Source organism: Dreissena polymorpha, chromosome 14 (genome assembly GCF_020536995.1).
Source record: "Dreissena polymorpha isolate Duluth1 chromosome 14, UMN_Dpol_1.0, whole genome shotgun sequence".
NCBI classification, from domain to species: domain Eukaryota; kingdom Metazoa; phylum Mollusca; class Bivalvia; order Myida; family Dreissenidae; genus Dreissena; species Dreissena polymorpha.
The window spans coordinates 44,007,940-44,121,788 of NC_068368.1; the positions used below are offsets into that span (position 1 = coordinate 44,007,940).

The following is a 113,849-nucleotide window of genomic DNA, read 5'->3' on the forward strand; positions in this document are numbered from 1 at the left end:
TGCTAGCAGCCTGGCAACATTTTCTAGTCGACCATCCAGTACGACATTTTCAACGATCAGTGAGGGTCACAGACATAAAGGTAACATCCAGATAAATCGTGATGACACTATAGACGAGGAAGAAAGTATTGATGTAGATGGCGACGATGACGCTTCGGGTGATGATGAAAATGAAGAGGCCAATGATGAGTTAGGAGCTTTCCCTAACAGTTCAAGCAGAAGTATCGGCAAGGGTTTGGAGACGTATTTCAATGCGCGGGAAAAGACACAAGAATGGGTCAATAAGACGATAGAATACAATTCTCCGGTTCATGTTACGCAAGAAATTATTGAACTCGAAAAAGAAAACGAAGTACCTGTGAACGGAAACGAGCCTGTTGTACTAGAGCAAACTGGCGAACATATCGATCCAACTATCGTGAGTGTTTCCGTAGACGGTCAAAAAGGCGATAAGCTGACGAACACGTCCGGTATAAACGAACTGTCAAACATGGAAAATCAAAATCAACATGAGAATTTTCCGACGAATACACACATTATAGATAGTGCACATGATATATCAAAACTCACGCACAGAGAACACACTAACCGTACCCGAATCTCTTTAAGCTCCAAACGCTCGAATCTGGTTACCCCGGTAACGGACGTTACGGTGGTGTCCAGCGTCTCTACACGTGCAAGCACGGTGCGTCGACTGCGACGGATGTTACGACAAGGCGTGTTTAAGGGCGGAAAAAATAACACGGACGCTGACAATGTGAAGGATTTACGAATGAAAATGCTCGACATTAATACGATCAAATACACGCTGATCATGTTGACAGTGACCTTACTGTTCGTGGTCAGTTTTTTACCGTACCTAGCGCTGGTCATCTGGAGGTATTTCCATGGCGACGAGGCCAAAATGATGACCGATACTGAGCTTGTGCTGTTCCAGATAGGGATAAGGTCTATTTTCCTCAACAGCTCTTTGAACCCAGTTATCTACGGCGGATTTAATTCCCAATTCAGAGCGTTCTTTTACCGCGTGTTCTGTTGCTGTTGTGTGAAAAAGACAAAGGCTTTGAAAAGGACACGTGATCAATCAGACAGCACATCACAGTCATAATGTGAAATAATATTCAATCGTTTTTAGCTTATCTGAGTACATAGTGCTCATTGAGGGCTTTTACGATTTCGTGATTTTCCGTTGTCACACAGGTTCAATACTTGGCGTGCGACATCGTGAGGTGGTCCTCTACTAAGTTTATTCATATCATGACCATTGGGTCAAAATTTTCCCAATTCTAAGGGTTACGCATTTTATGTTTATAGTAAAAACTTATGTCTGCTCTTACACTGTCTCAGACCACATGAAGTTTGTATGATACAAAAACAAACAACCTATTTTATAACTAGAGTTAACCCAAGTATGCCTAGCGTCCAGAAAAAAAGGCCTTGGCAAAAGCGTAGACCCAGATGAGACGCCGCATGATGCGGCCTTTCATCAGGGTCTGCGCTGTTTGCTTAAAGGAATTTCTGAAAGAAATATTCTAGATATAGAAATAAGTATACTAGACATCCCTAATTTAGGAAATAAATTGATCCAATAGAATTTAGAAGGATGGGAGAGTCCACTAGGCATAAACGGGTTAAAACACACATACGCACGCCCACAACGCACGCACACACGCAAACACACCACAGAACCTACACATAATAGGTTAGTATTTACATATCTCCGGTGAGCGACTTAGGGCCTTAAAGCCCTTCTGCTTTTTGTTTTGCGTGTCTTTGTTTAAAAAAAAGTTCATTTTATCGTGTGACAAATCAACATAATTTACATGTCATTTACATATTTACCTAGGTTTGATGTATTTATTTATATATTGATTTTCATTTTATTGCACTATTATCATCGTGCGCTTTGTACTTAGGATAATTATAAATGAGTCGCGTTCTGAGAAAACTGGGCATAATGCATGTGCGTAAAGTGTCATCCCAGATAAGCTTGTGCAGTCCTCACAGGCTAATCAGGGGACGACACTTTCCGCCTAAATTGGATTTTTGCTAAGAAGAGACTTCATTTTAACGAAAAATGTCAAACAAGCGGAAAGTGTCGTCCCTGATTAGCCTGTGCGGACTGCACAGGCTAATCAGGGACAATACTTTACGCACAAGCATTAGTCCCAGTTTTCTCAGAACGCGACTCAAATAAAGGGATGGATATTGGCATATCAGGAATACTCATGTCTGTGACTGAATGTTTGCTTTGAAACCTTAAATTAATACTATCATAATGAAGAGTTATAATATATCGTGAATTAAACGCTGTTGTTACAATGACACGATCAGAATAGGATTATGACGATTAAATGGTGGTTATTGTAGTATGGTGTTGTTGTTGCTGATTATGATAATGACTCTGATAGGTGGGTGATGTTTTCGTCTTCTTTTCCGTTGTTAGTTTAACCTATTTATTTTTGCTCGATTGCATCGAAAGCCTAAGGCTTATTTGAAACACTATCGAGTCCGTTTCCTGGAGCTAGAACCAGTACACGATGTCTATGGGGGGATCTAAAGAACGCTCCCACAGTGGGGAACAAACCCGTGACCTCCAGGCCGCTAGGCGGACACCATATTCACTTCGCCACGGCGACCCTTTTCGGTCGCCGTGGCCTAGTGGATAGGGCGTCCGCCTCGGGATCGGAAGGTCGACGGTTCGAGCCCCATGGGGAGCGTTTGTCGAAGGATGAATGTTTGGCATCAGACTTGTTCCGATATGGCCGGCTCGCGAGCCGCGAGCGTTAAAAATGAATGGTTACCGACTTCTATCCGCCTGGCGCCTGGCCTAGTGATAAGAGTTGGGAGGTACATGGTATACACGCAAAAAGTGTCTCATACGCCAAATTGGCTGGCCCTTTCAATAGCGGTGACACTAAAATAAAAATAAAGACCTTTTACAATGCTGTTCTGCTGCTGATGATGTGGATAGTAATGAGGAGTAGGATATTGATAAACATAGGATATTGATAAGCATAGGATATTGATAAACATAGGATATTGATAAACATAAGATATTGATAAACATAGGATATTGATAAACAAGGAAGATGTTGATGCGAAGGATGATTATTGGCGTCGCCCTGGAGGGCGGCGACTAATATGTAATGCATTTTTTTCGCTTATGGGAGGAGTAGTTATTTTACGGATCAATGTAAATATTTTTGTTTTAAAAATATATTGCATAGTGGTGATTTTTTGTGTAAATTAGTGTAAATAAGTACTGCATTTGTGCCTATTACATTTATTAAAATATTTATTGCCAATAATGCAAAGCTAATTGTTTTTGTTAATAACTGATGCACAACTGATCACAGGGGAAAAGATCACAGGGATAGGGCAAATACGCGAAACGTTCTGGTTTTGTATAAAAACAAATGATGTTTTGTATAAAAACAAAACATAATCAAAATATATTTATTTTGTGGTTTTTCTAATTTGCTTATTTAGTGGAGAATCAATGTCGTGCGATATTTGACGACCTATCGCGCAAGCAAGTTTATTGGAAGGCGTAGTGGTACGAAAACGTACAATGTACTAGTTTATTAATAGAAATATAATAACGATCGCTATACACAACCTCACCAAATAGCAGTACATGCTATGATGTGAATGTCAGCCGGAATAGCTCAGTTGGGAGAGGGTTAGACTGAAGTTGTTTACGCAACAGTCATCTAAAGGCTCCCGGTTCAATCCCGGGTTCCGACACGAACGGAATAGTTCGGCGGCTGACAATTTTTCAGTTAGGTTAATAAATATAATAAAGCTTTATTTTATGTAGACATTTTTAAATCCATTTAACTACAATTTGACATTTTATTTAAATTAATGGATGCCGCGTGGTAACAACGTTAATTAAAATTTCTTAAATCACTTAAATATCTTTTAAAAATACACGTGTTTTTATATTAACAAATAAATGCAAACAACACATCTATTATCCATGTATTTTATGGTTGTCTATCATAGGCCTATCCCTACCACATACAGAGCGCGAAAGCGACACGTTTTATTGATTGTAACAATGAGTTGCGATAAAGGAAGCAGCCGCTTATCAAAAAGGAGCTGTGTCCCAGCAACCCGTTTCCCTAGAGTCAAGCACTCCTCGGAGTTTTTTAAGAACCACATATAGAGCGCGAAGCGCGACACGTATTACTATCCAGGTGGTATGGGCCCTTTAGCATTATCCGACCATTACATCCATAGTTATCTCCCTTAGAATTTAAGAAATTTTGAAATCCTTGTTCGAAGTCCGAAATTTTCATCCGATTGTTCCCAAACTTTCACAGGTTTTTTTATCAATGAGGACCCAACCCAAACTCTATATGAGCAATATCGGACCATAAGTCTAGAAAAATGTCTCTTTGAATTTAAAAATAAAAGTGAAAAACTGCTTGGTTATGTGATTATGTCAACATTTTTCATCAGATTCTTTCCAAACTTACAGTGTCTTCATATCAATGAGCATTTTTACCTCATTTAAAATAAAAAACATCGGGACAATAAGTCCAGATTTTTTTTCTATTAAATTTGACAAAATAAACTTTCCAAACTTGTTTAGTGTTTTTATATCAGTATTACTCGAACCCTATTGAAAATGATGAATATCGGAGCAATAAATCGAGTATGATCTTTTACTGAATTTCAAAGTATTGTGAAATGCAGCTTCTTTATACAATTTACAGTTTTATTTCAATTTTTTTTTTCAAACTTATACAGTGTTTTTATATCAACCAGTACTCAACCCATATCGTAAATGAGCAACGTAAGAATAAGTTCAGAATCATCTCCCTTTGAAGTTGAGAAAAATATGAAATTACGCTTACAAGATGAAGCAGATTTTTTAAAACCTACACAGTTCTGTTCCATTAATGAAAACTGCACACGGATACCAGTAAAAAAAAAGGAAACCAATGTAAATAAAACTATGAAATATTTGGGAGTTACAACACAAAATCATAGATAATGGTTATTTGGGGGTTATAACACAACATCATAAATAATGGTTATTTGGGGGTTATAACACAAAATCATAGATAATGGTTATACCAGTATCTTTTTTCTATTTTGTTTAAAATAATCGGCCAATATATTAATATTTACAATAGAAAAAAATCGTTCCATGTAACTTCATTGGGTGCTTTTTTCACTGAAATTCCCGACGCCCTTTGATGCTTTGCATCAATACTTCTTGTTAAGAACAGCAATCCGTTATAATTTTATGGTCGCTAACAACAAACATCGAACATAATGTACGGTGTTTTATACCAAACCATGGTTGGCAGCTAAGTGCTTTCCTAATGTTACGTACTTTGGACTTGAAAATCAATTTTGGGTTCACACCAACGTATATTTTAACAGGACACAATTCAGTTGATGTGTTTTGTTTTAGAATGATTAGAACAATAATAACAACACGCATAAAAATAAAACGCTTAAATTTTGAGAGATTTGTTCACATAACTAATGTTAATGAAATGCGTGTAGTATTAATTCAATCAATTAAGTTAATACATTTATGCTTGTTAAACCATTCAAAATTGCAGTTTATTACTTTAAATTTCAGTTCCATTTGTACATGTTTTGAATGTAAAGTATTGTTCATATATCGAATGCGTACAATTGATACTACCTATGCTTTTACTATTTCAAAGATTCACTTATGCCGGAATTATTTCAGTTAAAAACACAAAGTTTATTTCAGGCTATATTTTTATATCAATTTTATTATTATTCATTATTCATTACTTTCCACAAATAAAGAATCCCGTTTTTAACAATAGTGTACACTTTGAAGGATCGTACTTAGCCTTTAATCTTACGTATAATCGCTTAATTTTGCTGCAGATTTAATAAATTTATTTTTCGTAAGTTATGTATTATTTTTAAAGCAACTTGTACTTATTAAAGATGTTACGGATATCGAAATTAAGTTTCATGTTTTCAATTGTACTGTGCGAAATCATACAATGTTTATTTTAATCGGGGACTTTTTGTAAAGGTCCCTTGCCTATAGAATGTGCATAAAGCGGCGCTATGATTGTTCAGGACCTTATACAAAGTCCTTGGAATGACCCATTACAAATTTCAAACTTTGGCCGACTCCGATGTTAAAATCTTAATTCCATATACAATATGGATAAAATAGAATGGCTGACGGCTGTATTTCTGAAACGAAATACACGTGTACACACTATTTTGATTCTTTACGCATACGATTTCAATGTGTTTAAGTGTTCCCTACGGTTTACTCATAATTTCCAGCATTTCCATACGTATTTCGTATTTCTAAACAAAAAACACAATATTTTGGATATATATTTTGTTTCTTTGCTAATGCGATATGCAATGTGTTACACGACGATACGCGTGATGGAAGTTGGAACATTTGGTTAGCTTGACCATTAACAGGTTTACTGAATGCCAAACTTGAATTTGTATGTCGATAAACCAATGTAAATTAATTTGCGAATTAAATCAGAAATTAATACCTACAAGTCAAGATTTGTGTCGTGTTTTGAGAAAACTGGGCTTAATGCATGTTCGTAAAGTGTCCTAGCTAAGACTGTGCAGTCCGCACAGGCTAATCAGGGACGACATTTTCCGCTTAAACTAGATTTTCGGTAAAAAGGGACTTCCTTAAAACTAAATATACCATAAAAGCGGAAAGTGTCGTCCCTGATAAGCCTGGCGAACAGCTAATCTGGGACGACACTTTACGCACATGATTTAAGCCCAGTTTTCTCAGAACACGACTCATTTGTTTAAAGGACACGCACCACCCACTTACGTATAGTCCACATCCGTATTGTCGCGGTATTCCTATTCCCGCGGTATTTCGATTGCGCCCCCTACGCGTTGTTTACCTGTCAGAGTTGGTGACCCAATTTCTTTGTATTTTCAACGACCATGAGCAATATTTTGGTAAGATGTGATTGTTATCCAACAGAAATAACAAATTTCCACCAAATTAAACAATATTTCCATTTATTTACTCAGTATTTTAACTTTTTTCAACTTATTCACGCATCGTCTGCTCGCTCTTTTCTGATGTCATGAATATGCAAATATTCCAAGCTCCGCCCATATGATTTAGGTCACACATCACTATTAAAATTAGGCCTTAAACCACGTAATTGAATATTGTTGGTTGAACCTGAATGATCATAAGGGTTGGGTCTTTTTTAAGTGAGACGATCAATTATTTCATTTGCAGGAAATAAGAAGTGGTAAGAAGCCATACGACAAGGAAAACTTAAAGAGAGCTTTCCAAGCATCTCTGTCAGGCATGTCGGTTTATAGAGCAAGCAGGTTGTATGGGGTTCCAGAATCCACACTAAGGGATAGAACCAGGCATAATGTAACCCTAGACTGTAGGTCAGGTCCTGTCCGTCTCTTCAATGATGAAGAAGAAAAACTGCTTGTAGATCACATCATTCACATGGCCAACATTGGATACGGCTACACAATTAGCAACATACAATATATGGCTGCTGATTATGCTCGGTCACTTGGGAAATCAGTGAAAGCGAGGGAAGGTCTTAGTCAGAATTGGTTTTATGCATTTTTGGGAAGATGGGAACAACTGAAAGTTGTGGCTCCACAAAAGCTTGGCATGGCTCGTGCGAAAGCGGCATCCAAAGAAAATATTGGCAATTACTTTCAAGAACTTGAAAAAGTTCTGATTGAAAACAATTTGCTTAATGCACCGGAACGAATTTTTAACGTTGACGAGTCAGGCTTATCAACAGAACACAGTCCTCCCAAGATTGTTTGTGATAAAGACACAGTTGCACAAGCCATTACATCCCCAAGGACGAAGAATATCACTATCATCGGGGCAGCAAACGCCGTAGGGAACCATGTACCACCTTTCTACATCTTCCCAGGAAAAAGGTGGTCAGATGATCTTTTAGACGATGCGTTGCCAGGCTCTTCCGGTGGCATGTCAGATAGTGGTTGGATTAACAGAGGCCTTTTTGAGCGTTATCTGTCTGAGCATTTTTCAAAACATGTGAAGCTCGACAAAACTGCCCCTCCTACTCTGATCTTATATGACGGGCACAAATCGCATTTATCTTTAACTCTGACAGAATGGGCAAAAGAAAATAATGTTGTTTTGTTTGTTCTACCGCCCCATTCAAGCCATCTGACACAGCCCCTTGACGTTGGTGTTTTTGGACCACTAAAAAAGAACTACTCTCATGAATGCCATTCATATATGCATAGTAACCCTGGAGTCAGTGTTACAAGATATGAAGTTGCCAGACTGACCTCCCGACCTTACGCAAAATCATTTTCCCCGGATAACATTATTTCAGCTTTCCGAAAATCGGGCATCTACCCATTTGACAAGAACATGATAACTGAACATCAGACTGCTCCCTCGACTATTTACTTCGATGAAGAAAGAGGAGACGCAGATGTCGCACCGTTAGCCGAGCAAGTTGAAACTGAAACTTCGAATAAAGAACGGACAACCACTGCAAAAAGCTTCCTTGAAAACAGAACCATAACGCACATTGTTCAAAGACCCAAAAAGAAATTTACGCCACCTATAAAAGTTATTGGAAACCTTATGTCAGAGAAAAATACTGAAATACTGAAAAGTTTGCAGGTAAAAAAACCCTCAAACAACTCAAAGGCTGTGGACAGTACAAATATAGTGGCTTCACTGATAACCGTTTCCAATCAAACGTCACAAATAACATCACCAAAGCCGTCAACAGCAACCTGTCATGACGCCAGCCAAGCACACAATATTTCATCGTCTGATGAATCCATCTACGATTTGTGTTGCGCGTGTAGACAAAGTCTTCCACCACAGCTCGTTAACTTTCCTGATGTGAAGTTAATCAAATGGGGACAGTGTGATGTTTGTAAACATTGGGTACATCTGGCACACAGTACACCTGTGAAAGTGCTCAGAAGAGGAAGCACCTTTAGGTGCATCCATTGTCCGGAGGAGTAGACTATTAATGTGGTGCAGTTCAAAGTATTGTTAAACTGTTAATGTTCATGTTAAAATCAAGTTTAATGTTTCATAATTAATGTTACTACTCCTCAAAGTTAAGTTTCTATGCAGAAAGTTTATATTGATTGTGATTTAGTGACCTAACGCCTGTTGACCTAATTACCGCGAGAATATGAATATGGCGTCATGTACACATCAGTGTACAGTGTGATGTATTAACTGATTGACACGAACAAGAAACATGAAGTATAAATAAATTTTGGATAGACATCACTGGAAAAGGTGTTTATCTTCGGACAGGAATCCATAATTTATCACGTAAGTATTTGTTTCCACTTGAATTTTTATTAGTACGTTAAGTACCGCGAGAATATGGATGACCATTATACATAGAGAATACAAGGTCGTTGCCGAATAAAGCAAAGTTTATTTTGAGAGGCTTAGAAAATCTGAACCACGAGCCTTGACGAGTGGTTCAGATTTTCGTGCCGAGCAAAATAAACTTTGCTTTATTCGGCACCGACATAGTATTCGATTTATCCCATCACTTTTCTTAGTCGTAAATTATTTCTTTAAAAAAAGAATAGGAAAATCGAACTACACGGAAAATTCCAGTTTTTTATGCAAACATTGTTTCATTATTTTAATCGTGCCGAGCCTAATACATTACAAAAAGATCAGTAACTAACCTGTTTTTCTGTTTATCATACCTCTACGTTCCCGATTTTTAAGAAATAATGGAAAAAAAACAACACTAAACAACTGCAGCTTTAGCGTGAAAGAACATGCATTGTGCCGTATGACGTGTTAATAATGACGTCACGAGTACGCGCACTTAATATTTGTAAATAATGTTTTTTTGCTTTTTGAGTTGCATTATTTGTTAAAAATATATTACATCTTGGTATCAAATTGTTTGTTTTGTTGAATCTGATTCGATTTTACTAAAAATGATTACTTTATAGTTGATTCCGAGTAATATGACCATTCTCCGCCGCGCGTGACAGCTATATTTCAGCACTGCCGAAATAGAGGAAAATTTATTCCACAGTGGTTTATGACTATTCATATGAAATTGATAAAATATGAAAGCTTTGCAAACGCAGAACAGTTAAATAATTTAGAATGTTAAAGAGGTTTTCGTTTCAATTTGTTATAATATGTTACGAAACGTTGATCACTATTATAAAGCATGAAATGCACGATTCCCCATACGGTCCGGTAGGTTAAGAGCAAATCAGTGGTCTAGTGGTAAAACACAGGTGCATCACTCATTAATCGATAACCCCTCAGCCATACCCTAGCTACTCGCTTTTCTCCTTTCGCAAGAGACGCCAAACCAAGGTTCACAATGGGCACCAAAGACCAAGGGTCGTCTCTAAGAAACTTTCGGTGCAGTTGATAGAATTCTAACAAATAATTTTCATCAAATTGACTCTGGGAAGTTTTTTACTTCTGAATCTTATTCTTATTATTATGATGGAGCTTTATTGTGTCTGTACTTTAAATCTAGCAAGTTAACATAAATGCATTTACAGACACACGTACACAAGCCTCAATCTGAGAACACGTTTCTTTAACGATAATATTCATATTGTTCGCCAATGTTCTAGCATAAGATTTGTCGTATATGTTTGAAATATAAATTTTAGTATTGCCAATGATCGTTTAGTTCTTATATGTAATCCCTTGCTTTTCTTATTAAAATACGATCTCAACTGCTTACTTAAATACGTATTTCTTAAATACGTATTAATCGTATCATTCGTGCGCAGTATACAATGGTTAAAAGTTTTATATTTTGCGTTTGCTTTTTTAATCATACATAAGTGTATTTGTATCGAATTGTTGTAAATAGTTTATGTAAATGCACATTAATTAAACGCAAATATGGGTGTTTTTTACAAGCATACTGAATGCGTATATGCGTTTGACATGTTTAAAATGTAAATTTAAATATACAATTAATACAATTAATTAGTTATTTCTTCCTCGTTCACTTCCTCGGGTCAAGAACTACTTTATATAGTTTCACAACTGAATTTAATAATATATAAGTTTTCACAACCCTACTAAACCATAATATACGGACATTGAACAACACTGCACAATAAATATCAATACTTAAAGGGACCTTTTCACAGATTTAGGCATGTTTTTAATAATGTTTAACTAAAAAGCTCCAGTATTAAACAATAATAAAATTAAATTAAGAAAAAACGTGATCTTAAGCTGAGCTCGAACCACTGACCCGTGGAGTAAAGGACCAGCGCTGAAACCATTGGATCAATCGTGCTCATAGATTAAGAAAGGGGTATTTTATACTTCATATAAGCAAAACCTCGTAATGTAACACAACATAACGATAAAAACAAAACTCTCCAAATTATTCAACCGTTTCCCTTTTGTAACGCTTTATTATTTTCAGGTATTAAATCGTCAAATGATGCGTACAATCGATATTTTAGAGCGTGGTAAATGTTCAGTTTTACTTTTGTTCAATTTTGTCAATGTACCAAAACGTGAAAACGTCCCTTTAAGTTATGATAAAAATTGCGGGAGGCGGAAAACTACAACGGGCGAGGCATGGTCAGGGGTGATAACCCCAAAAAAGGGTAAGGGTAAGGGTTAGGGTTAGGGGTCGGGTTAGGGTTAGGGTTGGGTTTAGGCTAACCCAAACACTACCCCGACCCCTAACACTAACCCTTACCCTAACCCTAACCCTCTAACCCCCCCCCCCCCCCTTGCGCAATACCATACCATGCCTCGCCCGTTGTAGTTTTCCGCCTCCCTAAAAATTACATTGTTTATCAATTTATTGAGGTACTTAAACTTCTTTAACGCTAATAGCATGTCAACTCGACACCCAGGACCGGATTAAGCTGTTTTGGGGCCCAAGGCTGCACTTGTGCAACCCTCTGCTCCCCTTCTGTATATTACACATTATACCTAATACTACAACTACAAAGGTCAGAAAACTTACAGAGTTGTCAGTTACTGACCGGTTTAGAGAGATAGAATTACATATTGAATGACCCAATGTTGATCCAAAGAATAACCAGTATTCGGAATTGAGGGGATTCCGGTCTTGAGGAGAAATTTTACGCATGATTTTGTGGGGCGCAAAAAAATGGGACCGGAAAATTAGTCCGGTTTAGCAAAGATCCCGGTATAGAGAGGATCCGGTTTAGAGGGTTTCCACTGTTATAACAAGAAAAACCATTCTTTTATAACCAATGTCAAAGGGCATCTTTAATATTGGTTGGCATAGTACCGGTTCTAAACAAAGTTCAGTGTGGACGTAAATGGTTTGGTGTGATAAGATAAGAAGCACTTGTGTAATCGATCATTAGGTCTTACTGTTTCGTACGGTATACTGAACTCTAAGGTTTAAGTTGATAAATAACAACGATTTCGCAATTAATAAGCATGGAACAGAGAGTTGCAGGTAAATATGCTTTCAAAGTATCAGCTTTTAGAACAAGCTTTATTTGATGCTAAACAAGCCATCATGCATTTTTACAAATCGTTTTTGTTGCAAAGGCTTGATTATTTTGAATTAGTTAACGATAAACAAGTGTGAGATCTAAATGCTACCGAATTGTCTACGTCACGAACCATTTAAGCTTTATGACAGAGATAACAAAAACAACAATAATTAAAAGAAGAACAGCAGCAACCAAAACAAATTCATCAAATGATCAGTGAAGTAAAATATAATAAATGTAGAATTAAATTGTGTATATAGAATGATAGAAATACAAATATTATTCGAATATACGAGACTTTGGCGATGGCTCGAAAGTCGTACAACAAAATGCGTCGAAATTATGTCACACTTAACCTTATCACATTTTTACGATATAGTATAAAAGATTCATGCAATAAGTAATAATAAGACTGGCTCAATACATTAATGGGAGTAACAGAGTACGTTTTGCATCATTACAATTTGTTTGTACACTGTACATATTAAAGTGATGTATAGTATAAAGTGCTTGCCATGAAAGGCGAGACATCCGAATATTTATCAAAATATTGAACGTTAATGTTACGATTGAGAATATTTGTTTTTAGAACTTGGACTGCAGCTGGTTGTCATTTGTGTGTTTATCACCTGCACCGGTAAGTATTGCATCATTTTAGTATAAAATGTAATGCATACAAATAAGTTGCGACAGTTTCTAATAATACTTCAATGCGTACAAATAAGTAGCGACAGTTTCTAAGAAAAAAAAAGAAATGCATACAAATAAGTAGCGACAGTTTCTAATAAAAATTTAATGCATACAAATAGGTAGCGACAGTCTCTAATTAAAATTTAATGCATTCAAATAAGAAGCGACGGTTTCTAATAAAAATTGTATTCTTACAAATAAGTAAGTCAGTGACGTTATATCACAGTCAGTAGGCGGGATAAGTTTTTGGAAGTGTGCCCATTTTTAAAATAACACTTCAAAGTTATTTTGTACTGGTTGCAAAAGCTTACTAAAATTTAGATTCATAATTTCAAAAAGTATATAATTATTATTAGCAAAACGCCACAACAGAACGTGTAAAACGGCAATGAATACAAGTGCCCAACAGCTAAAATAAGAATCATAACAGATACATGGGTGGTGAAAAAGTCGATAATTAAGCTTTCGAAATGAGATGGTCTATGCAATTATATCATCCATTCCAATCTAGCCGCAAGACAAATTGGTAACCGAGCATGTTAATGAATAAGATTGATAGAGAAATCCGCAAGCCTTAACATTGCGGGAAAAAGAAAAAAGCTATGCTTTTTTTGGATTGAAAAGCTCTTCGATTTAGTGTGCAATTTCAATGGCCATCATCATGTCCATAAAACGTCGATTTATGTCAGAAATTTCAAGTACACACGAAATAGAGAAATTTAACAAACATATATCATCGCAACCAACATGAATACTTTTTTCTATTAATACAATGGATGGTAAAAAGCAGTAACATTACCCTTCTAGTGGGTGGTAAACAGCAGTAAGATAACCCTCCCAGTGGATGGTAAACAGCAGTAAGATAACCCTCCCAGTGGATGGTAAACAGCAGAAAGATTACCCTCCCAGTGGATGGTAACAGCAGTAAGATTACCCTCCGAGTTTATGTTTATGTCGCCCTTAGTTGTGCCGGCCATTCCGTGCCTATAGTTCTTCTTTTACCAGAGACCTCATCACACGTTTTAAGTGCGTCTCAACTTTGTAGATAAACATGAAACCTTTTAAATCATTATGTCTCATAAATTTAGGGCATGCGAAAACAATAAGAAAACAAAGATTGCTTGTAAATAAGTAAAACAATATCTCGGAGTACTGGATTTGGGCTTTTTATTTAAATAAATAAATATCAAAATGCAATTACGCCCAGTGATGCTCAATGGGGAAACGGACAACGACAACGAGCGAGGCCTGGTATAGGGGAGATAACCCTGGGTTATGGTTAGGTTGGGTTAGGGTTAGGGGTCGGGTTAGGGTTAAGGTTAGGATTAATGAGACGTGGTTTCTTAGAATATAAGCTAAATTGTGCAGGCGTCCATTATCATATAATCAATTCCATAAACCGTTTTATGTATATATTTTATTCGTTATAAAATGTTAGTAAGTTTATATGTTGAGTGGAACACGGCATGTATGACGTACGTGCATCATTTTACATTGGGGGCTATTATTTATAACCTATAATTTGCACACATAATTTATTTATCGTAAAGGAATTTTGTTTAAAAAAACATGTTTGCCTTAATGGATGGAAAGATTCGAGTTCATAGTTTTATGTTTATGTTGTGTATGTTAGTGTAATGTCGGGTTGGCGAAGTGTTTACTGATTTCAGTGGGCAGCAGTGTCTGCCTGAGTTGCCAGGATGTCTTTTCCCCGGCGGTCTGCAATAAAGTGAAGACATGTGGACCACATGAGGTTATACATGCTTATAAAATATAATATTGATTACTTGGAAATATCGTGGTAAAAGAATGCGTATTCTTTTTGTGGCTTACCGGATGAAAATATCCGCTATTCCTTCATGAAAAACACAAAACGACGCCATCTTGGAAGTAAGTTCCAAGTTACCTCACTTAAACCCGGTAAGCTTCCCAATACGCATGCCTCCTCCCCCTCCAATTACACTTTATTTTTATAAATCCATCATATATTTTACATACATTGGTGTAGGTGAGAATCTTTTTGTAAGCTTTATTGCAGAAATAAATGTTATTGCTGTCATTTTTCCAATTTTCGTTTATCAATCGCTTGTCAATCTTATGTTAGTATTTTGTTGACAGGAGTGCTATTCGGACGCATTCACCAGCCCAAACGGCTACATCCACTTTAATCTTGGCTGCCGTGATACAAGGGTAAACATTTTCATAGTTTTCGTTCGTTGTTTTGTTGCACATTGATGAAATATGAAGACATATGTCCGGATATGTGTACTGTGGTGAATATCTATGTACTCCATTTCAGTTTTTTTATCACGCATACGTTTAAAGCCTATGAAAGCCAATCTGTTATTTGTATGATTATTGTTGCATATGTTTGCTATGAAGTTGTGCACTGGTCAGGCAAGTGTGATAGGCAAAAGGGCAATGAAAGATTCGACCGCGAACATGAGTCCACTGCTGGGAAGGCGCGATCAGAACAATTACTTGTGCTCCCAGTGTTGTCAAGGAGATCTGTGCAACCACAGACTTTGCGGACAGACTCGTGAGAAAACTTTGATTTGTTTCTTATATTGTTACTTTTTACATGTTGTTTCTCATGTATTCCGATCATTATTAATGTATATTTAAACAAAAATGATATTTATTCACAAATCTGAAATGTTTTCAACGCTCTTAAATCATTCTAACGTGTCTAATTTTAACAATGTTACACATGCGAAAAACGGAAAAGCTTATACTGACTATTGGCATGTGTAGTAATAATCATTTTAATATTATATACTTTTTTTATAATGTAACATATAAAAAAGAACCAAATCTATGGTCTAAGACAGATAAATGTTAGTTTTTTCCTCCCATTGCTTACAAACTTGTTTTATTATCAAAACAAAATGTTGCTGTATCTTTAATTTACCATATTTATGTACAGATACCTAACATGACGTAACATGCCTCACCATTAACCAATTATATATTTCTTTGTATTGTTTTATTTGGTGAATGCTGGGCATATTGCCCTTTTCCCTGAATAACGCATATCTATAAACATCTTACATGCATACCCCAGCTATGTTATTTCGCATTTTACACTATCTATTACGGATTATTTCCGAGATGCAAGACGACGATTTGGATCTGGTATTATACCATACCAGAATCTTGAAATCTTTACAACAAACAGTTATTTAGCTGATAGATGTGGAAATCTCATTTAATCGAGACTTGGAAAGTTCCAGTTATGTTGCTGCTTTGAATATACAACCATTTTATATTCATTTTGTTTTACAAGAGTATTAATATTCTCTATAATGTCTTATTTTTAAAGACACAATAAGTAACAACAAAGATATTCGGTTTATGTTTATTTGTATTTTCATGCACTATGATAATTTCTGAACTTAGTGAATATTTGGTCTTGCTTAAAATTGGTTTTATAGCTCAACTCTTTATAGCTGTTGATATTGATCGTTCGAATGCGGAAAGTCTAGATGTGATCGGATTCTGTTGCGAGATTATTATTATCGTCATTTTTATTTAATCCTTTTGTGAAGTGATTTCGTCAGTTTTTATATTTGGTTGTATTGTTTTACTCAGATAGTGTATATCGGCGTAGCATGAGATATTAATTCTACTACTAAACAGCAAAAGTGAATAAAGTACCAATGTATCTCTCCAAGCCATATATAGTTTTAATTCATACCATTTACCATCAACGACGATTATATATAAGAAAAAAATATTAAATAACTATTATGGTTATATTATTGAGCACGCCATGAAACTAAAGACGCATAATTATGCATGCATTTAAACAGGTTAAATGATTTTTATATAATAAATTTAGTTCATCGCAGACATGCCATTAAAAAACTTTACTTACGTGCTTAAGAGAAGATTTAAACACACCGGTATACTGTGAACAATGATTTCGTTCTGTAGCAAGGAATAACACCAGCGCTGATATTGAGATCATATCAATACAATGTCAATGTCAATTCTGTGCGATTAACCCATTTATGCCTAGCGTCTTGAAAAAATGCCTTGGCAAACAGCGTAGACCCAGATGAGACGCCGCATAATGCGGCGTCTCATCAGGGTCTGCGCTGTTTGCTTAAAGGAAATATTCTAAAAATATAAATACTAGACATCCCTAATTTGAAAATAAATTGATCAAGTTAAGAAGGATGGGAGTGTCCACTAGGTTTAAATGGGTTAAAATGAGTATTCTAAAATAAGTTTTGTGTTACAGCGTTCTCCAACGATATGGGTCCAGTGTGTTACGCATGCAAGTTGCAAGCTACACAGAACTCGTGCAGTAACATAACGCACTGTAACAAGGACCAGGTGGGCGATTAATTTGATGGTGCTGTTTGTATATGTTTCTTTTTAGTTTTACGAAATTGTTATTGGTTTAGAATACCTACGTGATAAGTTTATGACGTCCAAGTAGTTTGTTCGACAATACACCAACACTTGTCTGTTTTATAGCAGTAGAAAAAGATTAAAGAGCGTTAACAGTTTCACTTGGCATGTAGATTTTTGCAAATCGCATTGTCAAAAGTAAAAATAAGCCTCGCTGTCAAAACGAGATTTAATGCATGCAGTCCGCATAGGCTATTCAGGGACGACTATTTCCGCCTAAACTGGATTTTCTACAAGAACAGTGTTCCTTTCAACGAAAAACACAAAAAAGCGAAACGTGGTGTACCTGATTAACCTGTGCGGACTACACAGGCTAATATGGGACGACACTTAATGCACATCAATTAAATCCCCTTTTCAGAGAGCGCGGCCCAAATTGATAACGCTAATTGAAATGGTATTTCAGGTATGTCAACTGTCGGTCATGCACGACGAGAATCTTCAGCAAACGGTTTTTACAACCAGTTGCAATGGCATTAAGGTGTGTATTCATTTATTCAAACTATTTCATTCCATTTTGAAACGCCTCGGCTGCTATCTTTAATGGTTACTCCTCTACGTATATTCGTGCAACAGGAAAGTGTTCATCCTTGTCTTTGGTCATTCCCTTAAGCTGACTGTACTGATTGAGTAAATGCCAGCAGCGCAGTAATTCTAAATGAGCGGATGGGTTACTTCTTCGTGACATCTGTGGGCATCCATCAGTGAAGTCTGCTTTCCCCCATTCTGTTCAACTTTGCCCTGAAGAAGATTATGCAGGCTACCCTCCAAAACAACCACACCTCTATCTTCATTCGTAATAGATCGATCTCCAACTTGCGAACCGATGATGGCATGGACCCCATGGGTGGCACCACCAGTTAACTCTAAGACCTCACCGACAGACTCTATGAATGAGCTGCAGCATACAGGATGAAGGTAAGCACGGAAAGTCGAAGATCATGGTGAACAGCACAACAATACCACTGCAGATATCATCATGAAAGACAAGAAGCTGGAAAAAGTGGCCAGCTTCTAGTACGTGGAAGCAACCTTGTCCAAGTATTGTACCAGTGCCGCAGAGGTCCGAACAAGAATTGCCATGGCAACCATGGCAACTGCAGTGATGGTCGATTGATAATGTTGTGGACAATCAGCTCCATCAGCTTCCACACCAAGCAAAGGCTCTATAAGTTTTCCGTAGTCTCCATCCTATTTTTTTGCTGCGACACCTGGACACTTAACGCTTGCCCTAAACGCAGGATACAGGCCATTGAACACAAGTGTCTACGAAGACTACTACGTATCTCCTACATAGAGCATAAGACCAACGAGTATGTGCGGAACATGACAGCAGCACTTGTTGGTCTTCAAGAACCCCCTCGGGCAACCATCAAACGACTAAATATGGCTTGGTTTGAACACGTCACTAGGCTGGTTTCTCTGTGCAAGACTTTGCTCCAGGGAAAACTAGAAGGAGGTGGCCGTCGAGGACGGCAGATCAAAAACTGGATGTGGAAGAGTGGACGACCTTTCCTATGGATTAGCTACTCCCAGCAGCCCACAACAGACAGGATCTCTGAGTCGTCGTCTCTCATTTCCCCCAAACGGCCAAACCGTTTAAGGAAGTGATGTTGATAATGATGGCTGATTGATTGCCGTAGTCTGACTGCAATCATACGTGTCCTCAAACTCTTTTTACACCCCGATCCTATCTAAGTATCAATACACACGAATCAATACCCACGATTTGAGAGCGAGACAATAAAGATGTATTGAACTGGAAGGCCGTTTAACGAGAACTGCGAAACGTTTGTGTTATTTTAATATCCACTTAAAAACGCCGAGCAAAGTGTCAAAACACATCCATTTTGCATCGCTTGAAATAGTTTGTTACGAAATGTTTGCCATGTACTTGTTTTAAAATTATCAACTTTGCAAAATTTATTAGACAAACACTTACCATGTGCTTATAACAAACTATTGTCTTCTTCAAGGAATGCGAGGTAAACAAGGAGATTATCCGAAACACTGCCTCTTTATTCGGAGTTTCAACCGGAACCCATGGTAATAATAGCAGCCTTTCCAAATATGTTAAATCCGTGAACAAGGTTTCATGCTAACTTTGGTAAATATGTTTAAGACAACATGTTCAATTAGATTGAAGTCGTTAACAATATCTTAACGTGCTTACTTTGGTGCCATTTTTCGAGGAACAGATTCCCATAATACAATTACTAAGTAACAAAAACAAATGATATCGTTAAAAAAAGGGAAACTAAATACATGCTAATACACGTGCCAACGGACACACAATGCAATCTGGTAAAAATGGCCATACAATAGTCCATGACTTGAAATTAAGATGTGTAATGTAATCGTTATGTTATATAACTGTTATATCATTTTAGGTTACATATTTGCATATGCATGTTTTCTATTCGCCCTAAACTATTTTAGTAAATAGGAAACCTGAATACCGGACATCAGGTTCGGTTGGTGTCCGGTATTAAGAGAGTTCACTTTTTACAGGTACATGTATATCGATTTCAGGAAATCAACTGCACACATTCCTCAACATTCAAAGTCGAGATTACATACTCACATTTAGAGTTTTTTGTGTCCGTATCATTTTTCTTTTTTCTTTTCAATACAAACACTTGGCTATCTCCGGCACTAATCGTCATTCCGCGAAATGCGATGTTAACATACCGAATTTGGTTTTGTTTTAAGTAAAATAGTAGCATAATGTTTTGTCCTGATCCACACCGCATTCAAATGTCCGCTTATCTTGATACAATTTCATCAATGGTAACAGCGTGTGTGATATTATTGTGTGATCTTACATAAATAACATTAGCGCCATCATTGGAGTTTGTTCTCATTGCTTTTTTCCATATGCTGATTCAAAAATAACTCAATGACTCCCTCTGTACCACCACAAATAAACGACTCGAGGTAGTTGACTAACTAGTATAAACCATCGTATTTTTGCTTATAGTATCGCTGTCACTTTACCTTTAACGATTATATTCAAGATGATTTTAAGATGATATGTTGCAGACCTGGACTGTCTTGTAAACTGCTGCAACTCAAACCTTTGCAATAAATGTGTCGGCAACACGACTGTCGGGTCAGCGACAACATCAATCTCGTCAACAACACGTCCGCCAACAGCAACAGTGTCGACTTATTCCCCAACAACTAAAACATCGGTCTTGACAACAACAGTTTCTACAACGTCAACTCGGACAACAATTTCAACAGTAGCTCAAACACCAGCATCATCAACAACACAACAATCATCTACTTATCGTATGTTAATTTGTTTGTTTATTTCTTTCTGTAAATAGATGCACTAAGTAAGGAAAGAAACCTTAAACATTGTGAGCATATTATTATGCTCCCCGAAAGTTTAATCGGTTGAGCATTTAGCTGCCAGTTTGTCCTTCCTTCCTTACTTGCTTCCTTCGTTCACACTTTCCGTTACACTTTTGTTACAGTTTCTCATAACGCCTTCACAATTTCACCGACCTCTTACATATTTGGCATGTAGGTACCTAGCATGGACCTCTACCTTTTGATGAGGTTTGAGGTCACTGGAGTCAAGGTCAATGTCACCGAGGCAAATAATAAATTCTTTTAGGTGGTTACACAATTTACACATAGATTGACAAAGCGCATCATCGGGGAGCATTCATCAGTTTCACTGATATTCTTGTTTAAATATGGTGACTGATTTCTGCAATATTGTTTTTGAGTTATAAAGGGCTACACAACAAGAGCATGAAAAAACGACAAATATACATTCTGGCAATCATAATTTAAAATGTCGCTTTCAGTATTCACTAACCTTTTTTGTTTGTTGGCTGTGTGTGTGTGTGTATTGTGTCTAATGAACTATCAGTGACAATTCAGCGGCACCAGAAGAGGAGAAAACTTATATTACTGCGATCCATTTTTCACGATACGGTACCAATCGCCAAACAGTGAAACACAAAATACATTGACTGTACGAGGCACACGCACAAATATGAACAATAATGGGGTCACTCGCATGGAAAGGTTAATGCAAACGCTCTGGTGGTTAAAGCTCTGTAAAAGGATCTCCAAACCTCACACTTGGCACAGAATTATTCACGAAACATTAAGGTTCAACGATAAAATACCCATGGAATCGCGATTATAATAAAAAGGCAATATAAGAGAATAAATTTCTATTGAATAATTGTTTTACTTCTCAATGGTTTTATACATAAAAGAGCTAAAAACACAAATTTTGGGAATATATTACTTGTGGACAAACATAGAAAGTGTCATAATTCTTCGAAACTGTTTTATTTAAATGGAAAAAGATTTAGAAATTCTTAACGCTCATTTACTAATTTAGTATTTTAAGTGTTTAAGTTAACTATAATTTGAAAGTCTTGCGATGTGCAGGATTATATCTTGTTTGTAAAGACATTAATAACTCAAGAAATTTCATGACAATTAACAATTAAGTCCACATTAAATCAGTAGTTTGCACATCTATTGTTTATGGCACAATCAACGAGTATTGAGATGATCAACATAAATAAAAGAATAAGGAGTGAAAATGAAACATGATAAGTTACAATGTTTACCATTTATACGCAGTCACTTGCGTGATCATGCCGCCATGTTGGAAAGTAGTGCATTACCATTGCGTTCCCATGCTATGAGCAGCCATATTGGAAAGTAGTGCGTTCCAATGCTTAGAAAGGCTCTTGAAACCAGAAAACACGCCAACACGTAATAACGGCAAATGTCATAATTGTCATTTTGGCGATTATAAATGATGTTATGTCAAATTGCCCCCCCCCCCCTCCATTTCCATATCCCCGTCAGGTACAAATCAGCCACCGTATTGAAACACTATTTGTACGTTTTTTTGTCTTTGATTGAAAACTCTCAATTGTGTTTTCAGTTATCTTCATTTTTAGCTCCCCTGGCTTAACGCCAGCGGGGCTTGTATCATGGTCCTGTGTCCGTCGTGCGTGCGGCTTTGCGTCCGTGCGTGCGTTAACTCTTCCTTTAAACATCTTCTTCTCCTAAACTACTGATCCAATTCTGATGAAATATCTCAGGAATGTTCCTGGGGTGAACCTCTTTCAAATTTGTTCAAATGATGCCCCTGGGTCAAATTTGACCCTGCCCCGGGGGTCACAAAATTGAACATATGCTTATATAAGGCCTATTTTGTGAAAAAAACTTTTCGTCCATAACCATTGGGCCTAGGGCTATCAAATTTGGTATGTAGAGACATCTAATAGTCGTCTATCAATTTTTTCAAATTATGCCCCTGGGGTCGGTCAAATTTGACCCTGCCCCGGGGGTCACAAAATTGAACATATGCTTACATAGGGTCTATTTTGTGAAAACTTTCAAAATTTCTCGTCCATAACCATTGGGCCTAGGACTATCAAATTTGGTATGTAGAGACATCTAATAGTCTTATACCAATGTTTTTTCAAATTATGCCCCTGGGGTCAAATTTGACCCTGCCCCGGGGGTCACACAATTGAACATATGCTTATATAAGGCCTATTTTGTGAAAACTTTCAAAATTTCTCGTCCATAACCATTGGGTCTAGGGCTATCAAATTTGGTATGTAGAGACATCTAATAGTCCTCTACCAAATTTCTTCAAATTATGCCCCTGGGGTCAAATTTGACCCTGCCCAGGGTCACAAAGTTGAACATATGCTTATATAGGGCCTATTTTGTGAAAACTTTTTAAAAAATCGTCCATAACCATTGGGCCTAAGGCTATCAAATTTGGTATGTAGAGACATCTAATAGTCCTCAACCGAATTTCTTCAAATTATGCCCCTGGGTCAAATTTGACCCTGACCCGGGGGTCACAAAATTGAACATATGCTTATATTGGCTCTATTTTGTGAAAACTTTCAAAATTTCTCGTCCATAACCATTAGGCCTAGGGCTATCAAATTTGGTATGTAGAGACATCTAATAGTCATATACCAATTTTTTTTCAAATTATGCCCCTGGGGTCAAATTTGACCCTTCCCCGGGGGTCACAACATTGAACATATGCTTTTATAAGGCCTATTTTGTGAAAATTAAAAAAAAATTCTCGACCATAACCATTGGGCCTAGGGCTATCAAATTCGGTATGTAGAGACATCTTATAGTCCTCTACCAAATTTCTTCAAATTATGCCCCTGGGGTCAAATTTGAACCTGCCCCGGGGGTCACAAAATTGAACATATGCTTACATAGGGTCTATTTTGTGAAAACTTTCAAAATTTCTTGTCCATAACCATTGGGCCTAGGGCTATCGAATTTGTTATGTAGAGACATCTAATAGTCCTCTACCAAATTTCTTCAATTTATGCCCCTGGGGTCAAATTTGACCCTGCCCCGGGGTCACAAAGTTGAACATGTGCTTATATAGGGCCTATTTTGTGAAAACTTTTTAAAAAATCGTCCATAACCATTGGGCCTAGGGCTATCAAATTTGGTATGTAGAAACATCTAATAGTCCTCTACCAAAGTTCTTCAAATTATGCCCCTGGGGTCAAATTTGATCCTGCCCCGGGGGCTACAAAATTGAACATATGCTTATATAAGGCCTATTTTTTGAAAATTTAAAAAAATTCGTCCATAACCATTGGGCCTAGGGCTATCAAATTTGGTATGTAGAGACATCAAATAGTCCTCTACCAAATTTCTTCAAATTATGCCCCTGGGGTCAAATTTGACCCTGCCCCGGGGGTCACAAAATGGAACATATGCTTATATAGGGTCTATTTTGTGAAAACTTTCAAAATTTCTCGTCCATAACCATTAGGCCTAGGGCTATCAAATTCGGTATATAGAGACATCTAATAGTCCTCTACCAAATTTCTTCAAATTATGCCACTGGGGTCAAATTTGACCCTGCCCCGGGGGTCACAAAATTGAACATATGCTTATATAAGGCATATTTTGTAAGAACTTTCAAAATTTCTCATCAATAACCATTGGGCCTAGGGCTATCAAATTTAGTATGTAGAGACATCTAATAGTCCTCTACCAAATTTCTTCAAATTATGCCCCTGGGGTCAAATTTGACCCTTCCTCGGGGGTCACAAAATTGATCATATGCTTATATAAGGCCTATTATGTGAAAACTTTCAAAATTTCTCATCCATAACCATTGGGCCTAGGGCTATCAAATTCGGTATTTAGAGACATCTAATAGTCCTCTACCAAATTTCTAAAAATTATGCCCCTGGGGTCAAATTTGACCCTGCCCCGGGGGTCACAAAATTGAACATATGATTATATAGGGTCTATTTTGTGAAAACTTTCAAAATCTTTCCGTCCATAACCATTGGGCCTAGGGCTACCAAATTTGGTATGCAGTGGCATCAAGTTTGACCCTGCCCCTGGGGTCACAAAATTGAACATATGCTAACATAGGGTTTATTTTGTGAAAACTTTAAAAATCTATTGTCCATTACTGTATGGCAAAGGGCTACCAAATTTGGTATGTAGTGACATGTAATAGTTCTCTTCTTAGTTTGCTCAAATTATGCCCCTAGGGTCAAATTTGAAACTGCCCCGGGGGTCATAAAATTGAATGTATGCTTATAAAGTGCTTATTTTGTGAAAACTTTAAAAAAATTATTGTCCATATCCTTTGGGTCTAGGGCTACCAAATTTGGTATGTAGTGACATCTTATAGTCCTCTACCAAGTTTGTTCAAATAATGCCCCATGGAGTAAAGTTTGACCCTGTCCCGAGGGTCACAAAATTGAACGTATGCTTATATAAGGCCTATTTTGTGAAAACTTTAAAAATCTACTTGTCCATAACTGTATGGCATAGGGCTACCAAAATTGGTATGTAGTGACATGTAATAGTTCTCTTTTTAGTTTGTTTAAATTATGCCCCTGGGGTCAAATTTGAAACTGCCCCGGGGGTCACAAAATTGAATATATGCTTATAAAGGGCTTATTTTGTGAAAACTTAAAATCTACTAATCCATAACCAAAGTGACTAGGGCTATCAAATTTGGTATGTAGTGACATCTTATAGTCCTCTACCAAGTTTGTTCAAATCATGCCCCTGGGGTCAAGTTTGACCCTGCCCCGGGGGTCACAAAATTGAACATATGCTTATATAATGCCTATTTTGTGAAAACTTAAAAAAAAATTGTCCATAACCATTAGGCCTAGGGCTACACAATTTGGTATGTAGTGACATTGTATAGTCCGCTACTTAGTTTGTTCACATTATGACAATGGGTCAAATTTTACCCTGCTCTTTGGGCCACAAAATCGATTATATGCTTATATAGTGCATATTTTGTGAAAACTTTAAAAATAGTTTTGTCCTTAACCATAAGGCATAGGGCTACCAAATTTGGTATGTAGTGACATCTAATAGTTATGTACCAAGTTTGTTCAAATTATGCCCCTTGGGTCAAATTTGACCCTGCCCGGGGGGTCACAAAACTGAACATACGCTTATATGGGGCCTATTTGTGAAAACTTTACAAATCTACTTGTCCATAACCATTGGGCCTTGGGCTACCAAATTTGGTATGTAGTGACATCTAATAAACCTCTACCAAATTTGTTCAAATAATGCCTCTGGGGTCAACTTTGACCCTGCCCCGGGGGGGTCAAAAAATTGAATAAACGCTTATAAAGCGCCTATTTTGTGAAATCTTTAAAAATCTTCTTGTCGAAAACCATTCGGACTATGGCTACCAAATTTGGCATGCAGTAACATCTTATAGTCCTCTACCAAGTTTGTTCAAATTATGCCCTTTGGATCAAATTTGACCCTGATCCGCGGGTCACAATATTGAACATTATATACGCTTATATCTTGCTTATTTTGTGAAAACTTGAAAAATATTCTTGTCATTAACTCTAGGACCTAGGGCCACCACATTTTGTATGTAGTGAGATATAGTAGTCCTCTACAAAGTTTGCTCAAAGTATGCCCCTGGGGTTAAATTTGACCCAGCCCAGGGTGTCACAAAAGTGTACATGTGCTTAATTAGGGCCTATATTTAAGTATTTGCACATGCAGAGAATATTTGTTTCAGCCTTTTTTTCAGCAGTGGAGCGATACAGGGCCATAATGGCCCTCTTGTTTCTCGGCCTTATGAACTATGTCTGAGCAAACTGCGTGTGTTGAATTATTGTATAAAATCCCAGCAAGATGAAAGTTTACAGTTTAAAACATAACATAGAATAACATTTAAGTCAAATATGAAATGATTAAACTAGGCTTTTAATATGGCCAGCTTTTGCGATGCCAGTCGACTGTAAGGACATCAGTGACAATAAGGGGAAGTATGGTTACCATGGTACTGGGGTGTATACGATAAAGCTGGCTGTTTCCGGCAGGACACTATCTGTTTACTGTGACATGGACACGGTCGGAGGTGGTTGGACGGTTGGTACTTTACGCTAAATAAACGTGTACAAGATTATTTATAAATGTATATCACTCACCAGAATTTATAACGTTTCTGTACAAAACACATTTTCACAGATTTTAGCATGTTTTGAAGTTTGTCATTAATGCTTTATATTGATAAATGTAAACATTGGGTCTAAACATATCCAGTAAAAAAACAAGAATACAATTAAAGAATTTAAAAAAGTAACCCTCAACGGGGCTCGAACCACTGACCCCTGGAGCCATGGAGCAAAAGTCTACCGCTCTATTCACTAGACCATCCGCTCTTATACAATTTGAAGCGTATTTTTTACTTCATATATACAATCCATGTAGTAGCAAAAAATACAACGACAACAACAGAATTTTCCAAATTATTCAATCGTTTCGCGTTGCAACGCTTTATAATTTTCAGGTTTTTAAATCGTCAAAAGATGCACATAATGGATATTTTAGAGCATGGTAAATGTTCAGTATTACTGATTCCTCACAAATATCATAACTTCAAGGAAAATTTGCGAATCTGAAACAATTTTGTTCAATTTTGTCAATTTACCAAAGCGTGAAAAGGCCCCTTTAACGTGGTGATTTATTAATTGAGTAATTAAAAAAAATATATTTACTTATATGAGAACGGGCGCTTTTTGCGTTTATATTTTCAAATCGTGTATATGACATGTAAAATATGTTCGTGTTATTAATTGGCACTTATTTAGAATTATTCTATAATAGTTCATTTCATGAACATATTTTCTTAAATAGTTTATTTTAGGCACTCCCTGGGTCATATTTAAATCGCATAGCATATTAACTTTATAAACTATATAAATTTGTAAACATCCAAGCAAAAATATGTAGCTTGATTTAAAATTGCTTGTTTATTTTATAAGTCATATGCAACTTGTCAGTTTAACAACTTTCACTGGCTTTTGGTTTCCTTCAAATTCGACAAACACGTTTACTCTCTTCATGTGCATATTGTTTATAGATATTCCAGCGTCGGTTTTCCAACATCGAAAACTTCAACAGAACCTTCCATGAATATGAACAAGGCTTCGGTGATATTAATGGAGAGTTCTGGCTGGGTAAAGTATGATAAATCATCTTTTACATTTTGGCGTGAAAGGCTGTACGGCTAGCGCAGTAATTAGTACACACGGTTTACATCTCCCCCCCCCCCCCCCCCGTTTAATTCCCGTCCCGGTAGCATGTGATTTTGGTTGGTGGTAACCATACCGGACAGGCGAGTTTTCCACCGGGTACTCCTGCTTCTCCAACCCCCAAGAAAAAAAAAACGCAAACACCCACAAAACAAGACCACACTTAAATTAAAACATGTCAGTAACAACAATATAGCTGGAAATTGCACTTATAATTCAAAATCGTCCTAACTTTCGTCAGTAAGTTAATTATAGGAGTGATTGGGCACACCCCGGGTCCACACGTAATGTAGCCTCTTTTGGAGTAGCTATATTAGATGGGTTTTGACCTGAATGTTTTTTTCGATACTTATGTTTATGCAGCTTGAACATAGAATGCTGATTTCGCACATTTAAAGTTTAAAGGAATACAAACTTTGTACAACAACTGTTGAATACTAACAATAACGGTTTGAGATAAAGATTTAATTCTTTAAATAAAAAGTAAAAATAAAATTGAAGGTATGCTATACATATGTTTTCTAGAAATCGGGATATGTATGAACATTTTTTTCTATAATGATCGGAATGCTGCGACGTTGTCTTGTGTATTAAGCATACAAAAGAATGAACTTTCTACAAATCGTATTTCCTATGCACCAAGTCCCGGGCTAGGACGTGCGTTAATACGTACATGTAAGTAAAGTTAAATTGCGGTCGTGTTCTAAGTCGTATTAAATATTCTTTATAACGGCAACTTTTAAATTATTTATCCAATGGATGATATTCAGTATATTATGTTTGTTGTCACCTACCGGTGTATGTTTGTTGTCCCCTACCAGTGAAACCGGATGGGACTTATGGTTTGCGCCAGTCTGTCTGACAGTCAGTCTGTCAGTCTGTCTGTCACACTTTTCTGGATCCTGCGATACCTTTAAAAGTTCTTCATATTTTTCCATGAAACTTGAAACATGGATAGATGGCAATATGGAGATTATGCACGTCATTTCATTTTGTTCCTACGTCAAGAATTCGGTTGCTATGGCAACAAATATATAAATAATATTTTAAAAAATCTGACAATGGTGGAGTTTCACCGGTAGGGGACATTGATTGGCAATCTCTTGTTGACATATATTTCTTTAAGTAAAATGATGTTTTAAAAATAAGTCGAAAAGCATTAATGTTATTAAATTCACCAAGCAAGAATACAATTTAGTGTTTGATGAATGACGCGTATGATGCAATATTATACCTTGCTGCAGTTTCCCGTTGTAAACTCCCATATTCACATCTTTGCATATTTTTAATATCACATTAAATAACAGTACGTTTAATCACTGTTTTAAAATAAATATTATAGGCATATTTCGGTTATTGCGAATATTACCTACCCGCATCCCTCCGTTCGTAATGAGGGCATTTAAACAAAATTGTATTTAGTGCAGAGTACACGGACCTCAACTCTGTTCAGTTTTTATTGGAGTAATTGCCCTTCCTTACGTTTTATTGAGTTCGTTTCTCGTGTAAAGCATAATTCTGCAAGTTTCTATATTAATTGCCATATTTAATGATAAATGGCTTAAAAGGGACATTTTCACAGATTTTTGCATTTTAAAAAATATCCTTAAATTATTTTATCAACAAAACTGTATTTATTGGAATATATAAAAATAATTACAATAACATGGAAAACGATAATAACATAGTTGTTCTGGGTATCGAACCCGGTATCCCAGAAGCAACAGCTAACTCGTTACCATCACGCAACAACATTTGTGGTGTTGATAGAACCCCCTTTGTCGTTTATACCCGTTCTTCATAAATGAGCGGCAAAAAGCGTAAAACACGCTTTATAATCTTTACGATTTCGATTGATGCTTGTCAACGAGCGAACACATGAGTCGCGTTCAGAGAAAACTTGGGAAAATGCATGTGCGTTAATTGTCGCCCCAGATTAGCCTGTGCGGTCCGCACAGGCTAATCAGGGACGACACTTTCCGCCTAAATTTGATTTTTGCTAAGAAGAGACTTCATTTATAGGAAAAATGTAATCAAAGCGGAAAGTGTCGTCCCAGATTAACCTGTGCGGACTGCATAGGCTAATCTGGGATGACACTTTTCCCACAAACATTATGCCCAGTTTTCTCAGAACACGACTCGTATATTTTAATATATTTCTTAGTGCGCTGTGTTATTTTTCTTGTTTCAAATTATTACATATATTATAATTTGAATCTATGACAATTTGTTTGAAAAATGTAAATTTGCCAGACTTTGAAAAAGTACCTTTTATTTAAATGCAAATAACAACGGCCGTAGCTCTCTATTCGGTATCTACATAATTATTTCCATTCGTTTATTTTTGTGTGTGGAGCATACATTGTAAGTGTTGAGGATATTCAAATAGTTTGTTTGTCTACTTGCGAGCATAACTCAGTAAGTAATAAATGGAATCGTACCAGTTTAAATAATGATAAGGAACACTGAGAGTGGTTTAGAGTATAAATATAATACCTTTTTTCTTATATCACATGTTTTGTTCTTTTTTAATTGTCTGTTTTTAAATAAAAAAATGGAAGCTTGTCTGTTTCCCCCATTCTTTGAAGGTAATGATCACATTTTGGTTCAAAACAATTCTTGGGTGGCGTTCGGCACCTACGGCGACAGCACTTGTTAATTTTGCTCGATTGGTCATAGTCGGCTTGGGTACTCCTTAAATGTACACCGGGTACTCTTAAGTATACTTTAATGTACGCCAGGTACGGAAAATATACTAACACGTAGCCGGCCTATTTAGACTGTACCCGAGTTTTATTCCCACCAAATATCCGAAGTCGTAAAACGCGCTACAAAATACGAAACGAAATTCTCTTTGAAAGAAAAATTCATCAACATGCTTTTTGAGCACAATTTTAGCTAATATAGAGGCCATTTCACAGAATGTTGAGATAAATATCAACATAGCTAATTTAAAAAAGCCGTTAACGACCTATAAAGCGTTAGAATGCCCGGGTACGTTTCAGTATATTTTCCGTTCCCGGGGTACATTTAAGTATACTTAAGAGTATTCGGGGTACATGTAGTATCTGAGCCGTCCATGACCAATAACTCTCCCATGTCAATTTCAGATAATGATAACAGGTCGCATTTACTACTTGATCTAAAGCTCTTATAACAATTAATTATCAAACCGTGTCTTTCAAATCTTTTAGTATTTTCACAAATAATACTGTTTATTTATTTCACACTTTTTTATATCTAAGAATCATTTAAGTTAATAAAATTCCTCTCACCACTTGTAAAGGCGCTTATCTTTGTCGCTTATTCTAAATACATGTTTTGGCACATGGTCCGTTGATTGTCCTGGATTATGGGCCAATAACAGAGGGGGTAATCACATGATAGTCAAGATGGCGACGTCCATGCCGAGACCGGTATTTTTCGCTATTTTATACCCTTTAGTACTTTTGTTTAATTTTTAAATGACGCTCACTTTCCAACCATTTCAATAAGACAGTGATAAGCGTTTATTTCGTATTAATATTCGCCGCGAATTTTCTTAAAGGAGCTGCAATTAGGTCATCCCGCTAAGACGTTTCGCAGCGAGTAAAGTCGATATACAGAGGGGATATTATTACGGAATAAACGCTAGTAACTTATTTGTTGATATGACTGGAAAGTGAGCGACATTAAAAAAACTAATAAAAGGCATACAACGGCGAAGAATACCTGTCTCGGCATGGACGTCGCCATCTTGACTATTACGTGATAACCCCCTCTGAATAAAAATCTGTAAAAGTATGTATAAATTTCCTTGCATGTGGAATGCCAAAATTTTACATATAAAACATCAGTAACACTTCATATTCTCCGCATACTTATTATTCAAGTCATGACAGTTATAAACTAGCATTGACATAATCACTACTAAAACATCAGTCTATCATACGAAAATATGTCTAAACTGAAAATACAGGGTTACCTTTTAACAACATTTCTGATATCAAAATATATTGCAGGCTTGGCTAATGTACGAGAGATGCTTGGAGATGATGGTTCGCTACTCAAGGTTGCATACAACTTTACGGAGAGTGGATCTACATTCGAACAAACTGACACACTTTCTGGCTTCCGGCTCGGGCCGTCCCCATACTACAAGCGATACTTTAATTCACAGACCTACGACGAGCAACTGAAATGTAAGCTTCGAAAGAACATCAAAGAGTTGGAACATAGCATATGCACTACAATTTATGTAGTGTATTTGTCATGTATACATACTTTTAAAACGAGTATATTTCCTGTTTAAATGCACGGCGTTGCTGTTTAATTTCAATCTAGCCGGTTTTATAAACAATAACAGAATTTCAATCGTCTTTCATTTAGAAAAACGTTTCATGCACAGGTAGTCTCATTTTGTATTCAGGAATTTGCATATCGTGTAAATTGGAGTCAACATGTGTATTCACATACACAAATTAACGCTGAATGGGTCAAGGTCCCCCCGGGTACTACTTCCCCGTACCCCGGGTGTACCCTGGGTATTGGGAAGTATACTTCAAAGTACCCGGGGTAAGGGGAAGTAGTACTCGGAAAAAATTCGTACCCAATTTTGTTCGTACCCACTTTGTTTATGGTACCTATTTTTTTTTCGTACCCAATATTTTTCGGCATATTTTTTTCGTACCCAAAATTTCGTAACCACATTTCTTTCGTAACCAAAATTTTCGTACCCACTTTTTTCGTACCCAAAATTTTCGAACCCACATTTTTTTTCGTACCCATATTTTTCTTATCAATTTTTGTTTCGAACCGAATTGTTTTTTCGTACCCACATTTTTTTGGCATAATTCATTCGTACCCCAAATTTTCGTAACCACATTTTTTTTCGTACCGAAAGGTTTTGTACACACATTTATTTCGTACTCAAAATTTTGGGTACGAAATTTTTTTGTACGAACAAAACTATGGGTACGAAAAAAAATAGGTTAGAAAAATATACGTACGAAAAAAATGTGGGGACGAAAATTTAGGATACGAACAAAATTGGGTACGAAAAAAAAATTACGAAAAAAATATGGGTACGAAAATTTTTGGTACGAACAAATTATGCCCCAAACAATTGGGTACGAAAAAAATTTGGGTACGAAAAATAAATTGGGTACGAAACATTTTGGGAGCGACTTTTTCCGGTTACTACTTCTCCGTACCCCGGGTACTTTGAGGTATACCCGGGGGACATTGACCCATTCAGCCAAATTTACGTGAGCCAGCGTGTAAACACCAACGGAGAGTGTGCTGTCTGCAGACACCGAATACTTAACGCATGCCTGAAAAAGTTTATACATAACAGATGCAAAACCTGTTGTTGTTTGTGTGTGCAGCGTTTTCATGAAGTATAAATATTCGTTGACTGTGTGTATGCATCAATAGATACGTTACATAACATATCTTTATTTTTACCCAAAGCCGCGGGCTCTTTTACGGTGAACAAAGGAATTGAGCCCGAATATCACAACGGTAGTAGATTTGTGACGCACGACAGGGATAATCAAGCAAACTGTGGTTCACTATTCGGTACCGGAAACTGGTTTGCAGACTGCACCTGTCGCAGCGAGTTTACTTTGGAAATCATTCCTTACGATGTAACTCCACCAGCGTCGTGTTCCTCAGAGATTCCGCTGAACTGTCGCTATGAGCCCGGGTGTTCCTTAGTAGATCTAAATGCCAGCTTAAAAACGCAATCACCAGGTGTAGGAATCCATTTGAAAGAGGACCTGGTACCACTGTCATCAACAATGATGATGTTTAGGCGCTCATAAGTCCCTTCGAACAGTGTTTCTTCCATGTGCGATAACAAATAAAATGTTTATATTTCAAATTTTTCATTTTTTATTATGCCCCCAGGAGGGCATATAGTGATTGCACTGTCCGTATGTCTGTCCGTGCGTCTGTCTTTCCGTCAAACTTTTGCGTTTAGGTTTCGAAAAATGATCATAACTTCTATGTCGCTTCAGATGTAACCTTAATATTTGGTATGCATGTGTATATTGACAAGGCCTTTCAATACGCACACAAATGTTGACCCCTTTGGCATTGACCTTGAACTTAGGGTCCGCGTTTAGGTTTCGAAATCTGCGTTGGGTTTCGAAAAAAGCGTTTTTCGGGGGCATATGTCTTACGATGGAGACAGCTCTTGTTTGCAGACAAGTGATCAAACGAAACAAAGTAGTCTCACATGGTAATCAAACTAAGTTAAACTATTGTAGCACCAATATGCATATCACAACAATGTTCTGTATGTATTTTAAGTTATCGCGTGCCCGACAATATTAACCCATTTATGCCAAGTGGACTCTCCCATCCTTCTAAATTGGATCAATTTATTTCCAAAATTAGGGAAGTCTAGTATATTTATTTCTATATTTAGAATATTTCTTACAGAAATTCCTTTAAGCAAACAGCGCAGACCTTGATGAGAAGTCGCATCATGCGGCGTCTCATCTGGGACTAGGCTGTTTGTCAAGGCCTTTTTTCTAGACGCTATGCATAAATCGGTTAAATTTATCGAGTGCCCGACAATATTAAAGAGATCAAAAGCAAACAAAATCACAAATGAAATAAAACTGGGGCCATCTCTTTCTAACGGTTAAATTAGGTCCAAACAGTTGTATGGTTTAATGAGGCGAACCTCACACTACAATAAGATTTATTCACAAACAAAACATAAATAGAAAGTAACCGCATTGATCACAACTTAAATATGTTTCGATAGTATTACTATGTAACTTATCGATTGTTGGACTCGTTTACAGCAACGGTATTATAACTTCATGCGGCGCGAATAAATGAACCAAAAAACTAAAAGTATTATTGACTGGATTTCGCCATGAATATAGTGTAAATATTCATATCATAAAACATTCATACTTAAACCGTTCTTATAGCTATAACCATGCACTTTTATTTGATGATTTTGTTTTGCACAGTTCGAACAAGCAAATAATAGAATAGCAAATTATAGAATATAGCTCTCAAAAACATAGATTTTTGATTGGCTACACCATTTGTTGTATGTTCGTAAATATAACTAAACTCTAAGTTGATCGCCAAAATTAACGAGCAAATACAACAGTTTATGTAGCCAGGACAAAGAATGTCCGCCGACCAAAATCGCGCATTTCGTGGATTGTTAAGGAGACACCATTGATTTGTACATTGGTATTAGACTGTGTTTGGGTTAATGGTAAAACTAAAAATGTACCTCGTTCTGGTAAAACGGGACTTAATGCAGGTTTGTAAAGTGTATTCCATGATAAGTTTGTAAGACTATCTTCAATATATTATTATTTTTAAAAAATCATTGACCATAAGAAGTTTATTTCTTCAACATTACAAATTTATTAAATAAATCAATATTTGTTAAGTATATATCTTTAAATCATTCGATGTCTGAAAGTAAGCATGATTTTACATTTAGATATTGATCTATTTAATACAATCGCAAAAACAAAATCCACGTGACGTCCACATCGTGTACACACTCTAGTTACCGTAAGTTTGTGTATGTTGATTAGGTAAACAAATAGGTTAGCAAATGCAGTTTCTGGTTTAGATTCTAGCTAGAGGTGAGTTCACCGCCGTACTCTACTACGACAAGTGTCATGAGGTGAGGGTATCCCAGTCTGGCCAGTACAGATCCTTAATACGGTCCAGATAATCAGTCACGTTCTTCAGGCCTCCATCTGCAATATGCAAGCATCCCCAGTTAGTGTCAATATATTGATGACTATTGAGCAAGCATTAATTAAATATTTAACCGACGGCATTTTTGTTAAACACATTTATGCCTAGCGTCTAGAAAAAAAGGCCTTGGCAAACAGCGTAGACCCTGATGAGACGCCGCATCATGCGGCGTCTCATCAGGGTTTGCGCTGTTTGCTTAAATGATTTTATGAAAGAAATATTCTAAATATAGAAATAAATATACTAGACATCCCTAATTTTGGAAATAAATTGATCCAATTTAGAAGTATGGAAGAGTCAACCAGGCATAAATGGGTTAAATAAATAATAAAGTCACGATCCCATACACAGTATTTACATTGCCAGTTATTTTCTTTGATACTTGAAATCGTTTAAATATATGTGAATTTATGTCAAAACGTATAGCTTGGTATAAAAGTGAGGCTAATCACTATTTTTTCAATCTGAAATGGTTGTCATCTTATATATGTATGTGTAGCCCCAACTATTTCAAGTTTTTAAGTTAGACAAAAAATGCTTAACAAAACCGTATCTGTCAACTCCCATTCACGACGATGCAAAGTAAAAACAATAAGAATGGTGGGGACATTTTCGACTAAATCATCTGAGCATGGCGGCCCCCCGGACAGGAAATCGGTTGTTAGCATACAAAAGGAAAAAAAAAATACCGTTTATTAGAATGATTGAATCAATATTTTGAAGTTCCCTTCCTAAACAATCACGTGGTAACAAAACAGATGTTAATTAATGTCGTTGATAACTTTAAATGAATTAAACTTGAGATAAATTGATCTCAACTAGTCTGGTTTATAGTTCAATATTGTACCAAAGTTTTACTTTGGTAAAGATGCCGAAATAATCGGTTTAACCAAAAGAATTACATTTCACCTTTAATTCAACCATTTTAGTTCCGCAAAGGTTCTTAATATGCTGCGGTTAAAATGTTTAATGAAATCTGACGCCTTAGAAGAACAGCCATATCTAATCTGTAAGGATCGCACGTAAATATAATTCTACATTATTCTGACGGTACCTCTGAGCATGGAGGCCCCTGGACAAGTAGTGGGTGTGCCCCAACGCACCTGCGAGAGGACGCCGAATGCCGCACAATCCACATCGGATATCCGGTCACCCATGACGAACCGGTTGTCACCTGTGGCGGAATACACCGACATAAGTGCCTTAAGTGTTGGAAAGTTTGGTCATTTGCTTGCAATAAACGGCTGTATTCAGACATATTCCTTCGCAATTAACAACATTTTCTTATAATTCCCTAACGGTGTGTATTGTAAACGAGAAAAAGAAATCTATAAGTCTAAATTAAAGTATAAATGTTACCCATAGCTATCATACCTAAGATTTCGGCGAACATTCTTATATCGTTCACCATCATCCGGTGAATTTCTTCGTTACTATGACGACCAATACCGACTGTATACGTCATATTTTTTAATCTAGTTTTCGTTTCTTTTTTGAGTCGAGCAATATTTGGCAACGTGGATGCCATGGCAAAAAACTCGTCGGAAAAAATAACCCAGCGTGTATGCACGTTTAACCTGAAATGGAAAGTGGGGAATGTTATTTTTCATGCACGATTGCGTAATATAACTTTTGTCACATTATTTCACTACAATTTTAAAACATATTTATGATAGTGTATTTTCAAGCTATTACTTTTTTCTGTGGAGTTTGTTAAGACAAATTTCTATCACACATACATAGACCGAAGCTCAAACCAGCAAGATATAGATCTTGTTATGCGTGCGTGGACCTTAATTGAAAGTACGTGATTAATTGCCAGGAAAACACTATACAACATAATCACAAACGCATATGAATAGTCAACACAAATAAAAGAGGTTTATACCTCATTCTTGGTTTCCCGAACATCACAATGTTCATATTAAGCATATACTGAAAAATTAATTAGCGAATTAGCGAATATTTTTTTACTATCGTCAGCAACCCCTATTTTGATATTTGCTGGCAAAACAAAGTAAATGCCTATGCAAATGGCTCTTCCATTTCATGATGCATATTTGAGGTGAGAATTGATGTGTCGTAATGCCTGCAACGCAAACTGACTTACCAGTATGTGAACTCTTCCAGCCACTTTTGTATAGACCAGGCGTGGGCCCTTTCTTTAGAAGTCAGGTGGGCATTCAGGTCCACGGAAAACTCTTGTTGTAGAAACTCTATAATATGTTGCGAGTCTGAGATTGTCTTTCCGTTATATTCTATCCAAGGGGTCTTTTTCTTTGGGCCTATTCGGAAGACGGAATCCAACTGTTTTTTCAATAGAGGCATGTGTGTATAACGAGTAATAACAACGTCATAAAATCCGTTTGCAAGGTAAGTTGACACACACAGTTCATTCATATTAAAATTTCAGAATATTAATGAGTTTACTTTAATATATTATTGTATGGATAATATATTATTGTATGACTCTTTTAAAATAGCTGTAAACAAAAAATAAAACAATCCAGTAAAATATGTCTGCAGATTTGTATGCATAAATATAAATTATGCATATCATTATATTTTCAACGTCAAGAAGCAATCATGAAACATCAAACGCCCGAACTATGACAACTTGAGAATTATAAAACGTTTGTTGGTATTAAATAAAGAAAATCTTCTTGAGAAATAATCTGTTGCAGTATGTTCTGTGGTTAATTGGCAATTTCATTACACAGTGCATTTCAGTCAACAGTATAATTTCAGTCAACAGTTCAGTTTCAGTCAACAGTACAGTTTCAGTTAACAGTACATTTAAGTTCACATTAAATTTTTAGTCCACATTACAATTTTAGTCCACAGTACAATTCAGTCCAATTCAGTTCAAGCACGTCCTTACCTCGTATGGTATTTTAGTCACCCGCAGGTACGTCTCTAGTTTCATGACAAAGTGGCCTAGATTTGGTACCAATCTATCACGTCTAAATCCGTGAAGTACCACAATGTCCCTCTGGTAATCAACGCCGCATTTCCTGCCCAGTACGGGAAGTAGAATATTTTTACATTCTCAAAAGGCAAAGTTATTTATTGTTATGATGTGGTATGAGTTATATATAATGAATAGTACTGATATCTGAGGACCTTCTCGTATTTTAGTTGATCGGACCACAGCCGAAGGCTGAGGTTCGTTGCCGTTTGCGGGTTGACTGTATGGTGACTATAATGCGGGAGCCTCTGAGTTGTCTGTACTATTTTTTACATTATATAGAACATTTATTAAATTGTAAGCACGTGCATTACATAGTAAAGTAACTATTTTTACAGACTAGGAAATGAACAAGAGGACATGGCGAAAACACGAAAAAAATGACCTTTAAAATTTTCGGCAATATTACAAACCACTTAAGCTGAGAGGGCGCTAACGCAAAATAAAACACGGAGCCAGCGGTGGGTATTCTATTTGATCGGTCCGCTTAAGTACTTTTTTTCAAATAAACGAAATAATCGTACCTGGGATGTTAAGATTATATTAAACAAAGAAGAAGCATGACGATGTTAAGTTATAACGTGTTATCCGCACCTCGTACAAATAGTCGTTTTTGACTGGATAAGCCAGGGCACGTGCAACCATTCCATATTAGGTAAATAGCAGGTCTAATTCGGTGAATAACGTTAAATTACGGCAATGGATTTAACAATATGTCGTTATTAAATACATTATAGGTAAGTTAAGGCATGCGGGGAAATAATGGTACTAAGAAAGATAAATTAATTCCACTGCTTCCTACTGACTAAAATAATATAGGTTATGTGAATTTATAATGTGCAAGAGCGTGGCTACTGACCCTGTATATCCAGGTTAAATAATGATCTGTTTGCTGAATGAAACATGACGCTTAAAGTGGATTTCATAACACGATAATTAATAAAATGCAGCTTTGAACCAATCTGTCAAACACAACCGTTGGTTTTCCCATCATCTACTCCGAGAGGTTGAATAAAGTAACTCAACAGTACAGCACGATTAATGCCATGTGTACTAAACAACTTAAAAAGATAGAGAGATGTATTAGAGAAACTCACAATGTGAAATAGCAATCGCCTCCGCGATTATAATGCTTATATAAATAAGGTGTTTTATTTACGGAAAATTACCGATACAAACATGAGGTCTCAACACATCACGACGAATGTACAAACCTTGGTTTGAACTCCGCTTGCTGTTGTTGTGTCCACTTCCGGTAGAAGAACCACGCACTTCCGGTCAGCACCAACCCGGTAGCGACGTATCCGCCCGTTCTCGAAAACGCATTCTGGAGATATTCCATTCCTGTGACATCGAGTACATGTTGGAAGCAATGTTCTTAGCAAACTTTCAGTTTAGGCGTAAAGTTTCGTACTTGATTAGCCTGTGCGGACTGGACAAGCTAATCTGGGACGACACTTTACGCCCATGCATTTCAACCCCTGTTAATAGAGCGAAGCTCATATATCTTATTTATCCTTTTCTTTGCTCCCAATGCTAAAAAATGATAGAATATAGTTTCACTGTAAAACATTGTAAACACAGATATCATTTACATGCTCTTTTCTCCCTTCGATGTGTTAATAAGATGTTATGCCTCTGTAGTAATAGTTTTTTTTACAGGTTTTGCAAATGTAATTAGCATAAATTAAATTGTAAACAACACTTGTCTGGTACATGTAAGTGCAACAGATGGATTAATTCATTTTTCTTTATTATATCATATTTAACAAAATATGTTGACAAACACCTATCAAAACCTTAAGAAGTGTGTAAAGAGTAGACTCAATACAAATATGTTATATTTTCTTTGATGTAGTGTCGCAAAAAAGGTTTACTTTTCTTTTTTGTCTTTTAACACAAGGAAGGGTTACCGTGTTAGCGAAAAAACATCTAGATACTCGTCAACATATTTTTATTTCGATATTTGCATGTCAACCTTTGAAATATACATTACATCACGAAATCGACACACCTTAGTTGAACGGCGTTGAAATTATTGCACGCTTCAATGTGGCTTAATTAATACTTAATGGTTTTCACTTTTATAAAATTATTATTATAAAATGATATTCAAACGATGATTTTATGCTATTAAATAAAATTTAACTCAGTTCGAAGTGATATTGAAAGGTGACACATTAATCATCGTCGTATTTCACTGTGTTGATGAAAATTATGATCATTCATTTTGAATACAATTGCATTATTTACTTGCGAGCTCGAGTACATACGCACTCGTACATTTAATTGAACGTAGTTATAAACGTTATTAAACCTGCTTGGACGCGTGTTTTGTTAATAATACAAAATACTTAAATAGTGCAGAGTTGGCGTGAGTTGCACCTAGAATAAATTCTGACCGATACATTTATTAAGCAAATTGTATTTGATGAAATTTACTTTCCCCATAATCGGAAATAGTTAAAGAATTGTATTGCGCATTTAATTAAACAGCAAAACAAACTATTTCTTACCTTATAAACCTTCAAAACAAATATTACAAGCTGAATTTATCAATTATTTCTAGCATATCCTGAACAGTCAAGTAGATATGAATCTTGTTTACATAGAATCTTGCTTACAGAAATAATTTTCTATATTTAGACCAGTGACCTGATCGTTTATCTTTTTCACCTTGTAAAAGAAAACCTACGTGAAACAAACGAGAGCGCCGATGGCGTTAAAAGCATAGGTGCAAGATACAGGGAAGAATGGCGTCACGTGGTATAATGTAGTTCGATATCGCCATCCGCGAATTTCTCAAATCAATAATTTCAAACAATTACCGACTATTTAAATAGATAATCTTTTCATTTACATCAGTGTTTGAAACGCTTATGAAAAATAATTACCCAAGCCTTTCAAAATTTAAGCACGGACAGATCTGTATCTTTTCACAAATGAAAATAGACGCTACCCTATTCGTCTGCGTCAAGAATTTGTCGTAAAACTTGTGGTAAGCGTTAGATGCAGACGTGCACAACAGATTGAGTTCTGAATACAGATTTCTGAATGCAGATTTCTATAGAAACTCCTCAAAGCAGTTACTTCCCTTGCTTCGCCCGGTCAGTAACTTCTAGTATAAGGGAGGCCACTGCGTAGGAGATTGAGATTTATAGTGCAGATAGAATTGTTTTACGAACGAAATTTGTTTTAGGTTATAAGAAGATTTTTTGACATAAAACGGTCTTAGAAAAATTCACTAAAAACGGTGTCAGCAATATTCTTGGAAGAAAACGTTAGAAAAACGTTTCCAAATTTTTTTTTGTAAGAATGACCATATACTAAATTAAATAGATATTTCGTCTGATTTTTGATCAGGTAAGGCTTCATAATGAGTAACCGAGCGATGTGGATTTTTGAAATGTGGTATATACCATAAGCATAGGTGCGTAAACGCACCTATGCTAAAAACAGCATTCAACCGCTGACTCAATCTCCACGCAGAGTTGTCGTTCCTTGCTATCACATACATGTAACCGTCGTGCAAGAGATTGCGGCTGACTGATTAACAAAGAGGATACTTTCCACTTATGGTGCATTTCGGGTGTAAAACATAGCAACCATGAATCGGCTACTCTTTAACGTTGCTTTTCAGGCGTAAAACATGCCAACTTTAACTAGGCTGCTTATAAATATTTTTAGACGTAAAACAATTTTAAAAGCGTTACTTACCGATGCACTTCCTCTGATGTTGCTGTTAAGTTGTAAAACACGTCAACGATAACACAACTGTTTCTAATGAACTGAAAGTCAACTAATTAGAATACGTCTAGTTTATTTTTCGGCGCAGCTGTTAAACCCAGCTTTTCACCGTAAACGACTTTTACGTAACTCCAGCAGACCAAGATGAATATATTCTCAATATGTCTTCAGCTGATTTAAGCAAAATCCCCCGAAACATTGGCAACCTCACCGCGCCTTTATGTTGTTACACTTAACAGTGTAGGAAGATGCGGACTACTCTCTGCAGGTTCATACGAAACATAGACACACATTTTGGCCCAGTTACAATTACGCATTACTGGTAAATTCCATCCCCAAGTCTTTCAGTGTCAGAAATCGGACAGTAAATCGTCGGAGAAAGACGAAATGCACTATAAAAGAACGCCATATGTTCATGGGCTGTACACAAGTCATTTGCCAAGTTGGGGAGTCCCTATTATCCTGTTCGAATTCGTTCATACGATACTTAAACACAATTTTGGTTCTGCAGTAAATACGATTTAACGTGTCGGTGTCAGCGTTAACCTGCTCGTAGTAAAAATCACCGACGCAACGATAAGTTGATTGATGATAGCATATACAGATTGTTAGTTAATTTGAGTTTACATTCATTTGTCTAATTCATATGTTGGTTAAAGCTAAATAAAATGTTGACACTGAAATCGTACAAACTTGCTTTAAATTTGAAAGGGCTTTACCGAATAGGATTGGGTGTAAACAATGATCGAAAAAGAACGAGTAGTTATCATGTTCAGTCATAATTTGTCATAATTTGAACAAACACGCACATACTTCTAAATGTCGTTTTTAAAATGCATCAAATTTTTCAAGGCTGTCCAGGCAAACAAAAAAAATTACTTCACGAATTTGAATTGTAAATGTGCACATGCCTTTGCTATATAGATATTCGTCTTTGTAGATAACCGACAATGACCTAACATTTATGATGTGGTATTTCCAAAATATGTAAATTGTCTTAACCGATTCAGTTTTCTATTTAATAAGTTTCACCAGTACATGATTTCTATAGCAATTGCATTTTCACGTCTGTTGAAGTGATGCCGAGAATTTGACATACATTCACCGGAAACTGAAAAATGGCTTTTATAAACCCATTTTTAAACGTTGCGTTTAACCAAACAAATAATGTTAGTATCTCTTCTTTTCTTATAACGTTGTTTCATAACTTTCGTCAAAACAATTCGCCTATTTAATTTATCAGAGGGATATTAAATGTCAAACCGGAGAGCAACAGCAGCATATGTAGCTTTTATTTTATGCTTTCCGGTGGGTTATAGAGAAATATCAGTGAATTAAAACTGATATTTCACTGTTTTAAACAGTGAAAAATAACAGTATATAAATATTACATGGCTGACAGGGTGACAGTAAATTTGTCAATTTAAGGAAATACTGTCAACCGAGGCGAAGCCAAGGTTGACAGTATTTTTCCGAAAGTTGACAAATTTACTGTCACCCTGTCAGACATGTAATATTTATTTTATTATACCGAATAAACTATTCAAAAATGAACAATTTATATGAACCATGAACAATTTTAATATTCAATAATTGAATTTAATTTCAGCAATGAACAACCATTAATATGTGGAGTGGTTCAGTTTTACGGGCAGAGCATAATGAACTTCGCTTTATTCGGCACCGACCTAATAATCAATTTATCCCATCAATTTTCTTAGTCGTCAATTATTTCTTTAAAAATATATTACAGAACCAGCTTTCTGTATTTTATTTTCATCACTTGATTACGCAATTTATGACGTACTTGTGTGACGTCATTTCGGTGACGAAACATTTTGGGACAACAATATGGACGTGGTGGTTTTTTTTAACAGTAAAATATTTGTTAAAAGCATCAAACGAATCCAAAACGTATTTCGGATTGTGTGTTTGTCATGCATAACACCTTAAGAACAGACACTTGAAGTGTATATCGTTGTAACTTTATTGTTATTAGCATTGGATTAAAGTTGCCTTTGAGGTAAGCGTGTCGTTTATACTAATTTCTAAATTGATTTTCTTTTTGACTCCCGTCAAAGCTTAAATAATGGCATTAATCTATTGTACAGCACAGTTTCAGCTGCAATCGATATTTTAATTATCCAAATACAACGGACACGCAAAACTGCGTAGTACGCATGCGCGAATGGGACAGTATAATTTTCGAACATTCCGCACGTGATTGCTAAGGCAGCGGGATACAGTATTTTTTTGTCAGTAAATTTTTTCCCGCTGGTGGCACGTGATTGCTATGGCAGCGGGATACAGTATATTTTGGACTGTAAAGGACATGGTTCACTAACCACCCAAAAACGCCCAACCTCAGATTTTCCCAATATTTATGCTGTAATTATTGCAATGTGTCTATTTTTTAAAAATGACGTTCGTTTTGCAATATACTTAACTACGACGTCAAAATTGGCGAATAAACAACCCCTAGTAACACAACGAAATGGCGCTCATTTATGACGTCATTTAACATGCCGTTATTGCGCTGAATTACGTTTGCGCTTATGTTACATTTTCCACTGTCAAAACATTGTCTAGATCGATCCATATCGGATTTTGTTTAAAGATGTTTTGGTAAATAAGGCTTATTATAGATTTCCATTTCATTATAGGGTACACTTCTCGTATATTTTGTCAATTTCTTTCGATAAGAAGAATTAAGCGAGTAGAGTAAACAGTCAACTTGTGTATTTGAGAAAAATCGGTATTTACATGCGTCCCAGTTTCCGGTCAAATATATTTGAAGGTGTAAGTCTCTTTCATTGATTATCATGAAAATAAAGCCTTTTTCATTTAAAATATTTATGGAGAGTAACTAGATAAATATAATATTATTATAATTAGTTGTGGCGTGACACTCTAGTGCATTCAGTTACAGCGAACGTTCGCGAACGTTCTGCTATTGAACGCTCGGTTCGCCGCGAACCGAAGCGAACCCTCTTGGGAGGTAGTTCGCTAGCGAAACCAAAGTCTAGTGCGTTCAGTTACGCTCGAGTGGTCATTGTCGGATCGGGTACTACTTACATGTACCCGGGTACTCTTAAGTATACTAACATGTACCCCGGGTATGGTAAATATACTTAATCGTACCCGGTCGATATTAGACTAACCCGATTTGTATTCCAGTCCAAAATCCGATGTCGTTAAAACGCTATTGATAATCTTAAACAAACTTCTGATTATAAAAACTGCATCAACATGCTTTTTGGGTACAAGTTTCAATAACATAAAGGCCATTTTACAGAAAATTAACATAAATGTAAATATAATTAATTTAAAAAAATAGCCGACAACGACCGATTAAGCGTTAAATTTCCCGGGTACGTTTAAGTACATATATTAACCGTACCCGGGGTACATGTAAGTATAACTAAGAGTACCCGGGGTACATGTAAGTAGTACCCGAGCCGACAATGACCAATCCAGCTTCAGTTACAGCGAATGTTCGCTATATTTCGCGAACCGAAGCGAACCCTTTCGGGAGGTAGATCGATAACGAAACCAATCGTTCAATAAGACCGAATCGAAAACGAACGATGATTGGCAAACGTTTGTTGTAACTGAACGCACTAGAGTTGTGACGGTAAACCTCGTAGATTTGTCAATTCTCCCAACCCCTGACCGATAACATTCATTTCATAATTCAGTAGCATACTATTATCTATATTTTATGTTACAACGGACTTCGTCTCCATTTACACGCTAGAGTGAAAAAGAAGACAGTTCATAGCTATTAGCGTAAACGAGAATGATCAGAAATATAAACAATTAATAAGGAAAAGGAAACAAAAGCAACCCTTCATCTGTTTGATGAATTATATAGATCTTAACATATGTTAAGTAACTCATTATCTAAATGTTATACCAGTAACATATTGTTTGCTCATAACATTTTTGTTAACATGACTATGCATACATTTTGATTAAAAGCATGTATCCATGCACATCATTTCCAATTATAGCAGGTCCCAATTGAAAATGACGTTATTGTCAAAATGAGCAATTTCCACTTATGTCTCAAGGTATCCCAGTGCTAACACAAAGCCAAGGCTTAAAAACTTGTATATGAAACGCGCATGGAGACCCTGGTAGAATGAAATATAATCAGTCTAAAAAACTTCGCTATCACTCTCGCTAGAACTTGAATCATCAATACGAATTGCAGAAGCGTCAGACAGGTACTTTCCCCAGTCTCGAACCCCCAAACTTTCCTTTTGCTGATATCTACCGGCAGACAAGAACCAGACCACAGCTGCAATGTGTGAACACATTTCAACCACTCGCGATCCAGTCTTGCATTGGCAGTACCATGATTCGACCATATCCTCACTGTGACGTATCCACAGCATGTACATTCTGCTAGATGTATGGCGACTTTGCAATTTTGCAGAAATCAAACTTTGCTCGTGAACATGCACTTTAATGTCACAATTTCCAGTTGTATGCTCTTGCATGTAGCTGGAACTCAAACGCAATTGGTAAACACCAAGTGTTAGTTCACTTAGCTGTTCATCACTTAAACGCGGAAATCCCTGTACTTCACAATCTTCAATAGGCCGCCAAATTGTCTTTTTCCTAGCAAGACCTTTCTCTTCTACTAACATTTTAAGCTCGTTTTCTTTTTCATTTTGTTGCAGCATCTTTTCGGCGATCAATTCATCTTGTTCGACTTGGTCTGGGGAACTTAGAGGGGGGAAGTATTTGTTTGAGATGGCGCAAACAATTTTAACAAAGTCACCAATAAATGGCAGCTGGCTATTTGGCATCACATGATCTAGATATTTGAATCCCTTGATTCTAGCGTTTGCCGATTCGACCACCCATCTGATCTGTGAAATGATAATGAAAGATTATTATAAAAATGGCAATCTATGCGTTTTGCAAGTTTGGGTTCGTGACTTGTTGGGATTGTAAGGTTTATCAAAAGAAAATCATAAATAAAGAAAACGACTTATCATTATACACATTAAAACTTGAACTATCACAAAATGTGATTAATACTCATTTATGGTGTCTTGTAAGGCAATCCATTTAAAAATGCATCCAACAAACAAAATGTCAGGCGGATGCACGATATTGAATTGTATATAAGTATGACATTTTATTGGATTCTGTTGACGCCTCACTTAGATATACAAAAACGAAAGTGTGTCTACAGATGACGGATATGCAGACAGACAGACATACAGACGAACATATATAAATCCAAATAAGCCTCATGTCCTCCGCATTTGAGCATATTTTGTATAGAAAAAAATACGTATCTTCAGCTTGTTACAATTGTTCATCGTCGGACACCACCGGTCTATTCATTACGTTACTCTCCATTCCTAAGTGATGTTTGAGCGGAGCGTAATCAGCAGCCGTGGGTATCCGACGACTAACAATTGTAACAAGCTGAAGATACGTATTTTTTTTAAAGACTGCATAGGATTTAAGATTCCTTTACATACTATTTTACAGATGTAAAAGCACTGTAAATAGATCTAAGGGCTACTTACTGCTAATGGGCTAAATGGCTGTCTGGATGTAGATGGTTGGGGTTGGTAGTCCGGATCATTGCTGATGTTGTCTGAACATTGCCTAGGCTTTGGGGCATTCTTGTAGCTTTTGACTCGACATTGAAAACAAATGACATCACTGTCTGTTGGATCTACAGCAGGAAAGACCCTTCGTAGATAGTTTTTAACAGTGTCAGTCAATGGACGACGATCTTTTGGTTTTGCACGCTTATTACAGCAAATGCATTTGTAGGCTTTCACCATCCTGAAATTAAAATAAGATTTAGAAACAAAATCTACGCGGGTACGATCTCGGATAGCCTGGACGTAGAGCAAAAGAATATTTGCGAATCTGAAACAACTTTTTTCAATTTTGTCAATTTACCAAAGCGTGAAAAGATCCCTTTAAAACATTGATTTTGTTTTGCATTTTCCTACGATCTTACCCTGACTACACTATTTTAATCGAGTTATTTGATACGGTAAGGCATATGGCTGTGAAAAAGGACAAATGTCATGTGAGTCAGTTCAACGTTACAGAACATCACGTCAATACTAAGAATAACTTTCTTCTGGATAGGCCATCACGACTTTCCTACTTTTCCGTAAATAGCTATAATATTTATTACATGACTTACATTCGTGATTCTGATAGCAATATCTTAATATGGCAAGTAAAACGTCATCAGTGTCTAGCTAGTTCAGACACGAAAAGAGAACATTAAAGCGATACAAGTACCTATTATGCGTCTTTTGGCGTGTATACGTGTATACGTGTGCGTGCGTTTACGCGCATGTGTGTTTTTATTGATAGATGCATGTACATACATGTTTATTTTAATAGATTTTCTAAGTTAGAACCAGAAAAGATTTAGTATAAGCGTTACTGACGCTTGTTTTTTTATAAATGTCCGGTAAATACATGTAGTTCTGTACAGTGGAAAATTACCTCCCTTTAATAGCCCCAAATTCGGCCCTCGTACAAATGCATGCGCATATCACACAATGTTTTGTTTGCACTTGCTTGTAAATAAAGAACCCAGAATGTATCAATAACTTAAAAAAAATATATTTCGTATTATTAAGAAAGTTATTAAACAAAGCCCGTTATTACGTCCGAGCACTACTCGCTAACCAGTATATATCTACTCTAACAGTGACATCGTTCGTGATCGCGCGAATGGATTATGACAAACGATATAGTAAGCCATAATTATGGACCATGAAATTGGTAAACCATCATTTTTTGAATAGAAAAAATAATTGTTTATCTAAATGCCAACTTACCTTTAAGATATCGGGTAAATCCGACTTTGGAAAACGCGTCGTCTGCACTTTGTTTACATTGGATACCGACGCTATTCGTACCCAGTTATTTTCGAATGACGCGTACACAAAATCGTTTCTTATGGCCTCTTTTTTTAACACCAACATTGATAAGATCATTATTTTGCCATTTCAGACTTAAAACCTCTAATAAATTTTGGTAATAAGTGGTATTTTAAGCAGTGTTTTTTTTAATATAGGGTTAAAAAGATAGGTTCAATAAATTATAAAGCATGGTGGGTTCTCGGAGATCAGCACTGGGTTACACATTTTTTTAAAGTAAGATATGGGCGCGCAATAACACCGTCACAAAAATATAGTATTTTGTCTTTTGTTGTTTTTGCTATTGTTTAAGACAAAGTTTGTCATGGTGTTCTCGTGCGCTGACAGTTTATTTGTTGATGAAACAAAGAAATTTAGTGTAAATTCGCCATTTTCTTGTGTGTGATGTACATTTATCATGATTTTTTTTACAATTGAAAACAAGGCACACTTATTCAATTTGACTTTTTGTGCAATTTAAATGTTATAGAAGATGAATACAAAATAAAAAAATGACATTTTTGAAAATTTGATTTCATTGATTTTTGGGGCGTTTTTGGGTGGTTAGTGAACCATGTCCTTTATTCCCGCTGGGTCTGACAGTATTTCTATATCACGATGGCCTATGGGAGTTTAGCATTCTAAATAAAAGTGAGGTATAATAATGAAAAATATCGATATTTTTCACTGTTTTACTGTGAAAGGACGTCATTTTTCGACGAAATGACGTCATAAATCCAGCTAAATTATCCAGTTAAATTCTTTTACAAAATAAATAAACGGTGAAAGAGCATAAAATAAAAAGAAAATGTGTTGGATTCGATGGAATATCGATTTTAAATCACTCGTGATCATAACAAATATAGATTTTCACTCGTGCAAAATATTATTATATATGATCACTCGTGAAATAAAATCGATATTCCATCGAATCCAACAAATATCCTCTATGTTTTTCATGGGCGCCGCCATGACGGGTGAATAAATAAGAGGATCACGTGGTCACCCGCTCTGGTAAACCGAGTATGTGGGTATATTGTTCTAATTTAAATTCAGTGAAACCTATTGATTCATTTTCATTGCAATCAAATAATAAATCTCGAACGACGATGCGTTCAAAAATTTTTGAACCTTATATTGAGGATATTGCTGCAGGTATTTAATGATTGTTTGTATTTATTAGGAGCAGTTTCGTGAATAAGAAGCCAACACGTTCTGTTGATTTTTTTGTCGATATCTTTTCCACGTTTTAACCAAATCCTTACCTCATGCGGTATTTTATTCATTTGCAGGTATCGACCTTCAAACCCGCAAAGACGGAATAACAACCATATACCCGTAAAATGACAACACATTGACACTTTTTAAAAGTATGCAACATTTGTTGCTGAACATTAAAAAAGTATGCTATTAAGTGCCCCCTGTTCCCGCTGAATAGGTTATTTTGGAAGCTCAAGAATAAGAAAAGACGTTAAATAGGAACGCTAAAAGATAAGACGATGTAAAACTTTCGATGCCAACCTCTTGTAAGCAGAATTGCTGTTGGTATGCAGACAGAAAACACTGTAAATTTGCATTGATTTTCGCAAATAAAATTATTAAATACAGTTGATGCCGAAACTCTGGCTAGGCTCCTCAGTTTACCGTTAGGGACATATTGCCCGATAGCGTAAATAGACGTGTATCGATTGCGCGAAAGGTGATATTATCATATTAAAGCAACCAACTATTTTACGACCGCATGTATGAGTAAATTACGAAATTATTCTAAATGATGATTTAATCAATTTAAGAGTTAATTTAGTATTTAAGTACACAGAACAGTCTGCAAGCATTATTAAAAAGGACCATTATCAATATTTCATATACCCAATGTCGTGTATCTAAGAAATATTTTTTTTGTCCAGACTATCGTAAAGGGAAGCCTCTTTTCGGCATACCTACTACACTCATCTTTTGAAATTTCTCAAGATCAAACAAAATTCATCCTTGATGTCCTTCATAACCCTAACTTGAAATGTTTTCAAAAAATTAAAGCGCTAAAGGCATAGTCAATGTTCGCTATATTATATCACACTTTTTGACGTTCTTCATACAAGAATTGTCGACGATTCCGCTGTGACGCGTGTTACGCGGTGTTAAAAAATTATGTTCTTGGTGGTCCAACTACATCATGGGTTTTCGAGACATCTTCAAATTTATTAAGGAGGCCAACGGTCGCAACTGGTAACGTTAAACAGTATCAAAAAGGGAATGTATACGTTGAAAACAACTTTCAACACAAGCCGTATTATAAAGTTTGATGTTAGCTCTTACAATGTGGCAACTGTCCATCTTACATAAAAATCTAAATAAATCATAACTGTCAATTTTCTTTCTTGATTGTGTGCCTCCGTTCATTCAAACAACCTCTTGTAACGGCGAGTGACAGAGATCGTAACAATACAGATACGTTTTGGGTTGTAAATAATGGAGAAGTTACTAAACCACTTTAACACCGTGTACACTGTCAAATATTATATACAGCACTTAATACCAGCATGCAATTGAGACCCGTTGTCTTAACCGCAACGAGGTTAACTGTTATGACAATAGTACTGATATAAAATAAGAATTTAAAATTACAGTGCCAACACAAAAACAGCATTACATAGTCTGTCCACAGTCCGCACAGGCTAATCAGGGACGACATTTCCGCTTTTTTGATGTTTTTTGTTCCAAGGGAGTCTCTTCCTAGAAAAAATTAAGTTAAGACAGAAAGTGTCGTCTGCACAGGCTCATCTGGGACGACACTTTACGCACATGCATTAGACCGCTTTTTAAAAGAGCACGGCCAATATGTTTTATTACTTCACTGAGATAAATAATACACGGTATTAATCCGAAAGCAAACATATATGATCGTTATAGTGCTGATCCTAATTGAAAAAGGTCCACTTTTGAGCGCATCTCAATATTAAAAAACATCGCTTCAAACAAACACTTTTTTGTAAATTGTTTATAAAATGCCGAAATCGGGGTTGAATGTTTTTTATTTAATAGTCGTGTTGTATGAAACTACAAAACGTTTTTGGAAAATTAAAAGTTACATCATTAAAGGTAAGTCATTCAAAGTGAACTGTAGATGTTATTTTTGCACTACGAATTATGTTGTATAGTGTATTGAACACAATTTCACGAGAACGCTTTCTTCGTTTATTGCGTGACATTGTACATCTACATACGTTTTTCGCGCATTTGTTTGTGTAGACAAAAGCATGAACTGCAAATGCATTACTATTGTAAACCTCATGAATGTATAGTAAAAATCGCATGCGTTCCAACTTAGAATATAGGATATTGCAAAATCCTAAGTTTTGATTTTTTCTTCAAAAAACGATAACTTTGTGGAAAAGTTAATATGTGACATTCTGATTTCGGTTAAAAAAGATCGGAATTTGCGTTGGTCAGCCTCGGATGTGTTCTCCGCGAAAAATCGGGATGGAGTGAGAGACACTTATAGGGAGTGGGTCCTGTTCATCACGTGTCAATTATCAAGTAAACTGCTATGAAGTGATAGACAATGGTTAAGTGGGACTGAATGGGCATGAACAATAGTTCAAGCGACGAGGCCAATTTTTAGTTAGCCTTATCTAATTACAATCCTGACTAAACTGACGACAATCTTACCTTAAACGTCGACAAAGATTGCAGAGGTTAAAATCGTATTGAAAACTTTCAAAAGGGTTAGTAATTCATCGGATTGTACTTTTACTTATCATCAAAATATTTCTCCAAACATATAGTATTTAGGCAGAGGGCAGTCGTAATAGTGGTTAATAGTTTCATCAAGATTCTTTTTTTTTTAACCCTTAAAGCGCTGGAGCTGAATTTTAAAGGCCTTTGCAAACAGTTTGGATCCAGATGAGACGCCACAGAACGTGGCGTCTCATCTGGATCCAAACTGTTTGCTATTCTGATAGTATTCTTTGAAAAAAAATCGTAGAAAATGCTAATTTTAGAAATTCAGCAGACGACATTTTAGCAGACGACAAATTTCCCAGCATGCAAAGGGTTAATTTGCCTTCACATGACTGAGGCTATGCGGGGATGACTCTTTATGCACATGCATTAAGCCAATTTTCCAAGAACGCGGCACACTATGCTTGAGACAGTTGTTAACGTGCTTGGGTGTAAGCTTAAACCTTTTTATTAATCTCGATTGCATCGAAAACCTCCGGCTTATTGAAACGCCCTCGGATCTTGTTACCGGGTAGACCGAGGACTTGGTATCTAAGATGGGTGGGGGGAATATTCCATGGCGTGGGTGTTTATGCTTTAAAGGATCAATTATCTGGTGTTCTTCGAATTTCTTTAAAAAATGTGCATATAAGTGTGATGTTTTTGTTTCTGTTTAACTCTATTTATTATACAACATAGACTTTTTTATTTTTTCGTTCTGTAATAAATAATAGGAAATGGATGAATTTAGTTAGATGAATGTGCACAATAGAATGTTCAAGAAATATGTACATTATAACTTTGATTATTCTGCGTATTGCAATACTTCTAATGGTTTATAAACTTTCACTTTCAATAGTATTTCATTTGTAAAGATATACTTGGCTAATAGTCCATTGCATATTATAAATGCTCCCTTAATTGCTTTACAACAACATAATTGTACATTTGTTACCACCATATTATGCATAGGTCCGAGAACATTTACTTTGATGGCGTTGCGATTTGTGTGTAAGCAGAATATATCATTTGACCGTCAGCTTATTATCATTTAAGGTCAAACATGATGGGTTAATTTAGGAATTTCTGCCTCTCGCCGGTCATGCCCAATATGTCACCTTATCTAAGATAAGTTGTCACGTCGAAGTGTGTGTCATTATGCAAAGAAATAATGAAGTCGATCGTTGTGTTGGCTTTCTTCATAACATTTCAGAGCATCCTTGGTAATGTTGATTTCAACTTTTTCCTTTGCATTCGTTTTAAATACATGCTAAATCACACTTCAATTATTTGGTGTTATAATATTTACTTATAACAGAGTCATTATCAATCGTTCGTACAGCGTTTTCGTTTAAATCATAATTACACACAGTTTTCGCATAAACATTGTGCATATTTCTGTTCCACGCAGCTTGTGACGATGGATGGCTTTCGTACAATGGACACTGTTATCTCTTCAGCCATGATATACAGTCATGGATAGGTTCGGAGGTACAAATTATTTCAATAAGCAATACAATTCAGAACACATTATATTAAGTTTGATTACAATTTCTTGATTAAGATTTCTGGGTTTTATGTTGGTCTGAAAAGTTTCACTTGACTGACAAGCGGTATATTTCAAAAGCGGGTTTAAAAAAAAAGAGAAAAATGTGACTGTGTCGTTATGTTTCACAAATACCAGCGCCTGTATGAACTGAATCATTAAGGAAAAATATCTGTATTTCAGGGTGTGTGCTTTCATTTCGGGGCGTATCTGGCTGAAATCGACGATAATGCTGAAGACATGTTCTTGCAGAACTTTGTCAACATGTTTGCCAGTTCGTAAATCATTTTTTAAACCGGTTTAAACCAAATCGTTTGCATTGTCCAGTTTTAATTATAGATGTTCGGATACAGGTTCTGTTACTGAATGCATTGTCCTGTAATTAACTAGAAGTTTATTGCTCGGTTAAACAACGGACCAGCGAATGAAAACAAGTCTAGATGTTTTCAACTCCGAAGTTTCGTTTTATTACAGCTTACATTTAATGGCACCACCAGGACAAAAAAGTGAATGGCAAACGTATAAGATATATATGTATATGCACGGCTGAATGTGTGTCTTACTTTTAATATCTGATTTATGATGTCCTTTTATAGAACGCTTAATATTTTTGGAAATTTGCCGAAATACGGATATTATATGTATATGAATGTTACGGTATTACAGCACAACAAATGACACTTGTCTAATTGCATGTAACATCTACAACATTTTTCCGCATACAGGAATTAAGCCAATTAAATTTGGAAATTATGTTAAAATTCAATGATATCAGTAATGAAGTCAAAATAAACCGATTCTTATAAAGTGACGAATACACTGCATGTTATAACTTGCTTTCAAAGGGGATGACCAATGAGTGTTGGTAAGAATTGTATTAATGTACATATACATATGTTGGACATTTTTTCAGAAACGTACTGGGTTGGTGGAACAGACCTAAGTAATGAAGGTGACTGGATATGGGCCAATTCGAAGAAACATTTTAGCCGAACATATGATCGATGGCAGGGAAACGAACCCAACAACAAACATGGTTTAGAAAACTGTTTGATGTTGGGTTCTTTCGGTTGGAATGATAGTACCTGCCCGAGCCAGGTGAATTATATATGCGAGAAAAATTAGTACGTAGTTTTTGTTTATAATTAAGATAGCCACTTTCTATTAATGCTGTATTTTTAATGTATTGAATGTGCATGCTATGGAATGTTGAATAATACAACTTTTATATTTTCAGGCCGTAAATTTTGACAACTTTAATCCAGCTTCGAAAAGAAGTAAATTTGTGATTAATTGGAAATAAATGAGTGCATGTTCTGTTAATATCACTCTAATTACGTTCATTCCTTGATGATATGCCTTATGTGTAAGTCACGCCTGGGCCATTATAATTATATCAAATGGCGAATTGCCAACCAGTCAGAAAAAGCTCAAAAGTAAAAGACAAAGCACAAAACCGTGAGACAAACACACACAACAATACATACAACTGGATCACTGTCATAGTTATATGGACTTACAATACTACCAAATGATGCAGAGTTATTAGTTTAACATCTAGGAGCAAATAACCATGAACCTGATCACAATGAAATTCATATAGCAATGCATCGTAAAGGCGATTTCTTCGAAACAAATTTCAACCTTCGATATTACAATGCCCTTAGATGCAGCTGCCTGATTGTTTCGAGCATAAACATGCCTCATTTAGGTTTACATACAGATTACATTTTGCAATTCAGAATAGTTCAATGCTCACAGAAGATTTGTAAAGACAAATGCATGCAGTTAACATTTTATTGTGGCCTTAAAATTTGCGGACAATAATGGACCATGAACATCACACATTGACTATTAACGTTATAATCCGAAGTAAATTATCATACGGATACCACATATAAAAATTCGTTGAATTCGATTCAATTTTTTTCTTTAATCACGCGTGTAAAAATGTGTCGTCACCAAAAAAATAGCGGACATTGTAATTTTTATTCGCAAATCTTTTACAAAATTTTGAAATTTTCTTATATTGACCTGTTCAAAATACTAAATGCATCAGTTTCCACACATATTGTTACCACCATACAATATCGATTTTCTAAAGATAGATCATCAACTCAGTAGCAATGTATTGGTGCCACATAATGCATAAGATAGATTACTAAAGATAGTATTAATTTATGTTTTTTTTTGCATCAAGTTGTTTAATATCGTGTCTACCTATATGGATATACAAAGAGACATCATATATTAACAACAAACTAAACAAAGAGAATGCACCAAGTTATTGCCCATTGCTTGTTTCACTAACAAGTAATGTTTTGCGTAGGCACATGCAGCCCATTAATTGTTGTATAATTTCATGTAAATGACAGGCTAACGTCCATATACATCCGTTGCATATGTCACATTACGTCGTTACCTTTGGACACATGACTTTGCACACGTCCCCGTCGGATATTGCACACGTCACCATTGAGTGTATATTAATATATTCCCTTCAGTAGGGAAGTTGGTACACGTAAAACAACCGGGCAGAGAGGTCACAATAAATATTTGTCGCGGTGCCATTAGGCCGCCGCCTATATCTTGTTGTACATTGCGAATATTGGAAAACGTTGCGTTAGAGTTTAATCAACACAAGTAAATCGCAATTACAACTGAATAGGACTTATGTACGTTATTGTATTCCACCGACTATGCGACATTAGTAATCTTAATCATTAAAGCTTCTCAACTATGGAAATATGATGGGCCTAATCTTTTTGGATTGCCACTGTCTCCTTCATCAATCAGATATCCTGACGTTATAGAAACAATAAACTCTACCCAGAAAGAGGATATAGTGCGAACTTTATGTTTGAGATCAACGATGTAATGAACACACGGAAAGTGGAAAATTTAAACACTAGAATAAATTGTCACTATTGCAACATCTGGTATTGTTGAGGGTTGATGTTCAACCACACCAGGGACCTGTTGAGTATCCCTGTGCCATCTGCTCTTGGTCTGTAGCTATGTCCTAAAACGTAGAAGAACAAGTAAAATCGTTGAATTGATTTCCCCCGCAAATATGCTTCTGGACACAAAAGTGTTATATTTGACACTAAAAAGCAGTTTTTTAAAATACAAAGGGCCATAACTCCGGTATTAACAGATGGTGTACAATGCAATTTGGCGTGCATCATCCTATATACTCATACCAAGTTTCAGTGAAATCCGCCAAAGCACTTTAAAGATATGGCTCCGGACACAAAAGTGCCGGACGGACGGGCGGAAAGACGGACGGAAGGACGGACGGACAACGCCAAACAATATCCCTCCGCATATGGCGGGGGATAATTATTATTAAAAGTTTGATGAAGATGATTAAGATGATAAAGAAGAAAATTATGTTGATGATGAGGATGATTATGGTTGTGATTAGGTTGATTATGATGATGAGGCGGGCGACAATGACGACGATGCTCATGATGATAATAATAATAACGATGATGATGATGATAATGCTTCTGCTGATGATGATTTCTATGTTGTTGATGACGACGCCAACGCCGACGATGATGATGATGATTATGATGATGATGAAGATGATGATGAGGAGGAGGACGACGACGACAATGATTGTGGTGATGATGATGATGTGGTGGTGGTAGTGTGGTGGTGGTGGTGGTGGTGGTGGCGGTGGCGGTGGTAATTATGATGATGAAGGTGTTGAAGAACATAATATTATGCTTAACACTTATAAAACGAATTAATTAGCCCCCTATTACTTACAGGCGTTGGAAGCATTAAGGTTCAAAACGGAGTGTATTGGCTTGTAACACGAACTAGCTCATGTCCGATACTAACTCACTCGTGGGAAAGAGATAAACAGCTCGCATAGGTACAGGCAATGAGTAGAGATTTCTTATCAATTTATCGGCAGTGCGTTTTCAGTACTTTTAATGACAATTAAAGTGTTATATTAACCTTTATAATTGCGTTAAATTAACCTTTATAATTGCATTAAATTAATCTTTATAATTGCATTCATATAACCTTTATTATTGTAGAAATTTAAAATTAATTATTGGTTTGGTAAGAACTAGTATGAAGGAATATTACATAATATTGAGTAAGTTGATATTTGAATTGCATAAAATTTGTTTCAATGATACATTCATGGAGAAAATATTATAAATTTGGCAACCAGTGTGAAAAGCCATACTGAACTTAACAATATATAACAATAGTTGTATCGCCATGTTAACACGAGTGAGTTAAGTAGTATATTATATAACTCGCACACAATACCAGGTTTTCTATGTTTAGAAATGTTATTGATCTTGTTCCAAATTTCGTTCTCTGTAAAGAACAAACACAACGTTATGACTTGTCGACACATAACGGAACATACTCGGTCAAGATAAGGTACCGACCTCGAACAACAAGTTTTATGAACTTGTGCATAAGTATTTTTACTAACTAAATTTTAGATCGACACGTGAAATATTTACAAGTTTTCGGCGCAAACGAAGCTGGCTTCGCTCCTATGTGAAGGCGTGGTGCAAAAAAATAACAAAGTCATTGACTCGCCCATATACCTAGTTTTTTAAAAAAGTTTTTTAAAGATGCATTTTTATGAAGGTTGAGACTTTTATAACTCCTACCAATAATGTGGTTGTTAGTCATAAATGGTTTGGATGCCACACAAATATGTATTTCACGATTACATATCAATTAATGGTTTCTACGACTCGTTATAAAGTATTAAAAACATGCTACTATCGGATATAGACATAACCGTTTCAATGGAATAGAAGCATATGCCTATAGATAAATGCAATCGATAAAACAGTATTATATACAACCGGAGTTTTATACTGTCTACCGTCATTGCTCATCAGTTCATGACGTTTTTAATCAATCCTTACAAAAACCGGTCGTTTTCATATTGGTCCGTTTTCATCTAAATAATACATATTTTTGACGAAAACCAACCTCTGGTTTTTGTTAACACTGCCCAAAACAGACTGAAAACATGACTCAATGATGTACTTATTGTTCAACCGTTCCAGTGTTGCTCGTGGCGACGGACCGATGCACGTGCCAGGACTGCGAGTGTCCCTTGCAGCAGTGTCCTGACGGCTGGACGACGTTCCGGGGCTCGTGCTATTACGTCAGCGACAACGTCAGCGTCGACTGGACGGAGGCAGTTGTATGGTTATAATTATTTTTCGTAGTTGTTGTAAAGTTTTTAAAATGATAGGCGAATGTTATTAATATTAAATTTAGAAATTCTTAAAAGTGGAAATTAAATATCAATAATACAATATCGCAATAGATTTAAACAGAAATATATTTATGTTGATTTCATATTTTCATAATTTTACTCAAACACATACATTTAACAGCGATAATTTTAAGTACTCTTACACATTATTTAACGGTTTAGTACATTTACAGCTGTTGGTACCACGCTGTTCGTGATTATGTCATATAGCCAAGTCCTATGTTGGTAGCACCACTGCGAGCTGCACCACGGACGTCTGGTTACCATAGAAACCAAGGAGGAGGACTCCTTCATCCGGTCTCATCTTGAGAGGCTCTACAGACAATGTAAGCTATATTTTTATTTTGGTTCTTACTTGTGTTTTGTGTTGTTGTCTGTTTTGTGATTTGCGATGTTATTTTTAGTACCATTTTTGCTGTAATTTGTGTTGTCGTACTGCTTTTGTTTGTATGCGTCTTTTTTCTGTTGGCAATGTCACTAATGTTGTTTATGATGTTATGATTTACGAACGATATTGTTTATACCACTGCTGTTGTTAACGATGTTGTTTGTTATGCCGTTGTTGTTTTTTATACCACATTTATATAGCGCCCTCATACTCGAGATGTGCGTTCAAAGGCGCTTTACACTTGTTCCCTGATCACTGGGTCATGAGTCGTCCGTTAACATCTTGGCGCAGTATGCAACCATAGCACATTGGCTTATTTCCATCACAAGTACCCATTTACACCTGGGTGGAGTGGAGCAGTAGTCGGAATTTCTTTGCTCAAGGAAATTCCAGTGGTCAGGGCGGGATTCGAACCCGGGACCTCTCGATCCCTAAGCCAACGTCCTACCATTAGGCCACTGCTCCCAGTTAATGGCACTGTTGTTGTTTATAATGTTATCGATTAAGATGTAGTCAATGTCACATTCTGTTGTTTATGGTGATTATGTCGTTTTCGATGTGTTTCCTGTTGTTATTTCAGTAGTGTTGCTGTTCATTATGCTATTTGTGTGATTTGTGGGTGTCGTTGCTGTGTTTAAAAAAACAACATATTTTCAAGGAAAGATAAGTATGATTTGCAAATAGCTCATATTAAATAAGCAATGAGGCTTAATATATAGAATGTCCTGTTTTCTTATCAGTGACAGTAAATGGGCAAGCAGCTGCGGAATTTGCAATTGTATTATGTGGATAACAATAACGTCCCTTGAATATACGTGTATGTGCGCGTGTTGTTAAGGAGCCACGCTTTGGGAGAACGTTTTTTTGCATGTGCGTAAAGTGACGTCCAAGACTAGCCAGTGCAGTCCGCACAGGTTAATCAGGAACGACACTCTCCGCCCTCATGGTATATTTCGCTTTAAGGAAGTTTCTTCATAGCACAAATCCAGTTTAGGTGGAACGTGTCGTCCCTGATGCTGTCGCTCAAGCATAAAGCGCCCTTTTCCCAGAGTGAAAGTGAATATGATTTTTATTATTTTATTTACAACTTGTCGGAATTTTCTCCTTAGCGATAATGCGAAATATTATTATTACACAACTGGTCGGAATGTTCTCCTTAGCGAACCAGCATGTCGGTGAAGAGTTCTGGCTCGGGGCCAACGACCAGATGGTTGAGGGGGTCTGGACATGGTACACTAACGATCAGCCCTTGGAGTATACTGGATGGTCAGTTATAGAAGTATCTGGCATTAACTTGGCCTAATGTATGTATTTCAGTATAATAATATGATAAACTTAATACATTTTTTTAGGTTAATAGTTTCATAGTTTATTGGCAATCCGGCATTTGCCTTTGGCCAAGTACATATAGACAAAAGAAATATGGTCAAGACAGGGAATCATACACAATAACATATTAAAGGATAAACAAATATGACAACCAAGAAACGTTTTCGTGACAACATATTACATCTAAGACTTTTTAATACATTTATGTGTGTACCATGAAATTATACATCAGTTAGACGATTTACTTTCTTAGTTTTAATCAGAGGGTATAATCACGTGACAAACAAGATGGCGACGTCCATTCCGAGGCAGGTATTTTTCGTCGTGTTATACCCTTTATTGCTTGTATAATTATTATTTAATCCGCCCACTTTTCAGCCATATTAAAAAAAGTTACTGACTTTTATTTCGAGCTAATATTCGCTCTATATCTCGACTTTACTCGGTGCAAAATATCTTAGCGGGATGACCTAATAAGGGCTCCACTAAGAAAATTTGCACCAAGTTAAGTCGAGATGTAAAGCGAATTTAAATACGAAATAAACGCTAATCACCTTTTTACTGATATCGCTAGAAAGTGAACGTCATTTAAACAATAAACAGAAGTAATAAAGGGTATAAAACGGCGAAAAATAACTGTCTCGGTATGGACGTCGCCATCTTGACTATCACGTGATTACCCCCTCTGCTTATATAATAAGTAGAAAAATTAAAATTAGCATGCTTAATAAAGCTTTTGATGTAGTATTGCGCAGTAACCAATTAGTGAAATTAACTTTCGTAACGATAGATAATTTCGAGTTAGCAATTTTAGAATGTTTGTGTCTATGATACAATAGAGATTAGAAAAAAACTAGGTGTTTTTTCTTTTACTATGGTTATGATTGACATCATGCGGTAAAAGCTACCAAATTATGCACATATATTTGAGGTATCCCGGGCAACCCGGAAGTGAAGGCGACGAGGACTGCGCAGTTATCGCCAGCAGACCGGAAGCAGGCGGCAGCCAGAAGTTCAACGGTTGGCATGACGCCCAATGCGCGGCTCAACACCACCCTGTCTGTGAAATCAGGTACGCCACCACGTGACATACGACCCAGTCTGTGAAATCGGGTACGCCGTTACGTGACGTACGACCCAGTCTGTGAAATCGGGTACAGCATCACGTGAAGCTCACTCACGTGTATGATCTCCAAAAGCCGTTAGGTCCTTTCAGCCAATTAATGGGAAAAGATAACCGATAAGCCATTCTCTGGCTTTCCATGCATTTAACTTAATTGTTTTTGTATTTTAAATTTCATGTTTGATGATTGTTTTCTTTTTTCTTTACTATATACACGTTTAAGGTGCTTATGGTCTGGCTGTAACCAGGACGTACATATTATGAGGTTTGAATAAAATGAGATGAAAGATGAATGGTTACCTGGTTATGACTCATAAATGATAAAGATGTACTCATTCACTTTTTGCACGAATAAAAAATTAAATGGTTGGTTTATGTTTGGTTTAGTAGCAATCCATTTAATAGTTTACTACATCTGAACCGTTCAGGATACTGATGAAAAAAGATTTCCAAATTAAATTTAAAGATACTGTTGACATGTATTAAGATTTCGATGTCTGGCAAAGAAGCGATCTGTTTAATCGTTAATTACATATAAATCATTTAAGGAAAATAAATATTTCGAACAAAATATCTAGCTAGTATTTCTAATTTTCAGTCATGACGATTCTCTCCCAATTGTTGGAAGGAAGTAGAAAGGCCAGCCACTTCATCTCATCAGGCAATTGACTTCCTAAAGTGAATTTGTAATGGCATTTGGTATTAAATGGAGACTTTCATTTATACTTGATTACTCTTACCTTATGATCAGTTTGACCGCTTTGCAGCAAAACATTTAAGCATTTTATTAGAGTATTATGTTCGAAGACATGACCTCGTAAATAGGCATATCAACTATAACCCTCGTAATATTACCGACTTAAGTTTGCCTTCCTTAAACGGCATATCCACCGTATTTCTCAGAAACTTTACCCACACAATCCGACTTTCTTAAAGCGCGATACCCGCCATTTTTCCCATTCACAATCCCCAGCATGTCACCCGTATTTCCAAATAGCATTCCCAACTGTTTTCATTGTGTATTTCTCCGTACAATTCCGCACCGAATCCGACCTTCTTAAAGCCGCAAATCCGTCGTATTTCTTATTAACTTTTCCCAGCATATTCACCGTATTTTGCCGTAGCATTCCCCGCATAGTAAATTGACCTATTTTCACCGTATATCCCAGTTACATTCCCCACACAATACGACCACACTAAATCGGTATATCATATCCCACTCGAATATTGCGTTTTAATATTCTGTGTCAAGAACGTTTAATGAATACCTGGAAATTATGTATAAGTATACAGCCTTGTTAACAGATAGTCGAAATGAAAATTAGTTTGTCACAGTATCAAAAAGAAGAAAATTATCTATCAAAGAGCAAACACCATTAATGGCGTAATCTCATACTGAAAATACCACAGGTGGTTAGCGTGTGGCTATGATATTAATTAGTGAAAACATCATTTTGAATGATAAATAATCATATTATAACGAAAAATTAACTTTGCTGAAAAAAAATATTTCACTATCAAATATATATATAACAAGGTATGCAACTCAAAATCACCCCAAAACGGGGTGCATCGCTTTGAACAGCCATATCTTCATCAATTGTGCAGCGATTTTCACGATCTCGGTCTTATTCAACGCAGAAATGAATTTCCTTTCTGGAAATGTATATGTCTTGCAATATTTTTACAAATGCTGGGTCAACTTTTAAGAAATAACACGATACACAACACGCATGACCCAGTTGACAGTGATCATGCTGTCTTTAAGACTGAAATCTTCACGGAGTAAAGGGCAACTTCCCTACAAAGTTCATGTAGTTCGATACCATAATTCAATAAAACGTATGAAAAAACATTATTACCGTTCTTGTCGTTACATTCTGCATCAAGACTAACTGTCCAGCGCCGTTTGAAACCTTTGTTTACATACATTTCAACTAACTGACATTTTAAACATACGAGTGATTTCATTGGTCCAATGCGGAGGTGTGTCTTTACAACCGGAGATTTCATTCATAAAGAATACATGATCACTGTCAACTGGGTCATGCGTGTTGTGTATCGTGTTATTTCTTAAAAGTTGACCCAGCATTTGTAAAAATATTGCAAGACATATACATTTCCAGAAAGGAAATTCATTTCTGCGTTGAATAAGACCGAGATCGTGAAAATCGCTGCACAATTGATGAAGATATGGCTGTTCAAAGCGATGCACCCCGTTTTGGGGTGATTTTGAGTTGCATACCTTGTTATATATATATTTGATAGTGAAATATTTTTTTTCAGCAAAGTTAATTTTTCGTTATAATATGATTATTTATCATTCAAAATGATGTTTTCACTAATTAATATCATAGCCACACGCTAACCACCTGTGGAAAATACAGCTTAATTTCTAAAATCTAAAATGTTTGAAATTGATAAAATTATCAAGCGTCACAAACGCAAAACGACTGTAAAATTTGGAATGATTCTATTCTTCTCGTTAAAATTTTGTTTCAACACGTTAATAACTTATAGAAAGTAAAAAAATAATCGAAAATTATCATAGCCATGATGGCCGAGTGGTATGGGGAAATACCTAATAATCCAAAGGGTAAATATTATTGCATTGTAAAAAATGTAATTTTTGTATATTTGCACAACGGGAAATATTCATCAGGACAATTATTCTTATTGCTGTTTTAATGCCATCTTCCACGACTAAATGCAGACACAGCGGCATTTTGCACAAACATATGCATGTTCGTCAATATGTCTGTCTGTTTATGTATGCATGTTCGTAACTCGGTCTGTTTTTGTATGCATTTTTTGTCGGTATGTCTGAGTGTGATTGAATATCTGTCTCTCGGTCTGTCTGTCTGTGTGTGTGTGTGTGTGTGTGTGTGTGTGTGTGTGTGTGTGTATGTGTGTGTGTGTGTGTGTGCGTGTGTGTGTGTGTATGTGTGTGTGTGTGTGTGTGTGTGTGTGTGTGTATGTGTGTGTGTGTGTGTTGGTTTATATCACACATCGAGGTACTTCATAGAAGTACACAGCCACACTTCGAGGTACCAAAAAATAGCGAGGTACTTTTCCCTAGACCTCGGTACGTGTACCTCGCCAACCGCTTGTAAAAACCATTGTACACAATTTCCGCTCGTTTCTACGGGTACCTCGGTATAACGTTGTAGTACTGGTTTGTGTGTCAGAGTGTGACCCCACACACTTGACATCCATCTCAGAAGCTTTTTTGGTTCCCGTTTCGAAAACGAGCGCGCGCAGATAAATCTGGAAACCAGTTACTGACCTATTTACCGAGTAGATTGGTTACCTCCCCTTATCTATCGTTACTCCCTATATAGAGAGGACCTCGGTGAATCGGTCAGCAACTGGTTTAGGTGAGTTACGAGCACACAGTTATTTTCAACAGTATTTTTTCTTAACATAAAAGAAATAAATAATGACATCGTGTTTTTATGTAATAATAAATAACAGTTAATTACTCGTCATTTAGTAGATTTTCTCCTTACTTTAATCGATCATTATTTACTGCAATTCTTACAAGAAATAAACAGGACAGTCGTTTCGCGCTAGTTTTTATACGTTCAGTTGTTTACATTTTTTCTTACACAAAAGAATGTTTCTTTCAGTGTTTCTAGTGTGTTAAATTTAATAATACTCTAACACTTTGTTCTACATTGATGTATGTTCCAGCTGGTAACAGTGAATTTATGAAGAAAATAAGAAAATAAGGACTTTGGTCGCCCAGGAAGAAAGTGGTATTAAAGGTGAAAATATGTGATTATTTACTCTTTTTGAAAGATTTCATTACAACTGGTTCATGTATCACTGAAGTATATGCTATTTTAATTATGCATATAGCTCCAAACTTAATATAGAATGCTTTTATAAGGAATTATTCTTTAACATTACCCCACCCACTTTGACCATTTCAGGAAGTGATATGTCCTTAAGCCTTGGGCTAGTTCTGGGTACCATAACTTAGGATTTTCGCATTTTATTAATTTTGACTGGCGCGACTTTAAAGTTATGGATCAAACCCATAAGGAAAGTCAACCAGAAATTCCCGTAAAGTTGACAGTTAACAAAGACCGGTCCAAAACAGCTTTTAAAAGCAGTTATTGGCCCAAATCAACCACATTATCAGAAAGATCCACATTTTTCACATTTAACTGATATATTCTTTCACAAAATACGATCTTAAACATTTAAAACTTATTCTCTGCTCAACATATCGAGAAAAACAGTGATGCAACAGACATTTTCCAAATGTGAATCCAGAGCTCCAGATAAGGATTTGTGAAATTAGTAACGGTACTGCCACTGACAGAAAGAAAAGGAGTAACGCTTAAAATCAATTAGTACCTGTACTACCATATCCAAAAATACAGGTAGTACTGTACTACCCGTGTTCTTGAATATTGAAGGGTGTATAACTGACTTTACAGAAACATTTGCAGCAATTATAATAAATATATGTAGCTTCTTAAACAGTTACTGTATAAGGTTTTCCATTCTGAATTATGATGCAAATACAACTACACATTAAAACTCATGACTAATACTATTTCTTCATTTTTCTTGACAAGAAAACACAAGCCACCTAGTAAGCTAAGTAAATGAACACTTATTTCACTGTCTCCTCCGTTTCCCATCGTGTTTTCTAACGTTTAAAGCCACCGATGCAATCAAATCGTTTAATATTGGAGCGACAATGTCTTTTTCTGGGTTTACAGATTTAATGTCGGGATGATTAGACGACACCGTATGTAGTCATTATATGACAACAAAGTGTTGTTTTGAACTCCTTTTGGTTAAACCAGCATTACATTGCGCGCAGACATATTGTTTTTGACGGATTTATAAGTTACAGGAAATCACGCGACAGAATAGGCATTAATATATGAACCAAGTCTACAACTTTTCGGAAATTTAAATTAACGAAAAGCGCCGTTAGGTTAGAGACCAACAAATAAGCCTCGCAGACGTATCGGTACGGCCAGATTGTTTTCGTAAATGCGTAAAACAGATATAAATGTCGTTATTGTACGTCCAGTTTATAAAAATAAATGCGTTACTCTTCATGAAAAAGGCGTATTTCTGGCTGTTCGGCCTTTATCTGGAGCTCTGGTGAATCTCCCGAGATTTCACGGTCATATGACGTTATTTCTATTTTTAGTAATATACCATGTGCTCAAGTGTTTTCAAATTCAGATAGACATTTCCCGGTATTTTGAATTATTCTTGCTTGTTTTGTTTAAGTGGGTATATACGATTTTGTCAAATATTTATGAATTTATATAAAATGTTTAAAAAAACTTATTATATATATATTTCAATATAAATTAAAAAAAAAGTTAAGGAGAACATGTGTCGAAAAATGCGAACTAAGCCAGATATTTAATCCTGAAATTGAAAACGGCTGTACAGCCAAATTCACCAGCATGTATACCAGACATGTACGACGATGTGAATCTAAACTTAGTTTAACGGTTTATTTGAATTCCTGCAACGATATCTATTCATACTACACACGAACACTAACTCCGATCCTAATACAAAACTAGGTTGGCGCTAAGGAAAAAAAATTAGTAGCCAAATTTCAGCACTACGATAACGACCCACATTTATGGTAACCTTATTTGCTCAATGAACGACATAATCATTATCATGAATCTATAGGTATCAACAATGACTGTATTAAATTATCAATGAAGTCACATTTAAATAAATTATTTGTTTCCTGAAATCAAATAAGTTCATGTTTTTTATTTTTCATTTATATTTATTTTCATGCACTGGCATAAACGGTAAACAATGTTAGAACATTCACATATGCCCCGGTCTTTGATTGGGTGGGTCTTCGTAACTCCTATTCGCCACCCCCCCCTTCTCCCAATAATATTTGCCGTAGTCTGGTGCTTCTTGATTCTTGAAAAATACATTTACTGCAATGTATTATTGAATTGACATATTTTTCCATAGTTACAATATATATAATTAATTCAAACGTACCGGTAAATTTGTAAGTCTTAAATACTGCATGTACTGAGCGGCTAGGCTATATTTAAATAGCTATATTTAGTAACACATCGTCTGTTTTTAAAAAGCATGCTTTGCATGCGTAGAACTTGGCATTGCAGACGACAGCAATAATTTCGCGCTCTTTCTTATAACACGGGTTTTACATGGCATACCGGTATTAGTGCATAGTGAATAGTTATTCAGCGATTTTCCTTGACCAATTGGGAAAAGTACCCGTACCGATCCAATTGGGAAAAATCGAGTCCTGAAAACCTCAAAATTGGGAAAATTGAGTCGTGAAAACCTCAAATTGGGAAATTGGTGTATTTGATTTTTTGCTCCCAAATACTTTAAAATTGATAACCAAGTGTTTTCAAGCTGTCAATATTATATAAACCTAGGTTCAAGCTATAGAGCTGCAAAGGGAAACTAACTAAATGTTGCTTAAGAAAAAAAAAAAAAAAATTTTTTTTTTTTTTTTTTTTACCTTTAATTGGGAATTTAAGGACAGCAATTGGGAAATTTGTATTTTTTTCGTAATTGGGAAAGTGCCGTTTACCGGTACTTTATAAAGAAGGAGGAAAATCGCTGGTTATTATCACGCGGCTGTAGAAAAACGGTGTAAATCAGTTTTACAAATAGACATGATAAAATATACATGCACTGGATTTAATTTGTTACCGCATCAAATTATTAAGGGGTTTTGTTTTCCACAACTTACTCGCCGTAAGTAATTTTACACTGCTCACCGATTGCAATTAACTTCTCATAATTAATGATTGTTTACAGTACGGTAAATAGGTGTGATGATGATGCCCGAAACTGCCTTTAATGTACTGCTTCATTTACCGGTTTTATATCACGTATTAATGCTACAACTGTGATTCATTGTTAATAAACCTGCGATAAACGCTTACTCTGTGACACACGTCAATCAAAAATAATAATCACTATATAACTCCGCTTCCATTAACATTCTCGTAACCGATTGGACGTTAAATATCACAGTTTGGCGACTGAAAAGTTACCCGAAAATTCCCCGTGATGCATCTGGCAGCAAACATGACTGTGTTATGTGGCTTGAATATACGGCCCGGTTATCTTTATCAATGGACTATCTATTACCACCTGGAGCTTCTATGGCGATTACATTTGGAAATCGGTACCGAGTTCTCTTTAAAAGTAAGGAATATTATATACTTATAGAGAAATATCAGGGTTTTTTGCAATCGCCATTTTCATTCACATTTTAAACTTTAATCGCCAGCTGAAACATTCAATCGCCTTTGGCGATTTTGGCGATTGGAAACGCTAACATAGCAAAGACGAATGCTTCGGTTATTTTAGGAAAATATGTACGTCACAATCTGCTCGGGGCGCTTATTGTCTTTGCTGCATTTTATGAAATTCGGCTTTAATGTATAATTTGTCTTACCTATTTTGTGTTATTGTCACATATTTTATCAGTATATTACAATTAAACACATATAAAAAAACGTAAATACCCGCTTTAACAAATTGTAGTGTAAATTCAAACTCAAAAGTAAAATATTTAAAATTACCTGATTCACTTTGAAATCAGTACTTTAATCCACCAGACATAAGTTGTTATTCACAAATAATAAATATCAGAAAACGAATGTAATGTTTACCATTAAAGAAAAAATTACAAGGTCGATCTAAACGTATCCAAATGAAAACTCGTCACGTGACAAAGCGACAATGGCGTCAAAATTGTGAATTTCAGGCTGATGATAGTTATTTTCATCTATTGTAAGATGCATTTGAAACATTTGTACCTTAAAATATGCCTCCATGCAGTAATTTATATTCATTCACCAATATATGTAGAAAGTATCCAAGAAAATGAATTGTCTTTGATTTATAGCATGAAATAAATATGTTACGACTCTGGTTGACTTTTGATATGGGGTCAGCTTCAGCGTACAGGTCTGTCAATACTATATAAACTGTACGCTTTTCTTTAGCAAGCCTTGGGCAAGATCGGAGTGAATCAGATGTGATGTTTTCACTCCCTAAATCAGACATGGCTAAAGTTCGTTGCATGTCGGACATTGCCAACAAAAAAATTAAAGATGCCAACTGTGATATCCATTATAATCTGACTTACTGTCCGGTAATTTATAAAGTGTTAAACCTCTGTTGTTTTCACAACAAGCCAGTTACCAGTTCCTGTTTTTAGCTCGGCGTTTTCGGAGAAAACCCGAGGTATTGTCATAGCCAGCTTGTCGTGTTGTCTGCCATCCGCCGTCCACGTCGTGCTAAAACCTTAACATTTTGTTAAGGTTTTGAACATTGGCTCTAAAATCAAATTGCTTCCACCTACAACTTTGAAACTTCATATGTAGATGCACCTTGATGAGTTCTACACGCCACTCATTTTTGGGTCACTAGGTCAAAGGTCAAGGTCACTGTGACCTTTAAAAAAGATATAATCTGACAACCTTTCATTTATTCAAAACTTCACCCGTAGCCAAGCGTGGCACCGGTTATGCGGTGCTCTTGTTTTGGATTCGTTGCCATATGTAAACAAGTGAGTTTTTAATACCAACATTGTGTGTTGCTCAAAAAATATTTTTTGAAAATGACGCGATGTGTTAAACAATCTTACATTTTCGGTGAAATTTTGTATAAGTACTACCCATGAGTGCCTTTGACAAATTGAAATAACAACTGCTCAGTCAGATTGAACGCATTCCCCACCACCAGTCTGAAAATAAGAACATAAATTTCAATCTTCATGGTGTGAAGAGCGCCCCAATGTTTGTCACAAACTTGTGATACCTCATTGCACTGGAGTAGTTCTGTAGTCTATAAAGCGATGAAAAATGTTCAATTTTGTGGTTGTCATCATATTGAAAATGTAATAGTTAAGTTTAAATATAACCAGAAAAGATCTTGGACAAATGCACAGATGTCCTTAAATATTTCATTCAGAAACATCTATGTTACAAAAAAATGTATGCCCTCTATAACGATATTAATTAAGTCTTAGTTGACGGTGTTAAAGTTAATATTTAAGCCCTAGTATTCTGTTACTTTAAAGAGGTTTACATGCCAACCCATACATGCTATTCTAGTGTTCCCGATCACAAAAACGAAAACTCGCGATTAAATCATGCAGCTGGATATTTAAGTTGAAAATGTTAAAGAAAATAATGAATGTAAAAAAACAACACGTTTTACTATAAGCGTATGAATATTCCATACTTAAAAAAAAACACACGGAACCTACTTCAGTGTACAGGTACCTACTTCTGAATGTTATCGACATAAATGCCACATGGGGGTAATAGAATATTCGATTTCTGCGAATTTTAACAATTTTATGGGTTAAAAAATTAATTTCCCCACATGGTAATTGTGCATGTTGCAACAAACCACATGCAGTAATTAAGTATAGATGTTCAACTCAGTACATGTAGTATTTTAGAATAATAAAATATATCAGAATTAATGCACAATGTGACATACGGTGTAATGGGAAAGTATTGATCCATTATTTAAAAAAGTACGTCGCTCTATGACTTACACATCGCAGAGCATGTATTTGAAAAGAGCAAAAAAGCACCAGACTCCGTTGTTTGACAAATACATTCGTAAAAAATATTGGTGAGAGGAGCTTGGGTGGGGGGGGGAGGGTATGGCAACACCCTCCTTGCAAGGACCTGGGCCTCGTAAGGAAAGGCTCTCACATTGTGTATTGTTAGTGTCAATGCATGAAAATAAATAAAAATCAAATGAACAAACATTAAATGAAGCACTGAATTTGAGGCGAAAAATACTTTATTTAAATGCGGTTTGATTGATTATTAAATAAGATTCTTGTGGATACTAATACATTTATGATGATAATTATATTCTTCATTCTTTCTTTGTTTGTTACACACACAAATAAACGTCTACACTCATATTTCCAGAAAATTATCAGAGTTATGTGGGTTATCATCTTAACGCTGAAATTTGGCTTCTGCTTTTTTTTCTTAACACTAACCTAGTACATGTTTTACAAAGTGAGCTTTAGTGGATGGTGAGATTATAATGATCTGAGATTCTTAGGTCGGAAAGCATACAAGTTGAAAATTTTGAATATTTGTCACACAGGTTTAAAATTATATCCCTGTTAAGTCAAATGCCTGTTAAGTCTATGCTGTACTGATTATAGTCAGGTCTTGAAAACATAATTGCATAGGAATAAGAAGAGTTTACGTTTTTAGACATGTTCTTTAGATGTGCCATATAGAGCTGTGATGGCTCTCTTGTTTTTGTTAGATATGTTGTTAAAACAAACCTGGCTCATCAAAGTGCAAAACAAATTTTCAAAGGGTCTGTTACACGAATTAACTTAGAAAACAGCTTTCTAAGTAATTGTTTTTAATACTGATATTGATATTTGGGTGTTTCTTTACTAGCAGATGATGATGGGGTTGGTTCTAGAAATGAGCCAATCATTATTTCCTGAAAACAATTCTTCAAGCTCTCCTGGTTCCAAAATGAGCCCAAAGGCCAAAGCTTCAGTGGTCTGTCTGAATATTATATTAAAAGAGGTCATAGATCATGAAATTTTGCCCGATGAGCTGGCTTTGCAGACCTTTAAGACATTTCTGGTCTTTCTTCCATGTATTTCATTCATATATTTTTTATTACCTTTACAATAGACTATGGATACCTCTGTCTGTATGTATTCAGTTGAGTCCATAGCATTCTACTGTGTGTGTGTGTGCCTGGTACCTCACAGTGTATTAGCATGTCAAGATGTCAATCCTTATCAACTTAAAGTTTTACAATTTTTGTGAATTTGGTGGGTTTAAACCCTTATTAGGCGGTAAAACCAGTCGGTGTCCTCTGAGAAGGTGGTTACTTCAGTTATGCCTTATGAATGATCCTTTTGTGAACTTCTTGATTTAAAAAAAACGGTTTGCAGGAGCAGAACTCAATTAATAAACGATACAATTCAGTAACATGGCAGATAAAGAATTGAGTGATTCTAGAAATGACCCATCCAAATTGATCCAATATGCTGAAAAGAACTCTTCATTCAAACTCTCCTGGTTCCAAAAGAGCACCAGAGGTCAAAGTCTTAGAGGGGCGTCTGATTATTGACGATGCTGGAACAGCAGCGCCCAAGGTTTGATAACCAGTAAAAAAAATCTTCACAATGGCGACCTATGTAAAAGACCGAGCCAGTCCGATTGAGATAATTCGATTTTTCAGTTACTTCCCTTGGCATTCGCCACTGCGTACGAGATTGCTCGTTGATTTTCATTGATAACATTTTCCTAGCAGAGTTGTCGTTCGTGTTGATAAAGGTAAATATCAATAGAACAGCATATCCTGGGGAAACAGATTCAATAAGTGTATCAGAACATTAATTTCAAATTAGTATTTTTACATCCATTTTATTTTTATGGACCAATGAAACAACTATATATTTTTCTCTATTTTGTTTGATATTTGTTCTCGATTAAGTAAATAAATTGCGAATAAAAACATGTAAAATTAACTTTTTACGTCATCACAAAACTCAAGAATACGAACGATTTCAAACCTGCAAATTGTAAACGCTGCACTGCTATGATATATATAGATAAAACAAATTTTTTTTTGCGTAATTGTCCGTCCCGCTAGCGCAGTGGTAAGGACGTTCGCTTTTTCACCTTTACGACACCGGTTCGATTCCCGCTGCCGGCGCAATGTTATATTTTGTATGTTTTGTGGTCACCATTCCTGACAGTTGTTTTTTTTACAGAAAATCTCATCCCCCCCCCCCCCCCCCCCCCCCCGCAGCATTTGACCATATAAAAAATTAAAAAGTATTTCAGTACAAAACAAATAGCTGGAAATTGCAGCTATCATTCAAAATTCGTCACAACTGTCATCAACTAATCTTATTAGGTAAGAGTGCTGGACACACTCCGGGTCCCAACATTATGCAGCCTCAGCGCGGAGGTAACTCATTACCTTGGAAAAACACAAATACACACACTGGGTGCAGCCTAGGCGCGTATAAGGCAAGGCAACAAACTCAAGTGCGGGCACAATCATTTAAAATTTACATATTGAATACGATATTCTAACAGAAATTACACAACCACCTAAGTGTACATACCATGTTTGATATTTCGTTTGATTGTTAGATTTCAGCATATACATGTATAAGGTCATTTCCCTATTTGTTAACTTATCAATATGTTCGTGGGCGAACTCGGATAGTCAAGTGCTCATACGATTGAGCTCACATGGTCCGGCTATGTGCTCATACCTACTTTCGAGAATCATCATGAATGTATTGCCATACTTAATGAACAAGAATGTGACCCGCCTCCCAGTTTCGCTCAATGGGTCAAGTTACCCACGAGTACTACTTCCCCGTACCCCTAAACTTTTTTTTGTACCAAAAATGTTTCGTACGCAAAAAATTTTCGTACCAAATTTTTTTTCGTACCCAAAATTTTAGTACCCAAATTTTTTATCGTACCCAAATGTTCGTATCAACATACACAATTGTGGTGATATAGATAAACTTAAATTGATGTTTTATATCCATCCTCTTCAAAAGCATCGTCACACCAGTACTGCCAGTACTTTGATTATAATAAGTGAGATCAACGACCATGATAATTTGGCCTGATGAGCTGGCTTTGCTGACCTTTAAGACATTTCTGGTCATTATTTGCTCCATGTCTTTTACTGATATTCTTGTTACCTTTACGGTAGACTATGGATACCTTTGTCTGTATGTAATCAGTTGAGTACATAGCATTACTCTGCATGTGTGTTTGCCTTGTACCTCACAGCGTATTAACATTTCCAGATGTCAATCCTTAAAAATTGCATAAATATTCCAGTAGTGTTTTTGTTAGTTTAAACCTATTTAATTTAGCTTGATGGCATAGAAAGCCACAGGCTTATTGAAACGCTCTTGAGTCCGTTTCCTGGGCCTAGAACCAGTACTTGGTGTCTTTGGGGAAAATCTAAAGAACACTCCCATTGTTTGGATCGAACTTGTGACCTCCCTGTTGATAGGCAGACACCATATCCATTACACCATGGTGACCTAGTATGTATTTCTTTTGACCTTGCAGTCAAGGATATCCCATGAAAGTGCAACCACTTATTTCTAATGGGGTCCTTTGGTTTTTGCTGAAGAGACAGCAAGCAGAAGAGACAGTATTGGGATACAAGGGATCCGGTTGCGATACCATAGCTCTTTGCGAATAGATCCCTTGGTTCTTTTACGTGCTCAGTGTATAGCACCAATACACGCGAGAATTACCTGGGTTTCATACCAGTACATCTCTAGTTGGGTGGGAAACACTTGAAGCATTTCTGAAATTTCCAGTGCCCCGGCCGGGAATTGAACTGGGGACCTCTGGAATGGTAGACCAGAGTGTTACCACTCGACCACCGCACCACCTTAGTGTGTTTGTTAATCAGGGTCTCTGCTGTGGGTTTGAGTCCCACTGAAAACAGAAAATCATGTAAAAACGTTCTTTGCTTACTTAAGATGGTAGTGATATAGCACAACTGGCGAAAGACGTCGGACCGCGGACAATACGACAATAGGTATATGTAAAATAATACAGACTGTTTTCCGTTTATTTTACTTTGATAGTTTTTTAAACTTTTAAATAAAATGGATTTGTTTTTTAAACTTTTAAATAAAATGGATTTAAACGGCTATTTTTGCTGGTAATGTAACAAACTCCAAGCGCGGATCTTAAAATCACTGCTTCCGCATAGAAGAAAGTTGGAAGTGAGTTAAGTCGAGGTATAACACAAACATTAATAGGAAATAAGCGCTAATCACTTTCTTTCTGATATGGCTGGAAATTGAACAGAATTTACAAATTTAACAAAAGTAACAAACAGGCATACAACAGCGAAAAACACCTGTTTCCGTACGGACATCACCATCTTGATTGTCACTATAAAGGAGGAACTAGTGTTGAATATTGCTGTATAAAATTACTTGTAATGTGTAAACAAAATCTAAACCAGGTTTTTTTTAAGAATGTGCGTATACATATTTCAAATATGTACAGATTCTTTCGTGTCTAGCCAGTTGACTTTTATTTGATCATTTACATTGTATTTCGATTCAACACTCTGTCATTGATTTGCGTGTGATGCAGCTAAGAACTGCACAGAAAAAGGCATTCATTATTTTTTATCTAATTGATACAGCTTTTGATCTTTCATCAACACCAACCACAATCTTTTTAGCTCGACTATTATGTATGAAATATATATAGTGGAACTATCCTACTCACCCCGGCGTCGGCGTCACGTTAGCGTGAGTGTGCAAATGTTAAAGTTTGCTTACCACCCCAAATATTTTCTATGTCCCTTGTTATATTGCTTTAATAATTTGCATACTTCTTTACCAACATGAACCCACCCTATTAACAAGAGCAGACATCTGTATCAAGCATTTTGTAAGAATAATGGCCATTTTTTCACCTAGAATATGCAAATATTGATATATCTATGTTAAAGTTTGCGTACCACCTCAAATATTTTCAATGTCCCTTGACATATTGCTTTCATATTTTGCAAACTTCTTTATCAATATGAACCCAATCGTTTAGGTTTCGAAAAATGCTCATAACATATATGTCGCTTCAGATAGCAACTTGATATTTGGCATGCATGTGTTTCTTATGGAACTGCACATTTTAAGTGATGAAAGGTCAAGGTCATCCTTCAAGGTCAAAGCTCAAATATATGGCTTCAAAGCGGCGCAGAAGGGGGCATTGTGTTTCTGGCCAACACATCTCTTGTTGATTCATATACTTGTTACCTTTACAATAGACTATGGATACCTCTGTCTGTATGTGATCAGTTGAGTCCATAGAATTATACTGTGTGTGTGTGTGTGTGTGTGTGTTTCTAGTACCTCACAGCGTTTCAAAATGTCCAGATATCAATCCTTTCAGTTAAAGATTTCAATACCTCTATCTGTATGTAATGTGCTTATAGTGTGTGTTTGTGTGCCTTGTACCTCACAATTTCTTAACAGTAAATGTGTCTGGTACCTCACAGCGTTTTAATATTTCTGAATATCATTCCACATACATCGCATATACATGTACATTACAGCAGTGTGTTTGTTAACAAAGGGTTCTTTCTGCTTTGGGTTTGAGTCCCACTGAATACAGAATATCATGTAAATGTAGGGGTATATGCTTACTTAAGATGGTAGTGATACAGCACTACCAGTATTCCCAGAAACAGAGGTAATGTAAGTGGTGTGTATGTATATCTGTGAAATGAAGTGCAAGAGCTAAAGCACATTAAAAGCCAAATACAAATAATTTGTCACAGTTGACAGAGAGTGCTTTATTTCATACAGATAATGATGATGATGATGATGATGATGATGATGAGTTCGAAGAAGCTGGCTTTGAACCTTCCAGTTCTAAAAATGCCGAAAAGGACTCATCTACAGGCACATCTTGTTTCAAGAACAGACTAGAAAGTGCAAGTTTAAGGGATACGGCTGGTTTTATAATAAATGATCAGCTCTTTTGCGGGTTTTGTGGAGATTTGTTTGTGATTCCTTATCAGCTTACTTAAAAAATTACATTTTGGTGAATACCTCTATCTGTATTTAGTGTGTTTCTAGTGTGTGTGTGCCTCGTACCTCACAATGTGTGAACAGTTAATGTTATATTACACCTTTGGATTGCATTACTGAACTTTTTGATTACAATGATTAAATGCTGTGCGTTTTTATCCTTATTATGTCGTACAACCGGTTGGTGGTTTCTGAAAAGGTAGTTACTTCAGTTATGACTTATGAACAATAATTTTGTGAACTGCTTAAAAAAACATGTTTATCTGTTTGGAGGTGCAAAATCCAATTGATTCAATATACAATACATTGACATGAGATGTTTCTTTTCTGGAAGATGTTGACGGGCATTATTCTAGAAATGAGCCATCATTCCAGTATGCTGAAAACATCCCCTCAAGCTCTCTTGGTCCTAAAAATGAGCACCAAAGGCCAAAGTGTCAGAGGTGGGTCTGATTATAAAAAATAATATTAAATAAGGTCAAAGATCACGACAATTTGGCCTGATGAGCTGGCTTTGCAAACATTCAAGACTTTTCTGGTCATTATTTGCTCCATGTTTGTAAGTCATGTATTTGTTTCCTTTACGAAAGACTATAGATACCTCTGTATGTATGTGTTCAGTTGAGTACATAGCACTCTACTGTGTGTGTGTGTGTGTGTTTCTAGTACCTCACAGCGTTTCAAAATTTCCAGATATCAATCCTTTCAGTTAAAGATTTTAATACCTCTATCCGTATGTAATGTGCTTCTAGTGTGTGTTTGTGTGCCTTGTACCTCACAATGTCTTAAAAGTAAATGTTATATTACAACTTTGAATTGCATTACTGCTTTTTTGGACCACAATAAGTAAATGCGGTGGGTATGAACCCAACTTAAGCCTTAAAACCAGTCTTGGCCTCTGAGGTTGTTAATTCAGTTATTACTTATTTATGATAATTTTTATTAACTGCATGCTTTAAAAAAAACGTTTGCAGGAGCAAAACCCAATTAATTACAGAAAAAATACATTAACAAGGGATGTTTCTTTTTTTGCAGATAATGATTGAACTGATTCTAAAAATGAGCCATCCAGTATTGGTGAAATCGTCTCCTTCAAGCATTCCTGGTTTCAAAATCAGCATCAAGGCCAAAGAGTCAGAGGTGAGTCTGATTATTATAATAAATGAGATCAAAGATCACGATAATTTGGCCTGATGAGCTGGCTTTTCAGACCTTTATGACATTTCGGGTCATTATTTCCTCCATGTCTTTGATTTATATTTGTGTTTTTTTTACAATAGACTATGGATACCTCTGTCTGTATGTGTTCAATTGAGTACATAGCATTCTACTGCGTGTGTGTGTGTGCCTGGTACCTCACAGCGTTTCAAAATTTCCATATGTCAATTCTTATGCATTGCATATACATTACAGCAGTGTGTTTGTTAACCAGGGTCTCTGGCTGCTGTGGGTTTGAGTCCCACTGAATACAGAAAATAATGTAAAAATCTAGGGGTGTCTGCTTACTTGAGATGGTAGTGATAATCACTACCGGTATTCCCAGAAACAGAGGTTTTGTAAATACATGTAAGATGTTTTGTTTATCAGTGAAATGCAGTGCAAGAGGTAAAAACTTTATGATAGGCAAATACAAATACTTTGTCACAGTTGACAATGAGTGCTTTATTTCATACAGATAATGATGATGATGACGAAGAAGCTGGCTTTGAACCTTCGAGTTCTGACGGTGCGGAAATGGACTTGGCTACAGGCACATCTTGTTTCAAGAACAGACAAGAAAGGGCAAGCTTAAAGGGTAAGGCTGGTATTATAATAAATGACCAGCTCTCTTTTGGTTGTTGTGCAGATTTGTTTGTGATCCCTTACCAACTTACTTAAAGAATTACATTTGGTTAATACCTCTATCTGTATGTACTATGTTTCTAGTGTTTATGTGACTCGAACCTCACAATGTCTGTACCGTTAATGTTATATTAAACCTTGGATTGTATTAATGCACTTTTTTACCACAATAACTAAATCCCGTGGGTTTCAACCCTTATTAGGCTGTACAACCAGTTGGTGGCCTCTGAAAAGGTTGGTTAGTTCAGTTATGACTTATGAATGATATTTTTATGAATTGCTTGTTTAAAAAAAAATGTAAAAAACAGTTTGGAGGTGCAAAATCCAATTGATTCAAGATAAAATTCATTTACATGGGATGTTTCTTTTCTGGCAGATGACGATGGGAGTGTTTCTAGAAATGAGCCATCCAGTTGTGCTGAAAACAACTCCTCTTCAAGCTCTCCTGGTTCCAAAATGAGCACCAATAGCCAAAGTACAGAGGTGGGTCTGAATATAATATTTAATGAGGTCAAAGATCACGATAATTTGGCCTGATGAGCTGGCTTTGCAGACCTTCAAGACATTTCTGGTCATTATTTCCTCCATGTCTTTGATTCATATTTGTGTTACCTTTACAATAGACTATGGATACCTCTGTCTGTATGCATTCAGTTGAGTAAATAGCATTCTACTGCGTGTGTGTGTTGCTGGTACCTCACAGCGTTTCAAAATTTCCAGATATCAATCCTTTCAGTTAAAGATTTCAGTGAATACCTCTATCCGTATGTAATGTGCTTCTAATGTGTGTTTGTGTGCCTTGTACCTCACAATGTCTTTACAGTAAATGTTATATTACACCTTTTGATTGCATTACTGCATTTTTGGACCACAATAAGTGAATGCGGTGGGTATGAATCCAACTTAAGCCTTAAAACCAGTATTGGCCTCTGAGGAGGTTGTTAATTCAGTTATTACTTATTTATGATAATGTTTATGTACTGCATGCTTTAAAAAAAACTGTTTTCAGGAGCAAAACCTAATTTATGTCAGAAAAAATACATTAACAAGGGAAGTTTCTTTTTTTGCAGATAAAGAATGAACTGATTCTAAAAATGAGCCATCCAGTATTGGTGAAAACGTCTCCTTCAAGCATTCCTGGTTCCAAAATCAGCATCAAAGGCCAAAGCATCAGAGGTGAGTCTGATTATTATAATAAATGAGATCATAGGCCATGATAATTTGGCCTGATGAGCTGGCTTTTCAGACCTTTAAGACATTTCTGGTCATTACTTCCTCCATGTCATTAATTCATATTTGTTTGTTTTTTACAATAGACTCGGTCTGTATGCGTTCAGTTGAGTACATAGCATTCTACTGTTTGTGTGTGTGCCTGGTACCTCACAGCCTTTCAAAATGTCCACATGTCAATTCTTATACATTGCATATACATTACAGCAGTGTGTTTGTTAACCAGGGTCTCTTGCTGCTGTAGGTTTGAGTCCCACTGAATACAGAAAATTATGTAAAAATCTAGGGGTGTCTGCTTACTTAAGATGGTAGTAATATAGCACTACCTGTATTCCCAGAAACAGAGGTAACGTAAATAGAGTGTTGGTTAATCAATGAAATGCAGTGCAAGAGGTAAAAAAATGAAAGGAAAATACAAATACTTTGTCACTGTTGACAGTGAGTGCTTTATTTCATACAGATAATGATGATGATGACGAAGAAGCTGGCATTGAACCTTCCAGTTCTAACTGCAGAAATGGACTCAGCTACAAGCACATCTTGTTTCAAAAACAGACAAGAAAGGGCAAGCTTAAGGATAAGACTGGTATGATTATAAATGACCAGCTCTCTTTTGGTTGTTGTGGATATTTATTTGTGATCCCTTAACAATGTACTTAAATAATTACATTTTGGTGATTACCTTTTTCTGTCTGTACTATGTTTCTAGTGTGTGTGTGTCTCGTACCTCACAATGTCTTTACAGTTAATGCTACATTGAACCTTTGGAATGCATCAATGTACTTTTTTACCACAACTAAATGCTGTGGGTTTGAACCCTTCTGAGTGTGTTCAAGCAGTTGTTGGCCTCTGAAGAGACTGTAAGTAAGGATATGACCTATGAATTATCATTTTGTGAATTGCTTGATAAAAAAAAGAAAACTGTTTCGATGAGTAAAACCCAATTAATGAAAGATAAAATATTTTATTCATAACAACCACCAAAAGCTAAAGCGTCAGAGGTGGGTCTTGTTATTATAATACATGTGCTCATAGACCTTGATAATATGGCCTTATGAGCTGACTTGGCAGACCATCAAGACATTTTTGGTCATTAATAACCTGTTGTTGTTTCATTTTTATGCCCCCCTACGAAGAAGAGGGGGTATATTGCTTTGCACATGTCGGTCGGCCTGTCGATCGGTCCGTCCACCAGGTGGTTTCCGGATGATAACTCAAAAACACTTGGGGCTAGGATCATGAAACTTCATAGGTACATTGATCATGACTTGCAGATGACCCCTATTGATTTTAAGGTCACTAGGTCAAAGGTCAAGGTCACGGTGACCCGAAATAGTAAAATGGTTTCCGGATGATAAGTCAAGAACGCATACGCCTAGGATCATGAAACTTCATGGGTAGATTGATCATGACTCGCAGATGACCCCTATTGATTTTGAGGTCACAAGGTCAAAGGTCAAGGTCACGGTGACCCGAAATAGTAAAATGGTTTCCGGATGATAACTCAAGAACGCATACGCCTAGGATCATGAAACTTATTTGGTAGATTGATCATGACTCGCAGATGACCCCTATTGATTTTGAGGTCACTAGGTCAAAGGTCAAGGTCACGGTGACCCGAAATAGTAAAATGGTTTCCGGATGATAAGTCAAGAACGCATACGCCTAGGATCATGAAACTTCATGGGTAGATTGATCATGACTCGCAGATGACCCCTATTGATTTTGAGGTCACTAGGTCAAAGGTCAAGGTCACGGTGACCCGAAATAGTAAAATGGTTTCCGGATGATAACTCAAGAACGCATACGCCTAGGATCATGAAACTTATTTGGTAGATTGATCATGACTCGCAGATGACCCCTATTGATTTTGAGGTCACTAGGTCAAAGGTCAAGGTCACGGTGACCCGAAATAGTAAAATGGTTTTTGGATGATAACTCAAGAACGCATATGCCTAGGATCATGAAACTTCATAGGTAGATTGATCATGACTCGCAGATGACCCCTATTGATTTTGAGGTCACAAGGTTGAAGGTCAAGGTCACGGTGACCCGAAATAGTAAAATGATTTTCGGATGATAACTCAAGAACGCTTTTGCCTAGGATCATGACACTTCATAGGTACATTGATCGTGACTCGCAGATGACCACTATTGATTTTCAGGTCACTAGGTCAAAGGTCAAGGTCACAGTGACAAAAATCGTATTCACACAATGGCTGCCACTACAACGGACAGCCCGTATGGGGGGCATGCATGTTTTACAAACAGCCCTTGTTTTCCTTTACAATAGACTATTGATACCTCTGTTTGTATGTGTTCAGTGGAGTAAATAGCATTTTACTGTGTGTGTGTACCTTGTACCTCACAGTGTTTTAACATTTCCAATTATCAATCCTTATATATCTTGCATATACCTGAGAGCATGACGTTTCTTAACAAGGGTGTCTGGCTGCTGTGGGTTCAATTCCCACTGAATACAAGAAATCATGTAAAAATGTAGGGTATATGCTTACTGAGATGGTAGTGATACAGCACTTCTGGTATTCCCAGAAACAGCGGTAATGTCAATAGCTTGTCTGTATATCAGTGGAATGCAATGAAAGAGGTAAAGACAAGATAAAGTGCCAAAATTGAATGCTTGTCAAAAGTGACGGGAGAATGCTTTATTTAATACAGGTAATGAAGGTGATGGTGACGAAGAAGCTTGCTCTGAACCTTTAAGTTCTAATGCACTGTTAGAAAAAAGGACACATCTTCACGCACATCTGGTTACAAGTACAGAGAAGAAAGGGCATGTAAGGGGTAAGGCTTTTATTGTATTAAATGATCAGCTCTCATTGGATTGTTGTGGAGATTTGTTTGTCACCACTACCAACTTACATAAAGTGTACATTTTGGTTAATACCTCTTTATGTATGTTCTGTGTTTCTAGTGCATGTGTCTGTGTGCCTTGTACCTCACAATGTCTGTTCAGTAAATTGTATATTACATCTTTGAACTGCACTTTGACAGCAATAACGAAATGCTGTGGGTTTGAACCCTTCTGAGTGTGTTTAACCAGTTGTTGGCCTCTGAAGAGATGGTTAGTTAGAATATATATATTATGAATGATAATTTTGTGAACTGCTTGATTAAAAAAATGAAAACTGTTTCGATGTGCAAAACCCAATTAATGAAAGATAAAATGCATTATTCATAACAACCACCAAAGGCGTGTCGGAGATGGGTCTGATTATTATTATACGTGTGCTCATAAACCTTGATAATTTGGCCTTATGAGCTGACTTGGTCTTCAAGACATTTTTAGCTCTGCTGTTTTCGAAGAAAACCCAAGGTATTGTCATAGCCAGCTCGTCTGCATCGAGTTAAAACCTTAACATTTGCTCTAAAATCAAAGTGCTCAACCTTCAACTTTGAAATTTCATATGTAACTCCACATGAATGAGTTCTACACGCCACACCCATTTTGGGTCACTAGATTAAAGGTCAAGGTCACTGTGACGTCAAAACAAAAATTAAAACCGAGCCGAGCATTGGCACCCGCTATGTGATGCTCTTGTTGGTCATAATAACCACCATGTTGTTGTTTCATATTTTTATTTCCTTTACAAAGGACTATGGATACCTATGTCTGTATGTGTTCAGTTGAGTAAATAGCATTATACTGTGTGTGTGTGCCTTGTACCTCACAGCGTTTTAACATTTTCAGATATCAATCCTTATACCTAGCATATACCTTAGAGCATTGTGTTCGTTAATCAAGGTGTCTGACTGCTGTGGGTTTGATTCCCACTGAATACAGTAAATCATGTAAAAATGTAGAACATATGTTTACTTAAGATGGTAGTGATATAGCACTTCTGGTATTCCCAGAAACAGCGGTAATTCAATAGCGTGTCTGTATATCAGTGGAATGCAATGCATGAGGTAAAGACAACATAAAATGTCAAAATTAAATGCTTGTTACAAGTGACGGGAGAATGCTTTATTTAATACAGGTAATGAAGGTGGTGGTGACGAAGAAGCTTGCTCTGAACCTGTAAGTTCCAACGCACTGTTAGAAAAGGACACATCTTCACGCACATCTGGTGTCAAGTACAGAGAAGAAAGGGCGAGCGTAAGGGGTAAGGCTGGTTTTGTATTAAATGATCAGCTCTCATTGAATTGTTGTGGAGATTTGTTTGTCACCACTACCAACTTACTTAAAGTTGACATTTTGGTGGATAACTCTATATGTATGTACTGGGTTTCTAGTGTGTTTGTTTGTTTATGCCTTGTACCTCACAATGTATGTTCAGTAAATTGTATATTACACCTTTCGACTGCACGTTTTGACAACAATAACTAAATGCTGTGGGTTTGAACCCTTCTGAGTGTGTTCAACCAGTTGTTGGCTTCTGAAGAGATGGTACATGTAACTTCGGGAGTGACCTATGAGTGATAATTTTGTGAACTCCTTGATTAAAAAAAAGAAAACTGTTTCGATGAGCAAAACCCAATAAATGAAAGATAATATACATTATTCATAACAACCACCAAAGGCTAAAGCGTCTGAGGTGGGTCTGATTATTATAATACGTGTGCTCATGGACCTTGATAATTTGGCCTTAACGCTGGGTTTTGCAGACCTTCAAGACATTTTTGGTCATTAGTTCCTCCATATCGTTGATTCATATTTTTTTATCTTTACAATAGACTATGGATACCTCTGTCTGTATGTGTTCAGTTGAGTAAATAGCATTCTACTGTGTGTGTGTGTGCCTTGTACCTCACAGCGTTTTAACATTTCCAGATATCAATCCTTATACCTTGCATATACCTTAAAGCATTGTGTTTGTTAACTAAGGTGTCTGGCTGCTGTGGGTTCGATTCCCACTGAAAAGAGTAAATCATGTAAAAATGTAGGGTATATGCTTACTGAGATGGTAGTGATACAGCACTTCTGATATTCCCAGAAACAGTGGTTATGTCAAGAGCTTGTCTGTATATCAATGAAATGTAATGCAAGAGCTAAAAACAACATAAAATACCAAAATTAAATGGGTGTCACAAGTGACGGGAGAATGCTTTATTTAATACAGGTAATGAAGGTGGTGGTGACGAAGAAGCTTGCTCTGAACCTTTAAGTTCCAATGCACTGTTAGAAAAGGACACATCTTCACGCACATCTGGTTACAAGTACAGAGAAGAAAGGGCGAGCGTAAGGGGTAAGGCTGGTATTGTATTAAATGATCAGCTCTCATTGGATTGTTGTGGAGATTTGTTTGTCACCACTACCAACTTACTTTAAGTGTACATTTTGGTGGATACCTCTATATGTGTGTACTGGGTTTCTAGTGTGTTTTTTTTGTTTATGCCTTGTACCTCACAATGTCTGTTCAGTAAATTCTATATTACACCTTTCGATAGCACGTTTTGACAACAATAACTAAATGCTGTGGGTTTGAACCCTTCTGAGTGTGTTCAACCAGTTGTTGGCTTCTGAAGAGATGGTACATGTAAGTTAGGGAGTGACCTATGAATGATAATGTTGTGAACTGCTTGATTAAAAAAAAAGAAAACTGTTTCGATGAGCAAAACGCAATAAATGAAAGATAATATACATTATTCATAACAACCACCAAAGGCTAAAGCGTCTGAGGTGGGTCTGATTATTATAATACGTGTGCTCATGGACCTTGATAATTTGGCCTTAAGCGCTAGGTTTGCAGAACTTCAAGACATTTTTGGTCATTAGTACCTCCATATCGTTGATTCATATTTTTTTTATCTTTACAATAGGCTATGGATATCTCTGTCTGTATGTGTTCAGTTGAGTAAATAGCATTCTACTGTGTTTGTGTGTGCCTTGTACCTCACAGCGTTTTAACATTTCCAGATATCAATCCTTATACCTTGCATATACCTTAAAGCATTGTGTTTGTTAACCAAGGTGTCTGGCTGCTGTGGGTTCGATTCCCACTGAAAAGAGTAAATCATGTAAAAATGTAGGGTATATGCTTACTGAGATGGTAGTGATACAGCACTTCTGATATTTCCAGAAACAGTGGTTATGTCAATAGCTTGTCTTTATATCAATGGAATGCAATGCAAGAGGTAAAGACAACATAAAATGCCAAAATTAAATGGGTGTCACAAGTGACGGGAGAATGCTTTATTTAATACAGGTAATGAAGGTGGTGGTGACGAAGAAGCTTGCTCTGAACCTTTAAGTTCCAATGCACTGTTAGAAAAGGACAAATCTTCACGCACATCTGGTTACAAGTACAGAGAAGAAAGGGCGAGCGTAAGGGGTAAGGCTGGTATTGTATTAAATGATCAGCTCTCATTGGATTGTTGTGGAGATTTGTCACCACTACCAACTTACATAAAGAGTGCATTTGAGTGGATACCTCTTTATTAATGTACTGTGTTTCTAGTGCGTGTGTGTGTGCCTCGTACCTCACAATGTCTGTTCAGTAAATTGTATGTTACACTTTTCGACTGCACGTTTTGACAACAATAACTAAAAAAGAGGCCCATGAGGGCCTGAATCGCTCTACTACTTTAAACACTGTCACTGTGACCTTGACCTTTGACCTAGCAACCTGAAAATCAATAGGGGTCATCAGCAAGTCATAATCAATGTACCTATGAAGTTTCATGATCCTAGGCCTAAGCATTCTTGAGTTAACATCTGGAAACCATTTTACTATTTCGAGTCACTGTGACCTTGACCTTTGACCCAGTGACCTGAAAATCAATAGGGTTCGAGTCCTCATTAATATAAAGACACTGAGCAAGTTTGAAAAGAATGGGATGAAAACTGTGGACGTTATCGGATAAACAAGATTTTACTATTTCAAGTCACTGTGACCTTGACCTTTGACCCAGTGACTTGAAAATCAATAGGGTTTGAGTCCTCATTAATATAAAGACACTGAGCAAGTTTAAAAAGAATCGGATGAAAACTGTGGACTTTATCGGATGAACAAGTTTTTACTGTTTCGAGTCACTGTTACCTTGACCTTTGACCCAGTGACCTGAAAATCAATAGGGTTCGAGTCCTTATCAATATAAAGACACTGAGTAAGTTTCAAAAGAATCCGATAAAAACTGTGGACCTTTTTGGATAAACAAGTTTTTACTATTTCGAGTCACTGTGACCTTGACCTTTTACCCAGTGACCTGAAAATCAATAAGGTTTGAGTCCTCATTAATATAAAGACACTGAGTAAGTTTGAAAATAATCGCATGAAAACTGGACTTTATCGGATAAACAAGACAACGTCTAACACACACAGACACCATGCCATCCCATAAGCTCTTCTGCCTTTGGCAGTAGAGCTAAAAAATCAAAATGCTTCTACCTACAACTTTGAAACTTCATATGTAGCTGCACATTGATGAGTTCCACACTCCACGCCCATTTTTTGGTCACTAGATCAAATGTCAAGGTCACTGTGACCTCAATTTTTTTTTTAACTGCACCCGCAGCCGAGCATTGGCGTCCGGTATGCGGTGCTCTTGTCTCAGGACCTTTAGTTAGACCCAAAGGTGAAGGTAAGGGTTGGCGATCTTAATTTCCTATGATATAACTTGGTCATTGTTTCAACATAATGGCCAATTTGGGAAGCATCCATTAGCACTACTGATATCCTTGTTGTCCCCTACAAGTGAAACCGGAGGGGACTTATGGTTTACGCTCCGTGTGTCAGTCTGTCTGTCCGTCACACTTTACTGGATCCTGCGATAACTTTAAAAGTTCTTCATTTTTTTTCATGAAACTTGAAACATGGATAGAATGCAATATGGAGAGTATGCACGTCATTTCATTTGGTTCCTAGGTCAAGAATTCTGGTTGCTATGGCAACAAATTTATAAAAAAAAAATCACTGACAATGGTGGAGTTTCACCGGTAGGGGACAATATTGCTTGGCAATCTCTTGTTATAAGATAGTGTAGGAAGATTATTTTTTAAATGAACCTCTTTCAGACCCTGAATCTTCTGACACAGACCATGATGTGCCAGTAAGACAACCACATGCAAACCCTGGGCCGTCCACAACTGTAACCATGTCGGGTCATCCCAGTAAGTAGGCTTTGTTTCAACAACAAAACGGTATTCCTGAAAGTCACAGTATAATGTTTTTGTTTAAAAATTCGTAATGAATGTACAATTAACACAGTAATTGAAATAAGCTCACTCTACTTTGACACAATTTAACTTTGCCAAGAAGCTTCATAGGTGTTCCTAGCTTATCTTTAAATCGTTACTTCAATCTTGCTCATAACTCAAAATCTGTAAGACATATCAAAATGAAACTTAATAAATGGATACATCTTAATGTGTGGACATTTATTACTAAGTAACTATTACTCGAAGTATCCGGTTATATTAAGCATAATTATTTTTTAGATGTCTTCAAGAGAATTGAGAAAATGTTCAAGTGATATCACTTCAGATCTTTTGTTTCAATAAGTCACATTCTGAATAGTATATTGTGCAACTTTTCATTTGATTAATTACAAGCAGCATTTCAAATAAAAAGATCACCTTTAAATCATGGTTCATCTTCTGGAACAGTTTTGAGATGAACTTTTTTATAACTTATTATATTTCTGAGATGCTTGTTGGTGGTCATCATGGAACAGAAGAGGCAATTGAATATGATTTTATTACTTTTTCAGAGAGGCTTCAGAAACTCGGTGAAGACCAGAGTCATCTTTTGAAGACGCTGTTCAAAACGAATATTGCGTTGAGGAAGGAGCCTAAGCGTGAAGACTGTGAAAGAGTAATGCAAAAATATGAAATTCTACACAGATTGTCATGGAAAAAAATTAAAAAACACGATTCATAACTGGATTACTGCTGAAAAGTGAAAACAAAAATGATTTAATAGCATTTTAGCCCACCTGCGCACAATGTTCTCATGGTGAGCTTTTGTGATCGCTTTTTGCCCGTTGTCCATCTTGCGGCATCAACATTTGCCTTGTTAATATTCTAGAGGTCACATTACTTGTCCGATCTTCATGAAATTTTATTTGACGATTTGTCCCAATGATATCTTGGAAAAGATTACAAATGGTTTCGGTTGGTTGAAAAACAATAATTTACACGCCATATACTCCATACTTAAATCAATATTGTTATATGCAAAGCAGCAATGCTTAAAAGAAATAATACAAAATTGGGAGGGGGCATTACTCGTATGAAAACAAGATGGTGGTATTTGTTATAAACACGTGTAAAACAGTTGGATTTTTCTGGCCAAAGACAACTATTCATACGACCAACTTCTTAATTTTTGCATAGCTCGTCATATTGATTTCCATTCAGATTTACTTCAGAAAAAATCTATTTCATATCTCTGATGCCAGAGCTATACATATGTTTATAAGAAGAGTAAATCTGAGATCCGTTTTCATTTATGATATTTGAAATGGCATGTTTAGACGAAGATTCTCTACAATTTTCTACATAAATATATATATATATTTTTTGTAAAAATAGTTTCGGTTGGTTGAAAAACAGTAATTTACACGCCATATACTCTATACTTAAATCAATATTGTTATATGCAAAGCAGCAATGCTTAAAAGAAATAATACAAAATTGGGAGGGGGCATTACTCGTATGAAAACAAGATGGTGGTATTTGTTATAAACACGTGTAAAACAGTTGGATTTTTTCTGGCTGAAGATAACTATTCATACGACCAAATTCTTAATTTTTGCAAAGCTCATCAAATTGATTTCCATTGTAGAATTTACTTTAGTTCGGAGTTGCGAACCGAATTGACCATGTTTTTGTTAGCAAGTAACACTGTACAACAAGGTCTATTTTTTCTCCACTCTCAATAACATGTTTTACTTACTCTGCAATAGTTTATGAGTTACTAAATTCCTTTGAAACATTGGACCATTTTCTTTATTAACAGATCATACTTGCACAATTGTTGTTATGTTTTCTTTATGGTTAAGGCATTGTGACATGTATATTAATTTGATTTTTATGGCCCCCGATAGAGGGCATATAGTGATCGGACCGTCCGTCTGTCTGTCTGTCTTTCCGTCACACTTTGCGTTTAGGTTTTGCATTTAGGTTTCAAAAAATGCTCATAACTTCTATGTCCCTTCAGATAGCAACTTGATATTTGGCATGCATGTGTATCTCGTGGAGCTGCACATTTTGAGTGGTAAAAGGTCAAGGTCATCCTTTAATGTCAATGGTCAAATATATCACTTCAAAGCGGCGCAGAAGGGGCATTGTGTTTACGACAAACACATCTCTTGTTTCCAGATGATATTGTCTGAACTTGACATTAGTTCTATGTGTGATGATTAAAGCATTGTGTCATGTATGAAGATATTTTGCTTAAATGTTTTCATGTTGTGGTATTCACTCTTCTATATACTTTGTGTCAGAAGAAATTAAGTCTTTGATTTTTATAATATACAATTGTAATTAGATTTTTTCCTGATGATATTCTGAACTTGACATTTGTTCTAGGTGGGAGGGTTAAGGCATTGTTTCATGTATGAATATATTTTGCTTAAACGTTTTCATGTTGTGGTATTGACTCTTCTATATAATTTGTGTCTGAAGAAAGTAAGTGTTTGATTTTCATAATATACATCTATAATTTGATTTTTTATACGCCCGTTTTTCAAAACGGGACGTATTATAGTTTCACCCTTGGCGGGCGGGTGGACGCCGCCGGTGGGTGGACGGGCGGTTTCCACTGCAGTTTCTGCTCTCTATTTCAAATAGTTTTCATCTGATCTTCACCAAACTTGGTCAGAAGTTGTATCTAGACAATATCTAGGTTAAGTTTGAATATGGGTCATGTCGAGTCAAAAACTAGGTCGCGGGGTCGCTTAGTGCATTTCAGTATTAAGTATAGTTTCCGCTCTCTAACTGAAGAAGTTTTCATCCGATCTTCACCAAATTTGGTCAGAAAGTGTATCTAGACAATATTTAGGTCAAGTTCGAATATGGTTTATGCTGGGTCAAATACTAGGTCACGGGATAACCAAGTGCATTTCAAGGATTTAGCATGGTGTCCGCTCTCTTAATTGAAGTAGTTTTTTTTGTGTACATGATATTTAGGTAAAGTTCAAATATGGGTCATGCCGGGTCAAAAACTAGGTCATGAGGTCACTTAGTGCATTTCAAGCATTTAGCATGGTGTCTGCTCTCTAATTGAAGTAGTTTTGATCCGATCTTCACCAAATTTGGTCAGAAGTTGTGTCTAGATGATGTCCAAAACCTTCAAAAGGGCGTATCCTATGACAGTTTGGCACTCTTGTTTCCAGATGATATTGTCTGAACTTGACATTGTTCGAAGTGTAAATACATTTTGAAACTACTTTTTGTCATAAAAATGTTTGGGAGTATTTTTTGGAGGAATAAACTGTTTTAAATCGACGTTTCTTGTGGATTATACTTATAGATATTAATATCTTTAAACTAATATTCATGAGTTAGTCCGTACACACATTAGAATACGCATTTAAAAGCACAAAATACTGTCGAATGAAATTGAAAAAGGCCTAAATAAACAAAAAGATGGTTTAGCGTAACGCAACTGACCCACGAAAAATTGCTGCGAACCAATTTTCGGGGGCCTTCCTGGATTAAATTTTGAGGCTATACACTTAAAGGCAAAATAACAAAAAAAATTGGACCGATCGACACACCTCCAAAAGTCTTCTTTGTGATACACCAAATTTGTTAATTGAATTAGGCATAATTTGATTAAGGTATACATCTGTGTGATGAAGAATACGTAATAAAAACATTGTTTGATGGTACCTCTAAATGATAACCTGATACATGTGTGCTCTGTGTGGGACATCCCGAGGTATGCACCTCACAATGTATGTAGAATACTCGTATCTTAAAATGCAAAATATTGAAAAATACAATTGATGCATGGGTTTAAGTTACCAAAACTGTTGCCTGTCTATATTTATCATTCAAATATTTCATCAAATAGGGGTAGACCTCGGTGTGTTGGTACGGAACAAAGGACCTCTCCATGTGATATAAACCGGTATGTGTGTGTGTGTGTGTGTGTGTGTGTGTGTGTGTGTGTGTGTGTGTGTGTGTGTGTGTGTGTGTGTGTGTGTGTGTGTGTGTGTGTGTGTGTGTGTGTGTGTGTGTGTGTGTGTGTGTGTGTGTGTGTGTGTGTGTGTGTGTGTGTGTGTGTGTGTGTGTGTGTGTGTGTGTGTGTGTGTGTGTGTGTGTGTGTGTGTGTGTGTGTGTATATTATATATTATAATTTCTCCCAGGGTCATCTCATAGTAAAGGTTCATCCCGACAAGAACACGACAAACTGCTACATCGCCACACTTAGTGAAGCTGAGCACGCGCAGATCCACACCGACGCCGGCATGAGGGCCGTCGAGGTACGGACATGAGCTGAAAGGAATATAGTTGAGCCTTGATCTTGGAAAACGGGCCATAATGCATGTGCGTCAAGTGCCGTCCATGATTAGCCCAGACACTTTCCATTTAATTTGGATTTTCGTCAAGAGTCTTCCTTTAAACGAAAACTAAATTAAAGTGAAATGTGTCGTCCCTGATTACTGTAGTCAGTGCGGATCGCACTGGCTTATCTGTAACAACACTTTAAGGACATGGAATACACCCCTTTTCTAAATTAGGATATAATTGCATACCATTATTAATATTACTTGGCATGCAAGGGGATTCAGCGACAGCATTTTAATTTTAAAGATGGCGATGCCCAAAAGTAAATGAAAAAGTAATTGTGATTGAATGGATCGCATCAATACAAGAGACTCAAACTAATATGTCGCCTCTTGACAGTCATCAGACAAACGTTTTTTGTGGTTCAATCGCAAATTAAACGGTACATCTATTTCAGTTGAGACTGCTCGCCGGTCTGTCTACCGCAACCATGGTAACGGACAAGACGACGCTGGACCAAAATGACGTTCACGCCTGCGGTGTTCACAGCGCCACACCAGCCAGTTATTAAACCATCATGGTCTGAATGGCCCTGAGATACGTTTAATTGTTTTGAGTTATTAAATACAATAAACAAAAGAATAACACTTGTGTTCACTATTTAGTTGGCATCAGTTTCACACTGGTCATACTGATACTTTAATATACGGATGACACTTATATAACAGAAAAAGAGCAGCGCGAGAGAGGTGAGTGCAGTTGTATGCATTCATGCTCAGTTGTTTGGGGTTTCAGAAAGAGGCCTTTATTTTTCTGTGTTCTTGACGTGCAATACGTGTATCGAAGTACACTGATTATCAGCGTTTACTTTGCCTTTGGATTATATAATAATCGCGATATTCTAGCAATATGCTTAACTACCGTGACGTCAAAGACCAAAAGAAACGATAAGTTTTATTAACCCATTTATACCACGCGTCTAGAAAAATGCCTTGGCAAACAGCGTAGACCCAGATGAGACGCCGCATGATGCGGCATCTCATTAGGGTCTGCGCTGTTTGCTTACAGGAATTTCTGTAAGAAATTTTCTAAATATAGAAATAAATATACTATACATCCCTAATTTTGGAAATAAATTGATCCAATTTACAAGGATGGGAGAGTCCACTAGGCATAAATGGGTTAACTATTCATCGCTTCTAACAAAGTTTCCTTATAATAGTGTCATAGTTTTTTTGTTAAGACTCGATACAACTTTAAAGCTATTAACAATAGAGATTCTGATCCAACAACTTTCTGCAAAGTCAGACCAGACCGGTCACTTAAACGTTAAGTTTAATAATTTGTTTTACTCGAATCAAGTGTACAAAATTGTGGCATGTTTGCGTGCCGTTTATTTGACATAAAACTACTTAAAACTTACCAGAATTGGCAAGACTATAATATAAAACAATTATATCGCTGCACGTTGTTTATTTAGCATCAAAGCTACCTATGACTGACCAGAAATTAGGTTTTAGTTAGACAAAATGAGTCGTGTTCTGAGAAAACTTGGCATAATGCATGTGCGTAAAGTGTCGTCCCAGATTAGCCTGTGCAGTCCGCACAGGCTAATCAGGGACGACACTTTCCGCTTTTATGGTATTTTTAGTTTTAAGGAAGTCGCTCCTTACCGAAAATCAAGTTTAGGCGGAAAGTGTCGTCCCTGATTAGCCTGTGCGGACTGCACAGGCTCATCTGGGATGACACTTTACGCACATGCATTATGCCCAGTTTTCTCAGAACAAGCCTCAAATATGCGAACCATCATGGCGATAAATGATCTTGAGATCGGTCCATATGTAAACTATCGATTTAATTAACAGGCTCTCTTATTGTTGTTTAATTTGTACTGCAATGTCATGAGGTAATGTTACGTACAGTCAAATACATTAAAAGTGTAGTTTTTGTAGGCTAAGGGCAGAGACAGACGAATTTTCTGAAGACCACGTCAATTGAATACTCATTATTAATAACATCTAGAGGTCCTTTTTAAATTAATGCATCACTACATTTCTCAAACAAAAACAGAAGATCAGTTCGCTCAGCATTAAAAATCAATGCAAAAAGTTTTGAATCATGTTTATCATCAGCGCTGCACAGACGGACGCTTTTCCCAGAGTTGAACATCCACGAACGGTCATCAAACATATTAGAGGGTCGGAGGAATCTCAATCGTGATACATCGGCTATCTCCGGACTCATCCGTAAGATTGATATTTATGGAACAAATCGTCTGCTGATCCAGATTGGGAGGTATCTGTCAAGTGTAAAGTTGTTTAGTGTGCGGTTATGAGGTATCTCGTTCATTGTGTACAGTTCTCTCAAAGAATATACTCGTTTATTTTCGGGACGCAAAACTGAATTCTCAAGGTGAATCTAACTATTTCATTTTTCTTTCTTTTCTTGTCTTTATCGAAGAAAGATCTCCCATGGTAATTAACTAGCGACTTGAATTGATGTAATGTTTAAAATAATTGCTTGCTGTTAAAGCCTATGCTTTTACAGCAGTATTCATTTTTTACAACGCTAGTATATTCTGTTGGCCAATATTGATCCGCGTCGTAAAATGTACAGGTACACTAAACTTGAAAATGGAAATTGAAATACAGATTTCAAAGGATGACGTATATTTCATCTACAAGCTTAAATAATTTCTTTGATCCGATAAATCAAGCAAAAAAAAATTTTTTAATAAATAATATTAATTTAATAAATTGTATGCATATGCTGAAATAAACCTACTCGTAACCATCAATATGAAGCAAACAGCATTGAATAACCAACAAGAGCCTAAGCTCTCCCTCATAATAACACAAACTTTCTACGCATAAAAACATAAATGCATAAAACATGTTGAAATGATACGCATATCTATGTATTAATGCATATATGCTTCTACAAAACATAAGTTCACTTTTAATTAACCCATTTATGTCTAGCGTCTAGAAAAAGGCATTAGCATACAGCGTAGACCCAGATGAGACGCCGCATGATGCGGCGTCTCATCGGGGTCTGCGCTGTTTGCCTAAAGGAAATTATGTAAGAAATATTTTAAATATAGAAATAAAAAAATACACTTTAAATCCCTAATTTTGGAAATAAATTGTTCCAATTTAGAAGGATGGGAGAGTCCACTAGGCATATATGGGTTAATTAATAATCAGGGCTTATCAACGTTGTTTGAACTAATTATATATTGATTCTTAATCAATGAATAATACATATTTTACGCGTATATTATATTTGTAAATTGATAAAATCGTTACAATATATATATTTGAAATGCAAGAGAGAATTAAATTCATTCCTACAAAAAAGCTCTCACGCCAAAGAAAAGGTCACATCACAATAGTAACAATACCGTTATCATTAGTGATCATGGGTTGATAAGTTCATTTTATTTATAACGATATCCACCAACTTATTAATGACCCTTGCCCTCGAGACGTCTTTACGGCACACACTATTTATATAAATAAATAGTTTAATTTCCGCGGATAAAAACTGGACCGATATATTCATAAATGATTTCATTTTTAAGTAAATGTAAGATATAATCGATGAATACAAAAAGATGAATACACTTAGCATGGTGTTTGTGCGTTGATACGTCTGCAACAATCGAATCAAAACTTTACTCAGTCTTACAATATTCGATAAGACGGGTCCGTATGTTTGGCTTTTTGGTTCTGAATTCGTGGTGTCCGTCGAATGACAAACTGGTTACCCAGCCGTTCACAATTAGTGTACTCCTGGTGCGTTGTACATGTACGTTGAAATTAAGTCGATTTTTGATAATTGAAATCGGGACTACTTTGACCTATATAGCCGCTAAATGACACCTGGCAAGTTTTTGTAGATTTGATCGACATCAGTAAACGTGAGACAGACTGTTGCTTATGGCATCTTATCAGTTAGCGAATAGAGAAGTCCAACGCTCCTTTTTATCAGCTGTTTTTACATGCTGATGTAACGGGAACACGTAAAAAGTGTGCATGACTGATCCGAAATCTCATTGCAACCTATTTTGTGCAAGTTTAAACATATGAACAAAATGTGAATATACCGATACAACTACCGCGAAGCCATACTGCTGCTTTCCATTCTGGCTGATTTGTGTCATCACGCTGTGGCGGGCTTATGAGTCGGAATGCCACCAACACGACAACAAGCAAAAACGATACATATACACTTAACGGCGATATGATAGCTTCATATCATACTTGTGGGGCTTTTTATGTCGATCTGGCGGGTGTTTTTATCGTTTTTATTTGAGCCGCGATCTGAGAAAACTTTGCTTAATGATTGTGCAGTCCGCACAGGCTAATCAGGGACGGCACTTTCCGCTTTAATGGTATTTTTAGTTTCAAGGGAGACTCTCCTTACTGAAAATCAAGTTTAGGCGGAAAGTGTCGTCCTTGATTAGCCTGTGCGGACTGCACAGGCTAATCTGGGATGACGCTTTACGCACATGCATTAAGCCCAGTTTTCTCGGAACAAGGCTCATTTGTATTAGCGTGTTGATGGGTGAGACGATCGCAAACACGACGACCCATCAGAACGAAAAATATACCCGTATTGTCGTATCGTTGCCTCTTTTTTAGTTCTGGCGGGTATGTATGTCGTTTTGGTCGAAAGAACAGTATGTCAGCAATTCATACACTCAGTCCATATAGTCAGCATATATAGCCAGTCCATATAGAACATTATCATATGTGTTAATCGCGTTGATCTTTAAATCCCTATGACTAATATGTTGTTGATGTTTATAATCGTTAAGTCTTGGGGCGATTTACAACATTTTAACTTGTTTGGCTTCTTTCATTTAAGGAAATTAAATCAGGTTTCTACAAAAAGATCATTTTAAATATTTATCTTATCTCTGGCTTAAGTTAAGATATGCCAACTTCAAAAGGCGTGAATCAAAATACATTTGTGTCGTTTAACTCGAGCTTTTCTGTCTGCATACCATACTGTATTCTTTTATGTCGTCATATAGCATAATTGAAAAAAAAAACACAGGGGAAGTATTCCAGAAGCACCTTAAGTTAAATTTTATTCTAATCCTTAAATAGGGAAATTTTCTTAAGTGTTTCATTTCATATTGCAATAGATTGGCATCAAGATATACATTTAAATAACATCATTATGCCAATTTTATTTCAGGAATATCAAAAAACAAACATGTGTTTTCTCATTTAGTAAAGAAATGCAAAACATTGTAATTTTGAACTTAAGAAAAATTATGTAAGATATGACTTAAGATGTTTCTGGAATACCACCCCAGAGCAAGTTTCTTTAAAGACTGGTGGCGTGTGTCGTGGTGTTAAAGTCATTATGTAAATTTGAAATTAATACGAGACAGATATTGAACTACGGAGTCATTGTCGTGATGGCCGAATTGGGAGCGCAATTTTGCAATACCACTTGTTGACCCTGTTATTATGTGATATAAGGCGTTCACTTTCAGAATAAGTATCATTTGATCTTGTGAAACAAAGGATCTAACGTCGTCATCATGCAAGCTCTGGTCGTTTTCATCTCGGCTATAGTGGTGTGCTACGTAAGTCGTACATATTTTGATGCACACATGCGCTTAAAATGTCGGTCAACATGCTTTATGCATGACATTGGATTATTGTATTAGACGTATATTTAACATAAAACTAGGTTGGCATTTTAGTCAAATTGTATTCGCAATATAAGAAATCGTATACAAAGCGACTTCAAAGTAATTGCATTCCGTAAATTGTTGTTTTAATTTGTATCATTATTATTTCTGAATAGCTGTTATGATTGTGATTATTATCATTACTATTACTATTATAATTTGAGTCGCGTTCTGAGAAAACTGGATATAATTCTTGTGCGTTAATTGTCAAACCATATTAGCCTGTGTAGTTCGCACAGGCTAATCAGGGACGACACTATCCGCTTTTATGACATTTTTCGATTAAATGAAGTCTCTTCTTAGCAAAAATTCAATTTATGCGGAAAGTTTCGTCCCTGATTAGCCTGCGTGGAATGTACAGGCTAATCTGGGACGACACTTAACGCACATGCATTATGCCAAGTTTTCTCAGAACACGACGATTTCATTAGTAAAGCGATATCTATAACAGTGTTCCAATAGGGGTACTCGGTATTGTGTTTCTCTGACCGCTAGTGTATATGGAAATGAATGCGAGAACAAGAGAAGAGTGAGCGAAAAACAATATCATGATGCGAGATGGAAAGTTATTAATCACTGTCTCGCATGGTAATCCCGTATTATCACATATTGGGCTCGTGTTTTGGCATCGTTATTTCGCTATTCGTGTCCTGTTCTCCTATTTTCGCCCTCGTTATCCCGGAAACGAAAATGCAAAGAAGCAATGTAGCCCTATCGGAACATCGTAGTAGTAACCTTGGAAACAGTACGGGTTTAAAATTAACAGGTGTATTTATTGTTGTTTAATCAGAAGCATTATGGTCTGTGCTAATAATCCTGAAACGTGGATTACAACAATCAATAGGTCATAGCTTTGCGTCAAACACGCACAATTCATCAGGTTTCAGACATGGACTAAATGCCCATAATGTGGTCATTTTCAAGGGTGCTACCACACATCGTCCCCACAGCACGCATGCCCACACAGGACACCACACAACCCAGCCGCATGAACCCGGCGAGTTCGAGACCATATCGTTTCAGTTTTCGTTTCAAACGGTGAGTTCCACTAGTTGAACATCTGTTTATAGTGTGAATTGAGATTAAATGAGATAAATCCTCAGTATTCGCGACATTTATGTGGATATACATTGTAATAACCGGTCATTTGTGCAGTTACCCTTTTATTCTAAGTTTACATTTTATTGCTTTTGTTAAATACTCACTATAAGAGGGCTCGAATGATAACAATGTATCACAGTACATGTATATATGCCTTTATTAAGAAAAAGAGAGTCGATAAATCAACATTACCTGAATAAAAAATGATTTATAAACAAAATATATTAATTTTGCCATTTCAAAAACCTATTTTTGAGCCTCGCTTCGGGGAATCCATGTGTGTTTAGTGTCGTTCAAGAGTAGTCCGCGCAGTCTGCATAGGCTTATCAGGGATACTTTTATCATTTTTATGGAACTTGTATCTGTTCTTCCAGGGTCACCTCCTAGTAAAAGTCCATCCCGACAAGAACACGCTAAACTGCTACATCGCAACACTTAGTGACGCTGAGCACGCGCAGATCCATACCGACGCCGGCATGAGGGCCGTTGAGGTAGGGTCATTGACTCACATGCATATAAGAGAGCATCGCTGTTGAGAAACGTGTTTAATGCGTGCTCGTCAAGTGTCGTTCAAGAGGAATTCCCTCAAGAAGAATCTTCCTTTGAGACGAAAAATAAAATAAAAGCGGAAAGTATCGTCAATTATCATCCAAAACTTTACGCACATGCATTTAACCCGCTTTTCAGAAAGCGACGCTCAATTTTGATACAATTGTATACATCTATATAACTCTTGACATGAAAGGGAATTCCCTGTCATGTGTACTGAGCAATCCCATTATTTGAATAATATCTCTTACGAAGGCAATGTATACCACATTAATATGACCTTTTGCAGAACCAATCAAATTATTGAACGAAAAATATTGCACAGACTAGTCAAAAATAAAAATCGTCGTACGAAATATAAATACCAGTTGAGTGGTTAACAACCTAAATATATGAATCATTCGGAAAAGTAAAATACTACTTAACAGGACTATTATTTTTGCCAAATGCTATTTCGTTTGACCTATTTAACTTCCATATTGCCTTGAACGTTTATTGAACGTGATCTTCAATAAGAAGTATTAACAGAGACAGTTTAATTTTATTTTGATATTGATTCCCCAAAATAATTAAATTAAAAAGGTTTATTTAATTAAATGGGTCGCATTAATAAAGAAAAATCAGCCCACTATTTGTTTCTATTTACAGTAATCAGACAAAGGAATGTATGCAAATAATACGGTACATCTATTTCAGTTGAGACTGCTCGCCGCGCTGTCTACCGCAACCATGGTTACGGACAAGACGACTCTTGATCAACATGACGTTCAGGCCTGCGGTGCTCACACCACCAAAACACCCAGTTTTTACACCATCATGGCGTAAATGGCCCGAGAGACCATTACTGGTGTTGCGAAATTGAGTAGATTTTTTTATATATAATTTTATAGGAAATTGTGTATTCTTGAATCCGAAAGTTAAGCTTAATTTAATTAACGTTCATTTTATTGACGTACATTTTCCCGCATTTTAATGTACGTTAAGTCAATGACGTAACATCCGCTTTCTGTTATTATTTGTATTATCCTGATGAAGGCGTAAGCCGAAACGTTGATAAAAAAGGAAAGAAAAATATGTGTTTTTGTTGGATTTATCATACTAGATTTTTTTCTAAAATAAACAAAAATAGTCTCATGTTTGTTCACTGTTAAGGACTGTTTGTTTGTTCACTGTTACAAGGCTCGCGCTCCCGGCGTTCTAAGCCTCGCAACATAAACTTCTCTGTATTCAACGCTAACCTAGTATTCTCTATTATCCCATTTGACTTTTTTCAACGTGACATTTAACATAAATAGTTCTAATACCCTTAACAATAATTTTAATTCAGTCTTAAAAGCGCTTAAAATCTAACGGATGTAACCATGCGTAGTGATAAAAATGTATTTGTTCTGGTACGCAAAATAGTCTTAAAACAAGATGCGTTTGTGAAACACAATGTCCCCCTATATGACGTTTGACCTTGAAGGATGACCTTGACCTTGACCCTTCACCACTCAAAATGTGGCACATGCATGCCAAATATCAAGTTGCTATCTTTAATATTGCAAAAGTATTCATAAAATAAGCGATTTGGGCCACATATATTTGACCTCTTACCTTAAAGGATGACCTTGACCTTTCACCACTCAAATTGTGCAGCTCCATGAGATACACATGCATGCCAAATATCAAGTTGTTATCTTCAATATTTCAAAAGTGTTCATAAAATAAGCGATTTGAGCCACATATATTTGACCTCTGACCTTGAAGGATGACCTTGACCTTTCACTACTCAAAATGTGCAGCTCCATGAGATACACATGCATGCCAAATATCAAGTTGCTATCTTCCATATTGCAAAAGTATTCATAAAATGTACGATTTTGGCCACATATATTTGACCTCTGACCTTGAAGGATGACCTTGACCTTGACCTTTCACCACTCAAAATGTGCAGCTCCATGAGATACACATGCATGCCAAATATCAAGTTGCTATATTCAATATAGCAAAAGTTATTGCAAAATGTTAAAGTTGGCCAAACCAACCAACCAACCAACAGACCAACCAACAGACCAACAGACAGGGCAAAAACAATATGTCCCCTTCTACTATAGTGGGGGACATAAAAATTCACACACAAACTGTAAAACAACTAAAATATCACCATATGAATCGATTCAATTTTACGCAGTAACCGAATTGTAACACATTACGACCGCAAAAAGAAGATTTTAATTTTCCTTTAAAATCCATTTAATAATCCATTTAACTCAATAATTGACGATTTTGCATATAGGGTCTTTAATAATTATTTTAGCATAGTTAAATAAAGACCCTTATGCCATCACTATATCCAAATGAGTTTACGAACTCAATAAACTTTCTTCTTCGTTACACGCTACGTCATGTACTCTAATTACTGCTGTTAAAATGAACCGGAGCAGTTTATCAAATAATAGCCGTTGGTAAACTCGGTTGCATTTGCAGATTTCTGCATACAAACATAATTATGTTTAAACTTGCACAATTTTTTATTTGTCTATGGTAAATGCGCTTATTGTACAAGAAAATAATTTAATATATAAATACACAAAGAATGAAAACATTCCATTACACAACAAATAAATGAGTAGATAATACCCGTGTACAAAATGGGACGTTCCGAATTCCAGTGTGGTGCTATTTTTACCATCTTATACTTTACACAGCTCTATGCCTAACGTGAATTAAATCGGAAAGCAAAGATTTTTTATGAACTGTGCGATATTTATATGGCTTGTTGTACATTCTTAAAGGGATCTTTTCACGCTTTGGTAAATTGACAAAATTGAAACAAGAAATATCTTTAAAAAAGATATACGGCGTAAATAGTTTAATGAATGAGATCAAGGATAGCGAATGTCTTTTTCTGTGCAGTTCTTAGCTGCATCACACGCAGTACGGGATGTTACGGGGAGTTTTCGCGGCTTATTTTACATTATAACATATTGCTGGTCATAAACCTATAGATACAAAACAGAAAACCAAAAGAAGAATGGAAGTGAAATTTAAACATATGAGTCAACCGGCCACACGAGAACAAACCTGTTTTAGTGGTCTGTCGGGCATTGCTATTTGATTCGATTATTAACAGTATCGAGAATCATTGTGCTCATGCTTAAAGTGATATTATGGGCATTTTGCACTGTTGAATTGAGCTGAAAAGAATTAACAGGTCAAAATAGTTAGTTAAAATGTGGTTACTGATCAATTATCTGCAACTCACCTTGCTACCAGTTGTTTATAAAAATATATTTTATATTCGATATTCTTACGTGATCCACCCAGTCCTGTAAGCCGAAATGATCCGTAAAACAATATTGTGTCTTTGTGTCGTATGAACAAATCTGCACTAAAACTAAATTTAGGTTCAACTCGTAAACGCATGATCAGTTGTCAAACGAAAGTACGGTTAATATTCAAATGCATTATTTTTCTCTTTCTGGTATATTGTTTTAGTATGTTGATGCTGCATTAATTACTATAAGCGTATATGAAGTAGAAACATCAAAAATAATCAACGGTTGCGATAGACACCTATAAACTGTTACATGCTCATAATATCACTTTAGTACATTAGGCAATATGGTGGAATAATTATTGTTAAATTTATTAAAAATAATATTTATCATTGTATTGTTGAAAACACATTAAGAATCTATTATTGACATACCATAATTATATTGCTGAATATCTTCTTTTAACATATTTCTGGTCTAAAGAAAATTCCAGGTCACCTAGTTCACGGATAGCGTCTTTATTATATAACGATTATTTTACTGACCGCGAACTCCGGTGATGACCTGTATATAAACTCTGAATGTCCGCGACTTGACCCGAAACCTCGCGGGTTGAAATGCAATTCTTTAAAGTGAGGCCTCGCTTCCACTGCTCTTTATACTTTTACATGTTAACATGTTGACAGGAATATGGAAGTAAGTACTAAATATGAGAACATAGCCTTTTAAGTATAAACGCTTTTGCGCTGGTAATACTCTGAAAATAAAAGGTGTACGCACAAACTGTATTGATGTCGAGAATTGAGTGTAAAACTGTTCTATCTATTAAGCCTTTTCATTAGAGATAAAATTGTTTCATACAGTAAAACAGTGTTACAAAGACGCGGATATGTTTCCGATGTTCTGGTGGTATACTCAAATCAGCCAATGGAATAAATGAAGTGTATTCATTCGTACCTAGCCGCGGGAAATTTTATTTGAATTTTATTGGACACTTACAAAGGTCAAGTCAGGGTGAAAAGCTGGCTTATGCAGCTTACGCCGAAAAAGTTGTTTCAGATTCGCACATTTTCGTTTTAGTTATGATATTTGTAAGGAAACAGTAATACTGAACATTTACCATGGTCTAATATAGCCATTATATGCATCTTTTGACGATTTTAAAACCTAAAAATTATAAAGCGTTGCAACGCGAAACGATTGAATAATTTGGAGAGTTCTGTTTTTGTCGTAAAATTTTGTGAAACTACGAAGATTGCTTATATAAGGTATAAAATACGTCAAGTATGTGTTCTCGGCGGTATAGCTCAGTAGGCTAAAGCGTTTTTACTTCAGGACTCTGGCAGGACTCCAGGGGTCACTGGTTCGAAACCTGCTCCGGGCAATGTTCTTTTCCTTTTTTTAATTTTATTCTTGATTTTTTACTGGAGCTTTTACGATCCAATGTTTACATTTATCAATATAAAGCATTTAATGAATAAGTTAAAAAATGCCAAAATCTGTGAAAAGGCCCCTTTAAATCTCAAAAGTATACGCATGGGTTATAAACAATGCACATTACACGAAATAGGGAAAATGTGATAAATTGACAATTCAAATATGTCGATATACAGTACATGTACATGTGAAATAAGTTGCGTTTATAATAAATCGTCAAATTTTTTGGGGGGGAAAATGATGCAATAAGTGTCATTTTCAGCTGATTCATCATTATACGGATGGCGAAAATTTATGTCATATGACTAGATTTAAAGGTTGAAGGTCGTATAATTTTGAAGCTAAAGTTTTCTCGACTTTATTTCTTATGAAAAATCATTCAGTGGTAAAGTAAAACATAGTCCGTGCACGCGACAGGTATATCCCGCAGTATTGAATACAGGTTAGTATATTTCATAAGGTGTTATACCGTCAATGTCGCGTTGAAAATGGGATAAATTTAATCTACAAGCTTAAATAATTTCTTTGATCCGATAAATCAAGCAAAAATAAAATATTGATTTATAATATTAATTTAAGAAATTGTATGCATATGCTGAAATCAACTGACTCGTTACCATCAATATGAAGAAAACAGCATTGAAAAACCAACAAGAGCCTAAGCTCTCCATTATAATAACACAAACTGTCTACGCATAAATGCATAAAACATGTTGAAATGATACGCATATCTATGTATTAATGCATATATTCTTCTGCAAAACATAAATTTACTTTAACAAACAGTTTTGACAGCGTATAAATTAAAATTCAAATAATGATATCTCCTCATGATATTATACCGGTAATTACGGTAATGCCCAATTCTGAGCAGGTATACAGGATCGATTTAAATATTTAAAGTCTTGTAAAGTGTGTGAATAATTGCTTACTAATTATGTGTGGAACTTAATTCAGTATCAAAGACTTTTGAACTGATCAGCAACAGAGGGCCCAATAATTCGGCAATTGTTTTACGGCTTTCATATCAAAACTGGCCATGTTCTCTGACACAGTGCTGAACATCACTTTTTCTCAATACCACTCGTGTATCAAAATTTAATTATACAACGACATAAAGAAAAAGTCAATCGATATATGATTGCGTAATATACTGAAGCGTTAATAAGTGAATATTAATACAGTTTATTTTACAGGAAAATGTAAAACATTTTAAACGCTATTAATATATTAAACCTTCTGCAAAACATACGACTCTCCGGTTAACGAATAAAAAGAATAACCAAGTGCCACTCATTTGTAGTTGTTATGTAAACTATTTATTAATACATGTTCGCCAAAAGTAAACATTCAAATATAGTCTACATATGAATGCTGAAGGAGTGCTTTCCAAACACTGGTACATGTATAAATATCAGTTTAATCGTTTAAGAACTCATCCGATGTCCCCAAATCTACTGTTTGTGAATCTTTTCATAAACTGGCCTTGTGCAATATATTTGCAATAACTGTCAGCTCGTTTCAGCCAAAACCATAAATGTAACGTTTGGTGAAACTGCGGTATGACTAAATAGCAAAGCCAATATAACCAACCAAATTAAATCAAATACCTTGACATAACCACAAAACTAATAGACATAAACAAAAGTTATCATTCCATGTCAGAATTGAACTTCCAGAAACCTGAAAAACTCAAGTTTGCTTCCCCATACGTAATACGTTTAATATTTCCTCCTTGAAATCACTTCTTTATATTGAAGGATGGTTTCATTCCGTGTCTGTGTCATTGAAAGGCAAGCACGTTCTGATTATGATGATATTTGCTTTTATAATTGGATCGATAAACATTACTGTTTGTTCATTACCGAAGAGAAGAAGTAATTGTATCACTGTAAATAGGTTGACGTGTAGGACTGGCACATACCTCACAAATAGATAGCACTGACACAGGGATACAAAGTGTTTCGTGTTTCATGTTTCATGTTTAATTCTTATGAATACACTTTCTTAAGCTATAGCCGTACAAACACACATATTTAAGTAAGCTTGTGTATATATCTATAAAAAACACTCAACAGGCTAACACTAGCACGTGTACCTAATCGTTTAGCAGCTGTACCGCCTGAGTAGTAATCGGCGTACATGTACGTGTTTTGCGGATTCAATTTATTCACATAAATTGTACCTAAAATAAATTGTCTTCCAATCAGTTACTTATTACTGAAAAATACAGCAACACGTTCAAAAATGCATTGTTCAATTGAAAATGATAATAAATAACCGAACTAGGACGAAATGACCATTTTATGATCGAAAAAGCATTAATTATATGTTTGATTTATACTTGCATAAGTTAAAGAATAGTAATGAGTATTTTACAACTTTACACATACACATATTCCAATTAAGTGAAGACCTTTCATTAAGGACCGTGTAAAGAAAGATAGTGTCTGTATAATAAATTGAGAAGATTTCAACATAAATCACATATATACAAACGTGGGTGTTTTATTCAAAACGGGCTGTTAATTTCCATGTAATTTCAATTACTTTTCTATGATTGTGCATAAAAACGATGCTGGTGAGATGATGGTGACTATGGTTGTATGATTAATCTCACGATTAAGATTATAATAACAGATTATTGTTTTTTGTCTTAAAGTGCTTATGATGAAAATATTATTATGGTAGCTATGATGATGATGAGAAGGGGGAGGACAATGATGATAAAGAATAAGAAGAAAACAAGAAGGCGAAGAAGAAGAAGAAGATGATGATAGTGATACTGATGATGATGATGATGATGATGATGATGATGATGATGATGATGATGATGATGATGATGATGATGATGATGAAAGAACGGTATGTCAGCAATTTATATACTAAGCCCATATAGTCAGTAAATATAGCTAGTCCATATAGTCAGTGAACATTCTTGTATGTGTTTATAGCATGGATCTTTAATTCCCTTTCACACACTTGTTGTTGTTGTTTTCTTTTTTTAAGTCTTGGGACGATTTTTCACGAATGCTTCAACTAAATGACTTAACAATTTAATTTGATTGCTTTCTTTTATCAAAGGAATCTGTTTCAAGTTTCTACAAGTAGACACTGATAAATGTTTTTATTAACTCTGCCTTTTCTGTCAGCATATATTACTGTATTCTGTTGATTGTTATATAGCATAAGTGAAAAATAAAACAGAGCTAGTTCCTTCAACGACTGGTGACGTGTGACGTGGTGATATAGTGATTATATATATTTGAAACTAAAATGAGACATATATAGAACAACGAAGGCGTGATGACCGAATTGGGAGCGCAATTTCGCAATACCAGTTTTTACCCTGTTTTATGTGAGATACTACATTAGGCATTCACTTTAAGAATAAATATAACTTGATCTTGTGAAACAAAGGATCTCGCGTCGTCATTATGCAAGCTCTGGTCGTTTTTATCTCGGCTATAGTGGTGTGCTACGTAAGTCGTACATATTTTGATGCACACATGTGCTTAAAATGTCGGGCAACATGCTTTATGCATGGCATTAGATTATTGTATTAGACGTATATTCAAAATAAAGCTAGGTTTGCTTTTTGGTCAATTAGTATTCACAATATGAGAAATCGTATACAAAGCGACTTCAAAGTAATTGCATCCCGTAATTTATTGCTTTAATGTGTAATGTTATTATTTCTGAATAGTTATTATGATCGTGATTACTGTCATTACTATTACTATTATAATTTGAGTCGTGTTCTGAGAAAATTGGGCAAAAAGCATGTGCGTAAAGTGTCGTCCCAGATAAGCATGTGCAGTCCGATAGGCTACTCAGGGACGACAATTTCCGCTTTAATGGCATTTTCCGTTTAAAGGAAGTCTATTTTTAGCAAAATCAATTTAGGCGAAAAGTGTCGTCCCTGATTAGCCTGTGCGGACTGCAGAGTAGCATGTGCGGACTGCACATGCTAATCTGGGCCGACACTTTACGCACATGCAATATGCCAAGTGTACTCAGAACACGACTCATTTCATTAGTAAAGCGATATTTATAACAGCGTTCCGATAGGGCTACTCGGTATTGTACTTTTTTGACCGCTAGTGTATATTGGAATGAATGCGAGAACAAGAGAAGAGTGAGCGAAAAACGATATCATGATGCGAGATGGTAAGTTATTAAACGCGGTCTCGCATGGCAGTCTCGTAGTATCACATATTGGGCTCGTGTTTTGGCATCGTTATTTCGCTATTCGTGTCGTGTTCTCCTATTTTCGCCCTCGTTATCCCGGAAAGGACAATGCAAAGAAGCAATATAGCCCTATCGGAACACCGTAGTAATAACCTTGGAAACAGTACGGCTTTAAAATTAATAGGTGTATTTATTGATTTTTAATCGAAGCTCAATGCTAGAGAATATCGTGACACATTCCTCTCAATATTTCGCGCTGCAGAAGCATTACCGTATGTGCTAATAATCATAAAACGTGCAATACAGTTATCAATAGAACATAGCTTTGCGTTAAACACGCACAATTCATCAGGTTCCTTACATGGACTAAATGCCCATAATGTGTCCTTTTTCAAGGGTGCTACCACAACACATCGTCCCCACAGCACGCACGCCCACACAGGGCATCACTCAACCATGGCGCACGTCACCCATGAACCCAGCGAGGTCGAGTCCATATCGTTTGAGTTCAATGGAAAAACGGTTAGATAAATACTTTTTACCTATTTCTATTGTATCAAAATCACCAGGCTTAATGGAAGGCCGTTTACAGGGTACAGTCAGTATTTGGTGTCTACGGAGGTGGGGATGAGGTCTTAAGAGCGCACCCTCAATAGGGATCGAATCCGCGACTTCCCGGTCGCTAAGCGGACACCATAATCATATCCATCACGTCACGGCGACCTTTAAACGGTCAAATGATTGGTAACATTCATTGGATATTTGTTTATGTTTTGAAAGGAGTTTTGAAAAACATATTTTCAATGAGCTTTATCCGAAGAATGAAAGACAGTAATGTATATATAATGACCGGTACACATACTAACCTGTTTTTTTTTGTGGCATTTACCCTTCAATCCTGTGTAAAACTTATTATATGATGACAGGTATAGTAACTATGTCTCACAAGTAAATAATGCTACATTAACAAATCAATAACAGGAGACATGGATAAATAATAAAGTGTCGTTCCAGATTATACTGCACAGGCTACATATGAGCAGTGCTCTGTGAAAAAGAGGGTTTCATTCATGTGCGTAAAGTGTCGTCCCAGATGTGCCTGTGCAGTTCGCACTTGCTAATCAGGGACGACACTTTATGCCTAAACAAGATTTCTGCTAAGAAGAGACTTTCTTGAAACGAAAACTATCATAAAAGTGGAAATTGTCGCCCCTGATTACCCTTTGCTGTCTGCATAGGCTATTCTGGGACGACACTTGACGCACATGCATTAAACCCCCTTTTCACAGAGCACGGTCCATATATATATATAATATATACTATATATAATCGGTTCTTCCAGGGTCATCTCATTATAAAGGTTCGTCCCGACAAGAACACGACTAACTGCTACGTCGCAACACTAAGTGACGCTGAGCACGCGCAGATCCACACCGACACCGGCATGAGGGCAGTCGAGGTACGGACATGAGCTGAAAGGGATATAGTTGAGCCTCGATCTTGGAAAACGGGGCTTAATGCATGTGCGTCAAGTGCCGTCCATGATAAGCCGATGCATTCAGGGACGACACTTTCCACGTCATCTGGATTTTCGTCAAAAAAGCGAAAAGTGTCGTCCTTGATAAGTCAGTGCGAACTGCACTGGCCAATATGAAACGGCGCTTTGCGCACATGGAATAAACCCCTTTTCTCAATTATGATATAATTGCATACCGTTATTACCATTACTTGACATGCAGGGGATTCAGTTAAAGTATTAGTCGACAGAATTTTAAGATATTGATGCCCAAAAGTAAATAAAAAAGTAATTGTGATTGAATGAAACGTATCAATACCGGTAACTATTATCAATGTGTCATCTTTTGACAGTCATCGGGCAAACGTATTTGTGGTTCAATCGCAAATTAAACGTTACACCTATTTCAGTTGAGACTGCTCGCCGGGCTGTCTACCGCAACCATGGTTACGGACAAGACGACTCTGGACCAACAAGACGTTCACACCTGCGGTCTTCACAGCGCTTCACCACCCAATTTTTACACCATAATGTTCTGAATGGCCGCGGGATAGATTTAATGGTATTGAGTTATTAACTAAAATTAACCAAATAATAACACGGGTGTTCACTGTTTATTTGGGCATCTGGGGCCCGTTTTATCAAACATCGTACGACATTCTCTCCTTACGATGCAATTTTTGAAGCGCCATAAATATGTAACCGTCACATTTATAATTACTTTTGTTGAACATTTCCATTCATTTCCAAAGTAGCTGTCAAATATTCTTTATATTTGAAACCTACCATACAGATCATAATCACTTATATTTTAAAATTATAAAATTCAATCGTAAGTTAACATTGTCGTACGATCTTTGATAAGACGGACCCCAGCTTCACAATGGTCATTCGGATCCTTTTATATACGGATGACACCACCCCTTGAAACCCGATATGCTGTGAGACGTTGGATGTGCTAGGAGAAGTTACCGATATATTTCGATGCATTTCGGTAGGGTAAGTAAATCAAGTTCTATAATTGTCTAAAGGCATTTTTTAATAAAAATATATTTTGGTGTATGCAAAGGAGGTATTACCATGTATGTTAGAAAAATCCTGGTTATATACTTTTGTCTATATTTAGAATATTTCTTACAGAAATTCCTTTAAGCAAACAGCGCAGACCCAGATGAGACGCCGCATTATGCGGCGTCTCATCTGGGTCTACGCTGTTTGCAATGTCCTTTTTTCAGGACGCTAGGCATAAATGGGTTAAACTTCGAACGGATAATTAAAATTACAATAGGGGCTTTATAGTTTGCTACACTCTACCTTGCTGTTTTTTTTCAGTTGCAAGATATACAATATGCATTTACAATACAAAATATGTAAAACTCTTGGAAGTAATAGTGAACACTATCCTATTAGTAGATTCTTTTTAGACCAAGTATCAATCGCCCATATTACGCTAAGAAATCAAACATAATAGGTTTACATAAACCCTTAATATGTTTTATTAAGTGTATTCGTAAAGTTTAGCATAAGAATCATTTTGTATTTATTGACTGAATAAAGACCCTAAACAAATAATATTATCATTAAGCGCATTCCGATAGTAGACGTTTTAATCATTTATAAACCTCACAGTCGACGATTGAAGCTGTGACTTAATTCCGCTACTTGCAAATGTAAATAAACATAACCCATTCAAGTATACACGCCCATACAAAAGAGCGTCGAGACTTAACATCTTAAAACATTGAATGGCAAACTTATGACGATTGCGGTGATAAATTAGAATAGCAAATAGACGTATAATGTTTAGAAGTATTTATTTAATACCCTCTGGATGAAAGACTATAGCCAAAGACGGGGTAAACTTGTTTCGAATATTTGGAGTAGTATCTAATTATGTTATCACTCGTTATTACTTTTTTTGTAAACACAGAAGTGCGGTTTGAATAAGTGGTGATTTAAACTTTAATTACTCTTTCATATAATTACAGGACGATTTGTTTGGGGACGAAAGTATGTATTGA

General features: G+C 36.2%; 8 protein-coding genes and 1 long non-coding RNA gene across 16 annotated transcripts; 7 read left to right on the forward strand and 2 right to left on the reverse strand.

The window, feature by feature from the left end:
* Positions 1 to 12,341: 12,341 nt before the first annotated feature.
* Positions 12,342 to 34,056, forward strand: LOC127858694 (uncharacterized). The gene is made up of 13 exons (XM_052395918.1): positions 12,342 to 12,464; positions 13,094 to 13,141; positions 14,865 to 14,947; positions 15,313 to 15,384; positions 15,577 to 15,733; positions 17,441 to 17,535; positions 18,020 to 18,094; positions 19,590 to 19,659; positions 20,656 to 20,907; positions 26,882 to 27,033; positions 28,028 to 28,124; positions 32,201 to 32,380; positions 33,651 to 34,056. Exons 1-13 carry the CDS (start codon positions 12,446 to 12,448, stop codon positions 34,001 to 34,003), a joined length of 1,653 nt encoding a protein of 550 aa, XP_052251878.1. The 5' UTR covers positions 12,342 to 12,445; the 3' UTR covers positions 34,004 to 34,056.
* A 1,459-nt stretch (positions 34,057 to 35,515) lies between these two features.
* Positions 35,516 to 42,762, reverse strand: LOC127858743 (failed axon connections homolog). 2 transcript variants are annotated; one of them, XM_052395990.1, is made up of 7 exons: positions 42,613 to 42,762; positions 40,110 to 40,239; positions 38,809 to 38,941; positions 38,038 to 38,234; positions 37,302 to 37,504; positions 36,982 to 37,101; positions 35,516 to 35,926 (listed from the first exon to the last, which is right to left on the reverse strand). In XM_052395990.1, exons 2-7 carry the CDS (start codon positions 40,235 to 40,237, stop codon positions 35,844 to 35,846), a joined length of 864 nt encoding a protein of 287 aa, XP_052251950.1. In that variant the 5' UTR covers positions 40,238 to 40,239; positions 42,613 to 42,762; the 3' UTR covers positions 35,516 to 35,843. The 2 variants fall into 2 exon arrangements, with proteins under 2 accessions (XP_052251950.1, XP_052251948.1); XM_052395988.1 differs by lacking the exon at positions 42,613 to 42,762 and adding an exon at positions 41,412 to 41,583 and having other exon boundaries at positions 35,539 to 35,926.
* A 3,733-nt stretch (positions 42,763 to 46,495) lies between these two features.
* On the reverse strand, positions 46,496 to 49,668 carry LOC127858772 (uncharacterized). 4 transcript variants are annotated; one of them, XM_052396047.1, is made up of 3 exons: positions 49,482 to 49,668; positions 48,195 to 48,459; positions 46,496 to 47,522 (listed from the first exon to the last, which is right to left on the reverse strand). In XM_052396047.1, the coding sequence occupies exons 2-3, from the start codon at positions 48,456 to 48,458 to the stop codon at positions 46,803 to 46,805; spliced, it is 984 nt and encodes a 327-aa protein (XP_052252007.1). In that variant the 5' UTR covers position 48,459; positions 49,482 to 49,668; the 3' UTR covers positions 46,496 to 46,802. The 4 variants fall into 4 exon arrangements, with proteins under 4 accessions (XP_052252007.1, XP_052252005.1, XP_052252006.1 ...); XM_052396045.1 differs by lacking the exon at positions 49,482 to 49,668 and adding an exon at positions 48,641 to 48,804; XM_052396046.1 differs by lacking the exon at positions 49,482 to 49,668 and adding an exon at positions 48,580 to 48,792.
* A 4,699-nt stretch (positions 49,669 to 54,367) lies between these two features.
* Positions 54,368 to 56,151, forward strand: LOC127858414 (perlucin-like protein). Its single transcript, XM_052395553.1, has 5 exons — positions 54,368 to 54,505; positions 54,694 to 54,773; positions 55,012 to 55,102; positions 55,742 to 55,952; positions 56,066 to 56,151. Coding segments are annotated over exons 1-5 (435 nt in total). The 5' UTR covers positions 54,368 to 54,453; the 3' UTR covers positions 56,067 to 56,151.
* Positions 56,152 to 57,684: 1,533 nt separating this feature from the next.
* Positions 57,685 to 63,666, forward strand: LOC127857325 (perlucin-like). Its single transcript, XM_052393730.1, has 7 exons — positions 57,685 to 57,702; positions 58,256 to 58,457; positions 59,889 to 60,028; positions 60,333 to 60,429; positions 61,652 to 61,757; positions 62,752 to 62,892; positions 63,542 to 63,666. Exons 1-7 carry the CDS (start codon positions 57,685 to 57,687, stop codon positions 63,576 to 63,578), a joined length of 741 nt encoding a protein of 246 aa, XP_052249690.1. The 3' UTR covers positions 63,579 to 63,666.
* Positions 63,667 to 66,000: 2,334 nt separating this feature from the next.
* LOC127858291 (uncharacterized) lies at positions 66,001 to 93,053 on the forward strand. Of its 4 annotated transcripts, none has more exons than XM_052395285.1 (12): positions 66,012 to 66,710; positions 79,604 to 79,708; positions 80,244 to 80,363; positions 80,787 to 80,893; positions 81,481 to 81,586; positions 82,101 to 82,226; positions 84,320 to 84,445; positions 85,642 to 85,767; positions 86,725 to 86,850; positions 87,811 to 87,936; positions 89,619 to 89,714; positions 90,314 to 93,053. In XM_052395285.1, exons 3-12 carry the CDS (start codon positions 80,303 to 80,305, stop codon positions 90,481 to 90,483), a joined length of 1,170 nt encoding a protein of 389 aa, XP_052251245.1. In that variant the 5' UTR covers positions 66,012 to 66,710; positions 79,604 to 79,708; positions 80,244 to 80,302; the 3' UTR covers positions 90,484 to 93,053. The 4 variants fall into 4 exon arrangements, with proteins under 4 accessions (XP_052251247.1, XP_052251248.1, XP_052251245.1 ...); XM_052395286.1 differs by lacking the exon at positions 66,012 to 66,710 and adding an exon at positions 78,304 to 79,011; XM_052395287.1 differs by lacking the exon at positions 86,725 to 86,850 and having other exon boundaries at positions 66,001 to 66,710.
* Positions 93,054 to 93,824: 771 nt separating this feature from the next.
* On the forward strand, positions 93,825 to 94,708 carry LOC127858690 (uncharacterized). The gene is made up of 2 exons (XR_008039021.1): positions 93,825 to 94,036; positions 94,519 to 94,708. It is a non-coding gene; the product is annotated as an uncharacterized LOC127858690 (long non-coding RNA).
* A 1,746-nt stretch (positions 94,709 to 96,454) lies between these two features.
* LOC127858303 (uncharacterized) lies at positions 96,455 to 102,558 on the forward strand. Its single transcript, XM_052395322.1, has 6 exons — positions 96,455 to 96,473; positions 99,574 to 99,666; positions 100,699 to 100,812; positions 101,250 to 101,366; positions 102,121 to 102,287; positions 102,524 to 102,558. The coding sequence occupies exons 2-5, from the start codon at positions 99,622 to 99,624 to the stop codon at positions 102,247 to 102,249; spliced, it is 405 nt and encodes a 134-aa protein (XP_052251282.1). The 5' UTR covers positions 96,455 to 96,473; positions 99,574 to 99,621; the 3' UTR covers positions 102,250 to 102,287; positions 102,524 to 102,558.
* Positions 102,559 to 109,536: 6,978 nt separating this feature from the next.
* On the forward strand, positions 109,537 to 112,377 carry LOC127857897 (uncharacterized). The gene is made up of 4 exons (XM_052394621.1): positions 109,537 to 109,603; positions 110,709 to 110,834; positions 111,655 to 111,771; positions 112,239 to 112,377. The coding sequence occupies exons 1-4, from the start codon at positions 109,559 to 109,561 to the stop codon at positions 112,365 to 112,367; spliced, it is 417 nt and encodes a 138-aa protein (XP_052250581.1). The 5' UTR covers positions 109,537 to 109,558; the 3' UTR covers positions 112,368 to 112,377.
* The last annotated feature ends 1,472 nt before the right edge of the window (positions 112,378 to 113,849 follow it).

What these genes read in the sequence shown, in the direction of transcription:
- LOC127858694 (XM_052395918.1), top strand. An exon ending in TGTGTTTATCACCTGCACCG is followed by an intron (nt 13,142 to 14,864) that starts GTAAGTATTGCA and finishes TACTGATTTCAG; the next exon opens with TGGGCAGCAGTGTCTGCCTG. An exon ending in CGCACTGTAACAAGGACCAG is followed by an intron (nt 17,536 to 18,019) that starts GTGGGCGATTAA and finishes ATGGTATTTCAG; the next exon opens with GTATGTCAACTGTCGGTCAT.
- LOC127858743 (XM_052395990.1), bottom strand. Translation starts at nt 40,237, where the DNA reads ATGGAATATCTCCAGAATGCGTTTTCGAGAACGGGCGGATACGTCGCT. An exon ending in AATGTTCGCCGAAATCTTAG is followed by an intron (nt 37,102 to 37,301) that starts GTATGATAGCTA and finishes ATTCCGCCACAG; the next exon opens with GTGACAACCGGTTCGTCATG. An exon ending in AGGGGCCTCCATGCTCAGAG is followed by an intron (nt 35,927 to 36,981) that starts GTACCGTCAGAA and finishes TGCATATTGCAG; the next exon opens with ATGGAGGCCTGAAGAACGTG.
- LOC127858772 (XM_052396047.1), bottom strand. Translation starts at nt 48,458, where the DNA reads ATGGTGAAAGCCTACAAATGCATTTGCTGTAATAAGCGTGCAAAACCA. An exon ending in AGCCATTTAGCCCATTAGCA is followed by an intron (nt 47,523 to 48,194) that starts GTAAGTAGCCCT and finishes ATCATTTCACAG; the next exon opens with ATCAGATGGGTGGTCGAATC.
- LOC127858414 (XM_052395553.1), top strand. Translation starts at nt 54,454, where the DNA reads ATGAAGTCGATCGTTGTGTTGGCTTTCTTCATAACATTTCAGAGCATC. An exon ending in AACATTTCAGAGCATCCTTG is followed by an intron (nt 54,506 to 54,693) that starts GTAATGTTGATT and finishes TGTTCCACGCAG; the next exon opens with CTTGTGACGATGGATGGCTT. An exon ending in AGTCATGGATAGGTTCGGAG is followed by an intron (nt 54,774 to 55,011) that starts GTACAAATTATT and finishes TCTGTATTTCAG; the next exon opens with GGTGTGTGCTTTCATTTCGG.
- LOC127857325 (XM_052393730.1), top strand. An exon ending in CGACGACGACAATGATTGTG is followed by an intron (nt 58,458 to 59,888) that starts GTGATGATGATG and finishes CAACCGTTCCAG; the next exon opens with TGTTGCTCGTGGCGACGGAC. An exon ending in CACCCTGTCTGTGAAATCAG is followed by an intron (nt 62,893 to 63,541) that starts GTACGCCACCAC and finishes TCTAATTTTCAG; the next exon opens with TCATGACGATTCTCTCCCAA.
- LOC127858291 (XM_052395285.1), top strand. Translation starts at nt 80,303, where the DNA reads ATGGACTTGGCTACAGGCACATCTTGTTTCAAGAACAGACAAGAAAGG. An exon ending in CAAAGGCCAAAGCATCAGAG is followed by an intron (nt 81,587 to 82,100) that starts GTGAGTCTGATT and finishes TATTTCATACAG; the next exon opens with ATAATGATGATGATGACGAA. An exon ending in AGAAAGGGCGAGCGTAAGGG is followed by an intron (nt 86,851 to 87,810) that starts GTAAGGCTGGTA and finishes TATTTAATACAG; the next exon opens with GTAATGAAGGTGGTGGTGAC.
- LOC127858303 (XM_052395322.1), top strand. Translation starts at nt 99,622, where the DNA reads ATGCAAGCTCTGGTCGTTTTCATCTCGGCTATAGTGGTGTGCTAC. An exon ending in CGGCTATAGTGGTGTGCTAC is followed by an intron (nt 99,667 to 100,698) that starts GTAAGTCGTACA and finishes GTCATTTTCAAG; the next exon opens with GGTGCTACCACACATCGTCC. An exon ending in CCGGCATGAGGGCCGTTGAG is followed by an intron (nt 101,367 to 102,120) that starts GTAGGGTCATTG and finishes CATCTATTTCAG; the next exon opens with TTGAGACTGCTCGCCGCGCT.
- LOC127857897 (XM_052394621.1), top strand. Translation starts at nt 109,559, where the DNA reads ATGCAAGCTCTGGTCGTTTTTATCTCGGCTATAGTGGTGTGCTAC. An exon ending in CGGCTATAGTGGTGTGCTAC is followed by an intron (nt 109,604 to 110,708) that starts GTAAGTCGTACA and finishes TCCTTTTTCAAG; the next exon opens with GGTGCTACCACAACACATCG. An exon ending in CCGGCATGAGGGCAGTCGAG is followed by an intron (nt 111,772 to 112,238) that starts GTACGGACATGA and finishes CACCTATTTCAG; the next exon opens with TTGAGACTGCTCGCCGGGCT.